The sequence below is a fragment of the Pecten maximus genome, chromosome 4 (genome assembly GCF_902652985.1).
Source record: "Pecten maximus chromosome 4, xPecMax1.1, whole genome shotgun sequence".
Taxonomy (NCBI): domain Eukaryota; kingdom Metazoa; phylum Mollusca; class Bivalvia; order Pectinida; family Pectinidae; genus Pecten; species Pecten maximus.
The window spans coordinates 2840000-2966953 of record NC_047018.1 but is presented as its reverse complement, the minus strand read 5'-3'; the positions used below and the strand labels follow the sequence as shown (position 1 = coordinate 2966953).

Below are 126954 nucleotides of genomic sequence, written 5' to 3'. Positions count from 1 at the left end.
TTTGTCGATGAAATTAAAGCAAACCATTATATCTGAAGCAAACCATTTCGGCACAGCATGTACATAGCTGTATGCTATTCAGGACGAAATGACTTGAAACAAATTGACAGATTATGGTAACCTATGCACTCTGGTCATGCTAATTCGGACGTATACAATTCATTTCCAAGATTCTGGAAGTAGTCATTTGATTGGCTAATCCAAAAGGTCACCCTGACGTGACCCCTAATTGGATGTTGTTAGATGTTCATGTAACGTAGTGAGAATGACCATCTAGATTTTAATTAGATTGGTAGACAATGTTGGATTTATAAACAAAGGCTAAAGTTTGTAATTTGCTTTACCTAAAATACAGGCAACATCGCGATCCAAAATCTTTAGTAGTTTACAGAAATCTTCACGAATCTCTATTGGCAAAAATCTAGTTGTGCAGAATCTCTGGTGATGTGTCCGGGAACCCGAACCTCTATATCATAAGCTATGAAATTAAGCACTGCTCACCGAATCCAATCAGTGTCATAACTGGAGACCTCTTCATCTATAGAATAGTCCCGTATCTTTTACAGGTCACGTGTTCCCCCCACTGGTATAGGACCTTCGTTACAAAATTGGGAAAATACAGGTTGATACTTAACCCTTGTCCTGAACGACTGCATAAATTTTGTTAAAATTTGTCATGGAATATTCATCTAAGCGACACCAATAGATACTTTGGGGATATCTTGGTTATTAGTATCTATTACATACATGTATGTGACAATTTTGCAGAAAAATGACTCCTTATAGGACTGATATTAAACTTAATGTATTTATTTGTGAACCAAATTCAATAAAATTTCGGAAATTACGCCATCAGACGTCATATATAAATGCTCTCAAATGGGCCACGGCCATAGATAAAAAAAATCATTATATGTTCATGTGGACATGTATGAACTACTGGGAGTACTGTAGTACTTTTATAGACTTTATAACTAGAATTGAGCAGTCCTTCATAATTTTGACTCAACCCCCATCAACGACGAAAACCGTGAAAACCTGCGTCCTGTAAATTTCAAGATACGCAGAGAGGACGTGGTCAGACACATTTCATGACGTTCTTACTACGTCAGACACATTTCATGACGTTCTTACTACGTCAGACACATTTCATGACGTTCTTACTACGTCAGACACATTTCATGACGTTCTTACTACGTCAGACACATTTCATGACGTTCTTACTACGTCAGACACATTTCATGACGTTCTTACTACGTCAGACACATTTCATGACGTTCTTACTACGTCAGACACATTTCATGACGTTCTTACTTCGTCAAACACATTTCATGACGTTCTTACTACGTCAAACACATTTCATGACGTTCTTACTACGTCAGACACATTTCATCAAGTTCGTATTGTGTTCACTGAATCCGACGTTGTCTTATATTCTTCTTCTTTCTCCACGTCCATAAAGACAATATCATGTCCTAATAGGAAAAAGATCTTACTGCGTTCCCACTGCGTCTGCCTCCTCCAATATTTTCCAGGACGTGGTTGGACGTAAAGGGAACATGGCGGAGTGTAATTGATGTTTTAGGAAAGGTAGGTTTCCTGTACCGCGTATGACAACCTTATGTATGGATATATGATTCACGTAGCTTGTGACAAGTTGTGTAAACTTCGTCTGACAAAATTAAGGTTTTCAGTGACATGTACGATACGATACTGTCACATCCGTCTGACAAAATTAAGGTTTTCTGTGACTTGTACGATACGACAATGTCACCTTGCTCTGACAAAATTAAGGTTTTCAGTGACTTGTACAATAAGACAGTGTAAGCTTTGTCTGACAAAATTAAGGTTTTCAAAAAATGACTTGTACAATAAGACAGTGTAAGCTTTGTCTGACAAAATTAAGGTTTTCAGTGACTTGTACGATACGACAATGTCTACCTCAGTTTTATGTAAATTCATATAGGCTACACACTGATCAACATGAATTAAATGTTTCCTAATAGTTCCAGCTCCATTAGATTGTGCATTTTTTCGAAAGAACAACTTAAACATAGAATTCTATGACCCGTAATTTAATTGTCTTGGTACAGCGATATTGTTAATATATGTGGATAACATTACACGTGTATATGGATTAAGAACTGCTGTAAGCAGGAACTGAAACATGAAACAAAGACGGAATTCTAAACAAAACATGACCCAAACAATAAAACAGACTACAGTTAAAAAATACATCACAATGTTATAAGGATATCACCGTTTCACATTTTCAGACATTGTTACAATAGTTTGTTCATTAATGATATCACCGTTTCACACATTGCTATCATAGTTTGTTCATTAATGATATCACCGTTTCACACATTGCTATCATAGTTTGTTCAATAATGATATCACGGTTTCACACATTGCTATCATAGTTTGTTCAATAATGATATCACCGTTTCACACATTGATATTATAGTTTGTTCAATAATGATATCACCGTTTCACACATTGCTATCATAGTTTGTTCATTAATGATATCACGGTTTCACACATTGCTATCATAGTTTGTCCAATAAGGATATCACCGTTTCACACATTGCTATCATAGTTTGTTCATTAATGATATCACCGTTTCACACATTGCTATCATAGTTTGTTCAATAAGGATATCACGGTTTCACACATTGCTATCATAGTTTGTTCATTAATGATATCACCGTTTCACACATTGCTATCATAGTTTGTCCAATAATGATATCGCCGTTTCACACATTGCTATCATAGTTTGTCCAATAATGATATCACCGTTTCACACATTGCTATCATAGTTTGTCCAATAAGGATATCACCGTTTCACACATTGCTATCATAGTTTGTCCAATAAGGATATCACGGTTTCACACATTGCTATCATAGTTTGTCCAATAAGGATATCACGGTTTCACACATTGCTATCATAGTTTGTTCAATAAGGATATCACGGTTTCACATTTCCCTACACTGCAATCACCGTTTCACAATCCCATATATTGCTATAATAGTTTGTTCATTAATGATATATGATAAAAAAAAACAAGCATGCACTAAATTAAAAAGTGCCACTATGGCCCTTTTACGTTCTGGGGCACATCAATGCGCATTAAACCCTTTAACTATTGCTAAAATTGTAAAAATTAAAGTATACCCATCTGCACTCTACGGATGTGAACTGTGGGTACTTTCATATACTGAATTATTGATGCTAGAAAGAGCTCAACACTTTATTGTAAAGTCAATTCAAGGTTTTGGGAAAAGAACAAGAACTGATATGGGTACTTCCTTGATTGGATGGCTCTCTATAGAAGCGTACATTGATATTAAAAAACTTTTGTATTTAGGTAGGATCTGCAGAATGAATAGAAATAACTTAATCTGCAGAGTATTCATTTCGAGATTTTTTATGTACATAGTGAGCAACTGTAGTCAAAAAGGTTTTATACCCGATATCGTTAGAATACTTAAGAAGTATAACTTATATGAATATATTGTACTTTTTCTTGATGATGGTAGCTTTCCAAACAAAATACACTGGAAGTCATTGATTTATAAATCTGTATCTAATTATGAAACTAATGCTTGGTTGCATAGAATGTCTAATGCCGCAGACTTCACACGATTTTTATTGCTGCATGACGATCTTAAACCTCAATATTTATGGCAATTAGCTTTGCGCCATCCAAATTTTCTTTATAATATTGGATACATAATGAAATTGATTGTAACTGTTCGGGTAAGTAATGTTCAGCTTTTATGTCACCACTGTGGCCTTTTCTACACTGATTTTGTAACTCATGTTATTTTGCAGTGTTCTGTAACGGATAATATCCGTGATAATCTATGGTGTATTATAGCATCCATTTCAAGTATAGAACTAAGTACATATCTGCATTCACTACCTGATTATTCCTTAATACATATTTTACTAGGTGGTCCAATGAACCATCAGGTGAATGAATCTGATCATGAAGAATTTAGATTAGAGTCCATATATGCCATAAAACGAATGTTTGATCTATACACATAATTAATTCATGTAGTATCATATATATATATATATAATTAAAAATATATAATGTCCTTGTGATGGGTATACATAGTAATGATAATAAAAAATTGTGAATTTCTGGTTTGTGTTTTTTATTATTATTACTATATATATATATATATATTTATTTATGTACATGGAATATAAGACATATATATTACTCAACTTATATCTACGATAATTAACTACATGTATATGTATATAAGATTATATTGTGAACTCGCATGCACTTTTTTGCTTGATATCACTATGTAAATAGTCACGTATTATCTACGTTACATTGATTGTATTTGTATTATCATGCTCTTCTTTGTGGAGGAAATAAAGATGATATATATAGTTTGTTCAATATGGATATCACCGTTTCACACATTGCTATAATAGTTTGTTCATTAATGATATCATTGTTTCACACATTGCTATCATAGTTTGTTCATTAGGATACCACCGTTTCACATTTCCCTACACTGCAATCATCGTTTCACATTACCATATATTGATATAACAATTTGTTCGTTAATGATATCACCGTTTCACACTTTCAGACATTGCTATCATGGTTTGTTCATTAAAGATATCGTCGTTTTATATTTTCAGACATTGCTATCACCGTTTCACATTTCCACACATTGCTATCATAGTTTGTTCATTAAGGATACCACCGTTTCACATTTCCACACACTGCTATCGTGTCATGAAAACTACTCTTTCAGCCCCTACATTATCAACATAGATCTTTCCAAACGCGTCTAATCATCAATCAGCATGTAGAGGTGACGTCGTTGATGACGTAAACCCCTTGATGCTATACACCGAATGGCAGAAAGACATACGAGTGCATATTGCGTTTTTCTTTTGCGTAATTCTGACAGTTCATATTATACATTGCCATCCACTTAAACACTAAACAGAGCGGATCAGAAAGTACTGTACCAGGTCTTCTGTGATGGCCATCAGTAGTACATCTTTGTCTGTCCCTAAGGAAACATACGCCTTTGGCTTTGTGGCCTGTGAGCCAGTTGAAACATTAAAATGACGATCACTAACGACATGTTTACCACTACCTAAGTGACTGATCACGTGTTTACCACCACCTTAGTGACTGATCACGTGTTTACCACTACCTAAGTGACTGATCACGTGTTTACCACTACCTAAGTGACTGATCACGTGTTTACCACTACCTAAGTGACTGATCACGTGTTTACCACTACCTAAGTGACTGATCATGTGTTTACCACTACCTAAGTGACTGATCACGTGTTTACCACCACCTAAGTGACTGATCATGTGTTTACCACTACCTAAGTGACTGATCACGTGTTTACCACCACCTAAGTGACTGATCACGTGTTTACCACACCTAAGTGACTGATCACGTGTTTACCACTACCTAAGTGACTGATCACGTGTTTACCACTACCAACGTGACTGATCACGTGTTTAATTTACTGTATTTATCAGACAGCCACTTTGCTAAAGTGCCAATTACTGATGACGGGTTCCCAGCATAAGTTGTCAGACGATTGGCACTTAAGTAACCAGACGTACTAAGAAACAAGTTGACAATCACTAGGGAGAAGCGATGACGTCATTATGTGATGTTGAGGACTTTGTCAGCATGGTTGTGACCCCATTTAGACGTAATCCATGCGTTGACGAGTTTCTTCATGTTTCTAACGCCTTTGTGACGTTCCTTCTGCAGGTGAAGACGGCTTTCCTGGACGATGTATTTGTTAGACATTTGACGTCACTGATAATGTCCCTCATGCATTGGAGACGTCTCGTCTGTGCATTAAAACTGTTATATCGAGAACGTTTTCGTTTGACATTATAGTTCGTCCCACATCCTTGTGATTTTTCTGTAATACATTCACACAATTTACGGCGTACACATACTGTCGTACCTGTGGATAAGTAATGAGGACATATTAGTGTTGATGGTGGTCTGTACAGTATACAAACTGTCGTACCTGTGGATAAGTAATGAGGACATATTAGTGTTGATGGTGACCTGTACAGTATACATACTGTCGTACCTGTGGATAAGTAATGAGGACATATTAGTGTTGATGGTGACCTGTACAGTACACATACCGTCGTACCTGTGGAGATGGTGGCCTGTACAGTATACAAACTGTCGTACCTGTGGATAAGTAATGAGGACATATTAGTGTTGATGGTGACCTGTACAGTACACATACTGTCGTACCTGTGGATAAGTAATGAGGACATATTAGTGTTGATGGTGACCTGTACAGTATACAAACTGTCGTACCTGTGGATAAGTAATGAGGACATATTAGTGTTGATGGTGACCTGTACAGTATACATACTGTCGTACCTGTGGACAAGTAATGAGGACATATTAGTGTTGATGGTGACCTGTACAAAGTAATGAGGACATATTAGTGTTGATGGTGACCTGTACAGTACACATACTGTCGTACCTGTGGATAAGTAATGAGGACATATTAGTGTTGATGGTGGTCTGTACAGTATACAAACTGTCGTACCTGTGGAGATGGTGACCTGTACAGTACACATACTGTCGTACCTGTGGATAATGGTGACCTGTACAGTACACATACTGTCGTACCTGTGGATAATGGTGGCCTGTACAGTACACATACTGTCGTACCTGTGGATAAAGAAAGAGGACATATTAGTGTTGATGGTGACCTGTACAGTACACATACTGTCGTACCTGTGGATAAGTAATGAGGACATATTAGTGTTGATGGTGACCTGTACAGTACACATACTGTCGTACCTGTGGATAAGGAAAGTGATGAGCACTTATCAGTGTTAGTGATTGTACAGATAATATTTCGGGATTTCTTTTTTCCTGAAATGTTGATTTCGGTCTATGTATATTATAGAGGAACCAAATATATATGTTGCAGTCCTGATGTTCATTTGTTTCCTAGTCAATTAAAAACAAGGTTTGAAAATAAACAACATTATTATAAGACGAATTGAGACAAATTTAGCATCCAACATTACCCGGTATGTTATTTGTGGAGTTTATTTATTAAAACTTAATTAGTTCCTCATATCAATGGCGGATATATATATATATATCATCGATGTCACTGTACCTTAATGATAAAGCTGGTAACAAGCAATAGACAATGCCATTGTTTGATCATGTATCAGTAGAATTTGTTCATTCCTACCTTCAGTCCTGCCGAGGCGGCTGGTCCTGTCGGGTCAACAGTCTGGACGTAAGTAGGTCCGTCACCTCGTAACACGAATCCATACCCAACGGAGTCACTGATAATCTGGAACATTAAACACTATATACAGCTTGATTATAGCAACGATCAACTCCTGATTAGGTACGTAATGTACTTCAGTGTCCAGTAAAATCTGCAAAGCTGCTCAACGAATTGACACCGGAAGTGTTGTACAAAAGATATAAGAACTGTAAATTAGGAAGGTACGGTTGTTCCAAAAAGAATCAAACTGTCCCATCCAGCTGTTTCGTTCTTCTAGAACTTAATAATGGAAGTAAATAACTGCTCATGTAACAAATCGAACACAAACCGTAAAAGTTGTTGTGTTATGAGACAGGAAAAACGACAAAGATTAGCTATGTGTTACGGTTTTGTCAGTCGCACCAATATTAGTATACAAAGTTGTAGAGGATAACTATATCACTTACTGACACCAATATAAGTATACAAAGTTGTAGAGGATAACTATATCACTTACTGACACCAATATAAGTATACAAAGTTGTAGAGGATAACTATATCACTTACTGACACCAATATAAGTATACATCACTTACTGACACCAATATAAGTATACATCACTTACTGACACCAATATAGGTATGCAAAACTGTACAGGATAACTGTATCACTTACTGACACACATTATATTCGCCAAACGAGTTTTTTTATTTTTACATGCAAACAAGCGTATAGAAGTATTTACTACAGAATACGTTGATACCCGCGAATAAGGTCGGACGGCGACAACCACGAAACACTAGACCCGTGAAATCTGTAACAGGAGAGGAGAAAATGTAGCGGCCAGACCGGGATTCGAACCCGGGATCCCCGAACACTAGCCGGATGCTCTACCAATTGAGCTACCTGATCACCGATGATCGACCCAGTCCAGTCCCGCTACAAATCTAACAAATATACTGTATAAAAATGAGACTTGGCTTGGTATTGGGTATGTTTTGTTGGTAAATCGTATATTTATCTCTGTGACCTGAAAACTGTAACAAAACTACACCAATGTAGAACCACCCATATATACTGTGTACTATCGACACTTGATACCTGTTATGGTCCGATTTTTATTGGTAGCGGATAACCACTGTAAATAAAATTAGTACATACTAGGGTATATCCTATCGTGTATACATTTAAACTAGATTTCTACTATATATACATACATAAACAGGAGATAAACAAAAGTCAAAGTATGTGTTAACGTTGTTATCTTTATGAGTTATCAAAACACGCCAAGTCATATAGAGTATACAAACGAAATATCAGCTGTGACCTGTACATCAACTGTATCGAGACAAAGGTGTGTCGACCTGAACATCAACAATATCGAGACATAGGTGTGTCGACCTGTACATCAACTGTATCGAGACATAGGTGTGTCGACTTGTACATCAACTGTATCGAGACAGAGGTGTGTCGACCTGTACATCAACTGTATCGAGACATAGGTGTGTCGACCTGTACATCAACTGTATCAAGACAAAGGTGTGTCGACCTGTACATCAACTGTATCGAGACATAGGTGTGTCGACCTGTACATCAACTGTATCGAGACAGAGATGTGTCGACCTGTACATCAATTGTATCGAGACAGAGGTGTGTCGACCTGTACATCAACTGTAGTGAGACATAGGTGTGTCGACCTGTACATCAACTGTATCGAGACAGAGATGTGTCGACCTGTACATCAATTGTATCGAGACAGAGGTGTGTCGACCTGTACATTAACTGTATCGAGACAAAGGTGTGTCGACCTGTACATCAACTGTATCGAGACAGAGGTGTGTCGACCTGTACATCAACTGTAGCGAGACATAGGTGTGTCGACCTGTACATTAACTGTATCGAGACAGAGGTGTATCGACTTGTACATCAACTGTATCGAGACAGAGATGTGTCGACCTGTACATCAACTGTATCGAGACAAAGGTGTGTCGACTTGTACATCAACTGTATCGAGACAGAGATGTGTCGACCTGTACATCAACTGTAGTGAGACATAGGTGTGTCGACCTGTACATTAACTGTATCGAGACAAAGGTGTGTCGACCTGTACATCAACTGTATCGAGACTTAGGTGTGTCGACCTGTACATCAACTGTATCGAGACATAGGTGTGTCGACCTGTACATCAACTGTATCGAGACAATGGTGTGTCGACCTGTACATTAACTGTAGCGAAACATAGGTATGTTGACCTGGATATCAACTGTTCATAGATAAAGAAGGAAAACCCACAGTTGATAAAAAAAGATTTCATCTGTTATTGGTAAATAGTCTAAATACGAATATGTCCCCTTACAATGATCCTTTCGAAACTTTATTTTCCGCACACACATTCTATATTGAAGTCGTTTGACGTCCTTAGTTTCCGCACAAGAACTAGATGAAATCCAGTCAAAAATCCTTTTCTCTTACGGATATTAGCTTCAATGTACAACAGACAAACAAGATATTAACACCTTATAACCCAAACTGAGAGTTAGATACAGTTGAGCAAATGAATTATGCTGCAACAGGGACAACATGAAGATGTTTCGTCCTTCTATGACTCATCAGTGATGTTAGTGACATCATACAGCTGTTTCGTCCTTCTAAGACTCGTCAGTGATGTTAGTGACATTATACAGCTGTTTCGTCCTTCTATGACTCATCAATGATGTTAGTGACATCATACAGCTGTTTCGTCCTTCTATGACTCATCAGTGATGTTAATAACATCATACAGCTGTTTCGTCCTTCTAAGACTCGTCAGTAATGTTAGTGACATCATACAGCTGTTTCGTCCTTCTAAGACTCGTCTGCGATGTTAGGGATAATATACAGCTGTTCCGTCCTTCTAAGACTCGTCAGTGATGTTAGTGACATCATACAGCTGTTCCGTCCTTCTAAGACTCGTCAGTGATGTTAGTGACATCATACAGCTGTTCCGTCCTTCTAAGACTCGTCAGTAATGTTAGTGACATCATACAGCTGTTTCGTCCTTCTAAGACTCGTCTGCGATGTTAGGGATAATATACAGCTGTTCCGTCCTTCTAAGACTCGTCAGTGATGTTAGTGACATCATACAGCTGTTCCGTCCTTCTAAGACTCGTCAGTAATGTTAGTGACATCATACAGCTGTTTCGTCCTTCTAAGACTCGTCTGCGATGTTAGGGATAATATACAACTGTTTCGTCCTTCTAAGACTCGTCAGTGATGTTAGGGATAATACACAGCTGTTCCGTCCTTCTAAGACTCGTCAGTGATGTTAGGGATAATACACAGCTGTTCCGTCCTTCTAAGACTCGTCAGTGATGTTAGGGATAATGCACAACTGTTTCGTCCTTCTAAGACTCGTCTGTGATGTTAGGGATAATATACAGCTGTTCCGTCCTTCTAAGACTCGTCAGTGATGTTAGTGACATCATACAGCTGTTCCGTCCTTCTAAGACTCGTCAGTGATGTTATGGACATCATTATTATTAGTAACAGCTGTGTTGTCCTTCTAAGACTCGTCAGTGATGTTATGGACATCATTATTATTAGTAACAGCTGTTCCGTCCTTCTAAGACTCGTCAGTGATGTTAGTGACATCATTATTATTAGTAACAGCTGTGTTGTCCTTCTAAGACTCGTCAGTGATGTTATGGACATCATTATTATTAGTAACAGCTGTTCCGTCCTTCTAGGACTCGTCAGTGATGTTATGGACATCATTATTATTAGTAACAGCTGTGTTGTCCTTCTAGGACTTGACAGTTATTAGCATCAACCCATAACATATTTTTGTTTATCAGTGCCAAATGGCTAATAAGGTCATTTAAAAATGATGTAAATATTTCCTTGGATGTCTTTAGATATGTACTGTAATACCCACTCCGGTATACTTACCCTCATTCTGTGTTTTACGTACGGCGTGTCTGGTGATTCTAATTCGTCCGCAGTGGCTTGGCGCAACATTACTGCAATACATGATACATGTATAATGTTAATAATAAAACACGACGCATGCATTTTCTGAATAAATTTGGCTTTATTTCATAAATACCCTGTATTATTGAAATCACGTAACAGTTTAGCTTTATTTCTAATTCGACTGTATAGTATTGTATTGACATCAGAAATGAGAATAGATCATATAATGTAATATGTATTTGTTGTTTACAGCCTGCGTAACAAATCGCCATTCAAATACAAATATATAAGAATAATAACAAAAAGATAAATAACAGAAATCTTCAACTCATTTTTTAAAAAGAGCAATGAAAATATATTTTTTAATTTTCAGAAATTAATTTAAAATGTTTTTCTAACAAGAGGCTCATTGACCTTAACGGTCATCTGACTCTAAAACCCTAATACTGTTGTAGTATACATATTCAGTAGCAATTATAGTCACTGTTGGCCATGACGGCCATCTTGGATTTTGGGACTGACCCGAAAAATAACATTTGGCCAGGAACATCTCAGGATCATTTCAGGCAAGTTAGAGCTGAATCCCATTAGTAGAACTTGAGAAGAGAAATAGGTTTTGTTGAGGAAAACCATGATTGCGCAATCATGTTATAAAATGGCCGCCGTGGCTGCCATGTCAAAGATTTTATGAGGCTGAAAAATAACAACACTTTGTTGGCTTCCCTTCCTTAACCTTACCAATTTCCATCTCAATGACACCATTGGAACTGGGAACAAGTTTTAAATATGTTTCAAGATGGCTGCCATAGCGGCCATCTTGGATTTCGAACCGACCCGAAAAATAACAATACTTGGTTAGGACTATCTCAGGATCATTTCAGGTAAGTTAGAGCTGAATCCGACTGGTAGAACTTGAGTAGAAGTTTGAAATAGTTGTTGTTCAGAAAAAAACATGATTGTGCAATAATGGTACAAAATGGACGCCGTGGCCGCCATGTCTCCCCTTGTATCCCCTTCCTTAACATCCTCACTAATTTCCAGCTCAATGACACCAGTGGAAGTTTAAAATGTGTTTTTCTGGATGGCTGCCACGGCGGCCATCTTGGATTTCGGACCGGCCCGAAAAACAACAACACTTGGTCAGGTACATCTCAGGATAATTTCAGGTAAGTTAAAGCTGAATCTCACCTGTAGAACTTGAGAAGAAGTTTGAAATGTGGAAAGTTAATGCACGGCAGACGACGGACGAAGCAAGATGACTATAGTAATCTGTGGTTGTGCGAAATATCAAAATGTTTATTTCCTGACTCCGCAATATATACTGAATTACAGCAATACCACTACCAGTTGGACACAGCAATTTACCTGACTTTGGCGCAAGGACTTCCCCGCTGTCGTTGCCTTGTTCGTACTCAGATGACCATGAACCACTCCGAACTAGTAAACCAGTATATGGCTCGTCTCTGTCGTCGGTATCTGTAGTGACAACAAACTCCAATAAACATGTACAGTATAACCCTGGTCTCTATCATCGGTATCTGTAGTGACAACAAACTCCAATAAACTCTAATAAACAATGTACTTCAATAGACATATACAGAATAGAAATACGTCTCATTCATAAACTTTTACTTTGAGTTAAGAGAGTACATTGTTTGTAATAAATTATTATACAATCCTTGTTACTGTTGTTATTCCCAGACCAACAATGAAGACCTAACACTGGCAGTAACAAACTCGTCCCGTAAACTACAGTACCAGAGGAGGCCAGATTATCTACCCTGACTACCAGTTAACACAGGCAGTAACAAACTCGTCCCGTAAACTACAGTACCAGAGGAGGCCAGATTATCTACCCTGACTACCAGTTAACACAGGCAGTAACAAACTCGTCCCGTAAACTACAGTACCAGAGGAGGCCAGATTATCTACCCTGACTACCAGTTAACACAGGCAGTAACAAACTCGTCCCGTAAACTACAGTACCAGAAGAGTCCAGATTATCTACCCTGACTACCAGTTAACACAGGAAGTAACAAACTCGTCTCGTAAACTACAGTACCAGAGGAGGCCAGATTATCTACCCTGACTACCAGTTAACACAGGCAGTAACAAACTCGTCCCGTAAACTACAGTACCAGAGGAAGCCAGATTATCTACCCTGACTACCAGTTAACACAGGAAGTAACAAACTCGTCCCGTAAACTACAGTACCAGAGGAGGCCAGATTATCTACCCTGACTACCAGTTAACACAGGAAGTAACAAACTCGTCCCGTAAACTACAGTACCAGAGGAGGCCAGATTATCTACCCCGACTACCAGTTAACACAGGCAGTAACAAACTCGTCCCGTAAACTACAGTACCAGAGGAGGCCAGATTATCTACCCCGACTACCAGTTAACACAGGAAGTAACAAACTCGTCCCGTAAACTACAGTACCAGAAGAGTCCAGATTATCTACCCTGACTACCAGTTAACACAGGCAGTAACAAACTCGTCCCGTAAACTACAGTACCAGAGGAGGCCAGATTATCTACCCTGACTACCAGTTAACACAGGAAGTAACAAACTCGTCTCGTAAACTACAGTACCAGAGATGGCTAGATTATCTACCCTGACTACCAGTTAACACAGGAAGTAACAAACTCGTCCCGTAAACTACAGTACCAGAGGAGGCCAGAGTATCTACCCTGACTACCAGTTAACTCAGGAAGTAACAAACTCGTCCCGTAAACTACAGTACCAGAAGAGTCCAGATTATCTACCCTGACTACCAGTTAACACAGGCAGTAACAAACTCGTCCCGTAAACTACAGTACCAGAGGAGGCCAGATTATCTACCCTGACTACCAGTTAACACAGGAAGTAACAAACTCGTCCCGTAAACTACAGTACCAGAGGAGTCCAGATTATCTACCCTGACTACCAGTTAACACAGGCAGTAACAAACTCGTCCCGTAAACTACAGTACCAGAGGAGGCCAGATTATCTACCCTGACTACCAGTTAACACAGGAAGTAACAAACTCGTCCCGTAAACTACAGTACCAGAAGAGTCCAGATTATCTACCCTGACTACCAGTTAACACAGGCAGTAACAAACTCGTCCCGTAAACTACAGTACCAGAGGAGTCCGATTATCTACCCTGACTACCAGTTAACACAGGAAGTAACAAACTCGTCTCGTAAACTACAGTACCAGAGATGGCCAGATTATCTACCCTGACTACCAGTTAACACAGGAAGTAACAAACTCGTCCCGTAAACTACAGTACCAGAGGAGGCCAGATTATCTACCCTGACTACCAGTTAACTCAGGAAGTAACAAACTCGTCCCGTAAACTACAGTACCAGAAGAGTCCAGATTATCTACCCTGACTACCAGTTAACACAGGCAGTAACAAACTCGTCCCGTAAACTACAGTACCAGAGGAGGCCAGATTATCTACCCTGACTACCAGTTAACACAGGCAGTAACAAACTCGTCCCGTAAACTACAGTACCAGAGGAAGCCAGATTATCTACCCTGACTAACAGTTAACACAGGAAGTAACAAACTCGTCCCGTAAACTACAGTACCAGAGGAGGCCAGATTATCTACCCTGACTACCAGTTAACACAGGCAGTAACAAACTCGTCCCGTAAACTACAGTACCAGAGGAGGCTAGATTATCTACTGACTACCAGTTAACATAGGCAGTAACAAACTCGTCCCGTAAACTACAGTCCCAGAGGAGGCCAGATTATCTACCCTGACTACCAGTTAACACAGGAAGTAACAAACTCGTCCCGTAAACTACAGTACCAGAGGAGGCCAGATTATCTACCCTGACTACCAGTTAACACAGGAAGTAACAAACTCGTCTCGTAAACTACAGTACCAGAGGAGGCCAGATTATCTACCCTGACTACCAGTTAACACAGGAAGTAACAAACTCGTCCCGTAAACTACAGTACCAGAGGAAGCCAGATTATCTATCCTGACTACCAGTTAACACTGGCAGTAACAAACTCGTCCCGTAAACTACAGTACCAGAGGAGGCCAGATTATCTACCCTGACTACCAGTTAACACAGGCAGTAACAAACTCGTCCCGTAAACTACAGTACCAGAAGAGTCCAGATTATCTACCCTGACTACCAGTTAACACAGGCAGTAACAAACTCGTCCCGTAAACTACAGTACCAGAGGAGGCCAGATTATCTACCCTGACTACCAGTTAACTCAGGAAGTAACAAACTCGTCCCGTAAACTACAGTACCAGAGGAAGCCAGATTATCTACCCTGAGTTTTGACTACCAGTTAACACAGGACAAATCATATTTGTTACAAACATCTTGATGTACACCATAACTGCCTTAATTGCTAGATATCAAATTGTTTTTGTGCCCAGAATTACATAGAATCGTGTCCAAAATTGTCGAATGTCAACATGATGTGACGAGAACAAATGTTTTTACCTGATGTACAATCGTCATCACTGTGACGAGAACAAATGTTTTTACCTGATGTACAATCGTCATCACTGTGACGAGAACAAATGTTTTTACCTGATGTACAATCGTCATCACTGTGACGAGAACAAATGTTTTTACCTGATGTACAATCGTCATCACTGTGACGAGAACAAATGTTTTTACCTGATGTACAATCGTCATCACTGTGACGAGAACAAATGTTTTTACCTGATGTACAATCGTCATCACTGTGACGAGAACAAATGTTTTTACCTGATGTACAATCGTTATCACTGTGACGAGAACAAAAGGTTTTTACCTGTTGTACAATCGTCATCACTGTGACGAGAACAAATGTTTTTACCTGTTGTACAATCGTCATCACTGTGACGAGAACAAATGTTTTTACCTGATGTACAATCGTCATCACTGTGACGAGAACAAAAGGTTTTTACCTGTTGTACAATCGTTATCACTGTGACGAGAACAAAAGGTTTTTACCTACTGTACAATCGTTATCACTGTGACGAGAACAAAAGGTTTTTACCTGCTGTACAATCGTTATCACTGTGACGAGAACAAAAGGTTTTTACCTGCTGTACAATCGTTATCACTGTGACGAGAACAAAAGGTTTTTACCTGCTGTACAATCGTTATCACTGTGACGAGAACAAAAGGTTTTTACCTGCTGTACAATCGTTATCACTGTGACGAGAACAAAAGGTTTTTACCTACTGTACAATCGTTATCACTGTGATGAGAACAAAAGGTTTTTACCTGCTGTGCAATCGTTATCACTGTGACGAGAACAAAAACTTTTTACCGTCTGTACAATCGTTATTACTGTGACGAGAACAATAGCTGTCTTTATTTGACCACGTGTCTTTCCCATATTTTTACGTTTTTATTATAACGTCTTTTGTCCCTTTTTTATGTAGGTTCGTGTATAAATGTGAAGACAGTTCCTTTTCTTGTTCGTGTATTTGTTTACAGTAATGTGTTGTAGAAAATGATATATAGAACACTATTTAATATTCTGAAATGAAATAAAAAGTACTAAGCTGTGTCAGACTTACGGACAGAGGGTTTGGGTAGCGTGTGGTCGTCCTGCGATTCCACTGAGGATAATGACAATCTGAGAGATGAAAGGCGACTCATTGTTGCCGGTAATTTGAAAACATCAGCTAGGATTCGCCGACGGTCAAAGTCTACAGAAAACTGGTAAAGGAGAGATTCGGCGTTCCTAAAGTGGTGGTCGTCGGTCACTGAAATACATTAGGTTCCACATTCAACTGTATTTCGCAGGAATATTTTGGTACATTTTTGAAATAACGTACAATGCATATTTTCCAAAATGTTTGAATTAATTTGACAACAAATACTTATCTGGAATTAAAAGGCTGTGTTTCTTCAAAGTCTATGTAAATTCCCCGAAGTCATTATATAGAGAATGTATTGCTATACTCTAATGTAAGAATTACAAAATATATACAACAGTCTTATTGTTAATTTAGTTGTTTACCATTTATTGTTACTTTAGATGTTTTCTTTTCAAATGCCCTGGTTGTTTACATATCACTGAATCACTGAATTACATCAATATAAGTCTTGTTTGACTTCTATGATGCCTGGTGGTATATGGTTGTCTATTGTAAAGCATCATGATTATTTATGCCTTTGAACTCGATTGTTTACGAGTTGAGATACATCGTAAATTCGTTAAGAGAAGACGTTTACTATTTCGTAACGCCTGGTCTTATTCTCCTTGTACTCTGACCCCTCATTTTATCGATCTGTAATTTAGTTTAGTTATCATGGTGAAAACGTGTTTGTCAAAATGTGTACATCTCGTTTGTAACAACGAAAAAAAAAATATAAAACAGAATGTTACCGTGTCGTATGATGTTGTTTTCAAGTAGCTGGCGACCCAGATAAATAGCGTCCTCTCGTGAAACAGCCTCTTTCTGACCAGTCAACCACTCCGCGAACTTTGACCCCATAAACGCATTGTGGTATGTCTGGCCGCCTTGAATGAAGTCTCGGACCAGTCCTTTCTTTTTCGTCATTCTAAAACCATGATGAAATTACTGCATTATCAGGTTTTTTTTATAGATGTAGCGACGTTGACACACGCATTTGAAAATAATACTTTTTAGATGTTTTGCAAGTTTTATATATTTGAATAACTTTTATATTGATGTATTTAAAATGTATTTCCTATATATTTTTTCTTATTCTACATTTCAGTGTGTAAATGAGGATGTTGCGCTGTATTCGGATTTAATATTAGGGGTATGTCTTTTGATTTGTCATTCATTAATTGTAAATCTAATATCACTAACGGACCAATGGTGAGCTGTACTTACTTAAGGTATATTCTGATTCCCGTGTAAAATAGTATGAGATCCTTGTCGGCCGACGTATCATCATCACGCCGAAATCGGTAGAACAGCTGGTCGTCTTTGAATTTGTGATCATCACATACTGAAACAGTGATACAATATCCACTCTGGAGTAACTACGCTATAAGTTAGGTTTACGTTACATTCGCTATATCCTGTTTCTGTAGAATTAAATGTCGGTACACCAACATCGACAGTGTGCTGAAATTTTAGTTCGCGAATAGTACTTTTGCAGTAGTAAAAACAAGCGTGAATGGTTGTTCCTCAAGATAGACTACTAATAACTTAATAAAAAAAATAATATAATGATTTACATCTTCAATAAAGCGAGTAAAAAAAAAATACCCCCAAAAAACAATAGTTTGTTTAGAGTGTTGCTTGATTAGGTCAGATTTATAAACATACCATGTTCGCTTCAACAACGCCGGTTTTCAGAATAGACAGGTTCCGGATTATACAGGTTTTAACTACTATAGTTTAAGAAGGAAAATGCCGTGACCAAACAGTAAATCCGGAATAGACAGGGATCCGGCTTAGACAGCGGCCAGTTTATACAAGATATATTGTATTGTATATTTTATTGCATTAAATTGAAAAATAGCAATCACACATTTTTACAGGTGAGTTCCTGTGTATATTTGTTCAGTTTTTACTCCCGTGACAATATATTGTATTTTCTATGTCTCCTGTTTGTTATAAGCTTTGCGCTTATATCAAATGTGTGACTCTTGTATTAATGGAAGGAGCTTTCTCGGACTAGATTCTGACCAATAAAATATACCCCTTCTTGGCGTATTGGAACCTGACTGGACCACACATTAGGACCAGTTTAATGCACTGGAAGACAGAACTGTGCACAGGAGTTATGAGTTCAATCTCTATGCTACTAGCATTCTTTATACTGACGTTTATTATTAGTTTGAACTTATTTCAATAACTAATCCTTTCATAAAGGCATTCCATTATAAATAATGTACCAAAATTGGACGAAAATAAATACGAAGATGTACGGGAACCCATATCTAATCGATGCGATATTTTCCTCTTAAAAAAATACGTAGAGCTTGATAGTTCCTCATCAGTTTTATAGATCATTTTGTTTAGATATACATGTAGATCTGTTTAATCATGATTTTCATTTTAAAATGATATACACACCATGATGGAAAATTCCATAATTCTGTAGAATGCGCATGCCCGCCACTGAAGCGCCCCTGGTGGAGCAGTGCTTACAACGAACAAGCCAATCCACCGCTTCGTTTCCGGCAAAACACTGGCGGTAGTTCCTCAGGTGGTATCGCCGGTCTCTGATCAACACGGACGCGTGCATATCTCTCCTTAAAACAAGAAAATATTGATATTTCAATAGGACATATTCGTATTTAAATATTTCATTATATCAATAACCATTAACGCCATAACCTAATGTCCGGTACCACCCATCCCTTTTCATGATGTAACATTTTGTTGACAATCATCTGCCACTTGATCTCTCTCGTTATTACCTGTTTACCGACAAAAGAAATCTAGAAACAAAGTTAATATATACAATGGCGTCATCCAACCATTTAAAAGTTAACATGGCGTCACCCAACCATTTAAAAGTTAGCATCACCGAATGCCAATCCATTTCTCCTATTCTTCAACTGCATCCTGATTTTACGTTAGCTTCGAGAACACCCTGTGTTATCAGCGGGATGTGATACAAATTTCGTCTGATCAATCATTATAATCAGATAAGGCCTAATGTTTGTAGTATACGCCTTCAACATATATCTATCGCAAGTCACTAGCAATAACATATCCCATAAACAAGAATACAGCTACTGACGATTGGCTCTGCATCACGTGCAACACCAGACATGTTGTGTCTGTAACATACAGCAAATATATGTGACACCAGACATGGTGTGTCTCGTAACATACAGCGAACACGTGTGGCACCAGACATGGTGTGTCTCGTAACATACAGCAAACACGTGTGACACCAGACATGGTGTGTCTCGTAACATACAGCAAACACGTGTGACACCAGACATGGTGTGTCTCGTAACATACAGCAAACACGTGTGACACCAGACATGGTGTGTCTCGTAACACACAGCAAATCGTGACACCAGACATGGTGTGTCTCGTAACACACAACAAACACGTGTGTCAACAGGCATTGTGTGTCTCGTAACACACAGACATGGTCGGTCACCTCAAAACAGGACATAATGTGCCAGTAACAGAAAGACATACCGATAGTTACAGCCATGGTAGTTTTAAGATAGACTTATGCTTTTAGTCAAGCTTTGTGACATAAAACTTTTCAAGAGTTACAGGACAAACATTCGTAGTTTATTATTCGGAGCCACAAACATAGACTACTATGTACTTTTAATCTAGAAATAGATATTTTAAGAGTCTCAAGAAAAATCCTTATTCTTATTCATAATTTGTCCTTTTTTTCGAAGGATACAATGAGTTTGAGGACAGGTCTGGGTCTACTAACGTCACTGTAGTGGTGAGAATAGTTTCAGTATTGTAATTTATTACATGTTTACCAGTTAAATATCAAAAATTATTCATTATATAAGTGATATTTTTCACTAGTGAAAACTAGTGAAAAATATCACTTTTGCTGATTTGACCAATCAAATTAATGATTAGAAAATACCAAAATAATTGACCAATCAGAAAGCCCGAAATATATGTCAGCACCTGGACAGGGGGGAACTACTTTTTTTTGTATGCAAACTTTCGCTGTAGGCCTAGTTAGCATACGGGGTAGGTTTTTCGTTGATAAAAAATGTAATAAACAGAGTATCTAACAGTGTCTTCAGTAATACCAAATATATTTCACGAGTGGGGCTAATGTTTTGCCCCACTCGTGAAATATATTTGGTATTACTGAAGACACTGTTAGATATCCTCTATATACACTGGAATACTTTGATATTATTGTTAGGATGACGATGGCGAATTGACATCCCTGTTCTGTAAGGAAAGGAAGCATTATCATCAGCACTGGATCTGTTAATTAACATTGGAACCAACTAATTAACATTGGGACAAACTAATTAACATTGGGACCTACTCATTAACATTAGGACATACTAATTAACATTGGGACCAACTAATTAACATTGGGACCTACTCATTAACATTAGGACATACTAATTAACATTGGGACCAACTAATTAACATTGGGACCAACTAATTAACATTGGGACCTACTCATTAACATTAGGACATACTAATTAACATTGGGACCAACTAATTAACATTGGGACATACTAATTAACATTGGGACATATATAATTAAGATATACTAATTAATAGTAAGATCTACTAGTTAATCTTAAGGTCTACTAATTTACATTGGGACCTACTAATTAACATAAAGATCTACTAATCAATATTAAGAAATACTAATTAATATTAAGATATACTTATTAATAGTAAAACCTACTAGTTAATATTAAGATCTGCTAATTAACATTAAGATCTACTAATTAATATTAAGATCTGCTAGTTAATATTTAGATCTACTAATTAATAGCACGATCTTGTTAATATTTGGATCTGCTAATTTACATTGGGATTCAATGATTAATATTATTAGCTACTAATTAATTGATCTGCTAATTAATATTAAGAGCTACTAGTTAATATTATGATCTGCTGATTAACATTAAGATCTACTAATTGATATTAAGATCTGCTAATTAATATTAAGATCTACTAGTTTAGTTTAAACATATTTTATTGACATATAATAATGACAAAGGGATTAGTCAGCAAGTTTTTCCAACTTATAGACGACTTCTCCCATAATAATAACAAAATAATTAACAATAACATAGTCACATGATGGCATATACAAATATTCAGAAATTCGATAAAGAAACGAAAATATAATGAGAGAGAGAGAGAGAGAGAGAGAGAGAGAGAGAGAGAGAGAGGGGGCAGGAAGGAGGAGGAGATAGGTACATTTAAAGTTAAATGACTGCATCGGGAAAGATCATGACATATAAATGTTTGGAATGAATTCAAATATACTTAATCGATTAGAAGAAAAAACATTTTTATATTATATGGATAAATGGAGCATTTTGGATAAAGTTTTTTTTATTATAGGAAAGCACAACTTTGGCGATTTTTATATTGTCAGTTGAGGAGATATTCGTGTCACCATTGCAAAGTATATTTACATTAACAGTACCGTACCAGGTTAAATCAGCAATAAGAGTTCCTCTTAAGTTGTTGTACAGGGGACAGTTAAGGAAAAAATGATGGGAATCTTCACAGGGATGTCCACATTGACAAGCAGGTGAATCAACGAGATTGGCTCTAAAAAGATCATAGCTTAGTGCACTTGCTCGATTTCTTATTCTGTTGTGTAGAATATTTAGTTTTCGAGGACCATAACTGATAAAATGCTTGTCATATATATTGTTTACTGTCATAGATTTTTTTAGATTAGATTTGAAGGAACTTAAAGTAGGCGAGTTTCTGATAGTGTTATGTAAGCCATTCCAAAGTTTTGAAGTAGAAGGAAAGAAGGAGTTTTTTGATAGTTGTAGACGAAAGTGTTGTTCCCTAAATAAATCTGCATTTCGTAAATTATAAGGAGCTATGTTGCCAATATACATTGGTAGTAGGTCGATAAGAAAAGTAGGTGCCAGATTATTTACTATAGAATAGAATAAGGAAAGTTTCCGAGCATCTCTTCTCTTCGAAAGTGGTAACCAACCGGTTTCCAGATATAAGAACTCTTTTTTTGTGAATATGGGCAGCCCTGTGACTATTCTTGCGGCCTCTAGATTTATCTTTTCTAATAACAATGAGTTTGTTGTACCGCAGTTGTCCCATACTTCACATGCATATTCAAGTAATGGTCGTATATAGGTAAGGTACATTTTTCCTAATGTGTTTCTGTTTAAGATAAGTTTTAATTTACGGAGGGTGGCTATATATTTAGTTACTTTATTGACTATAGATTCTACATGTACTTTCCACTTACAATCATCAGAAAGAATGACTCCTAGGTGTTTATGGTGGTTTGTTATTTTAATCGGGGTATTGTCGAATGTAAAGGACGGAACAAAAGGAAGTTGTCTAGTTGATATTACGAGGGCCTCGGTTTTATTAGGATTAAAGGACATAAGCCATTCATTGGACCAAATTTCAAGTTTTAATAAGTCCCGTTTAGCCTCCGTCTCAATAAGGTTGAGGTCATATGACGCGTAGGATAGAGAAGTATCGTCAGCGAAAAGCCTAGATAGAGATGAAAGATTACAGGAAATATCATTTATGTATAGTAGAAAGAAAAGTGGACCAGGAACTGACCCTTGGGGGACACCAGCATTTATAGGCTTAAGAGAGGAAAGTGAATCATTGATAAATACAGCTTGTTTTCTTTTTGAAAGATAACTAGCTACCCAACGAAGAAGAGGTCCAGAGATACCATAATTGTCGAGTTTATGTAATAGGCCTTTGTGCCACACGCGGTCAAATGCCTTAGAAAAAATCACAAAAAATTAAGATAGAATGTTCATAATTTTCTAAGGAAGAAATGACTGAATGATATATTTCAATAAGTTGATGTGTTGTGGAGTGATTTGGTAGGAATCCAGACTGATACTTATAAATAAGGTCGTTTTCGATTAAAAAATTGTAGATATGCTTATATACTACACGCTCAAAAAGTTTACCAATACAACTTAGCAGCGAGATAGGTCTGTAATTGGAGACAATGCTTGCATCATTGGCCTTAAATATAGGCATGACATGAGCAATTTTCCAGCTCTCAGGAAATATACAAGATGACAAAGAATAATTGAATATAAAAGAAAGTGGTATAGAAATTTCACTTGAGAGTAATTGTAGCATTCTGTGGCTAATACCGTCAGGACCTGACGCTTTTTTAACATCTAGTATTTTTATAATGTCTTCAACTTTACTGGAAACTATATGTATTGCTGATAAAATAGAATCTGTCCTCTTTTCAAAAAAGGGTAATTCTTTATCTATGACATTTTCTGACTGAGTACACACAGAGCTAAAATAATTGTTCAACAGTTCACATTTCCTATTGTTGTCATATATAATTTCATTTGTAGTACTATCAAGTAGGGGAGATATATCTGTGTTTTTTTTTACCTCTGATCTACTAGTTGATATCTTAATATTAACTAGTAGATCTTAATATTAACCTTAGTAGTACATCTTAATATTAACTACAGTAGTACATCTTAATATTAACTACAGTAGTACATCTTAATATTAACTACAGTAGTACATCTTAATATTAACTAGTAGATATACTAATTAATATCAAGATATTCTAATTAATATTAAGATCGGCGAATTGATATCTAGATATGCTAATTAACATTTGGACCTGTTAATTAATATTTAGATATGTTAATCAATATTCACTAGATATGCTAATTAACATTTGTACCTGCTAATTAATATTCATATCTAATAATTAGCATTTGGACCTACTTATAAATAATTAGATCTGACAATTAATATTTAGAACTGAAGTGCTAATTGATATTAGATATGGTAATTTACATTGCTACGTACTGATTGATATTTAGATCCGCTAATTAATATAAAGATCTACTTATTAATATAAAGATCTACTTATTAGTATTAAGATCTACTATTTAATATTTAGATCTGCTAATTTACATTGGGACATACTAATTGATATTAAGATCTACTAGTTAATATTAAGATCTACGAGTTGATATTAAGATCTAATAGTTAATATTTGATATGTTGATTTACATTGGGACTTTCTTATCAATATTAAGATCTACTAGTTGATATTTAGATCTGCTACTTAATACTAAGATCGACAAATTACTATCAAGATCTGCTAATTAACATTTGGACCAGTTTATTAATATTTAGATCTGCTAATTAATATTTGCATCTGTTAGTCAATATTCACTAGATATGCTTATTAATATTTGTACCTGCTAATTAATATTCAGATCTACCATTTAACACTTGGACCAGCTAACAAATAATTAGATCTGACAATTAATATTTAGAATGCTAATTGATATTAGATAATGGTAATTTACATTGCGACGTATTGATTAATATTTAGATATGCTAATTAATATTTATACATGCTAATTGATATTTAGATCTGCTTATTATCATTTAGACCTGCTAATTAACATATGGTCTTGCTAATTGATATTTAGATATGTTAATTAACATTTGGATCTGCTAATTAAAATTTGGACCTGATAATTGACACTTGGGCCTGTTTATTAACAATTGGATCTGCTAATTAACATTTGGACCTGCTAATTAAAATTTGGGCCTGCTAATTTGCATTTAGACAACATATGAAAGATTTCATTGACACGTGACTTTACACGTGTGGTGAGCTATGTCCTTCGTGGATATCTGTATGTATTTACACTATGATAAATGTGGTGATAGAGTGTCTATAGTGTCATGTTTGCCTCTCATCTCGTTTACTAGTTAACCCGACTCACTTTCATCTTTCATCAAATTGTTAGAAGAAAAGCTTTGATGAAACGCACTATTGAAAGAACAATTCGCACTGCACTATTTCACAAAATATGTTTCAATCCTATTTTGAAAGATTTATCGGTTATGACTAATACAACACATTACGTGTTATCATAAATCCTATTTAGGTATTTCTTTGTTAGTTATATTAAAAACTGTTTCGTAACAAAATCGATGGTCGATTGGTCCTGTCTCACTTATCTTATAGGCTACAAAATATGTTTTCTGTTCCCTCTTCCTAATGATATTGATGTAGTACATGTATATTTAAACAGTCAAATATCCTAAATGTATCCAAATGATTAATCAAAGAGTTAATGTATCATTCTTTGTATTTGGCCTGGTTTCATCGATTCTTAGTTAGAATTACAGTTTCCATTTGTAAGTTTGTAAAACAGTCGAACAGACGTATCACTATATCTCTGACCATTTTAGTCTGTAATGCTGTATTGTGTTATCGACTATATTCTATATTTTTAGTCTGTAAAACTGACTATATCAGAACTATTTAGTCTATATACAAAAGCCGTGTAAATACCTGAGCTGTTCCCCGATGAGACAGATTTCGTGTTTTTCAGTCTGTATAACTGACTATACCAGAACTATTTAGCCTATAAACAAAGCCGTGTAAATACCTGAGCTGTTCCCCGATGAGACAGATTTCGTGTTTTTCAGTCTGTATAACTGACTATACCAGAACTATTTAGTCTATACATTTTTCAGTCTGTATTACTGACTATACCAGAACTATTTAGTCTATAAACAAAGCCGTGTAAATACCTGAGCTGTTCCCCGATGAGATAGATTTTGTGTTTTTCAGTCTGTATAACTGACTATACCAGAATTATTTAGTCTATAAACAAAGCCGTGTAAATACCTGAGCTGTTCCCCGATGAGATAGATTTTGTGTTTTTCAGTCTGTATAACTGACTATACCAGAACTATTTAGTCTATAAACAAAGCCGTGTAAATACCTGAGCTGTTCCCCGATGAGATAGATTTCGTGTTTTTCAGAGAAGCTGGCGGTTCTTCCTCTCTGTGTCACGGCCTCCATCACTACCTGTGTGTACGCGCTGGCCTCTGTGAGTGGTGGGTAGTTTGTAGTGTAGGTGGGATGTGATGATCATTATGAGGAAGGTTTGACTGTTATCTGACCTGATAACACAATAGATTATACATCTGTCTAGTTTATACGCAAGTGTTAATAAATGTAACGATATTTCTGGTCATCTCGATTTCGTTAACAGAAATTTTGATTACATTTATTCTGTATTGTTTACTAATAAAACCTAGTCTGAAAACAATATACTTCAGTAAGAGCACTACTCAAATAATCTTCAGGTTTATATATCTCCCTAGTTTACTCTCTACTGTATTTATAATACACCCTCAATAAACTTTATTATACATGCCAGCGTATTGATCGTACAAGCTTGATTTTGTTTAAAGATTAAGATACTCGACCGGATTGGTAAGGCGCGAGGTCCAAAAATAAAATGATGGGTGGTTTTCGTCTATAACTTCCTTTATCTAAACTTTAAACTCAATCTTTAACATGCATATATTTCACTACAATGGCTCATATATGTCTCCTTTTTGTCCGAGGTTTCCACATCGTCAGAAGCTCTCAATTCTGATCTGCTGTTTGAGTCAACGACACAACAGGGCATCGCGAGGTTTAAGAAGTTTCCAGAGAATGTTAACCTGTTACAACAAGTGCAATCAATGATTGGGAAAGCTCACCGGCGGCAGCAATCACACTATGCATTTATTTTTTATGTATGTATAAGCATGTCATTTTGAAATTGTATGTCACATAATATCTCTCCTAGACCTATAATGGATGTATAAACCAAATAAGAAGGGTGTAGACTTACAAGCTTTCCAAAAACTTACTCCAAAAACTTTAAAGTGGGTTTTGGTGCCAAAAAAGTTAAGTCCACAAAATGGTAAAATGCGAAAAAATCATAATTTTTTTTCTGCATGATTTTGCCATAACATCACTCCTAGACCTCTAATGAATGTATGAACCAAATTAGAAGGGCATGAGGTGTATACTTTTGGACTACAAGCTTTCCAAAAACTTACTCCAAAAACTTTAAAGTGGGTTTTGGTGCCAAAAAAGTTAAGTCCACAAAATGGTAAAATGCGAAAAAATCATAATTTTTTTTCTGCATGATTTTGCCATAACATCACTCCTAGACCTCTAATGAATGTATGAACCAAATGAGAAGGGCATGAGGTGTAAACTTTTGGGCTTACAAGCTTTCCTAAAACTTTAAAGTTTTGGGGTGGGACGCCGACGCGGCCGACGCGGACGCCGGGGTGACAGCATTAGCTCTCGGTTACTCGTAACCGGTGAGCTAAAAAGGAGTGACTTCGAAGCTTTGCTGTCAAGGCATATATGAGCCGTCTTGTCTTACTAATCCTTGAAGTTCTGATATTCATTGCTTAGTCCCAGAGAAGAATTCGTTAACATCAATTAAGCCAAATTGACCCCTTTTTGCCCCAACCCTCAGGCCCCTAAGGGGTCAGCCCAACCATTTGTACAATTTTGTATCCCTACCCTATAAGGATGGTACCATTCAAATATGAGCGATGTCCATTATTTAGTTCCAGAGAAGAAGTCGTTTATATCAATTAAGCCAAATTGGCCCATTTTAGCCCCACCCCTCAGCCCCAGGGGGTTCAGTCCCACCATTTGTACAATTGTTAATCCCAACCCAATAATGATGCTTCCAGTCAAATTTTGTTCAATTCCTATCAGCGGTTATGAAGAAGTCAATTGCTAACGGACGGAAGACGGATGCCCAACGCCACGGTATGGCATAAGCTCACCTTGGTCTTTCGGACCAGGTGAGCTAAAAATAGAACCATTTTAAATCAAAGTACTGAAAGTACTGGAGTGCAAATTTTTATTTTTTTATGACCTTTCAATTATAAACAACACATTTTTTATGAAATTTTGAAATGTTGCAATATGTACATGTATGATTTATAACGATTATATAATGTTGTCAAATATTGACCAAACTTTGCACCAAACATGATAACTAGCTTAATTCGAACACTTGCTCAAGTTTTTTGTGGTCCCGTCGAGTTCGAGTTAACGAAGTTCCACTATATATTTCATACAGGAGTGAGGAAAATGTTTAAAGGAACCTTTCGTGTGCCTTTTTTTTAACTATATATATGGCAGTGTGATCTTCAAAATGGGCCAAAATCAAATTCATTTCAACAAACTGGAGAACCCAAGGCATCTTAGCGGAAATTAGATATTGTCTCGTCCCAAGACTTATTACAAATACTGTTTCTTCATCAACATTTCACATTAAAGTTTTATTTTGTAAGTATAGTTAGATCACATAGTGGACATCTCAACCAAATCTGGACTTTTGAATTTTGGTGTTTATCTCAGTTTCTCACAAAGTATCGATGTTATTTCAACCAAGCCTGGAATATACATATTGCATTTATATTGTAGTATGGACATATTAACACACCCAACAGATTACATAGATTTTATTTTTTTGCTGTAATTTTGGGTTAAAACCTTAGATATTGAGAAATTGATATGGAATCTTTATTGCTTCTCCAATTTGTTTACAAATTAGTTTATAGCCATATTGGAATGAATTTTATGATAAATCAGATGCATCTTCCTTAAGTTTTCAGAACAAGAGATCCCAGAGGGATCTTGGCGCCCACCATTAAATGATCTTCATAGGTTCCATGCCAGATTGATCTTTTCTCTTTTTTCCCTTCCTCTTACCAATCTGTATAAATTGAGAAACATCCCTCCAGTGCTTTTTAAACAAGGGAAACTTATATATGAAATTTGAGATTTAGCGATAATGGTTGTCTGTCGACAATGTTTTCCGATTGGTCCAAAAATGCAATACAACAGACCAAGGAGAACCTACATATGAAAATTGAGAAAGATCCCTTAGTTCTTTTTGAGAAATATCGATAACAAACTTCAATTGTCAAAATCCAAGATGGCTGCCTGTTGGCCATGTTGTTATACGATTGGTCTCAAAATGCAATATACATAACAAGGGACCAAGGGGAATCTACATATGAAATTTGAGAAGGATCCCTTCAGTACTTTCTCAGAAATAGCGATAACAAACTTCAATTGTCAAAATCCAAGATGGCTGGCTGTCGGCCATGTTGTTTTCCGACCCGTCCCAAAATGCAATATGCATAACTAGGCACCAAAGGGAACCTACATATGAAATTTGAGAAAGATCCCTTCAGTACTTGCTGAGGATTAGCGATAACAAGAATTGTTTATGGACGGACGGACGGAGGGATGGACGGACGACGGACGACGGACCACGGACGCAGGGCGATTGAATAGCTCACCATCTGATGATGGTGGGCTAAAAAGTGATTATCGGGGTAAAAATGGCATCTTTAGGAGAATTTTGAGAAGTAACGATTTTGCGAATTTCGGTATTTGTTTTGGAATGCATCAATATTTACACATGCATATATTGTATACAGAGTGCTTGCATAGAGGGGTTTTTGGACGTTTTTGAGGGAATTTTGGAGTTTGCTAAAAATTTATTATACTGACAAATTTGGACAGTGGAAACATGTAATTATATGTAATTCTTATTTTCATTTCAGTGCAGGCTTCTGATTGATTGAAATATTGTTCAAATTTGATATTTAGATTTATTTCAATATTGCAAGCACTAATTTGCATTTTTATATTCATAATGCCACGTTGAATGGCATCTGATTGGCTGACACTTAGATTGTGTTGTATTCAACACCATGGGCACTAAAGCAACTTTCTTAGCTAATTGAACAAAATAGCCAGTAACATATATTTGGACAATAGACACTATATTGTGATATGACTGTTATCATTTACAAGTAGGAGATGGTGTTCGCAACATAGGTAGCATCCCCTGTCCCACTTTTTGATAGGCCTCTTGGTAGCTTGGTAGGCTTTAACATGATGATATTTTCCCGTGCAGCATTTCATTTCAAAGAATTTTGAAGATTTTTTTTTGTTTATTTCAGTGTTTGATTTCAACCACCTATTTTTGTGCCTTTGCTTTAATAGGACCATGACCATGACCAATTTTGAAGATCACACTGCCATATGTGAAGTAAAAAACACATGAAAGGTTCCCATGATTTTTTTTTTCATTCCTGGATGAAATATATCTGTTGCAACATTTCAACATTTTGCAACTGAAAATCTATCACGAGAATGATTAGCCTTGAGTGGACACGCGATAAGCGGCATAAACCACAGTAAAACTTGACAATCTGTAAAATTGCTTTACACTTGATTACCGTTCGTAAAAAAGTAGTTGTTTATAATTAAAAGGCTATTAATTGTGCAAGGTCTTTGCATTCCAGTACTTTCAGTACTTTGATTTGAAATTTATTAACTTCATGTCCCTTGGTTCTATGAGCTAAGAGGTAGTGAGGGGTCAATATGGCGTACTTTAAGTTTGACTGACCCTCTGGGCCAGAGAGGCGGGGTCTAATATGGAAAATATTGTAAACTCTTCAGAACCCTTCTACTGTATGAATAGTAAGATTTGGTCCAATTTTGGTCTGAAGTGTCATTGGGGAAGGGGAGCCTGTGTTGTAACAAGAGGCCCATAGGGCCTGTATCTCTCACCTGGTTGGATTTGACCAAACATCAAAATTATGTTCATGTTCTATTTGTTAATACCTATATTTGTTGATTTCAGACAATGCTATACATGGTTATGGATTGGGGTTCCCAATGGTTTCAAAGATATATCAAAGAAACTAAGTCCCTAGGGGTGGGAAAAGCCCCATGGCATATATCTATAACAGGATTGTATTTATCTCTTGATGTCCAGCAATGCTATATATGGCTATGGGGTGGGGATCTCAAGGGTTTAAACTAGTAGTAATTTAAAGGATTTACCTCAATTTCCCCTATTGGGCCCCATCCCACCGGCCCAAGTGGAGCCACATCCTCCATTTATACGTTTGACCCCATTTGCCCAATAATGCTCCAGACTAAATTTCATCAAAATCCATTCAAGCATTCAGGACAAGTAGGGTTTTTAAGGACTTAACTAAAAATTCTCCAAAGTCTGTCTTGTGCTTGAAGGGAAGGATTCGGTCCAAATTTAGTCTGAACCATCCTTGGGCAAAGGAAATTAATTTTGTATAAACGCTGTTTTAAGAGAAATGAATAAAACAAACAGGCTTTATAGAAATTATCATTTATTAAACTTATTAAAACTTCTTATGTTTCTGATGTTTTCACAAAAATTATCACTTTTCCTTCAAAAGTGAGAAGAAATGTGTTTGCAACATTGCAATACAGCAGTTGTAAATATGGCCTTAATTTTTTTAGAGAATGGGAGATGCATTCAAGACATTTTTGCAGCAATTTCTTAAACTGTGAGCTATTATTACCTAGATTGGATACAATTGATGTAGATGCTTTAGAGTAGCAAGCTAAGGTGTCCATACTATATTTATACATATTACTATATTTTGGGTTGAACTACTTTCGATCAATGGATTAATATTAACCACACTGCTGTCGTAATCACCAGTTCATCATTGACAGTAGCACTGTTTATTGCAATCTATATGGTATCACAATTTGGAGTTTTTCTTTCACAAAAGTACTGATATGATGAAATTAGTCTTTTAGACTGATATCTGTTTTAACAAACCATCACAGTCAGTAACAGAAACATCATAGACACAAGGCAGATTTCCCAAAGTTTCCTTTAATCAGCCTTGCAAGGCAGACAAAGCACTATAGATATCTAGAAGTATTTCTGTAGAGGTTCTCCATTTCCCCAATAACTGCCTGGCATTCTAGAAGTATTTCTGTAGATGTTCTCCATTTCCCCAATAACTGCCTGGCATTCTAGAAGTATTGCTGTAGAGGTTCTCTATTTCCCCAATAACTGCCTGGCTTTCTAGAAGTATTTCTGTAGAGGTTCTCCATTTCCCCAATAACTGCCTGGCATTCTAGAAGTATTTCTGTAGAGGTTCTCTCCATTTCCCCAATAACTGCCTGGCTTTCTAGAAGTATTGCTGTAGAGGTTCTCCATTTCCCCAATAACTGCCTGGCATTCTAGAAGTATTTCTGTAGAGGTTCCCCTAAAGTTTTCTCCATTTCTCCAATAACTGCCTGGCATTCTTTCTCCACCTCTTCACACTCATCTGAAACAAATCAAGATGCAATATGATCTTTCTCTAAAATCTATTCTTTTATACAAATCTTAATAGTTTTGTTGTGGGGTCTATGTAACAGTGCTATGTTTCTTTAATGTTTCACCAACAAACTGTTAGTCAGTTATTTTGTTCAGTGATGTTACATTTAAGGCATTAATCTTGATGGACCTACAAGGTTCATACAGATGTTAAAACTGTTTGTCAAAGCTTGTCTGAAACTACATAAAATCACTTAGCCTGTCCTTACTTTATAAGCAAACAACACTGGTCTAACCAGTCAATCCCAATAAAGTTTAGAAAATATCGTTCAGGATATGTTAAAGTCCAACAAACCTTCCATCAGCTCAGCCAGGAACGGAATAGTCTCTGGCAGTAGGCCTAAGAAGTCCTCTCCTAACTTCTTGTGCAGTTGATCAACTGCATTCAGGGCGCCTAACCGTACCTATAATACAAATTAATATTGAGTTATTAGCTCCTAACGTACCTATAATACAAATTAATATGGAGTTATTAGCTCCTAACCTACCTATAATACAAATTAATATTGAGTTATTAACTCCTAACCTACCTATAATACAAATTGATATTGAGTTATTAGCTCCTAACCGTACATATAATACAAATTAATATTGAGTTATTAGCTCCTAACCGTACCTATAATACAAATTGATATTGAGTTATTAATATTGAGTTATTAGCTCCTAACGTACCTATAATACAAATTGATATCGAGTTATTAGCTCCTAACCGTACCTATAATACAAATTAATATGGAGTTATTAGCTCCTAACCGTACCTATAATACAAATTGATATTGAGTTATTAGCTCCTAACCGTACCTATAATACAAATTAATATTGAGTTATTAACTCCTAACCGTACCTATAATACAAATTAATATGGAGTTATTAGCTCCTAACCGTACCTATAATACAAATTAATATTGAGTTATTAACTCCTAACCGTACCTATAATACAAATTAATATTGAGTTATTAGCTCCTAACCGTACCTATAATACAAATTAATATGGAGTTATTAGCTCCTAACCGTACCTATAATACAAATTGATATCGAGTTATTAGCTCCTAACCGTACCTATAATACAAATTAATATGGAGTTATTAGCTCCTAACCGTACCTATAATACAAATTGATATTGAGTTATTAGCTCCTTACCGTACCTATAATACAAATTAATATGGAGTTATTAGCTCCTTACCGTACCTATAATACAAATTAATATGGAGTTATTAGCTCCTAACCGTACCTATAATACAAATTGATATCGAGTTATTAGCTCCTAACCGTACCTATAATACAAATTAATATGGAGTTATTAGCTCCTAACCGTACCTATAATACAAATTGATATTGAGTTATTAGCTCCTTACCGTACCTATAATACAAATTAATATGGAGTTATTAGCTCCTTACCGTACCTATAATACAAATTAATATGGAGTTATTAGCTCCTAACCGTACCTATAATACAAATTGATATTGAGTTATTAGCTCCTAACCTACCTATAATACAAATTAATATTGAATTATTAGCTCCTAACCGTACCTATAATACAAATTAATATGGAGTTATTAGCTCCTAACCGTACCTATAATACAAATTGATATTGAGTTATTAGCTCCTAACCGTACCTATAATACAAATTAATATTGAGTTATTAGCTCCTAACGTACCTATAATACAAATTAATATTGAGTTATTAGCTCCTAACCTACCTATAATACAAATTGATATTGAGTTATTAGCTCCTAACCGTACATATAATACAAATTAATATTGAGTTATTAGCTCCTAACCGTACCTATAATACAAATTAATATTGAGTTATTAATATTGAGTTATTAGCTCCTAACCGTACCTATAATACAAATTAATATTGAGTTATTAGCTCCTAACCGTACCTATAATACAAATTAATACTGAGTTATTAGCTCCTAACGTACCTAGAATACAAATTAATATTGAGTTATTAGCTCCTAACCGTACCTATAATACAAATTAATATTGAGTTATTAGCTCCTAACCGTACCTATGATACAAATTAATATTGAGTTATTAGCTCCTAACCGTACCTATAATACAAATTAATATTGAGTTATTAGCTCCTAACCGTACCTATAATACAAATTAATATTGAGTTATTAGCTCCTAACCGTACCTATAATACAAAATAATATTGAGTTATTAGCTCCTAACCGTACCTATAATACAAATTAATATTGAGTTATTGTAACAACCTCCATGTACCAGTACCTGACTGTAGAGTGGCCAGAATTCCAGAGAAATGGATGTGTTGCCTGCACACACTTTTGATTAAATTGGCAAGCAGTTAATTTGATAATGAGAACTCTTAAAAGCAAAGGGCCATAATTACGAAGTTTCAAATTTATGCGGCAAGTGGTAATGAAGAAAGATCTGAAAAACTGTTAATTGTGATAATTTTCTATGTGCAATACTGACATGGGGTTCCAACTCATAACAGTAATCCATTATGATAAATCCACATACCAAGTCAAAAATTAATGTGGCAATTAAGTGGTAGAAAGTACAGAAAACTGCTATTGAATTAGGAAAATTTCCTATGTACAAAGGGTCATAACTCAAGCACAAAATGGAATATTTATACGACCAAGTTTTCTGTAGGGGTGTTAAGTGTGATGACATTTAAAACAAGAAAAATCAGTGCAAGAGGCCCAAAGGGTCTGTATCGCCCACCTCCTAATGACAACTTGCTGATCTAGGTCAAAAGAGTAAGCTAAGTTTATTCATTTTAATAAATTTTGCATCCCTTCATTTCATTACACTATAGGCCTAATGTCAGGTCTTCGGCTTTCTTGGTTATTGAAAAGAAGTTGTTTGAAGATTTAAACACATTTGACCCCTGTGACCTTGAATGTATACCAAAGTCATTCATTTGAACAAACCTTGAGATACTGGGCCTCTCGGTTATTGTAATTACCTGAAAATAATATATTGCAAACAAACACATTTTTCAAGATTCTAATTTTAGTGTAAAACACATTGGTACATTGATTATATTAGTGCATTGTAAAACACATTAGTGCAATGTTTTCACTGCTAAAACACAAACTTTGCAGTAGAGTATAAAACCTTTTACAGTTATCTCACCTTTGGCTCCTCGTGCCTGGTTTTGAGCAGTATCTGGTAATTTAATGTTTTCCACAAGGAATCGTCCTGGACAGCTACAGCCATTTGTACAAGACAAGGTACAAGGTGATGGTCAACACGCTTTCGGTACAGATTCTCACTGCGGCCAGTGTTATCCAACTGAAATACCGAAAAAATATTAAGACATTTCATATAGACAATCGACACACCTTCTGTACAGATTCTCACTACCGCCAGTGTTAACAAACTACAGCACCAGTCGGATTCTCACTACGGCCAGTGTTAACAAATTACAGCACCAGTCGGATTCTCACTACGGCCAGTGTTAACAAACTACAGCACCAGTCGGATTCTCACTACGGCCAGTGTTAACAAACTACAGCACCAGTCGGATTCTCACTACGGCAAGTGTTAACAAACTACAGCACCAGTGGGATTCTCACTACGGCCAGTGTTAACAAACTACAGCACCAGTCGGATTCTCACTACGGCCAGTGTTAACAAATTACAGCACCAGTCAGATTCTCACTACGGCCAGTGTTAACAAATTACAGCACCAGTCAGATTCTCACTACGGCCAGTGTTAACAAATTACAGCACCAGTCGGATTCTCACTACGGCCAGTGTTATCAAATTACAGCACCAGTCAGAAAAGTAAGACATTTCATAAAGATACTTTCTAAGCTTCAAATTTGTAAAGCTTCTCTTTCCATTCAAGACCCTGTATACTTTACTTCTTACTAAAGCATTAACATGAATGGTCTTCCTCTGAAATTAGTGGAGAATGATTTGTGGCTAATTATGCATAATTCTTTTACAACCAAGACTTGTTTTTTTTTTACCAGATATTGCGTTATTTTCTCAACATACATTGACTCCTGAGAGACGGCTACTCTGTACCTATATGATGATAGTAACCACAGAATCTTAAAGGACAGAGAAGATACTTCATTATTTATTATGATGTATAAAACCCACACACATACCTGATCTACCAGAGAATACCCACACACATACCTGATCTACCAGTGGTTGCATTAGGCAGTCAAAACGGTCTTTGTTGAGGAAGCCTTCCGTATCATACAGGAAACACTTATGGAGGCAGTCTACCACATGGACCAGTAGTTGATGGGACATTCGACGGTACGGCTTTCCCTTCCCAAAGTAACCCTTCCCTGAACATAAACACATGTACTTGTACAACACTTACCTAATGTAAGGGCTATTGTAGTAAAATAAAGAAACTCTATGCATGGTAGGCACAAGAGAAAGAAAATGGGGTTTATAACATGTATATAGTGCTGTTTGAACTACATATGTACATCATTTCTTTTGGAGAATTTTGTTTACATATACATAATTATCCTCGAATAGTTAAGCATTAAAATTTTGAAAGGTCATATTTTGTGACTATGTTTAGCTTACTGGTTTACAAAAGATGATTTTACAAACATGAAAAAAGAGGCTTATTTGTAGACAAGAACTTATTTGCAGATAAATATGGTATATAAGTAATATAGCCCACACTCCTTGGAGAATTTATTATCCCAGTAGTACTATACCTGTTTTAGATGAATTATTAAGGTCTAGGAGTTCAGCAGCATGTTGTACAAAATGTCCAGCAAACAAGGTAAACAGGCTCTTCAGTTTCTCAGCTAAACTGAAAGTATGTAAAAGTAATCGCATATTTCTCAGGAAAAAGCTTGAAATGGGAAATAACACCCATCATATTGTACGGTAACTGTGTTATGAACACCTCTTTAAAACACCTAGCATGGCTGCTTATGTTTCAAAATGGCAATGTCCCATCTTCATGGTAACACATGCATGGTGAAATCTTAAACATATTAGAGGCAAGCTGTCAAAGGATCATCAATTTACATTTTATTAGTTAATGAGGCTTTGTTGATGTAAAAATATTATTGTTATTTGATGAGTCCTTAATACATTTGTTCCTATTTCATATGTCATGATGACACTTGTAATATTTTTTTCAGATTACTAGATGTCTGGTTTCATGATGACAGATCTCATGGAATGGAAACTCAGGTAAGATCTCTCATGGAATGGAAACTCAGGTAAGATCTCTCATGGAAAGGAAACTCAGGTAAGATCTCTCATGGAATGGAAACTCAGGTAAGATCTCTCATGGAATGGAAACTCAGGTAAGATATCTCATGGAATGGAAACTCAGGTAAGATATCATGGAATGGAAACTCAGGTAAGATCTCTCATGGAATGGAAACTCAGGTAAGATCTCTCATGGAATGGAAACTCAGGTAAGATCTCTCATGGAATGGAAACTCAGGTAAGATCTCTCATGGAATGGAAACCCAGGTAAGATCTCTCATGGAAAGGAAACTCAGGTAAGATATCTCATGGAATGGAAACTCAGGTAAGATCTCTCATGGAATGGAAACTCAGGTAAGATCCTTATCTATAAGGATTGTCCATTCCTACTCACCTGTCAGCTAGTCTGTAGAATACTGTAACCCTGGCCTTAATGTCAGATTCCCTGGTCCCCCAGTCATACAGCTGTAGACAAAAAAGACAAATAGCTCTGTATTTCCTTGTTTATAATCAATATCTAGTTTCCATTTGGAGAAAAGTACTCAAACGGATTTTGAAGAATAGAAAAATGTTTTTACCTTCAGTAAAAATGGTCTGAATGTGGACTCTGATAGCTTCATCACCATAGAGATGATGGTCTGCATAATACTACCCTCTATCAAAGTCATATCACCCTCTTCAACCTGTGAATCAGAACAATGGCAAGAATGAAATTACCTGATATATTGTAATATCTTTATTCTAATTTAAATCATGTACATAGTACAATTAACACCAATAAAGATGTAGAAAAATCATAGCTCTTTCTTGGGCTGTCTGGAAATATATACTATAACTATATCAAAACCCATGTATGGTTTCACATGATAATACATTAGAAATATATAAGACACATAGGAAAATACCCCGGCTGAATATGTGTAAAATCTTATAAACAGCACTTCAATTCATAAAGAAGAGAAATTAGACCTAGAACCGATGTACAATTGAACAATTCACAGTCAAGTAGCATTGTTTATAACAAGAAACTAGAACTGTCGCCAGGATGGCCGACTAATACCCCCGCAATCTGCATGAGTCAATGGTGAATTGGAACTGTTAATTAGAGGCTAACTAAGATAACCCAGTAATATAGTGACCAGTTGCCATTGCAACCATAATTTTCAGAAAGAGAAAATGGCATGCACATCTACACATGGTCCTCTACATTGTGTGAAGTTTCATTGAAATCGGCCCTTCGGTTTAGGAGGAGTTGTCTGGACAAACTTAGTTATGGTTCTTGTCGGAAAACCTGTTTATAGTGACCAGTTGCCGTAGCAACCGTAATTTTGAGAAAAAGAAAATGGCATGCACATCTACACATGGTCCTCTATATTTGTGTGAAGTTTCATTGAAATCGGCCCTTCGGTTTAGGAGGAGTTGTCCGGACAAACTTAAAGTATGGTCCTTATCGGAAAACCTGTTTATAGTGACCAGCTGACATAGCAACCATAATTTTGAGAAAAATAAAGTGGCATGCACATCTACACATGATCATTAATATGTGTGTGAAGTTTCATTGGAATCGGCCCATTGGTTTAGGAGGAGTTGTCCGGACAATATGTGTCTACAGACAGACGGACAGACAGACAACCTGATTCCAGTATACCCCCCTAACTTCATTGCGGGGTATAATAAAACCAAACATACGTCAGGGTGTTTAGCTCTGAAGTCCAGACAGACGAGGAAGAAAGTCTGGAGCTGTGGCAGATTACTTGTCAGATCGTCTTGGCTCATGTTGGAAATATGGTCCTCCAGCAGGGACATAAGGGGCTTCACACACATCTGAAAGGATACAGTTATCAATGACATAAGGGGCTTCACACACATCTGAAAGGATACAGTTATCAATGACATAAGGGGCTTCACACACATCTGAAAGGATACATTTATCAATGACATAAGGGGCTTCACACACATCTGAAAGGATACATTTATCAATGACATAAGGGGCTTCACATACATCTGAAAGGTTACAGTTATCAATGACATAAGGGGCTTCACACACATCTGAAAGGTAAAGTTATCAATGACAAATGGGGCTTAACATACATTGATAAAGTTGAACAAATATGACATAAATAAATAATACACTCTGTATAACAATGAGGCTTAACAATGACTTAAGGCACTTCACACATACATACACACCCTCAAACACACATATCTTTTGACATGAAGCCTTACCAGATCATTATTGGAGAACTTTTCATAACAATTACTGACAGATGGAAGCATGACCCGGAATGGCAGTACTGTTGACAGTGATGACCTATAATGAAGGAAAAACTGTATTAATATGTAACAGGAGAAGAGAAAATGTGGCGGCCAGTCCGGGGTTCGAACCCCGGACCTCCGAACACTAGACGGATGCTCTACCAATTGAGCTACCTAGTCACCGATAATCGGCCCAGTCCAGTCCCGCTACAAATGCACCAACAATATATAAACCATACAAACAATATTTACAAACTACAGGCAGAAAACATCAATATATCTTTACAGTGTTAAGTGTACAGAATATACCTGATGTGTTTGAGCCTATATATCTTTTCAGTGTTAAGTGTACAGAATATACCTGATGTGTTTGAGCCTATATATCTCTACAGTGTTAAGTGTACAGAATATACATGATGTGTCTGAGCCTATATATTTTTACAGTGTTAAGTGTACGGAATATACCTGATGTGTTTCGGCCTATATATCTTTACAGTGTTAAGTGTACAGAATATACCTGATGTGTTCAGCCTATATATCTTTACAGTGTTAAGTGTACAGAATATACCTGATGTGTTTCGGCCTATATATCTCTACAGTGTTAAGTGTACAGAATATACCTGATGTGTTTGAGTCTATATATCTTTACAGTGTTAAGTGTACAGAATATCTTTACAGTGTTAAGTGTACGGAATATACCTGATATGTTTGAGCCTATATATCTTTACAGTGTTAAGTGTACAGAATATACCTGATGTGTTTGAGTCTATATATCTCTACAGTGTTAAGTGTACGGAATATACCTGATGTGTTTGAGTCTATATATCTTTACAGTGTTAAGTGTACGGAATATACCTGATATGTTTGAGCCTATATATCTTTACAGTGTTAAGTGTACAGAATATACCTGATGTGTTTCGGCCTATAGATCTTTACAGTGTTAAGTGTACGGAATATACCTGATCTGTTTCAGTCTATATATCTTTACAGTGTTAAGTGTATACAGAATATACCTGATCTGTTTCGGCCTATATATCTTTACAGTGTTAAGTGTACAGAATATACCTGATGTGTTTCAGCCTATATATCTCTACAGTGTTAAGTGTACGGAATATACCTGATGTGTTTGGGCCTATATATCTCTACAGTGTTAAGTGTATACAGAATATACCTGATGTGTTTGAGCCTATATATATATCTTTACAGTGTTAAGTGTATACAGAATATACCTGATGCGTTTGAGTCTATATATCTCTACAGTGTTAAGTGCACAGAATATACCTGATGTGTTTCAGCCTATATATCTTTACAGTGTTAAGTGTACGGAATATACCTGATGTATTTCAGCCTATATATCTTTACAGTGTTAAGTGTACGGAATATACCTGATATGTTTGAGCCTATATATCTTTACAGTGTTAAGTGTACAGAATATACCTGATGTGTTTCAGCCTATATATCTTTACAGTGTTAAGTGTACAGAATATACCTGATGTGTTTCGGCCTATATATCTTTGCAGTGTTAAGTGTACAGAATATACCTGATCTGTTTCGGCCTATATATCTTTACAGTGTTAAGTGTACAGAATATACCTGATGTGTTTCAGCCTATATATCTCTACAGTGTTAAGTGTACGGAATATACCTGATGTGTTTGGGCCTATATATCTTTACAGTGTTAAGTGTACAGAATATACCTGATGTGTTTGAGCCTATATATCTTTACAGTGTTAAGTATACAGAATATACCTGATGTGTTTCAGCCTATATATCTCTACAGTGTTAAGTGTACAGAATATACCTGATGTGTTTGAGCCTATATATCTTTACAGTGTTAAGTGTACAGAATATCTTTACAGTGTTAAGTGTACAGAATATACCTGATATGTTTCAGCCTATATATCTTTACAGTGTTAAGTGTACAGAATATACCTGATGTGTTTCAGCCTTTGTTGTGTCTGTGGTTTCTTCATCACATCAAGTTCTGTATCCAGAGCAGACAGACAGCAAACCTGTACAAACATTCAATAACTTAGTACACACATCCTATCTGATTGATAGTAATAACTTAGTACACACATCCACTCTGATTTACAGGGAATCTAATTCATAGGAATACAGTATTACATTAGTATAAAAGATACAAAAAAGAAATCATTTGTGGAACTATGTCAAAGGAAAAGAATGCATTGCCAGTCTATTTCCCTTTCATTCTTCTTATACTCAATCTGACCCATTTTGGCATTGACCATAAAGCCCAGGGGTGCAGTCAAGTCCAACTTATGCATACCATCAAATTGCTATACCATACTGATAATTGTAATTACTTATTATTATTTCCAATGGCAATTAAACAAATTATACACAAAAATGTAATTATCCTATACAAACTATAGTATATTTTCCTATACAAACTATACATGTAGTATATTTTCCTATACAAACTATAGTATATTTTACCTCCTCTCCAGGGAGAAACATTACAATTTTTGTAAAGTACCAATGATTTGACCATTTTGACCCAGCTATCAGCCATGGAGATCAGTAAGGGCATATATGTGCATAGCATCAATCTGTTCAAGCTTTAATGTTGCTTCCTTATATCAAATACAGGACAATTTTCCCCCCTCCTCAGAGAAAATGTGAAACCCTAGTGTCATAAAATCCACAATTTCTGTAAAGCCCTTAATATCCTTCCATCCATTAAGAGTACTTGGCTCTATCATATCTTGGTACTGAGAAAAAGAGTTTTGACATTTCAGTCAATTTGACCCTTTTTGAACTTTTTTGACTCTGCCCACCAGGCCCCTGGGGGTAAGGACCATATAATTCATAATTTTGGTTGATCTTTGGCCATGAAAGATTTCTGCAAAATTTCATTGAAATTGGTTAAGGAGTTCCTGAGAAGAAGATTGTAAATTGCTTAAAGATTGATGACACATGACAAACAAAAGGTGATTACAATAGGTCCCCTGTGACTTTTGTGACTACAATAGGTCCCTTGTGACTTTTGTGACTACAATAGGTCCCTTGTGGCTTTTGTGATTACAATAGGTCCCTTGTGACTTTTGTGACTACAATAGGTCCCTTGTGGCTTTTGTGATTACAATAGGTCCTTAGTGACTTTTGTGATTACAATAGGTCCCTTGTGACTATAACAATAGGTCCCTTGTGACTTTTGTGATTACAATAGGTCCCTTGTGACTATAACAATAGGTCCATTGTGACTTTTGTGATTACAATAGGTCCCCTGTGACAATTGTGACCTAAAATTCACATTTTAAAAAGAAGCTGGATCTGCCAGGTAATTCAAAATCGCTGTATCTATCATGATTTACACCAAAATCAAACAAGAAGTTTGCATAACTTAGGAGTACAAGCTGGCCATGGCTATTCTGAAGACCAATAATAATTTGTCTTGTGTAAGCCACACAGGTCTGACAAAGTGTGTGACTAACAATACTGTAAGGGTATCTCAGTACTCATCGTAAAACATTGACACAGGTGTAGTCACGTCCTGAACAGCTGGAGTCAGTGTGTGACAAGGTGTGTGACTAACAAGGCTGTAAGGGAATCTCAGTACTCATCGTAAAATATTGACACAGGTGTAGTCACGTCTTGAACAGCTGGAGTCAGTGTGTGATGAGGCACAGGTTCAAACTAGGATGTAGGACTAATCAATAGGCATGGCTGCTTTGTATCACGAGTTGATTGAGAGGTGAATGACATACACAAGTCAGTATCCAATACAAATGATCTCCCTTTGTATATCTGGAGACTTACCCGTAGAACGATATCCTTGATGTATGGACTGAGGAAGTTAGAGGATTATCTCCCTTTGTATATCTGGAGACTTACCCGTAGAACGATATCCTTGATGTATGGACTGAGGAAGTTAGAGAGATTTTCTACGACCTTCTGTAACGTTGTCACCACACTCAACAGGAACAGCTCATTTCTATAACAAGACAAAGGTTACCATATACACTGTATAATGTACAAATATCATTTCTATAACAGACCACGACGTTTATAGGTTACCATGTACACTGTATAATGTACAAATATCATTTCTATAACAGACCACGACGTTTATAGGTTACCATATACACTGTATAATGTACAAATATCATTTCTATAACAGACCACGACGTTTATAGGTTACCATGTACACTGTATAATGTACAAATATCATTTCTATAACAGACCACGACGTTTATAGATGACCATATACACTGTATAATGTACAAATATCATTTCTATAACACACCACAACCTCTATAGACAAAGGTTACCATATACACTGTATAATGTACAAATATCATTTCTATAACAGACCACGACCTTTATAGGTTACCATATACACTGTATAATGTACAAATATCATTTCTATAACAGACCACGACGTTTATAGACAAAGGTTACCATGTACACTGTATAATGTACAAATATCATTTCTATAACAGACCACGACGTTTATAGACAAAGGTTACCATATACACTGTATAATGTACAAATATCATTTCTATAACAGACCACAACGTTTATAGACAAAGGTTACCATGTACACTGTATAATGTACAAATATCATTTCTATAACAGACCGCGACGTTTATAGACAAAGGTCACCATATACACTGTATAATGTACAAATATCATTTCTATAACAGACCACGACGTTTATAGACAAAGGTTACCATATACACTGTATAATGTACAAATATCATTTCTATAACAGACCACAACATTTATAGACAAAGGTTACCATATACACTGTATAATGTACAAATATCATTTCTATAACGGACCACAATGTTTATAGACAAAGGTTACCATATACACTGTATAATGTACAAATATCATTTCTATAACAGACCATGACGTTTATAGGTTACCATATACACTGTATAATGTACAAATATCATTTCTATAACAGACCACGACGTTTATAGACAAAGGTTACCATATACACTGTATAATGTACAAATATCATGTCTATAACGGACCACAATGTTTATAGACAAAGGTTACCATATACACTGTATAATGTACAAATATCATTTCTATAACAGACCACGACGTTTATAGACAAAGGTTACCATATACACTGTATAATGTACACATATCATTTCTATAACACACCACGACGTTTATAGACAAAGGTTACCATATACACTGTATAATGTACAAATATCATTTCTATAACAGACCACGACGTTTATAGACAAAGGTTACCATATACACTGTATAATGTACACATATCATTTCTATAACACACCACGACGTTTATAGACAAAGGTTACCATATACACTGTATAATGTACAAATATCATTTCTATAACAGACCACGACCTTTATAGACAAAGGTTACCATATACACTGTATAATGTACAAATATCATTTCTATAACAGACCATGACGTTTATAGACAAAAGTTACCATATACACTGTATAATGTACAAATATAATTTCTATAACACACCACAACGTTTATAGAAAAAGGTTACAATGTACACTGTATAATGTACAAATAAACAGCAATTTAATAAACTGTTAAAAAGTCCTTGATAGAGTAAACCGATATTTAAGTTATGTCTGGGAATTTATCAATAGCTTTCATACTTGAATCTTGAATCTTTTAGCAGGGATTATGCACTTTTGTATTAAAAATCTTAAAGTTTATGATAAATTATGATTCAGCTATTTTCAGAATCAGTTCTTTGGCAGGTGCTAATTCATTGTAACACTAATCTATTAAAATTTGATAATTCACTAAAACTTAAGTGTAATTGAGTACACATACAGTACTTGTATATGAATAGTCACAGATTACTCAATGTAAAGTCAAAGCATGTGAGAAAGTATTACCATTAAAAATAATACCACAGTAAAGTTGCTGATGACACAAAATATTTCAAGGAAATAAAACACTCTAGTTACTACTGGACACCTGGGCCCAGTTGTTCAAAAGGTGATTAGCTTAATCACTTGATTACTGAAAATTTCATTTCTCATTTGTTGCAAAACCTGCGAGTATATTGTCTTTAAATTATGCCAGTTGGAAAAAAATAAAGAATTACAGAATTTCATTAAGTTTGGTCAAGTTAGTTCTACCGACCTACTACATACACTGACAACAGACAGATGTAATCCTTTGTTTAACCTAACAATACTTACATAAGTAAAGTATCATGGTTCTCCAAACAGGTGATCAGCTTCGGCATGAAAGATGAGAGATGGGCGATGACGTGGATTTTGAGAACTTGGGAAATCTCAGCAATACAAAGTAAGGCACATGCTGACAGCTGTAGGTTATCGCCCCTCTCACTGAACACTCGCACAGCAAGTTTTAGAACCTAAGGGAGATAAAATAATCTCCTACAAACCTTGGTAACTCGGACGTAGGTATATGACATATATCGTAATTCATTTTCGTGTCTATATCGGATGTAGGTATATGACATATATTATAGCTCATTTTCGTGTCTACATACATAGAGTAGATTATACTAGTGTCTTCATCATGTCCATACCTTGATAAACATATGTGGGTTGTTCTCTCCTAGGTGGTGACACAGGAGTTTTAGTCCATACAGGGCAGTCTGAGCATTGACTGTAACCTCCTCTACACTGCCCACAACCAGACAGGTATTTTCCACGATACCACGGATCTTGTCCACCAGCGGTAGTAGCAGGGATACCTACAAATTATTGTCTCCATTAGAAATCTCAAAATACTCGGGTACAAGGTAAAAGTGATGTACACTTCTGTTAGAAGTATTTGACATACCTCGTGTTTTGTCAGATCGTCCAGCTTCTGGGAAATAGGAGAGGAACAAGAGGCCTATGGGGCCTTAACTGCCACCTGAGTTCTGATATGTACATTGATAGGCGAAGTTTTGCATTTATACCAACAGTTAATATGTCTCAACCTTCTGACCTTGAAAATAGATCAAGGTCATTCATTTGAACAAACTTGGAAATAGATCAAGGTCATTCATTTGAACAAACTTGGAAATAGATCAAGGTCATTCATTTGAACAAACTTGGGAGCCCTTCATACTAACATGCTACTGGCCCAATATCATGACCCTGGACCTCTTGGTTATTGAAACATAGTCTTGGGCCTCTTGGTTATTGAGAGGAATTGTTTAAAGATTTTAACAAATTTGACCCCATGGACTTGAAAGAAGGCCAAGGCTATACATTTGAACAAAGTTGGTAGCCTTATTCCCAGCATGCTACTGGCCCAATATCATGACTCTTGACCTCTTGGTTATTGAGAAGAAGGCAAAAATGTAACGGACAAAAGGTGATTGCAATAGATCACTTTCAACCTAGAAATGCAACGATGAGACTGGGACTCCAACCTTTGACCTCTGAACTCTAGATGGACACTCTAACCATTTGAGTTACCTGGCCACCAGCATTCAGCCCAGTCCAGTGTTTGACAGGCCTAGCCGTCCCATTTTTGTATAAGTATTTGACATACCTCATGTTTTGTCAGGCCATCCCGTTTCTGGTGAAGGTTGGTATTGAGCAGCTCCAGGGCCTTCCTCTGTACATTTGGGAGAGCATGGTCCATTAACGAGGATACAACCTCCACAAACATGTCCTCTGGCAACAAGGTCACCACCTACAGAAAGTCACGGTAAGTGTTATCAACAGGAACATGTCCTCGGACAACTATGTCACCACCTACAGGAAGTCACGGTAAGTGTTATAAACAGGAACATGTCCTCGGACAACAAGGTCACCACCTACAGGAAGTCAAGTTAAGTGTTATAAACAGGAACATGTCCTCTGGCAACAAGGTCACCACCTACAGGATATCACGGTAAGTGTTATAAACAGAAACATGTCCTGGGGCAACAATGTCACCACCTACAGGAAGTCATGGTAAGTGTTATAAACAGAAACGTCCTGGGACAACAAGGTCACCACCTACAGGAAGTCACGGTAAGTGTTATAAACAGAAACATGTCCTCGGACAACAATGTCACCACCTACAGGAAGTCATGGTAAGTGGTATAAACAGGAACATGTCCTCGGACAATAAGGTCACCACCTACAGGAAGTCACGGTAAGTGTTATAAACAGGAACATGTCCTCTGGCAACAAGGTCACCACCTACAGGATATCACGGTAAGTGTTATAAACAGAAACATGTCCTGGGGCAACAATGTCACCACCTACAGGAAGTCATGGTAAGTGTTATAAACAGAAACGTCCTGGGACAACAAGGTCACCACCTACAGGAAGTCACGGTAAGTGTTATAAACAGAAACATGTCCTCGGACAACAATGTCACCACCTACAGGAAGTCATGGTAAGTGGTATAAACAGGAACATGTCCTCGGACAATAAGGTCACCACCTACAGGAAGTCACGGTAAGTGTTATAAACAGAAACATGTCCTCGGACAACAATGTCACCACCTACAGGAAGTCATGGTAAGTGGTATAAACAGGAACATGTCCTCGGACAATCAGGTCACCACCTACAGGAAGTCACGGTAAGTGTTATAAACAGGAACATGTCCTCGGACAACAATGTCACCACCTACAGGAAGTCAAGGTAAGTGTTATAAACAGGAACATGTCCTGGGACAACAAGGTCACCACCTACAGGAAGTCAAGGTAAGTGTTATAAACAGAAACATGTCCTGGGACAACAAGATCACCACCTACAGGAAGTCACGGTAAGTGGTATAAACAGATACATGTCCTGGAACAACACGGTCTCCACCTACAGGAAGTCACGGTAAGTGGTATAAACAGGAACATGTCCTGGGACAACAAGATCACCACCTACAGGAAGTCACAGTAAGTGTTATAAACAGGAACATGTCCTCGGACAACAATGTCACCACCTACAGGAAGTCACGGTAAGTGTTATAAACAGAAACATGTCCTCGGACAACAATGTCACCACCTACAGGAAGTCAAGGTAAGTGTTATAAACAGGAACATGTCCTGGGACAACAATGTCACCACCTACAGGAAGTCACGGTAAGTGTTATAAACAGAAACATGTCCTCGGACAACAATGTCACCACCTACAGGAAGTCACGGTAAGTGTTATAAACAGAAACATGTCCTCGGACAACAAGGTCACCACCTACAGGAAGTCACGGTAAGTGGTATAAACAGATACCAAGCAGGTTTCTTATCAAGCTTACTAAGATTTAGTCTTGATAACAAAACAGGACAGTTATCTAATTTACATACTAAGTTCTATCTTACCTTCTCCAGTAGATCTAATTTACATACTAAGTACTATCTTACCTTCTCCAGTAGATCTAATTTACATACTAAGTACTATCTTACCTTCTCCAGTAGATCTAATTTACATACTAAGTTCTATCTTACCTTCTCCAGTAGATCTAATTTACATACTAAGTTCTATCTTACCTTCTCCAGTAGATCTAATTTACATACTAAGTACTATCTTACCTTCTCCAGTAGATCTAATTTACATACTAAGTTCTATCTTACCTTCTCCAGTAGATCTAATTTACATACTAAGTTCTATCTTACCTTCTCCAGTAGATCTAATTAAAATACTAAGTTCTATCTTACCTTCTCCAGTAGATCTAATTTACATACTAAGTTCTATCTTACCTTCTCCAGTAGATCTAATTTACATACTAAGTACTATCTTACCTTCTCCAGTAGATCTAATTTACATACTAAGTTCTATCTTACCTTCTCCAGTAGATCTAATTTACATACTAAGTTCTATCTTACCTTCTCCAGTAGATCTAATTAACATACTAAGTACTATCTTACCTTCTCCAGTAGATCTAATTTACATACTAAGTTCTATTTTACCTTCTCCAGTAGATCTAATTAAAATACTAAGTACTATTTTACCTTCTCCAGTAGATCTAATTAACATACTAAGTTCTATCTTACCTTCTCCAGTAGATCATACACTTTGTGTTGGTATGCTCTCCAAAACCGTGCTGTAATGGTGTCTTGGTATCTATCTGTTGCCATGGAAACCCTGGACAGAAACTCCATGATATTCTGTAGAAGACTCTGAAAATTCTTCAGTAATGATGGATCACTACAGTTGGTTACCTGAAATGTAAACAAAAGTTTGCCTTACCTGTATAGTACATGTATACACCTGGTACCTGTATAGTATACACCTGGTACCTGTATAGTACATGTATACACCTGGTACCTGTATAGTATACACCTGGTACCTGTTTAGTATACACCTGGTACCTGTATAGTATACACCTGGTACCTGTATAGTATACACCTGGTACCTGATGGTATACACCTGGTACCTGTATAGTATACACCTGGTACCTGTTTAGTATACACCTGGTACCTGTATAGTATACACCTGGTACCTGTATAGTATACACCTGGTACCTGATGGTATACACCTGGTACCTGTATAGTATACACCTGGTACCTGCATAGTATACACCTGGTACCTGTATAGTATACACCTGGTACCTGAATAGTATACACCTGGTACCTGTATAGTATACACCTGGTACCTGTATAGTATACACCTGGTACCAGTATAGTATACACCTGGTCAGCTGTATGATCCTTATTGTTGATTAGAAGTTAACAATACAAAAGTTCAAATAATAATATCAGCTTTAAAGAAGTTTTACAGAGGATGATGGAGGGGAAAACTACCATGTCATCACTGGAAAACAACTATCAAAACAAATATAATCCAATACATATTTGTGTTCTAGACTAGAGTGGACTGAAGCTCACACTTTATTACACTCATCAAGACTAGAGGAGAGTGGACTGAAGCTCACACTTTACTACACTCATCAAGACTAGAGGAGAGTGACTGAAGCTCACACTTTACTACACTCATCAAGACTAGAGGAGAGTGGACTGAAGCTCACACTTTACTACACTCATCAAGACTAGAGGAGAGTGGACTGAAGCTCACACTTTACTACACTCATCAAGACTAGAGGAGAGTGGACTGAAGCTCACACTTTACTACACTCATCAAGACTAGAGGAGAGTGGACTGAAGCTCACACTTTACTACACTCATCAAGACTAGAGGAGAGTGACTGAAGCTCACACTTTACTACACTCATCAAGACTAGAGGAGAGTGGACTGAAGCTCACACTTTATTACACTCATCAAGACTAGAGGAGAGTGACTGAAGCTCACACTTTACTACACTCATCAAGACTAGAGGAGAGTGGACTGAAGCTCACACTTTACTACACTCATCAAGACTAGAGGAGAGTGACTGAAGCTCACACTTTACTACACTCATCAAGACTAGAGGAGAGTGGACTGAAGCTCACACTTTACTACACTCATCAAGACTAGAGGAGAGTGACTGAAGCTCACACTTTACTACACTCATCAAGACTAGAGGAGAGTGGACTGAAGCTCATACTTTACTACACTCATCAAGACTAGAGGAGAGTGGACTGAAGCTCACACTTTACTACACTCATCAAGACTAGAGGAGAGTGGACTGAAGCTCACACTTTACTACACTCATCAAGACTAGAGGAGAGTGACTGAAGCTCACACTTTACTACACTCATCAAGACTAGAGGAGAGTGACTGAAGCTCACACTTTACTACACTCATCAAGACTAGAGGAGAGTGGACTGAAGCTCACACTTTACTACACTCATCAAGACTAGAGGAGAGTGACTGAAGCTCACACTTTACTACACTCATCAAGACTAGAGGAGAGTGGACTGAAGCTCACACTTTACTACACTCATCAAGACTAGAGGAGAGTGGACTGAAGCTCACACTTTACTACACTCATCAAGACTAGAGGAGAGTGACTGAAGCTCACACTTTACTACACTCATCAAGACTAGAGGAGAGTGACTGTAGCTCACACTTTACTACACTCATCAAGACTAGAGGAGAGTGGACTGAAGCTCACACTTTACTACACTCATCAAGACTAGAGGAGAGTGACTGAAGCTCACACTTTACTACACTCATCAAGACTAGAGGAGAGTGACTGAAGCTCACACTTTACTGCACTCATCACGACTAGAGGAGAGTGGACTGAAGCTCACACTTTACTACACTCATCAAGACTAGAGGAGAGTGGACTGAAGCTCACACTTTACTACACTCATCAAGACTAGAGGAGAGTGGACTGAAGCTCACACTTTACTACACTCATCAAGACTAGAGGATAGTGGACTGAAGCTCACACTTTACTACACTCATCAAGACTAGAGGAGAGTGGACTGAAGCTCACACTTTACTACACTCATCAAGACTAGAGTGGACTGAAGCTCACACTTTACTACACTCATCAAGACTAGAGGAGAGTGACTGAAGCTCACACTTTACTACGTATACACTCATCAAGACTAGAGGAGAGTGGACTGAAGCTCACACTTTACTACACTCATCACGACTAGAGGAGAGTGGACTGAAGCTCACACTTTACTACACTCATCAAGACTAGAGGAGAGTGGACTGAAGCTCACACTTTACTACACTCATCACGACTAGAGGAGAGTGGACTGAAGCTCACACTTTACTACACTCATCAAGACTAGAGGAGAGTGACTGAAGCTCACACTTTACTACACTCATCACGACTAGAGGAGAGTGGACTGAAGCTCACACTTTACTACACTCATCAAGACTAGAGGAGAGTGGACTGAAGCTCACACTTTACTACACTCATCACGACTAGAGGAGAGTGGACTGAAGCTCACACTTTACTACACTCATCAAGACTAGAGGAGAGTGACTGTAGCTCACACTTTACTACACTCATCAAGACTAGAGTGGACTGAAGCTCACACTTTACTACACTCATCAAGACTAGAGAGTGGACTGCAGCCCACACTTTACTACACTCATCAAGACTAGAGGAGAGTGGACTGAAGCTCACACTTTACTACACTCATCAAGACTAGAGGAGAGTGGACTGAAGCTCACACTTTACTACACTCATCAAGACTAGAGGATAGTGGACTGAAGCTCACACTTTACTACACTCATCAAGACTAGAGGAGAGTGGACTGAAGCTCACACTTTACTACACTCATCAAGACTAGAGGAGAGTGGACTGAAGCTCACACTTTACTACACTCATCAAGACTAGAGTGGACTGAAGCTCACACTTTACTACACTCATCAAGACTAGAGGAGAGTGACTGAAGCTCACACTTTACTACACTCATCAAGACTAGAGGAGAGTGGAATGAAGCTCACACTTTACTACACTCATCAAGACTAGAGGAGAGTGACTGAAGCTCACACTTTACTACACTCATCAAGACTAGAGGAGAGTGGACTGAAGCTCACACTTTGCTACACTCATCAAGACTAGAGGAGAGTGGACTGAAGCTCACACTTTACTACACTCATCAAGACTAGAGGAGAGTGACTGAAGCTCACACTTTACTACACTCATCAAGACTAGAGGAGAGTGGACTGAAGCTCACACTTTACTACACTCATCAAGACTAGAGGAGAGTGAACTGAAGCTCACACTTTACTACACTCATCAAGACTAGAGGAGAGTGGAATGAAGCTCACACTTTACTACACTCATCAAGACTAGAGGAGAGTGACTGAAGCTCACACTTTACTACACTCATCAAGACTAGAGGAGAGTGCACTGAAGCTCACACTTTACTACACTCATCAAGACTAGAGGAGAGTGCACTGAAGCTCACACTTTACTACACTCATCAAGACTAGAGGAGAGTGGACTGAAGCTCACACTTTACTACACTCATCAAGACTAGAGGAGAGTGGACTGAAGCTCACACTTTACTACACTCATCAAGACTAGAGGAGAGTGGACTGAAGCTCACACTTTACTACACTCATCAAGACTAGAGGAGAGTGACTGAAGCTCACACTTTACTACACTCATCACGACTAGAGGAGAGTGGACTGAAGCTCACACTTTACTACACTCATCAAGACTAGAGGAGAGTGGACTGAAGCTCACACTTTACTACACTCATCAAGACTAGAGGAGAGTGGACTGAAGCTCACACTTTACTACACTCATCAAGACTAGAGGAGAGTGACTGAAGCTCACACTTTACTACACTCATCAAGACTAGAGGAGAGTGGACTGAAGCTCACACTTTACTACACTCATCAAGACTAGAGGAGAGTGGACTGAAGCTCACACTTTACTACACTCATCAAGACTAGAGGAGAGTGACTGAAGCTCACACTTTACTACACTCATCAAGACTAGAGGAGAGTGACTGTAGCTCACACTTTACTACACTCATCAAGACTAGAGTGGACTGAAGCTCACACTTTACTACACTCATCAAGACTAGAGAGTGGACTGCAGCCCACACTTTACTACACTCATCAAGACTAGAGGAGAGTGACTGAAGCTCACACTTTACTACACTCATCAAGACTAGAGGAGAGTGGACTGAATCTCACACTTTACTACACTCATCAAGACTAGAGGAGAGTGACTGAATCTCACACTTTACTACACTCATCAAGACTAGAGGAGAGTGGACTGAAGCTCACACTTTACTACACTCATCACGACTAGAGGAGAGTGGACTGAAGCTCACACTTTACTACACTCATCAAGACTAGAGGAGAGTGACTGTAGCTCACACTTTACTACACTCATCAAGACTAGAGTGGACTGAAGCTCACACTTTACTACACTCATCAAGACTAGAGAGTGGACTGCAGCCCACACTTTACTACACTCATCAAGACTAGAGGAGAGTGACTGAAGCTCACACTTTACTACACTCATCAAGACTAGAGGAGAGTGGACTGAAGCTCACACTTTACTACACTCATCAAGACTATAGGATAGTGGACTGAAGCTCACACTTTACTACACTCATCAAGACTAGAGGAGAGTGGACTGAAGCTCACACTTTACTACACTCATCAAGACTAGAGTGGACTGAAGCTCACACTTTACTACACTCATCAAGACTAGAGGAGAGTGACTGAAGCTCACACTTTACTACACTCATCAAGACTAGAGGAGAGTGGAATGAAGCTCACACTTTACTACACTCATCAAGACTAGAGGAGAGTGACTGAAGCTCACACTTTACTACACTCATCAAGACTAGAGGAGAGTGGACTGAAGCTCACACTTTGCTACACTCATCAAGACTAGAGGAGAGTGGACTGAAGCTCACACTTTACTACACTCATCAAGACTAGAGGAGAGTGACTGAAGCTCACACTTTACTACACTCATCAAGACTAGAGGAGAGTGGACTGAAGCTCACACTTTACTACACTCATCAAGACTAGAGGAGAGTGAACTGAAGCTCACACTTTACTACACTCATCAAGACTAGAGGAGAGTGGAATGAAGCTCACACTTTACTACACTCATCAAGACTAGAGGAGAGTGACTGAAGCTCACACTTTACTACACTCATCAAGACTAGAGGAGAGTGCACTGAAGCTCACACTTTACTACACTCATCAAGACTAGAGGAGAGTGGACTGAAGCTCACACTTTACTACACTCATCAAGACTAGAGGAGAGTGAAAAGAAACACAAAATGGGTAGGGAGCATCCAACCATGCACCTCTGATCTTAACCTTAGGTTTTTTGGACAGTGCTCTAACCAACTGAGCTATTGCCGCCCCCACGGCCAGTGAAGAACCTTAAGATGTATTACCTGTACAATATACACCTGGTTGGTGTGTAACGAGATAAGAAGCTCGATGACTTTGTACTTGAAGTGACGCAGCTGTTTGGCTGTATGGATTTTCACATTATAGATTTCTGTGTCCTCCTTGCGCAATTTTCCAAGAGACTGAGGCTGGACTACCCGCTGAACTAGCTTTTCTATAAAGATAAATACCATTCTGAATTTTCATCACAAACTTTTGTTTACAATACTACACAACAAATGGAAACGTATATTCTTGTATCTATAACAACAGCTTACCATAAGTAAAGAACAGATGAAAATCTTTACTTTAATTATTATGTAAGCAGAAAAATATCTAACTGACAATTCTGAATTTTAATATTTGCAGTATCTAAAACATACCCTCTGTTTTATCATCCGGCAGTTCTTCCAGATATTTGATGGCCGCTGAGGCAAACACAAGTTGTGTTGTCGCAGAGAACTGCCCAGAGAGTTGTAAACAGAACTCCATATCCTTGGAAAGTATCTACAAATGATACAAATACAATATTATTACACAATATAAGTGTTGTATACTAGAGATAGAGATGTTGGTTTTTTATCCCACAAACATGAACCTGTTGTCATTAATTACAGTCCTAATGATAGGACAGCTATGAAATAATGACAGACTTTGCGATCTGTTTTCCCCAGTTTCTGGCAGGCCTTGACAAAGACATTCAAGGTTTGTATCAACTTCTTAAGGTCATTTTTAACAATAATGTAGTAGCCATATAAAGGCCTGATATATTTTGCAATGAAATCTCTGAATATAGCATTAAAACATCACAAAATATAACTACATATTATTGTATTTACATGGACACATCAGTGTATCTGGAATATCCTACCTCACGCTCAGTGGCTGGTGTATCGTCAGTGGACTGGGTTCCCCTGGTAACCAGGTGAGTGACTAGTAAGAGTAGGGTACGCCAAAGGTACTGATCCTCTCCTACAATCTGTATGAGTTTGGTGAACAGCATCAGGCGGCGGTGATCGGGGATGTGGGGGTAGGCGTCCACAAACACGCGGATCACCATGGTGATGACATCCTCCACTTTATTAGACACGCCTTTCGGTACCCTGGTTCTCTGTTCACAGGCCTGAAACCATCAACAATCACCACTTCTTGTACTATTATTTAGGAATTGAGGGAGTTTTATTTAAAATATTTTGGGAATAATATGTCTAATGTCGAGCACAAAAACAAGCAGTTTCAGTCATAATCCCAATCTGTCATACTGACCACAGATTTTTCATCTATTACAAGGTGTAAAGACATAAGACATATTACCAGGTGTAAAGACATGTGACATATTACCAGGTGTAAAGACACGTGACATATTACAAGGTGTAAAGACACGTGACATATTACCAGGTGTAAAGACACAAGACATATTACCAGGTGTAAAGACATGTGACATAATACCAGGTGTATAGACACACGTGACATATTACCAGGTGTAAAGACACGTGACATATTACCAGGTGTAAAGACACGTGACATATTACCAGGTGTAAAGACATGTGACATATTACCAGGTGTAAAGACATGTGACATATTACCAGGCGTAAAGACACGTGACATATTACCAGGTGTAAAGACACGTGACATATTACCAGGTGTAAAGACACGTGACATATTACCAGGTGTAAAGACACGTGACATATTACCAGGTGTAAAGACACGTGACATATTACCAGGTGTAAAGACATGTGACATATTACCAGGTGTAAAGACATGCAAAAATCTCCACTGTAGTTTAATATACTGTGTATAGCAACAACCTTTCACTTTCATCCTGAAAAATAAAATATCTCCGACACCGTTTATAGGATGACAACCTGAACTTTGACGCTGTACTGTGATATACTTACTGGTATGACAGTTTCTATGATGACAACCTGAACTTTGACGCTGTACTGTGATATACTTACTGGTATGACAGTTTCTATGATGACAACCTGAACTTTGACGCTGTACTGTGATATACTTACTGGTATGACAGTTTCTATGATGACAACCTGAACTTTGACGCTGTACTGTGATATACTTACTGGTATGACAGTTTCCATGATGACAACCTGAACTTTGAAGCTGTACTGTGATATACTTACTGGTATGACAGTTTCCAGGATGACAATAAGAACTTTGACGCTGTACTGTGGTATACTTACTGGTATGACAGTTTCCATGATGACAACCTGAACTTTGAAGCTGTACTGTGATATACTTACTGGTATGACAGTTTCCAGGATGACAATAAGAACTTTGACGCTGTACTGTGGTATACTTACTGGTATGACAGTTTCCAGGATGACAACCTGAACTTTGACGCTGTACTGTCATATACTTACTGGTATGACAGTTTCCATGATGACAACCTGAACTTTGACGCTGTACTGTGATATACTTACTGGTATGACAGTTTCCAGGATGACAATAAGAACTTTGACGCTGTACTGTGGTATACTTACTGGTATGACAGTTTCTATGATGACAACCTGAACTTTGACGCTGTACTGTGATATACTTACTGGTATGACAGTTTCTATGATGACAACCTGAACTTTGACGCTGTACTGTGATATACTTACTGGTATGACAGTTTCTATGATGACAACCTGAACTTTGACGCTGTACTGTGATATACTTACTGGTATGACAGTTTCTATGATGACAACCTGAACTTTGACGCTGTACTGTGATATACTTACTGGTATGACAGTTTCCATGATGACAACCTGAACTTTGAAGCTGTACTGTGATATACTTACTGGTATGACAGTTTCCAGGATGACAATAAGAACTTTGACGCTGTACTGTGGTATACTTACTGGTATGACAGTTTCCATGATGACAACCTGAACTTTGAAGCTGTACTGTGATATACTTACTGGTATGACAGTTTCCAGGATGACAATAAGAACTTTGACGCTGTACTGTGGTATACTTACTGGTATGACAGTTTCCAGGATGACAACCTGAACTTTGACGCTGTACTGTCATATACTTACTGGTATGACAGTTTCCATGATGACAACCTGAACTTTGACGCTGTACTGTGATATACTTACTGGTATGACAGTTTCCAGGATGACAATAAGAACTTTGACGCTGTACTGTGGTATACTTACTGGTATGACAGTTTCCAGGATGACAACCTGAACTTTGACGCTGTACTGTCATATACTTACTGGTATGACAGTTTCCATGATGACAACCTGAACTTTGACGCTGTACTGTGATATACTTACTGGTATGACAGTTTCCAGGATGACAATAAGAACTTTGACGCTGTACTGTGGTATACTTACTGGTATGACAGTTTCCAGGATGACAACCTGAACTTTGACGCTGTACTGTGATATACTTACTGGTATGACAGTTTCCAGGATGACAACCTGAACTTTGACGCTGTACTGTGATATACTTACTGGTATTAAAGTTTCTATGATGACAATAAGAACTTTGACGCTGTACTGTGATATACTTACTGGTATGACAGTTTCCAGGATGACAACCTGAACTTTGACGCTGTACTGTGATATACTTACTGGTATGACAGTTTCCAGGATTACAATAAGAACTTTGACGCTGTACTGTGATATACTTACTGGTATGACAGTTTCCAGGATAACAATAAGAACTTTGACGCTGTACTGTCATATACTTACTGGTATGACAGTTTCTATGATGACAATAAGAACTTTGAAGCTGTACTGTCATATACTTACTGGTATGACAGTTTCCAGGATGACAATAAGAACTTTGAAGCTGTACTTTGGTATACTTACTGGTATGACAGTTTCCAGGATTACAATAAGAACTTTGACGCTGTACTGTCATATACTTACTGGTATGACAGTTTCCAGGATGACAATAAGAACTTTGAAGCTGTACTTTGGTATACTTACTGGTATGACAGTTTCCAGGATGACAATAAGAACTTTGAATCTGTACTGTGGTATACTTACTGGTATGACAGTTTCCAGGATGACAATAAGAACTTTGAATCTGTACTGTGGTATACTTACTGTTATAAGAGCTGGTATGACAGTTTCCATGATGACAATAAGAACTTTGAAGCTGTACTGTGGTATACTTACTGTTATAAGAGCTGGTATGACAGTCTCCAGGATACGCCCAATGATCTGTATACTGTAAGAATCATCTTGTCGTAGGATGTTGGCACCCATGAATGTGAACACAGACATCACGTTGTGTAGTAGGTGTTCCTGAGATAAAAACATGTACATGAATCAAGTCTTGTTCTTATCATTCTCAACATATTTTTTCCCAGAAATATTAACTGAGTCTTCTGATAAACAAACCAATTTTCTCTTAACAGCATCTAAATTAAAGGGAAAATGAACACAGGAATTTAGGGAGACATATCCAGGAAAATGCAGCAGTTAAAAACAACAGGGTCAGATCTTACTACCAGTACTTACAGGGTAAAGTCTAGCAGCCGTCGTCAGAACCAACAAGGCCTGATTGTGAGTTTGCGGGTTACTGGATGTTCTTATTGCCTGAACAATCAACTCCATGTTGAATTTCTGTTCCTCAATTGCTTCTGTAACAAATGATATAATCCAAACAAGAGAATATGAATGATCGTCTTATGGTCATTGCACATAGATCCCAACAACACATTTTTTAATTAATTATTTTCCCCTTAAATAATTAACATATCGCAACATAAGTACGGGAGACAAAACATTTGTATGACTTATCCTATAATATGGTTTCAATTTAAATGTCTACGCACAACTTCCAAGATTACCAAGGGGTTTTAAGGGTTTCTCCTAATTTAATACAAACACACAATAGATACAATATTTTAGACTGAGAAGGTTTCTTACTTTTCTCTTCCTGGTCAGATTGGATCTTTTGACACACATGGTTGATCAGAGACAGAATGAGCTGTTTGATGTACTCGGCGGAGCTGTGCTGATCCGAGTCCAACACACTGTAATAGTATATATATCCAAACATCTGAATTTTAATCCATTTTTCCCCAAATATTTTTCCAAGATTTTTCCCCCAAATATTTTTCACAAGGATTAATTATTCTATCACTTTAAATAGATGTTATCTTTACAAATCATTTCACCAATAAATGAACAAACATTAGCAGGTAATGTAAGATTCAGTCGATTAAACTGTCACATTAACTTATTTGTTAATTGATATTAAGGTAGTTGTTAATTGATATTAAGGTAGTTGTTAATTGATATTAAGCTAGTTTTTAATTGATATTAAGCTAGTTGTTAATTGATATTAAGCTAGTTGTTAATTGATATTAAGCTAGTTGTTAATTGATATTAAGCTAGTTGTTAATTGATATGTGTAGTTACATTATATCAACATATCCATGAAAGCCTTGTGTTTCCAGTAGATCCATGATAGTGAAAAACAAAACATCACAGGAAGTTCAGCAGTTTTTTTTTCTTTGTATGAATTCAAATAACATACTTGTACATTAATTCTGATGAAATACTTTGTTCATTCCAATTAATAGTAATGAAACTAGTTACGTAGCACATTGTTAAATAGTAATTGGGCAGAATTAATCTGTACCTATTTGTATCATTGACAGTGTATGGTAGAATTGGTCTAACCAGCTATATCTACAGATCATCAGTTAGAAGGTCAGTGGAATGTAGGATTAAACAGTAAGAAGAATATCATTTGCTAACAATATAACAGATGGGTACTATATTTACCGTGTCAGGAGTTGGAAACATAGAGGCAGGAGAAGGGGACTGTTGGCGAGCTTCTTCTTCTCCTGAATACCCTCTAAGATCAGGGTAGTGCGACGCCAGCCTGCCTGGTTAAATTCCTCATCTGTCTCAGATTGTTGTCTAAAGAATGAAACAAACAAATCATTACAAATTATTTTGGTTTATAGGACAAAAATCTAACTAAAAATTCCCATATTCCAAACTCTATCAACATAATTATGAATTAAGTTTAAGTAACATGGTTTTTGCCTGATAGAAATTTGACATGGTAGCCTTAGGACTCTCACCTTTTCCTCCTTTTGGTCTCCTTGACTGTTTTGGCCGAGTTAGATGTAGTTTTCCAACAGGACTGAAGCTCCTCTACAACATCTGCTGACTCTAAGGGCAGCTGTAAGTCACAAGTATAGATAGATTACATTTGGACCTCATCATTTTGGCAATAACATTTTGGAGTTGCAGTTGAAATCTTGCATTTCTGCCACAATTTATCAAGAGACTTGTGTATAATCTCAGAAATATTGCTGTGATATTTCTTCAATGGAAATATTTTAGATACTGTCTTTTTTTAAACTTAAATTGTGTGATTTCTTTCATTTCATTCTATCACAGATAAAATCATAGAAATATACTGTAATCATTTCATAAATCAATCAAATAATTTATATTGAATTTGATTCATTTTGATACTTAATGCTGGTGCTCAAAATGTACTGTACTACACTGTGTTAGGACCACACCTTCACTGTCAGACGACTATATCAAATGATTGCATCAATAGCCATTGGGGTTGATGTTTTAATCATGACTATAATTTTTGGTGTGTATGGTAATTTTATTTATACTTTTACAAACTGTTATTTTATCTGTTTTAGAAAAGTGACAAGCTGTTATTGAAATTTGTTCTGTGGACTGCAGGAGGTTCCATTAAATACAGTTCCTAGCCCTTTAAGACTGACCTTGACTTACCTGTTTGATGACTATGGAGACCTATGTCGGTGTCCCCTTGACTTACCTGTTTGATGACTATGGAGACCTATGTCTGTGTGACCTTGACTTACCTGTTGGTGACTGTGGAGACCTATGTCTGTGTGACCTTGACTTACCTGTTTGATGACTGTGGAGACCTATGTCTGTGTGACCTTGACTTACCTTTTTGATGACTGTGGAGACCTGTTTGTGTGACCTTGACTTTCCTGTTTGATGACTATGGAGACCTATGTCTGTGTGACCTTGACTTACCTGTTTGATGACTGTGGAGACCTATGTCTGTGTGACCTTGACTTATCTGTTTGATGACTGTGGAGACCTATGTCTGTGTGACCTAGACTTACCTGTTTGATGATTTTGGAGACATGTGTCTGTGTGACCTTGACTTACCTGTTTGATGACTGTGGAGACCTATGTCTGTGTGACCGTGACTTACCTGTTTGATGACCGTGGAGACCTATGTCTGTGTGACCGTGACTTACCTGTTTGATGACTGTGGAGACCTATGTCTGTGTGACCTTGACTTACCTGTTTGATGACTGTGGAGACCTATGTCTGTGTGACCTTGACCTACCTGTTTGATGATTTTGGAGACATGTGTCTGTGTGACCTTGACTTACCTGTTTGATGACTGTGGAGACCTATGTCTGTGTGACCTTGACTTACCTGTTTGATGACTGTGGAGACCTTTGTCTGTGTGACCTTAACTTACCTGTTTGATGACTGTGGAGACCTATGTCTGTGTGACCTTGACTTACCTGTTTGATGACTGTGGAGACCTGTTTGTGTGACCTTGACTTACCTGTTTGATGACTGTGGAGACCTATGTCTGTGTGACCTTGACTTACCTGTTTGATGATTTTGGAGACAGGTGTCTGTGTGACCTTGACTTACCTGTTTGATGACCTTGGAGACCTATGTCTGTGTGACCGTGACTTACCTGTTTGATGATTTTGGAGACATGTGTCTGTGTGACCTTGACCTACCTGTTTTATGACCTTCCTTACAGCAGCAGACACAACATGACTATCTGTAGAGACCCACACATCAATCAGACAGGTGAGGAGGGTCCTCTGGCTGGCCTCTGGCAAGGCTGTGTACAGGAGTTTGTCAATCTACAAAACCATATACAGACTTGATAGCATTAGGGTGAAGTTACATAATCTTTATATATGTGGTACATTTAATATGGGGATCCTTTCAATACGTTTCTAAAGAAGTAGCATAAAAGTGAATCTGTCAAAATTCAAAGTAGCTACACTCATTTTGTTTTTTTCATCATTCTCAAAATTAAATTATGCAAAACTGAGGATCATGGAGAACCTACATATGATATTCTATACAGAGCCATTCATTTCCCCCCAGAAATAGCAATAACAAGGACTGTTAAAGGATAGACGGACAATACAGACACAGATGAAGGTCAATTTAAACAGCCCACCACCTGATGATAGTGGGCAAACGATGTACCCATGTAACCAACACAAACGATGTTCCCATGTAACCAACACAAACGATGTACCCATGTAACCAACACAAACGATGTACCCATGTAACCAACACAAACGATGTACCCATGTAACCAACACAAACGATGTACCCATGTAACCAACACAAACGATGTACCCATGTAACCAACACAAACGATGTACCCATGTAACCAACACAAACGATGTACCCATGTAACCAACACAAACGATGTACCCATGTAACCAACACAAACGATGTACCCATGTAACCAACACAAACGATGTACCCATGCAATCAATATTCTCTATTTTCTTTCAAAGATTGTTGTATTGGTAAAAGAACCCTTGTCCGAGAAATCGCAATAAAGATCAAACTTGGCAACAATGTTGAGAATTGAACAACAGGAGATTAAATGGAAATCAGTCATCTATTATTACCTGGCCAAGTGCACAAAGCTGCACAGTAGTTGTACTTTCATCTGGTCCATAGGATGTTTGAAGGGCCTTTGTAAAGAGTTGTAGTCCTTGTCCACCAGAGGGCAGCAGTGCTGCTGTTTCATGTGTGAATCGCTGTAGTATCATCAGTATACTGTCAAACTTGGTTCTGTTAGTATTATCATTGTCAATGTCAGACAATAGCTTTGTCAGCAGAGGAAACAGATCTTGTAACAGTTTCTGAAAAAGTCATAATTCAATTTATAACTTCTTTAAATTATGAAAATACATACACTTGGAGGATAAACATAAGATAAAAAAAACTTATACATTTGTACATGTAAAATCCCTGTCTTCCCATGACCTTGACATGTGGGAGGTTGTAAAATCCCTGTCTTCCCATGACCTTGACATGTGGGAGGGTGTTAAATCCATGAAAACAAACTTGTAAAAACCAGTTCAGAATGTAACAGAGACCATTAAACAAGAGGCCCATTGGCCTTAATGGTCACCTGAGTCTTAAACATGTAACTATCTCTTATGTATTTACAATGTATTTCTATTTACAATGTATTTCTAATTACAATGTATTTCTAATTACAATGTATTTCTATTTACAATGTATTTCTATTTACAATGTATTTCTAATTACAATGTATTTCTATTTACAATGTATTTCTATTTACAATTTCGCCCCTCCTCATAATTCTAACCATTTTTGAATACTTTTCATTAAAATGTGATTTTCCTACATAAACTATTATATAATAGTAAATTAAAGCACCTCTCCAGGCAGAGACATGAAATCTATGGGCCATGAAATTTACAATTTTGATAAATCTCCTTAAAATCTTTCCATCAATGAAGAGTATTTCATTCTGCCATAATCTGGGCCATGAGAACTAGATTTTTGAAATATCAGTCAATTTGACCCCTGTTGGCCCTGAGGGGCAAGGACCATACAATATTTACAATTTTGGTAGACATTCAGTCAAGGAAGGTTTCTGCATAATTTCATCAAAAATAGTTCTGGAGTTTTTGAGAAGTTAAAAATGAGTTAACTAATGATAAACGAAGGATGATGACAGACAAAGCCAGATTGGAAAAGGTCATTAAGCTTTGCTCAGGTGACCTGAAAAGTCCTACAAACTACAACTAGTGGTAAATGATACTAAGGACAGTCACAAGTTTAGCACTCTGTGCAATAATACACACAGAACTAAATTTGGTACTCAAACCATGTGTAGTCTATAATTTTGATATATTAAAAACATGTGGCAGCCATTATAGATGTGCAAAAGACTTATTGTTCACTACTACATAAAAAAAGGAATGTCTTCATTCTGCCGCCCTACATCATCATGTGATAAGATATAGCAGATCTTTTCTTTCTCTGTGGTACACAGGTAAAAGCATGAGCACCACCAATGGATCCAGAGTATCGTAAATAGGTCAAGATCATCACCAATGGATCAAAGATCGTCACCAATGGATCAAAGAGCACCACAAACGGATCAAAGAGCACCACAAACGGATCAAAGAGCACCACAAACGGATCAAAGAGCACCACAAACGGATCAAAGAGCACCACAAACAGATCAGAGATCATCACCAATGGATCAAGAGCACCACAAATGGATCAAAGAGCACCACAAATGGATGCCTAATGTGCCTGTCTGACCCATTTCCCAGGTATTTTTCATGTTAATATTTAAGGAACCAAGTAGCAAAAACTAAATATAACAATTTATTGCATTTTTGCCAGTGAAAATATAAGTTTTGCAGTGAAAATATAAGTTTTTCGTTTTTGATCAATGAGAGCGGACCTTTGTATTCACCTTGTTGAAACTTTTGATTTTTCCAATTGAAGCGGAGATAGATCAATTAGTTATTTTGCTGTATTTCTGAAATTTTCGGACTAGTTTTTGACAAAATACTCGCTACACGCTCTTCGCCCACAGGTTCTCTGATAACAGCAGGAAATGCTCAAATTGCCTCGATCAGTCCTTTCAAAATGGCGCCGTCAAATTGATGTGGAGTAACGTCACGAAGAGATGACGTCATTACTGATTCCCTCACTTTTTGACATTATTAATTTTTCAATGTTTTTAATTTTGTTTTTACACTTATGAAATGCAATAAATAGAAAATTGAATGGTTTCCTGTTAAATATAACGTATATTACACTCGTATGACAGAATATTTCAATATTTTTCACTCGTGCTTTGCACTCGTGAAAATATCGATATTCTGTCATACTCGTAAAATATATGTTATATTAAACGGGAAACCATTCAATATCCTCTATATATGGAAAGATAATTGGCCACATATTAAACGGGAAACCATTCAATATCCTCTATATATGGAAAGATAATTGGCCACATATTAAACGGGAAACCATTCAATATCCTCTATATATGCAAAGATAATGGGGCCAATAACACATTATGTGACATAACTGTAGATCACTGAAGATATTTGCCATCAAACTTTAACTAGCTGTTGACGGACAGAGGGATGACCGGATGGTTGGATGGCTGGATGCATATAATGCCTGTCGAAATTTGACGGATTTATACAAAAAGAAGACACAAAAAAAAAAAAAAAGAAGTTTTACCTGTATCTCAAGACCCTGTAGTAGCTCCAGTGCTGCCCTCTGTATGTAGGCTGGGGTTTCTATAGCAACAATAAGGGTTACTATCATGTCAAATGCTTTTGATTTAAGATCTTGTGTTAATGACTTTCTCTTCTTATGAGGTGAGTTCATTGTTGCTTCTTTGTCACAATCTTTGAAAACTGTTGCAATAACCTTTGGAAAAAAAAGAAAACATTTATGAATTATAAACAAATAGAACTGTATGCTGAAGGGTAAAGTGACACACTACCAACACTAACTACAAGTTGTCATGGAAGAGTGAAAAAATCAGATCCCATTCACATCTTTGCAGTTTGTTGATTTTACAGCACAGAACATCAGATCATTGACGGTATCAGCAAGGTCGTTCATTAGATTAAGGGTTATGAGTTTGACATCTGAACACAACAATAGGACTATTGGTTTGTAATTTGCTCACAACAAAAGGTGCACTGATTTGTCTTTCCCACACAACAGTAGGTGTATTGGCCAATCAGCTGATATTTAACGGTCTGACGTCCCTCACTGTAACTAAGTTGTTGTCAAGGTTACTTACCCTAGAGATATAACTACTATCAGCTGATATTTAACGATCTGTTGACCCTCACTGTAACTAAGTTGTTGTCAAGGTTACTTACCCGAGAGACATAACTACTATCAGCTGATATCTCAGGCTGACAGCGTATCAACTTTTTAACGAGTGGTAACATCTCATGATCTGTTTCCTGAAGTAGAGTCCCCATGGCAACTACACATTCCACAGCCATGTCCCGGAGTGACTGGTGGGGTGACGTCATTGCTACCATTATGTTCATCAGTACTGTAACAGGTGATTAGGGAAAATTCATTATGTTCATCAGTACTGTAACAGGTGATTAGGGAAAATTAATTATATTTATAACTTATGATTAATTCTGAAAAAGCAAATGATTATATCACTAGAAAATGTCTGTAAGACATAAATGCCCCTGCCTTCACTTTACACCCTGAAACACAGTTTGGTGAGGATTGCATTGGTATGGGACGGGACAACACGGGACGGGACGGGACGGGACGGGACGGGACGGGACGGGACGGGACGGGACGGGACGGGATGGGACGGGAAGGGACGGGAAGGGACGGGATGGGACGGGACAATACAGGACGGGACGGGAAGGGACGGGACAGGAAGGGACGGGACGGGAACGGAACAGACATTGATAACAATGTATAACACACCAAGTAAAATTATCAGTTAGCAGCTATATTTAGACGTCATAAAATCTGTCCTCAGGTTTAAACTGACCATTTACAATATTGTTTATTTTTCATATACTGTATCTACTGTACTTATCAAGCTTTACCTAGCTACTTAATGCCACAACATTCAGAATTATGTTACAAACAGGAGGAATCTCTTAGTCAAGTTAATATAGTAAGGAACAATTATCAACCAAATCTTACCAGGAGTGATGTTTGTGTGAATGACATTGACCTCTTCAGGGGTCAAGTTGAGCAGGTGAGCCTTGCCTATCTGTAGAGCACTAGCCTGGGTGATGACAGTCAGTTCTAGAGATGTGTTGTCAGGGTTACTGTGCTGTGTCCACATCAGTCCCAGCATCCGGAGAAGGAGAAGTATGTCCGGAAAGGTCCCCTGGAAATTATATAATGTATACTTTTTAGAGCATTTCATAACAGAAATCAAATTAAATCTAGACAAACTAAAACACACATGTAGAGTACTAAATCCAGACAAACTAAAACACACATGTAGAGTACAATGTTGTTCATTATTATTGATGTACAAAGTACAATGACAAACATGAATTGAGCTTAAGTGATAAACATAATCTTACATATCATATTAAAATTCTCTGTATATTTATCTACCGTGGTATATTTCCCGAGAAGTTCTCTGTATATTTATCTAACGTGGTATATTTCCCGAGAAGTTCTCTGTATATTTATCTAACGTGGTATATTTCCCGAGAAGTTCTCTGTATATTTATCTAACGTGGTATATTCCAGGAGTAATTCTCTGTATATTTATCTACCGTGGTATATTCCAGGAGTAGTTCTCTGTATATTTATCTACCGTGGTATATTCCAGGAGTAGTTCTCTGTATATTTATCTACCGTGGTATATTTTCCGAGAAGTTCTCTGTATATTTATCTACCGTGGCATATTCCAGGAGTAATTCTCTGTATATTTATCTACCATGGTATATTTCCTGAGAAGTTCTCTGTATATTTATCTACCGTGGTATATTCCAGGAGTAATTCTCTGTATATTTATCTACCTTGGTATATTCCAGGAGTAGTTCTCTGTATATTTATCTACCGTGGTATATTCCAGGAGTAATTCTACGTATATTTATCTACCGTGGTATATTTCCCGAGAAGTTCTCTGTATATTTATCTACCGTGGTATATTTCCCGAGTAGTTCTCTGTATATTTATCTACCGTGGTATATTCCAGGAGTAATTCTCTGTATATTTATCTACCGTGGTATATTCCAGGAGTAATTATCTGTATATTTATCTACCTTGGTATATTTCCCGAGTAATTCTCTGTATATTTGTCTACCGTGGTATATTCCAGGAGTAATTCTCTGTATATTTATCTACCGTGGTATATTTCCCGAGTAATTCTCTGTATATTTGTCTACCGTGGTATATTCCAGGAGTAATTCTCTGTATATTTATCTACCGTGGTATATTTCCCGAGTAGTTCTCTGTATATTTATCTACCGTGGTATATTTCCTGAGAAGTTCTCTGTATATTTATCTACCGTGGTATATTTCCCGAGTAGTTCTCTGTATATTTATCTACCGTGGTATATTCCAGGAGTAATTCTCTGTATATTTATCTACCGTGGTATATTTCCCGAGTAGTTCTCTGTATATTTATCTACCGTGGTATATTCCAGGAGTAATTCTACGTATATTTATCTACCGTGGTATATTTCCCGAGTAGTTCTCTGTATATTTATCTACCGTGGTATATTCCAGTAGTAGTTCTCTGTATATTTATCTACCGTGGTATATTCCAGGAGTAGTTCTCTGTATATTTATCTACCGTGGTATATTCCAGGAGTAGTTCTCTGTATATTTATCTACCGTGGTATATTCCAGGAGTAGTTCTCTGTATATTTATCTACCGTGGTATATTTCCCGAGTAGTTCTCTGTATATTTATCTACCTTGGTATATTCCAGTAGTAGTTCTCTGTACTGCTGACTGTAGGAGCTTCCAGAAGATGACTTCAGCAATAGATTAAATGTCTTCACCAGTAAGATAGTTAGCTTGTCCTTGTCAAGGTCATCACAGCAACGCCAAAATTTGGTCTCTGGAATGAAAAATTAACCAATAGATTTCTTTCAATGGTTATGGTCATAATTGATTATTTGTAACATTGAATCATAGAAATGTTTAACAACTTGTAATGGCTTAAAATCTACTTAACCCAGACCCTAGAATAACCCCAGCAAAACTTAACACACTAAATCACCTACCTCCAGGTAAACATCACAGTAAAACTAGGCAACATTGATGACAACATTAGCCTCCATCACTTACCGGTACTGGCACGCTGTCCTAGATGACAATGGTAGCCTTCATCACTTACCGGTACTTGGCACGCTGTCCTAGATGACAACAGTAGCCTTCATCACTTACCGGTACTTGGCACGCTGTCCTAGATGACAATGGTAGCCTTCATCACTTACCCGTACTTGGCACGCTGTCCTAGATGACAACGGTAGCCTTCATCACTTACCTGTTCTTGGCATGCTGTCCTAGATGACAATGGTAGCCTCCATCACTTACCTGTACTTGGCACCATGTCCTAGATGACAACAGTAGCCTTCATCACTTACCCGTACTTGGCATGTTGTCCTAGATGACAATGGTAGCCTTCATCAGTACTTGGCAGGCTGTCCTAGATGACAATGGTAGCCTCCATCACTTACCTGTACTTGGCACCCTGTCCTAGATGACAACGGTAGCCTTCATCACTTACCCGTACTTGGCACGCTGTCCTAGATGACAATGGTAGCCTTCATCACTTACCCGTACTTGGCATGTTGTCCTAGATGACAATGGTAGCCTTCATCACTTACCGGTACTTGGCATGCTGTCCTAGATGACAACGGTAGCCTTCATCACTTACCCGTACTTGATACGCTGTCCTAGATGACAACGGTAGCCTTCATCACTTACCTGTACTCGGCACGCTGTCCTAGATGACAACGGTAGCCTCCATCACTTACCCGTACTCGGCACGCTGTCCTAGATGACAACGGTAGCCTTCATCACTTACCCGTACTTGGCACGCTGTCCTAGATGACAACGGTAGCCTTCATCACTTTACCGTACTTGGCACCCTGTCCTAGATGACAATGGTAGCCTTCGTCACTTACCCGTACTTGGTACGCTGTCCTAGATGACAACAGTAGCCTTCATCACTTACCCGTACTTGGCACGCTGTCCTAGATGACAACAGTAGCCTCCATCACTTACCGGTACTTGGCACGCTGTCCTAGATGACAACAGTAGCCTCCATCACTTACCGGTACTTGGCACGCTGTCCTAGATGACAACAGTAGCCTCCATCACTTACCGGTACTTGGCACGCTGTCCTAGATGACAACAGTAGCCTCCATCACTTACCGGTACTTGGCACGCTGTCCTAGATGACAACAGTAGCCTCCATCACTTACCAGTACTTGGCACGCAGTCCTAGATGACAACAGTAGCCTTCATCACTTACCCGTACTTGGCACGCTGTCTTAGATGACAACAGTAGCCTTCATCACTTACCCGTACTTGGCACGCTGTCTTAGATGACAACAGTAGCCTCCATCACTTACCGGTACTTGGCACGCTGTCCTAGATGACAACAGTAGCCTCCATCACTTACCGGTACTTGGCACGCTGTCCTAGATGACAACAGTAGCCTCCATCACTTACCGGTACTTGGCACGCTGTCCTAGATGACAACAGTAGCCTTCATCACTTACCTGTACTTGGCACGCTGTCCTAGATGACAATGGTAGCCTCCATCACTTACCGGTACTTGGCACGCTGTCCTAGATGACAACAGTAGCCTCCATCACTTACCAGTACTTGGCACGCAGTCCTAGATGACAACAGTAGCCTTCATCACTTACCCGTACTTGGCACGCTGTCTTAGATGACAACAGTAGCCTTCATCACTTACCTGTACTTGGCACGCTGTCCTAGATGACAACGGTAGCCTTCATCACTTACCCGTACTTGGCACACTGTCCTAGATGACAACGGTAGCCTTCATCACTTACCCGTACTTGGCACCCTGTCCTAGATGACAGTGGTAGCCTTCATCACTTACCGGTACTTGGCACGCTGTCCTAGATGACAATGGTAGCCTTCATCACTTACCGGTACTTGGCACGCTGTCCTAGATGACAACAGTAGCCTTCATCACTTACCGGTACTTGGCACACTGTCCTTGAAATCAGATAAACACAGGACTGTTCTGTTCAGCAGGGTCAGTAGAAAGGTCTCCTCGAGGCTTTTCTGGTTGTACAGGTCTTTAGAAACTTTGGTCACTTCCTCGTGCAGAGAACCGTAAGAATTCTTTTTCTTCTGACCTTTCATTTCCCTGTCCTATTAATATCAGAAAAAAAAACAGAAAATAATTCACAGTATTGTTAAAATAATTGTATCTACAGATTATAATTGTGTATTTTAAACATTCTTAACGTTCATTTCAATTTCATCCCAGCTCTCTGTGCCCATTTATTAAGACTAGGGTGTGTGGGTGTGTATGTGGGTGTGTTTGGGGGATGTGTGTGTTTGTAGTGTGAGGGATGGGTGTGTGTGGGGTTTGTGTGAGGGTGTGTGTGTGTGTGTGTGAGGGTATGTGGGGGGGGGGGGGGGCGAGATTGTCTGTCAGCTACTGACTGTTACTGTGTGCTGTTACCTGATTAAGAGCTCGCTGAATAAAGTCAATCTGTCGGCTACAGAGATTCGTTGTGAAGGTGGTGTTCTTCATAAGGTAGTCCACAAGTAGCAGCACCAGACATTTTGTCCTGTTGAACTTCCATTGACTGCTCCACAGGTCTATCTGGAGATGACACAACACTGACATTTATAGGGATGTAGAGATGTCACACAACACTGACATTTATAGGGATGTAGAGATGTCACAACACTGACATTTATAGGAATGTAGAGATGTCACAACACTGACATTTATAGGGATGTAGAGATGTCACAACACTGACATTTATAGGAATGTAGAGATGTCACAACACTGACATTTATAGGGATGTAGAGATGTCACAACACTGACATTTATAGGGATGTAGAGATGTCACAACACTGACATTTATAGAAATGTAGGACCAACTTTCTTTCACTAATTTACATCAAGAAATAACTCGACAGTAATATTTAATAGCAATGTAGAATTATAATTTTCAGTATTTTATTTCTTTCATTAAAAAACTGATTTACAACAAGAGATCTCATAAACCTGAATTGATCACTATGATAAGTAAGAACATTTACAGATACGGTTGAGCTTATTATTATTTCCCATACAAAACAATAACTATTGTATACTAACCAGATGCAATATTTCGTCCTGGTCCAAATCGGACATGCTTTTGCCCAGACAGCTCACCCATTCAATGTTAAATTCTGTGAGATGATTAACACGTTGTCTATAAACTTTTTTAACTGTAAAATTAGAAAGAAACAACAGTAATGTGGATCAGACTTTTCATAATAGAGACTTCATCTTTAATATCCTGAAAAATGTTCTACAGGTTGTTAAGGAGGACATTTCAGCGACTGCCAACTGTCATCTTCATCAGACTTGCAGAAAATTTAACTGGCTGTGATATACCACAGCCTAATCACATACCTCCCCCAGGTTGATATATGAGTATTGTTAGTAGTTTCATTAACCTCTATAAAATAAGAGTTGCTACCTTTAATCTCTATAAAATAAGAGTTGCTACCTTTAACCTCTATAAAATGAGTTGCTACCTTTAACCTCTATAAAATGAGAGTTGCTACCTTTAACCTCTATAAAATGAGAGTTGCTACCTTTAACCTCTATAAAATGGGAGTTGCTACCTTTAACCTCTATAAAATGAGAGTTGCTACCTTTAACCTCTATAAAATGGGAGTTGCTACCTTTAACCTCTATAAAATGGGAGTTGCTACCTTTAACCTCTATAAAATGAGAGTTGCTACCTTTAACCTCTATAAAATGGGAGTTGCTACCTTTAATCTCTATAAAATGAGAGCTGCTACCTTTAACCTGAGAGTTGCTACCTTTAACCTCTATAAAATGGGAGCTGCTACCTTTAATCTATAAAATGAGAGCTGCTACCTTTAATCTATAAAATGGGAGCTGCTACCTTTAACCTCTATAAAATGAGAGCTGCTACCTTTAATCTATAAAATGGGAGCTGCTACCTTTAATCTATAAAATGAGAGCTGCTACCTTTAATCTATAAAATGAGAGCTGCTACCTTTAACCTCTATAAAATGAGAGCTGCTACCTTTAATCTATAAAATGAGAGCTGCTACCTTTAATCTATAAAATGAGAGCTGCTACCTTTAATCTATAAAATGGGAGCTGCTACCTTTAATCTATAAAATGAGAGCTGCTACCTTTAATCTATAAAATGAGAGCTGCTACCTTTAACCTCTATAAAATGAGAGCTGCTACCTTTAATCTATAAAATGAGAGCTGCTACCTTTAATCTATAAAATGAGAGCTGCTACCTTTAATCTATAAAATGGGAGCTGCTACCTTTAATCTCTATAAAATGAGAGCTGCTTACCTTTAACCTCTATAAAATGGGAGTTGCTACCTTTAACCTCTATAAAATGGGAGTTGCTACCTACCTTTTTCAAGCTTCTGTAGTACAGTATTCCGTTTGCCTACTGGTGACACCAGCACACAGTTACACATCTTCATGCCTTCATTACTCAGTGTAAAGAAGTATCGTATCCCTGTGGCCGTGGCTTTGTCATCAAATTCTTTAGGACATTTACACATCAATGCCAGAGAAAACATCTCAACCTGCTTCCTATAATGTAATAAATGTACAAATCTTGTTGCCAGTTTTTGAATACTTAAAAAAATAAATTGAATATTTTCTCTGTATTACAGGCTACAGACATCTTTTGGAATGTGACTACCAATAACAATTAAGAATATCCATTCCATCCAACCCCTTCCACTACCCACCCAAACCACCAAAAAAACTTGTTTACATACTGGAAATCACCTGGATTTCGCAATTATTTTATTTCGCTGCTTTACCTCGTTAGACATATTCATGAAAAGTTGATTTCATGAACACTGATCTAGAAATGACTTTAACATCAAGAATGATGAACTTTTAGAGTCGTGGCCTCTGTAAGACCGATATATCGGTAACAGATAGCTTAGCCATCATGAAATCGTGATTTACTCTCCTCATGTATCATCACGGAAATAAATCACACTCGAAATATGAGTGATTTATAATATGAAATGATTTTTGAAAAGTTATTTCTGAATGATGCTACACTTAACTAACAGGTATACTGTGATACAGGGAAATGGGAGTTATCATATTGACCACTGGAATCAGGGACCATTTCATAGTAAACTTCTTACCACTGTGATTCCATTTTGCGATACTCTAAGGTTTTATCATCTGAGAGTCTTTTCTCTTCAGCTTTGGTATTCAGCATGTACAAAACTTCAAACAACTTGCTTTGGTCTTTCACAAACTTCCAAATGTTCTGTAAAGACAATACAAACATGACATGATATGCAGGAAAACGTCTAAATACAACCTTGATAATGTAGTGTAAAATGATATGTATTTTAATCTGATTGTGACTTGCCCAGGCCAGAATCTTGAAGCAGATAAACTGGTTTTTGTGATATGAATATAAAAACATCAGTCAATGTCGCCTCTTTAGGTGAGATTTGTGATATCAACATCAATGTCACCTCTTTAGGTGAGATTTGCGATATAAACAACATCAATGTCACCTCTTTAGGGGAGATCTGTGATATAAACAACATCAATGTCGCCTCTTTAGGTGAGATTTGTGATATAAACAACATCAATGTCGCCTCTTTAGGTGAGATTTGCGATATAAACAACATCAATGTCACCTCTTTAGGTGAGATTTGTGATATAAACAACATCGATGTCACCTCTTTAGGTGAGATCTGTAATATAAACAACATCAATGTCACCTCTTTAGGTGAGATCTGTGGTATAAACAACATCAATGTCACCTCTTTAGGTGAGATTTGTGATATAAACAACATCGATGTCACCTCTTTAGGTGAGATCTGTAATATAAACAACATCAATGTCGCCTCTTTAGGTGAGATCTGTGATATAAACAACATCAATGTCACCTCTTTAGGTGAGATCTGTGATATAAACAACATCAATGTCACCTCTTTAGGTGAGATTTGTGATATAAACAACATCAATGTCACCTCTTTAGGTGAGATCTGTGATATAAACAACATCAATGTCGCCTCTTTAAGTGAGATTTGTGATATAAACAACATCAATGTCACCTCTTTAGGTGAGATCTGTGATATAAACAACATCAATGTCACCTCTTTAGGTGAGATCTGTGATAAAAACAACATCAATGTCGCCACTTTAGGTGAGATCTGTGATATAAACAACATCAATGTCACCTCTTTAGGTGAGATCTGTGATATAAACAACATCAATGTCACCTGTTTAGGCGAGATTTGTGATATAAACAACATCAATGTCACCACTTAAGGTGAGATTTGTGATATAAACATCAATGTCACCTCTTTAGGTGAGATTTGTGATATAAACAACATCAATGTCACCTCTTTAGGTGAGATTTGTGATATAAACATCAGTCAATGTCACCTCTTTAGGTGAGATTTGTGATATAAACAACATCAATGTCACCACTTAAGGTGAGATTTGTGATATAAACATCAATGTCACCTCTTTAGGTGAGATCTGTGATATAAACAACATCAATGTCGCCTCTTTAGGTGAGATTTGTGATATAAACAACATCAATGTCACCTCTTTAGGTGAGATTTGTGATATAAACAACATCAATGTCACCTCTTTAGGTGAGATTTGTGATATAAACATCAATGTCACCTCTTTAGGTGAGATCTGTGATATAAACAACATCAATGTCGCCTCTTTAAGTGAGATTTGTGATATAAACATCAATGTCACCTCTTTAGGTGAGATTTGTGATATAAACAACATCAATGTCGCCTCTTTAGGTGAGATTTGTGATATAAACAACATCAATGTCACCTCTTTAGGTGAGTTTCTGTGATATAAACAACATCAATGTCACCTCTTTAGGTGAGATTTGTGATATAAACAACATCAATGTCACCTCTTTAGGTGAGTTTCTGTGATATAAACAACATCAATGTCACCTCTTTAGGTGAGATCTGTGATATAAACAACATCAATGTCACCTCTTTAGGTGAGATCTGTGATATAAACAACATCAATGTCACCTCTTTAGGTGAGATTTGTGATATAAACAACATCAATGTCACCTCTTTAGGTGAGATTTGTGATATAAACAACATCAATGTCACCTCTTTAGGTGAGTTTCTGTGATATAAACAACATCAGACAATGTCACCTCTTTAGGTGAGATTTGTGATATAAACAACATCAATGTCACCTCTTTAGGTGAGATTTGTGATATAAACAACATCAATGTCGCCTCTTTAGGTGAGATTTGTGATATAAACAACATCAATGTCGCCTCTTTAGGCGAGATTTGTGATATAAACAACATCAGACAATGTCACCTCTTTAGGTGAGATTTGTGATATAAACAACATCAATGTCACCTCTTTAGGTGAGTTTCTGTGATATAAACAACATCAATGTCACCTCTTTAGGCGAGATTTGTGATATAAACAACATCAATGTCACCTCTTTAGGTGAGATCTGTGATATAAACAACATCAATGTCACCTCTTTAGGCGAGATTTGTGATATAAACAACATCAATGTCACCTCTTTAGGTGAGATCTGTGATATAAACAACATCAATGTCACCTCTTTAGGCGAGATTTGTGATATAAACAACATCAATGTCACCTCTTTAGGTGAGATCTGTGATATAAACAACATCAATGTCACCTCTTTAGGCGAGATTTGTGATATAAACAATATCAATGTCACCTCTTTAGGCGAGATTTGTGATATAAACAACATCAATGTCACCTCTTTAGGTGAGATTTGTGATATAAATAACATCAATGTCACCTCTTTAGGCGAGATTTGTGATATAAACAACATCAATGTCACCTCTTTAGGTGAGATTTGTGATATAAACAACATCAATGTCACCTCTTTAGGTGAGATTTGTTATATAAACATCAATGTCGCCTCTTTAGGCGAGATTTGTGATATAAACAACATCAAAGTTACCTCTTTAGTTGAGAGAACAGCATGTACGACTCCTACATCGTCGTCCTGTAGCCGAGCCATTAAGGTGTCTGACACGAAGTCACTGTCTTCCATCTGAAACATTTTTATTACAAGGTTTCCTCAAGTATTCATATCATCTCAACAAATCCACAGCTTCTGTTGTGTTATAAACTGAGGAACAAAATACATTGAGAGATTTTCATTAATTTTCTGACATTTTAAAAGAGATATTTTGAAAATTTGATTTAGTAAGAAAAACAGTTTTTGAAAAACCAGACCTAAACTTGATTTATATATATAAGGCTTACATAGTAAAATTTCTTTCCATGTTAATACCTGATGAACTGTCAACTTAATCGATCAGAACAAGAAAATTACTGATACGATTCTCTTCCAGGATATTAGTGAAATATATGATGTTAATCTATTATACAAGATGAGTTCAATAGAGATTTTATTACAAAGTTTATATTCTGTATGAAGCGTTGTGTGGTTTCCCTCCTGATGATACGGTTCTGGTGGTTGAGAAGTAACAGGGACATGCCCGGGTTTTCCTCCTCATCGTCATCCTGGATAGCACCAACAGACAGCTGGAGGAAGGCCTTGACAATGTCTTTGACAGCTGTATCCTCGGTCTCTGTGAGAACCTCTTCCACTGCCTCATCAAGTACTGTGTAGTATCGCCCCTCTAGTAGACGTACGATACTCCGTAGACTCCGGTCAAACTCAGTCTTCTCCTCTTCACCAATGACACGAGGCCAATACCTCACATAGCTTTCAATAATTTCTCTGGAAGATAGACAAAACTTATCATAATCAATACAGAATAATCTAGTAACAACAGTTATGGTCATAGCTGTGTGTATGGCTGGACACAAATAAGTCACTGAGTATCAGTTATAGCTGTGTATGGCTGGACACAAATAAGTCACCAAGTATCAGTTACAGCTGTGTATGGCTGGACACAAATAAGTCACCGAGTATGAGTTATAGCTGTGTATGACTGGACACAAATAAGTCACCGAGTATGAGTTATAGCTGTGTATGGCTGGACACAAATAAGTCACTGAATATGAGTTACAGCTGTGTATGGCTGGACACAAATAAGTCACCGAGTATGAGTTATAGCTGTGTATGGCTGGACACAAATAAGTCACCGAGTATGAGTTACAGCTGTGTATGGCTGGACACAAATAAGTCACCGAGTATGAGTTATAGCTGTGTATGGCTGGACACAAATAAGTCACCGAGTATGATTTATAGCTGTGTATGGCTGGACACAAATAAGTCACTGAGTATGAGTTATAGCTGTGTATGGCTGGACACGAATAAGTCACCGAGTATGAGTTATAGCTGTGTATGGCTGGACACAAATAAGTCACCGAGTATGAGTTATAGCTGTGTATGGCTGGACACAAATAAGTCACCGAGTACTGAGTTATAGCTGTATATGGCTGGACACAAATAAGTCACCGAGTATGAGTTATAGCTGTGTATGGCTGGACACAAATAAGTCACCGAGTATGAGTTATAGCTGTGTATGGCTGGACACGAATAAGTCACCGAGTATGAGTTATAGCTGTGTATGGCTGGACACAAATAAGTCACCGAGTACGAGTTATAGCTGTATATGGCTGGAAACAAATAAGTCACCGAGTATGAGTTATAGCTGTGTATGGCTGGACACAAATAAGTCACCGAATATGAGTTACAGCTGTGTATGGCTGGACACAAATAAGTCACCAAGTATGAGTTATAGCTGTGCATGGCTGGACACAAATAAGTCACTGAGTATGAGTTACAGCTGTGTATGGCTGGACACAAATAAGTCACTGAGTATGAGTTATAGCTGTGTATGGCTGGACACAAATAAGTCACCAAGTATGAGTTATAGCTGTGTATGGCTGGACACGAATAAGTCACCGAGTATGAGTTATAGCTGTGTATGGCTGGACACAAATAAGTCACCGAGTACGAGTTATAGCTGTATATGGCTGGAAACAAATAAGTCACCGAGTATGAGTTATAGCTGTGTATGGCTGGACACAAATAAGTCACCGAATATGAGTTACAGCTGTGTATGGCTGGACACAAATAAGTCACCAAGTATGAGTTATAGCTGTGCATGGCTGGACACAAATAAGTCACTGAGTATGAGTTACAGCTGTGTATGGCTGGACACAAATAAGTCACTGAGTATGAGTTATAGCTGTGTATGGCTGGACACAAATAAGTCACCAAGTATGAGTTATAGCTGTGTATGGCTGGACACAAATAAGTCACCGAATATGATTTATAGCTGTGTATGGCTGGACACAAATAAGTCACCGAGTATCAGTTATAGCTGTGTATGGCTGGACACAAATAAGTCACTGAGTATGAGTTACAGCTGTGTATGGCTGGACACAAATAAGTCACCGAGTATGATTTATAGCTGTGTATGGCTGGACACAAATAAGTCACCGAGTATCAGTTATAGCTGTGTATGGCTGGACACAAATAAGTCACTGAGTATGAGTTACAGCTGTGTATGGCTGGACACAAATAAGTCACTGAGTATGAGTTATAGCTGTGTGTATGGCTTGACACAAATAAGTCACCGAGTATCAGTTATAGCTGTGTATGGCTGGACACAAATAAGTCACCGAGTATCAGTTATAGCTGTGTATGGCTGGACACAAATAAGTCACTGAGTATGAGTTATAGCTGTGTGTATGGCTTGACACAAATAAGTCACCGAGTATGAGTTATAGCTGTGTATGGCTGGACACAAATAAGTCACCAGGTATGAGTTACAGCTGTGTATGGCTGGACACAAATAAGTCACCAGGTATGAGTTATAGCTGTGTATGGCTGGACACAATAAGTCACCAGGTATGAGTTATGCTGTGTATGGCTGGACACAATAAGTCACTGAGTATGGTTATAGCTGTGTGTATGGCTTGACACACATAAGTCACCGAGTATGAGTTATAGCTGTGATGGCTGGACACAAATAAGTCACCGAGTATGAGTTACAGCTGTGTATGGCTGGACACAATAGTCACCGAGTATGAGTTACAGCTGTGTATGGCTGGACACGAATAAGTCACTGAGTATGAGTTATAGCTGTGTATGGCTGGACACGAATAAGTCACCGAGTATGAGTACAGCTGTGTATGGCTGGACACAAATAAGTCACCGAGTATGAGTTATAGCTGTGCATGGCTGGACACAAATAAGTCACCGAATATGAGTTATGCTGTGTATGGCTGGACACAATAAGTCACCGAGTATGAGTTATAGCTGTGTATGGCTGGACACAAATAGTCACAGAGTATGAGTTATAGCTGTGTATGGCTGGACACGAATAAGTCACCGAGTAGGAGTTACAGCGTGTATGGCTGGACACAAATAAGTCACCGAGTATGAGTTCTAGCTGTGTATGGCTGGACACAAATAAGTCACCGAGTACGAGTTATAGCTGTATATGGCTGGACACAAATAAGTCACCGAGTATGAGTTATAGCTGTGTATGGCTGGACACAAATAAGTCACCGAGTATGAGTTATAGCTGTGTATGGCTGGACACGAATAAGTCACCGAGTATGAGTTATAGCTGTGTATGGCTGGACACGAATAAGTCACCGAATATGAGTAATAGCTGCGTATGGCTGGACACAAATAAGTCACCGAGTATGAGTTACAGCTGTGTAAGGCTGGACACGAATAAGTCACCGAGTATGAGTTATAGCTGTGTATGGCTGGACACAAATAAGTCACCGAGTATGAGTTATAGCTGTGTATGGCTGGACACAAATAAGTCACCGAGTATGAGTTATAGCTGTGCATGGCTGGACACAAATAAGTCACCGAGTATGAGTTACAGCTGTGTATGGCTGGACACAAATAAGTCACCGAGTATGAGTTATAGCTGTGCATGGCTGGACACAAATAAGTCACCGAATATGAGTTATAGCTGTGTATGGCTGGACACAAATAAGTCACCGAGTATGAGTTATAGCTGTGTATGGCTGGACACAAATAAGTCACAGAGTATGAGTATGTGTATGGCTGGACGAATAGCACAGATGAGTTACGCTGGTTGCTGACACAAATAAGTACCGAGATGAGTTATAGCGGAACAAATAAGTCACCGAGACGAGTTTACTGTATAGCTGACACAAATAACACGAGTATGTTATGCTGTGTATGGCGGACACAAAGTCACCGAGTATGGTTATAGCGTGATGCGGACACGAATAAGTCACCGAGTATGAGTATAGCTTGATGCTGGCCAATATCCGATACGAGTTAACTGTTATGGTGGAAACAAATAAGTCACGAGTAGAGTTATAGCTGTTGGCTGGACCAAATAGCACCGAATATGAGTTACAGCGTTATGGCTGGAACAAATAAGTCACAGTATGGTTTAGCGTGCATGGCTGACACAATAAGTCACTGAGTAGAGTACAGCTGGTAGGGGAACACAATAGTCACTGAGAGTTAAGCTGTGTTTTACAATAACCCAGTTGATTTATAGCTGTATTGGCTGACACAATAAGTCACCGATATTTAAGCGTGTATCTGGCCCCAAAATAAAAGTTTTGGGGGGCCTAGACTATATAAGTACACGGTTGTGAAAAAAGGTTTATAGGAGCGGGCCATACGGTATTTTGCTTAGCCCTTTCCCTTTTTCACTGGGTCCCCAAACGTTTTTTTTTTTTTTTTTTTTTTTTTTTTTTTTTTTTTTTTTTTTTTTTTTTTTTTTTTTTTTTTTTTTTTTTTTTTTTTTTTTTTTTTTTTTTTTTTTTTTTTTTTTTTTTTTTTTTTTTTTTTTTTTTTTTTTTTTTTTTTTTTTTTTTTTTTTTTTTTTTTTTTTCCCTTCCCCCCTTTTCTTTTTTTCTCCCAAAATCCCCTTTTTTTTTTTTTTTGGCTGGCAAAAACCAAATTTAAATTTGGGGTTTGAAAAATGTCGGGGTTTATTTTTTAAAGGCTAAACCCAAAAGTAGGGTTTTCCCCAAAAAGGCCCCCAAAAATTTGGGTTTTGGGGCCCCAAATTTTTTCACCCCCCCCCCCCCAAAAAACATAAAATTTAGCGTTAGGGGGGGGAAAAAATTTCCCCATTTTTTAAAAAGGTGTATGGCTGGACACAAAAAAGTCACCGGTAGGGGAAAGCTGTGTTGGGGCAAAAAAAGTCACGGGGGAAGGGTTTAGGTGGGGGGGAAATTTTGGGGAAGGGGGTTTAATGTGTAGGCTGGCAAAAAAAAGATGGCCGTTTGGCAAAAACAAAAATTGAAAGGGGCACTAAGTACGGTTTTTTTGCGGGGGGGGACAAAAACCGATTTAGTTATGCGGGTAGGCTAAAAAAAAAATTTTGGAGTTGGGGGCCCGGGGAAAAATCAAAAAAAATTGGTTCTAAAAAAAAACCCCTTAAATGGGGGGGGGGGCCCCAAAAAAATCCCCTGATTTAAAGGGGGTTTTGGGGGGAAAATCCCCGGAATTTCTTTTTCCCGGCCCCCAAAATAAGTCACCGAGTATGAGTTACAGCTGTGTATGGCTGGACACGAATAAGTCACTGAGTATGAGTTATAGCTGTGTATGGCTGGACACGAATAAGTCACCGAGTATGAGTTACAGCTGTGTATGGCTGGACACAAATAAGTCACCGAGTATGAGTTATAGCTGTGCATGGCTGGACACAAATAAGTCACCGAATATGAGTTATAGCTGTGTATGGCTGGACACAAATAAGTCACCGAGTATGAGTTATAGCTGTGTATGGCTGGACACAAATAAGTCACAGAGTATGAGTTATAGCTGTGTATGGCTGGACACGAATAAGTCACCGAGTATGAGTTACAGCTGTGTATGGCTGGACACAAATAAGTCACCGAGTATGAGTTATAGCTGTGTATGGCTGGACACAAATAAGTCACCGAGTATGAGTTATAGCTGTATATGGCTGGACACAAATAAGTCACCGAGTATGAGTTATAGCTGTGTATGGCTGGACACAAATAAGTCACCGAGTATGAGTTATAGCTGTGTATGGCTGGACACGAATAAGTCACCGAGTATGAGTTATAGCTGTGTATGGCTGGACACGAATAAGTCACCGAATATGAGTAATAGCTGCGTATGGCTGGACACAAATAAGTCACCGAGTATGAGTTACAGCTGTGTAAGGCTGGACACGAATAAGTCACCGAGTATGAGTTATAGCTGTGTATGGCTGGACACAAATAAGTCACCGAGTATGAGTTATAGCTGTGTATGGCTGGACACAAATAAGTCACCGAGTATGAGTTATAGCTGTGCATGGCTGGACACAAATAAGTCACCGAGTATGAGTTACAGCTGTGTATGGCTGGACACAAATAAGTCACCGAGTATGAGTTATAGCTGTGCATGGCTGGACACAAATAAGTCACCGAATATGAGTTATAGCTGTGTATGGCTGGACACAAATAAGTCACCGAGTATGAGTTATAGCTGTGTATGGCTGGACACAAATAAGTCACAGAGTATGAGTTATAGCTGTGTATGGCTGGACACGAATAAGTCACCGAGTATGAGTTACAGCTGTGTATGGCTGGACACAAATAAGTCACCGAGTATGAGTTATAGCTGTGTATGGCTGGACACAAATAAGTCACCGAGTACGAGTTATAGCTGTATATGGCTGGACACAAATAAGTCACCGAGTATGAGTTATAGCTGTGTATGGCTGGACACAAATAAGTCACCGAGTATGAGTTATAGCTGTGTATGGCTGGACACGAATAAGTCACCGAGTATGAGTTATAGCTGTGTATGGCTGGACACAAATAAGTCACCGAGTACGAGTTATAGCTGTATATGGCTGGAAACAAATAAGTCACCGAGTATGAGTTATAGCTGTGTATGGCTGGACACAAATAAGTCACCGAATATGAGTTACAGCTGTGTATGGCTGGACACAAATAAGTCACCAAGTATGAGTTATAGCTGTGCATGGCTGGACACAAATAAGTCACTGAGTATGAGTTACAGCTGTGTATGGCTGGACACAAATAAGTCACTGAGTATGAGTTATAGCTGTGTATGGCTGGACACAAATAAGTCACCAAGTATGAGTTATAGCTGTGTATGGCTGGACACAAATAAGTCACCGAATATGATTTATAGCTGTGTATGGCTGGACACAAATAAGTCACCGAGTATCAGTTATAGCTGTGTATGGCTGGACACAAATAAGTCACTGAGTATGAGTTACAGCTGTGTATGGCTGGACACAAATAAGTCACCGAGTATGATTTATAGCTGTGTATGGCTGGACACAAATAAGTCACCGAGTATCAGTTATAGCTGTGTATGGCTGGACACAAATAAGTCACTGAGTATGAGTTACAGCTGTGTATGGCTGGACACAAATAAGTCACTGAGTATGAGTTATAGCTGTGTGTATGGCTTGACACAAATAAGTCACCGAGTATCAGTTATAGCTGTGTATGGCTGGACACAAATAAGTCACCGAGTATCAGTTATAGCTGTGTATGGCTGGACACAAATAAGTCACTGAGTATGAGTTATAGCTGTGTGTATGGCTTGACACAAATAAGTCACCGAGTATGAGTTATAGCTGTGTATGGCTGGACACAAATAAGTCACCAGGTATGAGTTACAGCTGTGTATGGCTGGACACAAATAAGTCACCAGGTATGAGTTATAGCTGTGTATGGCTGGACACAAATAAGTCACCAGGTATGAGTTATAGCTGTGTATGGCTGGACACAAATAAGTCACTGAGTATGAGTTATAGCTGTGTGTATGGCTTGACACAAATAAGTCACCGAGTATGAGTTATAGCTGTGTATGGCTGGACACAAATAAGTCACCGAGTATGAGTTACAGCTGTGTATGGCTGGACACAAATAAGTCACCGAGTATGAGTTACAGCTGTGTATGGCTGGACACGAATAAGTCACTGAGTATGAGTTATAGCTGTGTATGGCTGGACACGAATAAGTCACCGAGTATGAGTTATAGCTGTGTATGGCTGGACACGAATAAGTCACCGAGTATGAGTTATAGCTGTGTATGGCTGGACACGAATAAGTCACCGAGTATGAGTTATAGCTGTGTATGGCTGGACACAAATAAGTCACCGAGTATGAGTTACAGCTGTGTATGGCTGGACACAAATAAGTCACCAAGTATGAGTTACAGCTGTGTATGGCTGGACACAAATAAGTCACCGAGTATGAGTTATAGCTGTGTATGGCTGGACACGAATAAGTCACCGAGTATGAGTTACAGCTGTGTATGGCTGGACACAAATAAGTCACCAAGTATGATTTATAGCTGTGTATGGCTGGACACGAATAAGTCACTGAGTATGAGTTATAGCTGTGTATGGCTGGACACGAATAAGTCACCGAGTATGAGTTATAGCTGTGTATGGCTGGACACAAATAAGTCACCGAGTATGAGTTATAGCTGTGTAAGGCTGGACACGAATAAGTCACCGAGTATGAGTTACAGCTGTGTATGGCTGGACACAAATAAGTCACCAAGTATGAGTTACAGTTGTGTATGGCTGGACACAAATAAGTCACCGAGTATGAGTTATAGCTGTGTATGGCTGGACACAAATAAGTCACGGAGTATGATGTATAGCTGTGTATGGCTGGACACAAATAAGTCACCGAGTATGAGTTACAGCTGTGTATGGCTGGACACGAATAAGTCACGGAGTATGATGTATAGCTGTGTATGGCTGGACACAAATAAGTCACCGAGTATGAGTTACAGCTGTGTATGGCTGGACACGAATAAGTCACGGAGTATGATGTATAGCTGTGTATGGCTGGACACAAATAAGTCACCGAGTATGAGTTATAGCTGTGTATGGCTGGACACAAATAAGTCACAGAGTATGATTTATAGCTGTGTATGGCTGGACACAAATAAGTCACTGAGTATGAGTTATAGCTGTGTATGGCTGGACACAAATAAGTCACCGAGTATGAGTTATAGCTGTGTATGGCTGGACACAAATAAGTCACTGAGTATGAGTTATAGCTGTGTATGGCTGGACACAAATAAGTCACCAAGTATGAGTTACAGCTGTGTATGGCTGGACACAAATAAGTCACCGAATATGAGTAATAGCTGTGTATGGCTGGACACAAATAAGTCACCGAGTATGAGTTACAGCTGTGTATGGCTGGACACAAATAAGTCACCAAGTATGAGTTATAGCTGTGTGTATGGCTGGACACAAATAAGTCACCGAGTATGAGTTATAGCTGTGTAAGGCTGGACACAAATAAGTCACAGAGTATGAGTTATAGCTGTGTATGGCTGGACACAAATAAGTCAACAAGTATGAGTTACAGCTGTGTATGGCTGGACACAAATAAGTCACCAAGTATGAGTTATAGCTGTGTATGGCTGGACACAAATAAGTCACCGAGTATGAGTTACAGCTGTGTGTATGGCTGGACACAAATAAGTCAACAAGTATGAGTTACAGCTGTGTATGGCTGGACACGAATAAGTCACAGAGTATGAGTTATAGTTGTGTATGGCTGGACACAAATAAGTCACCGAGTATGAGTTATAGCTGTGTATGGCTGGACACAAATAAGTCACCGAGTATGAGTTATAGCTGTGTATGGCTGGACACAAATAAGTCACCGAGTATGAGTTATAGCTGTGTATGGCTGGACACAAATAAGTCACCGAGTATGAGTTATAGCTGTGTATGGCTGGACACAAATAAGTCACTGAGTATGAGTTATAGCTGTGTATGGCTGGACACAAATAAGTCACCGAGTATGAGTTATAGCTGTGTATGGCTGGACACAAATAAGTCACCGAGTATGAGTTATAGCTGTGTATGGCTGGACACAAATAAGTCACCGAGTATGAGTTATAGCTGTGTATGGCTGGACACAAATAAGTCACCGAGTATGAGTTATAGCTGTGTATGGCTGGACACAAATAAGTCACCGAGTATGAGTTATAGCTGTGTATGGCTGGACACAAATAAGTCACCGAGTATGAGTTATAGCTGTGTATGGCTGGACACAAATAAGTCACCGAGTATGAGTTATAGCTGTGTATGGCTGGACACAAATAAGTCACCGAGTATGAGTTATAGCTGTGTATGGCTGGACACAAATAAGTCACCGAGTATGAGTTATGTCCAGACCAAGGGACATAAGTCTGTATTTATTTAAGGCCCAATTCCAGTATGATTCATATACAAAATTTACCTATTGTATGAGACCGAACATGTTTTAGGAATTGGATATGCAACATACAGTGATCAAAGTGATGTAACTCGCCATACTGTCAAATATAAGCGAGTCATTTATTCACAGGATACTCACAACCGTTAACAACAGACAGCTGGTTGAGAACCTACAGATCCCAAACCAACCATTTATACAGTAAAACGCTAATTCATTATAATGGAGTACCTGATAGCCAGCTTGGTGGTACTCTAAGATTAGGGAGTACCTGATAGCCAGCTTGGTGGTACTCTGACTAAGATTAGGGAGTACCTGATAGTCAGCTTGGTGGTACTCTGACTAAGATTAGGGAGTACCTGATAGTCAGCTTGGTGGTACTCTGACTAAGATTAGGGAGTACCTGATAGTCAGCTTGGTGGTACTCTGACTAAGATTAGGGAGTACCTGATAGTCAGCTTGGTGGTACTCTAAGATTAGGGAGTACCTGATAGTCAGCTTGGTGGTACTCTGACTAATATTAGGGAGTACCTGATAGCCAGCTTGGTGGTACTCTAACTAAGATTAGGGAGTACCTGATAGCCAGCTTGGTGGTACTCTGACTAAGATTAGGGAGTACCTGATAGCCAGCTTGGTGGTACTCTAAGATAAGGGAGTACCTGATAGCCAGCTTGGTGGTACTCTAAGATAAGGGAGTACCTGATAGCCAGCTTGGTGTTACTCTGACTAATATTAGGGAGTACCTGATAGCCAGCTTGGTGGTACTCTAAGATTGGGGAGTACCTGATAGCTAGCTTGGTGGTACTCTAAGATTAGGGAGTACCTGATAGTCAGCTTGGTGGTACTCTGACTAAGATTAGGGAGTACCTGATAGCCAGCTTGGTGTTACTCTGACTAAGATTAGGGAGTACCTGATAGCCAGCTTGGTGGTACTCTGACTAAGATTAGGGAGTACCTGATAGCCAGCTTGGTGGTACTCTGACTAAGATTAGGGAGTACCTGATAGCCAGCTTGGTGGTACTCTGACTAAGATTAGGGAGTACCTGATAGCCAGCTTGGTGGTACTCTAAGATTAGGGAGTACCTGATAGCCAGCTTGGTGGTACTCTGACTAAGATTAGGGAGTACCTGATAGCCAGCTTGGTGGTACTCTGACTAAGATTAGGGAGTACCTGATAGCCAGCTTGGTGGTACTCTAAGATTAGGGAGTACCTGATAGCCAGTTTGGTGGTACTCTGACTAAGATTAGGGAGTACCTGATAGCCAGCTTGGTGGTACTCTGACTCAGACTAGCATTGGACATGAGAGTGTATAATTGGCTAAGATATTGTGGCACGCCTCCGCCTGAATCCGAGTCACTACTGTTTCCAGAGCTGGTCAGGATTGAGTGTTCCCTCACGGCACAGGGAATCAGCTTGAGTAGGAATGTCTGTATCAGAGAGTCAGCCTTGAAGGTCGCAGTCATATGAGCCAAACAGTCAACCATACTTGTCTGACGGCATAAATGCTTGAATGCCCTGCAAGTGAAAGTAAAATAACTGGATAAATAGAGCTGGAAATACAAGATCTATACTTCATAGAGGTTTACCTTTATAGGTCAGAGGTTAATAGGATTCCTGTCTGGAATATTAGTAACATACAATTTGAAATCTGAGAATAATTGATGATCGATTCCGAGGCCACAAACTGTACCAGGTAAACGAAACATGTGACTATTGTTACCTTTTGGTAAGTTTGGAGATATCCTGGGTCTGGAACATGAGGAGGAGACAGGAGACAGCTTCCTGTAGGAGCTGGGGTGACAGGTGCTATAAATAAACAAAAATCACTTAGTGCTATAAATAAACATAAATCACTTAATGCTATAAATAAACATAAATCACTTTAATGTAAACATTTCAAATGTAAAGCATCCATCTACCATGTCATCATTCTAGAACCAGAAGATGACAGCATCCATCTACCATGTCATCATTCTAGAATCAGAAGATGACAGCATCTACCATGTCATCTTTATAGAATTAGAAGATGACAAACAATAGAAGACAAGTCAATATCATCTATCAAGTGCAGACTCAAACACTGAATTTTTGTTTGATGCTAAATATATCTTCTTTACAAGTGGATGTACAAAATTTTTGATTTTTTTCAAATGTCTTAACTCAGGCACTGAAATATCTGGTAACTTTTTATTTTAATGCCTCCAAACTCAGGGACTGATACATCTGGGTACTTTTTGATTTTCTTTGTAACTTAGCAGGTCTACCTCGCTACTAATACCTAGGAAGCTAGATGGCTGGTTTTGTAGGGGCATCGCTTTTCAATGGATACAATTTTCCTGAAATTGTAATTAATCTTTACTTACACAGTACTGATGCACTTTATATCACAATCAAAAATTTACCATGACTGGTCAATATAATGTTACTATAATTCACTTCAAAAGCAAAAAAGGCTTTGTACCTTACACATTCCATTCATCAAAGTTTCTAGCAGAGATTTCTGGAGTTTAGCCTTGAACAGTAGCTGTGCCATGATCATGTAGGATGCGGCCTTGTAGTTGAGAACCTTGGAGCGCAGACCATGACTGATATGGGTAAGAAGTGTAGCGACCAACTCCTCCTTAACATTCCCCGAGTCTAGTACTCCAATGATTGTGGTCGTGAAGAAGGAAAACAGCGTTCGTAAGTGGGGCAGCTTCTCACTGTACTGGATATGGACCTGTATAACACAAAAACATAACAATCTAATAAATGGAGAGATGATAAAAATATCAGCCTTTTTCTTTATCATTGTGCTATCCGGATATGATACAAACAGATACAATTGTCTGACAAACATTTTCTTAGTAAAAATCTGTCAAGCATTAATGGACTTAACTTATTTTTTAAATTACTTGTAAAGAGGGCTCACTTAACATATCATCTAAATTACTTGTAAAGAGGGCTCACTTAACATATCATCTAAATTACTTGTAAAGAGGGCTCACTTAACTTATTATCTAAATTACTTGTAAAGAGGGCTCACTTAACTTATTATCTAAATTACTTGTAAAGAGGGCTCACTTAACTTATTATTTAAATTACTTGTATAGAGGGCTCACTTAACTTATTATCTAAATTACTTGTAAAGAGGGCTCACTTAACTTATTATTTAAATTACTTGTATAGAGGGCTCACTTAACTTATTATCTAAATTACTTGTAAAGAGGGCTCACTTAACTTATTATCTAAATTACTTGTAAAGAGGGCTCACTTAACTTATTATTTAAATTACTTGTATAGAGGGCTCACTTAACTTATTATCTAAATTACTTGTAAAGAGGGCTCACTTAACTTATTATTTAAATTACTTGTAAAGAGGGCTCACTTAACTTATTATCTAAATTACTTGTAAAGAGGGCTCAATTAACTTATTATCTAAATTACTTGTATAGAGGGCTCACTTAACTTATTATCTAAATTACTTGTATAGAGGGCTCACTTAACTTATTTTCTAAATTACTTGTAAAGAGGGCTCACTTAACTTATTATCTAAATTACTTGTATAGAGGGCTCACTTAACTTATTATCTAAATTACTTGTATAGAGGGCTCACTTAACTTATCATCTAAATTACTTGTATAGAGGGCTCATATAGACAATGATTTTCTAACCTTGACTGAATTGTACACCATTTCACAAACAGTAGACAGGAAGGCAGGGTTAGTCCGACAGTGATTTACTAAAGTCATCTTGGCTAAATGAACTCCAGTTTTCTGAAAATGATAAGTCAATATAAATGTACAGATTAACAAGCAGTAAATAGTTTAAATTAAATCATCTATCATAAAAAGATGCCCAGCAGGCCTGTATTGCTTACCTGGATATTTCAGTGATTATGACAAAATACTTCCCTTTGGACCCAAATAACCTTGACCTTTTACCCAGTGACCTTGATCTTTGGTCAGCTGACTCCTTGTTTAGTTCTGACCAACAAACTATTCATTAGTGAAAAGATACAAAATTTGACCTTGACCTTTTGGCATAATGACCATGACCTTTGACCTTTACCTCATTATAACATGTGCCAAATCATAAGTAAAATTGTCAATAAATACTAAAGTTAACACCAGGGAACTAAATTTGTGAACGGAGTTATTACTCAAAGCACTCATATCTCAGATATGGGGACTTTAAATGACGAAAAATTCCTGTCCTACATAAGAAAGATTTTAAAGAACTAGCTTAATTTCCCCTATTGGGCCCCATCCCTCAGGGGTCAGCGACCCACTGTTTTTCCAAAAATGATAACCCAAGGATGGTTAAAATAGAATTTAGACAGATTCCATCCTTTAACACAGAAAAAGCATTTTGAAGAATTTGCAATATTTCCCATATTTGGTCCCACCCTTCAGACCCCTGTTGGTCCAGCCTCACCATTTATACAAGATGGGTTCCCCTTCACCAAAACGTGCTTCAGACCAAATACTGATCAAATTCATTCAAATTTGCTATATTTCTCTCATTGGGCCTCACCACTCAGGCCCCTAAAAAAATCAGCTCTAGTTTTGAATCCCCATCACCTAGGGATGCTTCCAAATTTCATTATTTGCATACCAGAATAGCAGTTCACAGTAAATTTTGGAAAAGTTCTTTTTTCATAGTACACATTGACAATATTCATAGGCAGTCTAAATGGATTTTTAATCTATTATCCATGGTTATCCAGCCTTCCACTGTAACAGACATCATCTTTCTCAGTTCCCTGGAGATCATACAGCTAGAGCTGCTTATTGGCACTCACAGCTTTCACATAAAATATCCAGCACTTCTATATTACATACTCATTTACAGCTGAGTTGACAGGAGTAAAGTATCTTCTTCAAAGATACAACCCAATGCTCATACCAGGACTAGAACTGGTGACCCTTCGGTTAAGTAGCCAAACACAATATCACTTGACCACTATACCTGTATCTTCCAGTTATTTATAAATCTACAGTCAAGAGCTGATAATGCTGTATGGAAATGTTTTGTGATTGTGGCTGACCTACCTGTATCAGTGGCTGACGTACCTGTATCAGTGGCTGACGTACCTGTATCAGTGGCTGACCTACCTGTATCTGTTTAAGCCAGTCCCACTTGGATGCTGTTTTAGCATCGAGAGGTAAAAGCTGGATGACACGGACAAATGTTTTACTTTCATGGTACGGCAGAACGCACATCACCAGCTGGTCAACATTGTACTGGTGGATATGGTACCTGTACAACAGCAATACAACATTTACAGATTTTATTGAAAATTGTAATCGTACTCTATGACTAAATTCAAAAGAAGAAAAATTATATTGTGTGATTTGAATATAAAACTACCTAAACACTATATAGGACATTATATTACTATAGCCAGATTTAGTGTCAGTACACGTTTTATGAAAATTATAATCATACTCCAAGATTATATTAATAGCAGAAACAATTCTATTGATGTGAAATATTGCAAATCTTATCAAACTATTTCAATATGATATATATAGCTATTGAAGGATAAAACTGTGGTCAGATATCAGACTACATTCCAATGTCCTATCTCTCCAGTGTCCTATCTCTCCAGTGTCCTATCTATCCAATGTTCTCTCTATCCAATGTCCAATCTATCCAATGTCCCATCTACACAATGTCCTATCTATCCAGTGTCCTATCTATCCAGTGTCCTATCTATCCAATGTCCCACCTATCCAACCTCCCATCTAACCAACGTCACGTCTACACAATGTTCTCTCTATCAAATATCCCATCTATCCAACATCCTATCTATCCAACGTCCCATCTAACCAACGTCCTATCTATCCAATGTCCTATCTATCCAGTGTCCTATCTATCCAACCTCCCTTCTATCCAATGTCCTATCTACCCAATGTCCTATCTATCCAGTGTCCTATCTATCCAGTGTCCTATCTATCCAACCTCCCTTCTATCCAACATCCCATCTAACCAACGTCCCATCTACACAATGTTCTCTCTATCCAATGTTCTCTCTATCCAATGTCCTATCTATCCAATGTCCTATCTATCCAGTGTCCTATCTATCCAGTGTCCTATCTATCCAATGTCCCATTTATCCAATGTCCCTTCTATCCAACATCCCATCTATCCAACGTCCCATCTACACAATGTCCTATCTATCCAGTACCTACATACGGTATATATTAACCGTTCCAGTACCCTACCTATATATCAGCCATTCCAGTGCCTTGTGGGCTGGTTTCAGCAGGCAATAAGGAGACAGATGAAGCAGGAACTGGGAGATTTTCTCATTCAGACGTTCATTTACTTCACTGCTCTGTACACTTCTCTCAAAGGACACAGAGGATTCAGCAAACAGATTGGATTCATATTCTTGAAAGGAATCATCGATAGTCTGAAGTTCCTCCAACCCATTTATACCTGAAATTAACAACTTCCTTTTTAAATGACTTATAATTGTGGGATAGTAACCTGCTAACCAAATACAAATGCATGTAATACAATGGCATTCAAGTAATTGCTTTTTACATAGTCGTTAGCTATAAATTGCCTGCTAAGTACATGCTGGTAACTGTCCAATGTACATATTAAATAATAAACTGAATTACTCAAGTTATCATATGGAAGTTTTTCATTTCAAGTTGTTTTTCTTTTACTTGGAATATTCTTCCTTCTGTAGAAGATAATTATATAGATAGCCCAAGGAGTTTGTCCTACTAGTGAAAGCTTGCTCAAGTTTTAGAATAATCAAAATAATCTGAAATGCTAACACATATATCAGGGCTATAGTCATAATATATATATATATAAATAATAATATTATAAACATGTTAATCTGTAAAGCATGAGTGCTTTCATTATATCTTCAGACGCTTTACATTGTTAGGTCAATAAGCTTATCTGAAGATACAATGAAAGCGCTCATGCTTTACAAATCAACATGTTTTTAATATTATTATTATTTTAATATATATAATACTGAGCTTTTGATATTCCATGTATCAAAAAACATGTGGGTACCTAAATTATAAAAGGTTTCTTTGTCTATAGAAGCAGCTTCTGATGGATCAAACAGTAGAGATTTCTTTCTTTGGTCTTCCCCATACACTGCCTGGGTGTGTGGGACTGCAAGTCTCTCCAACTGCTTGGCTAGAGATGTCATTGTCCTATTGGTCCTGCAAAATATCAATTAAATGTAAACTTCAGCTGAATATGAAATAACTTTTTTGTCCTCAGTCACAGACATATATAGTACTTTAGTTGTAGCATGTGTTGCTATGAAAATGTTTCTGGTGTATACGTACAGAAACACAAGACTGCATACCTGGTAATAGCTAACTGTTTTTTTTCTTCTATTTTCTATGAGGGAAATTTCTCACCTCAACAAAGAACATTAAGTTGCATATGACAAAACTCTTTTAAGAAATGTTAGCTTATACCTTTAAAACATATTGAAGTTGAATTGAACTCCTAACTAGAAGTCTATGATCAGTTCTTTGGCACTTTGATAGAACATTGATTAATTACTGCAGGTATGATTACGCTGGAATGATATGTGGCCCTTTCACTGATTCCATACGACTTTTTAGTAAATACTAATCAAATTCAATATTTTCCCATGAATATCTCTCTTTTATTTTGATCAATTCAAGACGAAGAAGAATCGAACCAAGGTCATTTTCCCCGTGCAGATTGTTAACTGAACATGTCATGATATCACGAGGTAAATTGCATAAATACTTATCTATATCAGTATATAACAGTGTATATTGTATAATGAATGTCGTCGAACTTACAGATGATCATGAGGAGCTCACAGCAGAAGAGCACATGGCCAAAATACCGGAAGTAGATATCTATGTTATTCTTTGTTTTCGAACTAAATCAGATTTATTATAAAGTACTAGTTTTAGCCAATATTATACTATGTATGTACTATTGATATTTGATTGAAATATATATGTCCTTTAGCTAGGTTTAAAGGCAAAAATTATATTAAATACGAAACTACGGACAGACGGCTAGCAGACAAATAAAAATGGCGGAAGATGGCGATATTGATATTGAAGGGGATTTTGATTATAAATTAGAGTGAGTTCTTAAAAGAAAAGTTACAACGACAGGGCTGAAATCTAGTCATAGTTCATTTATCTGTACATTCTTTCAATATGATTGATTGTCGCAATCAAATACTGGAGAAATAAGTATATAATTTAGATATAATATTGACATAAATAATCTTCATTCTGCAAATAAATAGTTCTATAAATAGATTGTTTTGAAACAAGCATACTGATAATTTATAGCTGCAGTAAGAGCAATATATGTATATTTAGTAATTACTTCAAACTTATTTATGTTCCAGTCTATAACAATTCAGCGTTTGTCTTAAAAACAAAAACATACCGTTAACGCAATGGAAGATCACACAAAAATATTTTCAGTGATGTAAATGAAGCCGTACTGAATTTATTCTAACAGAAGATAACTTCATACAAACATTATACTTCTATGTGTTGTCAACCTTGCAGGACACAAGTATTGATTATACATTAAATGTGTAACAACTTGAAAACATGCAGTCTGAAGAGTTCTAAGAGAGAGATAGGAACAGGTTTTTTCTAACCTCCTACACATTTCCCCCAGATTTTTTTTGCCTTAATGTATCATTAATAGACTCAACACCATATCATTTGGTTACATTATTTATTCTGTGTAGAACAATTTGCATTAAAAAAATATACCTATGTGTTAATGCATGCAAGACCTTATAACATGTAACTTGCACGTAATATTTTACTTATATATATATAATTATGTATTTATACAGTGGGTGGAAATAGTTATGTACTGATCAGTTAGTAGAATACTGCAAATCTATTGACATCATCAGCCGGGTCCATCAGTCCAGACATTTCAATCCTTGTTCCGGAATGTCCTCATGATGGTGGGTCGACAGTGGCGATCAACTCGCTGCCCTTCAATTGATGGCTTCCAATCTCTTTCCTCCTGTCTGTTCTATAAACCAGCATGATGCATACTCAGCAGCCTCAGCTAGTCTGTGTACCGCTATCTTGGGTGCCTTCCCGGACTGTAATGTCTACCAGACTCAGCGTGCCGGGAATCCTCTGTATTCGACTTCTATAGGAAACCGCCAAGTTCGCCACCCTCGCTCGCTACATTGTTCGTTGAGCTCTGTATCTATACGTACTTGGCTCTCTTTCTCTCATTGGCCTGGTCGCACTGCTCCTCCCAAGGCACTGTCAACTCCATGACTATAATCTGCCTGGATTCAGCAGACCATATCACCACATCCGGACATAGCGTAGTCTGTACGATGTCTGGAAACACCAACTTCTTCCCAAGGTCTACTCTCAGCTCCCATGTCTTAGCTGCCCCTCCCAGAATTCCTGTGTTTCTCAATATGCTGCTTTTGTCCTCTTCTTTTACAAACCAGATAGAGGATGCATTGTGCTTGCAATGTGGTCTCTTCTTCCTTTCTACCATAAAGATGTCTGCCTATTCCTGAAGTACCTGGTCTTACCGCCACCGGTATTGTCTCTGTGTCCGCACTGTCTTGCATGCTGAAAGGGTGTGCCCCATGGTCCCACGTTCCTGGCACAGCTGATACTTTGCTCTTCAGCTAATCCCCACAGATGCAGGTAGCTGCTGATGGATCTTTCCAGTCCTTCCACTATTGTCAGAGTATAGCATCAAGGGCCCAATGAGTCTCACAAACAGTCCATGTTGGTACATCCATGCCTTGAACTTTCCTGGCAGGCCTGACTTGTCAATCTTCCTCATCCACTCAATTGCCTGCTTCTACATGCTGCTGATGTTGCTGGTATCTTTCAACGATGTATCAAACCACTTTCCTAGGCACTTAATTGGGATGTCTGCAATTGATGGGATCTCTTCTCCCTGTACCTTCAGTTTGAACTGTCATCCATAAAACCTTGATTCGACGGTTGGTAGATTCCTGATTCTGTCCTGGGCACCCTGATTTCCTGTCCTGCAGCCTTGATGATTAGATTCATCCCCATGACAAATAGAATGACTGATATGGTACATCCTGTCACTATTCCTTTCTCCACGTTTTGCCAGGATGTTGTATCCTCACCAACAGTAAAATGTACCTGGATTCAGCTGAAGTAGCTTTGTACTATTCCCTGTATATGCTCTGGGATATAGTGATGTTAATTAGTTGGCTAAGAGAAGCCTGGGATCCCTCCTTTCTGTACTGATGTGTCGATGTATCCATTGGTCGTCATGTACGATGTTATATATATGTGGAGTTTGCCAAAATTAAAGTTGAATTTACATTTACTTTGAAGGGTTGCCAATATCTATGATACCAATGAACTGCCATCAAAGAGTGCCAACCTCCTACCAGAGTTCACAAATCCTGCTTGGATGCTTGAACAGGTAAAAACAAATATACAGGACTTTTATCTCATAATCAAATGAAATGAAAGGAATTTACAGTTATCTGTATTTCTTACTTTATTACCAGCTCAGGTTCTTATATGTATAGATATGCATGTATGACTGTATGTTAGGTACAGTAAACCTCCGGTTAGTTCGAACAAAATTAAATAAATATTGACGAACCAGTTCGAATTATTCGAAATTATGCTTCAGAAAATAAGCGTGAGTTCGAACTATTCGAGTCAATATCGGCGAAAATCTCGGTAGAATGAAATCATTAGACACAAACACATCCATCGTAAATCTGATACGTAACAACGGCGGTCTGAACAATGGCACATTTATAAGTTAGTAAAATGATAGTATTTTATTTAATTCAATGTTAATTGATCGTTAAACGTTCTTCATTTCGCGATAATTATGATGGTTATTGCGCGAAGCCGCTCGGTTAAGTAGGCCCCAAAACAGTACAGTACACGTTTCATTTGTGACACAAAAGTTAAACATTTGTACAGTATAATTTTTGCATGGTTATATTTTTTATCGGAATCAGAAACTATCGCTATATTATTTTAATAAATGGTCTCTTTAATACATCAAAAGCAGTCTACATAACTTGTTGAGTTTACGAAAGCACTACTGTAAAAATAGGCGATATAATTATGTTGGTAAAATTAGGTCAGAACATCAACATGTCTGCTTTTAAATATGCCCAGTCGTATTATCTACCAAACATAGTTGATACCTGCAACATTATCCATCACTAATTGGGAAACCTGTGGATTGTTTTGACTGGATATGAATGCTCTTCGCGACACTCAGCACGATTGGGAAACTTCACCTTTCAACTTTACCGCAAGCGACACCTCGCGGGGCCTGCTTACCTAGCGTGAGGTCGCAGGTTTTCAGGTAATACCTTGATTGGCAATACTTAAGAGATGTCCAGTCACAATTAAATCATCATAATGCTAAGTTAACACTAGTTATATGTGAAAATACACGGACGATTTCTTAGTTTACCATACAGCGCGAATACAAATATCACATGTTATTTATACATTGTCGGGGCCTAAATTTGCAATCAGCTGTCTCGTGCGTGGTGTATTTTGGAATGTAAAAAAAAACTGGATTAACGCTAAAATATGCGGCATATATTAAATCACAGACGCATTCTAATGATCATGCATACAATCTAATAACCTAGCGCTAAACATGCTTGCTGATCAAATTTAAATCTTGTCATTTTTTCTGGGCCGGTCACCGGGGCCGAGTCGTCGCGAGCTTTCAATGGAGTTTACGGGGAAAAAAATCTTACTTTACGTTCTTCATTTGACAAGTTCGAACTATCCGAATTGGTGTCAGTTACAAACATCCAGAGTTCGAACTATTACTAGCTAAAAAATTATTGTTTTTCTAGAAAAAAATGTGTGTTCGAACTATCCGCGTGTTCGAATTAATCGGAGGTTTACCGTATATGTATAGATATACATGCATGATTGTATGTTAGGTATAAATTTTGAAATATATGCTTTAAATGAATTCCTAGACGTCCTGAACTGCACACATATTGAAGGTATACAGTAGCTTATTAAGTTAAGAAAACATGCTTCTCTGTCACATAATATAAAACTTGTATAAAACAAGTTTCAATGTTTGTCCTCAGCTTTTCTGGTATGTATAATTGTTTTTATTTTTACCATTTACATAAAGGGCTGGACGATGGACAGCTGTATTGATGAGAAATCCAAGGCCACCATTGAGAAAATGCTACAGGAGGAGCAGTATCCTTTTACACTGTGTGATAATATCTCTTTGAGTCTGGACCAAACACGGCTAGCTAATAATCATATCAATAAATTTTGAACAAGTTGCTTAATCTCACTGATGTTCGGTTTTAAAAAGTGAAAAGTTGTTATTTGTATTATAGATGAGTCAATACAAAACTGAGACTAAAATCCTTTTCACAAGATTAAAAAAAAAAAATTGCAACAGATTTATTGCTATCAAGTAGTGTCAAACAATTATGGGAACAAAATCTTTAACAATTTGAGATATTACTTAAATGGGAAAGTTGGTACCCGTCAAAGACTAGGAGGCAGCACTTCCAAGTCCAAACCCATGTCTCACAAACAGCCGTGGAGCGAAGAGGAGAAACAAGTGTTCCAGTCAGGACTGGTAGATACTTTTGTTTGATCTGGGGTGTCACCATAATAGTTTAATGAATTGACTCTCAATACCAAAATACTTGTAGGTTTCTGAGAAAATTTCTTAATCCCTATTTTCCCAAGATATTACAAAAGCCTGATTTACATGGTGGTTATATTAGGTGGCACAGTGGTAACACATTTGCCTTTCATCTAGGTGGCCGGGGCTCAATTCCCTTACATTTTGTTTTGGTAATGTTTGATGTGTCAACTTACATTATGCTTTCATTTTTCAATAAAATTGATTTTAAAAGGTCATGTTTTCTATTAAATTATTTCCAATGAAAGTTTTAGCATGTCTAACAAGGTAAACGTATTGCAGGGTATCAAGTTCAGAGTTCAGAGAAACAGAATTAAGCCATTTTATCAATAAATCTGATGTATAATAATGCTAATCATTTGCTTTGATTGCAGGAGATTTTTGGCAGAAGTTGGTCCAAAATAGCACAGCTAATTCCATCACGTACAACACTGCAAGTTAAAAACTATGCCCAGCAGTATTTCAAACAGCAGGTATACTGTCTGACTTGAACAGTTTCAATATTTCATTTGTTGTGAATATTTTAAACTTAACTGAACTTTAGCAGTATCCAGTATGTTTGTTTATACATGTGTATAGGCTCATACAAAATAAAAGTATATGTAAAAGTATATTTGCTCCATACAAAATTTTATATATCTGGTATATATAGTATAATTAGTTTGTGTTTTAATGAAATGATTACCTGGGTATTTTTGTACAGGCCAAGCGATCCCCAGGTGCTGTGGAGACCTGTACACAGAATCAGCTAGATGGCACCCTTCCTCACAACTCTGCACTGGCTCATGTGTTGGTGTCGGTGACAACTGGTCAGCCCACAGTTACTACAGCTGCTGCAGTGCGTTCTCAGGTGCCCTTATCAAGGTCACACATGGTGCCCCGCCCCAAACCAACTTGTACTGCTCCTTCTCCCTGCCTTACGTCACAGCCATCTATACCTGTGTGTCCACCGTGTCCAGTGACACCCAGTCCAAACACTGCCACCTCCTCCTCACAAGGTCTGGCTTTCAAACCTATAGACCGAGGAACTCTATCAACTTCCACAATGAAAATCCTAACACAGTCTAGTCCTCGTCTTGTTTTGCCTAAGAGACCTGCATCAGCACCTAAACTGAGTCAGCCAGTCACCATAGTAACAAGTAATTTTGAGTCACTTATTGGGGCAGAAACTCCTAAACAGTTCATTCATAATGGAGAAATCCAGCACCTTGAAGTGATTAAACCGGCAAACCAACTTCAGTTGAGTCCAACTTTGGAGAACAAGCTGGCTAGCTCCACAGGAATCATCGAGAACCTGGATGGATTTTGTGCTGTGGCTGATATTGTAGAAGGATCATCATCTGTTGAAGACACTAACCAGGATGAGGAGGAGGTAGATATTGACATAGAAAATGATGATGATAATGATGAAAATCCCATTCTGAAAAGTAGATCAGCATCACCTAATTCTGTGTATGAAAGACTGCTTAAAGCTGCCAATATAAAAAATAGAGATTCTAGTCAGAAGGAGGCCGAGACAAAGATCAAACCAAGCTCAAAGGTAGACAGTTGGGCTGTGAGTGAAAATAAATCTGTACCGAAGTCTCCAGTAAAATGTGAAATTGTTGAGGAGGGTTGTGAAACGTCAGAGATTCTAGGGGTGAGTTCAGATGATACAGTGCTAGAGGATGGTCAAGCTACTCAGATGGAAATAAAACCACTGGACACATTAGAGAGTACATCCGTGACCTCAGAGGTCATCTCTGAATCATCAGAGGACTGGTCAACTGAAAGTAATTACGGGGATGACAAAAAAATTTGTGAGTATTTTTCCAGGAAATAATCATGATATTTCGATTATTATTGTAGTTTTATTACCATGTTTGTCTTCATTTATTATACCTCCCACAACAAAGTTATGAGGGGTACTGGAGAGTCCATCTGTCTGTAGTGATTTATCATGATCTAATATTATACCTCACACAACAAAGCTGTGAGGGGTACTGGAGAGTCCATCTGTCTGTAGTGATTTCACATACTCTCAAGTGGTTTTAATGAAACTTGTATTAGCAGTTAGTTTGAACACAAAACTTAGTGTTTTAGGGTCTGAATATCATATTTTTGTGACATTATCATTGTTTTATTTGAATTTCTTTTTTTTAAGTTCTGGAAAAATGACATGAGAACTAAAAAAACAATGTGTATATTTTACAGCCAACAGCATTATTCTCTCAAATGGAGTAGTTGTGGAGTTTTCAATTCCAACAGAGGAACATGTGGTAGATTATAAAGGCATTACAGATGAGGAGAGAAAAATTCATATTGAGTTCTTTGATGGCCGGCCCTCCAAGACACCAGAACGATACATGAAGATCAGGAATTATATCCTGGAATCATGGTAAGTTTTTAACCCACTATCATCAGATGGTCGGCTGTTCAAATCGCTCTCTGGTCCGGCCATAAACAATCCTTGTTATCGCTGTTTCTTGAAAAGACTGAACAGGACAAACAAAATGACTGACAGGCAGCCATCCTGGATTTTGACGGTTGAAGTTTGTCATCGCTATTTCTTGAGAAGTACCAGAGGGAAATTTCTCATATTTTATTTGTAAGTTCTCTTAGTCCCTTGTTGTGCCCATTCAATTTGATTCTAATTGAAAAAACAGAGTGACTGACAGGCAGTCGTGTTTGATTTTGATAGTTAAAGTTTGTTATTGATACTTTTCAGTAAGTTCTACTTGGATCTTTTTTAGGATTCATATGTATGGTTCCCATATGCATGTGATGAAATGATTAAGAGGAAGAGAAGAAAGAATAGAAAATTAGAGAAAGAATCAGTCTTTCATAGGACTGATGTAAAGATCATTTATTGGTGGGCGCAAAGTACAAACGACATACAAGTGTTCTGTTTCAGTATTCATTTGAGTTTTTTTTGAGTTACAAGACATATGTAGTTCCATCATGTTTTTCAATGATCATGGGGCCCAGATTATCTGAATATATTTTGTCCTTGAGGAATGTTTCAAATGTAAATCTCTTGTCATACATCTGTAGTGTTTGTAATGTGGAATAGAGACGCCGGTAATATGTAGCAACACAAAACATACCTTAATGTACATAAATTTATAATTTATCAAAGAATTTCTTGAGTTTGTAAATATGTGTTGTCAGGAGGAAGTGTCGCCCCAATTACCTGAACAAGACCTCAGTGCGACCAGGCCTGAGGAACTGTGGTGATGTTAACTGTATAGGGAGGATACACTCCTACCTAGAGTGTATAGGGGCCATCAACTTTGGCTGTGGTGAGAATACTTACTCAGATGATTAGACAGGCTATATCCTATCTTGTCTTTTCTGATCTTCCTTCAGGCATCATCTGTCTTAGTTAACATTTTGTTTGACTTCCTCTGATGTACTACTACAGTGATTTCAATAAAAAAAACTGTAACTTATGATTCCTACCCCACTTGAACCTGAAAGAAAACGCCTAAAGAGGAAATGCTTGCAAATATTAAAAAGAAAAATCTTCTCTAGACCCAGATGCTGCCGAAAGTTTTTTTTCAATGGAACCGGAGGAATCCACAAATAATGAAATTATATGCATGGCGGGTGATGGAGAAAATGCAGCTTCTTCTATGGTACCATTTGAATTAAAAACTTCTATTGAATGTCCTTTTTTGATAAACCTAAAGTTCGCCTGTTTGGTATATATTTTACTGGATTAGCCCTTAACTAATGGATGGACATGTCCAAATATTCCTGATCATCAAAAATATACATTCCACGTGTCCTTCTTGGGAGGGGCGCTAATTTTAGTTTATATTGGCAAAATAAGAATTAATGGTCTATATTCTTCATTTTCAGTAAGAAATAATTCAAACTTGATTAAATCAATATTATTACAATGCGGTTTGATAGCATGGTGTGGACACCCCCTAGGGTCTGAAGGGTGGGACTCGGAGGGGAAAACTTGGTTTCAGAAATCTTATCCAGAGAAGCATTCAATAGAATCAAAAACTTTTCATGGGTGGAAAGGTCGCATTTTTTTTATATATGATAACAAATGTGCAGAAAAAGAGTAATAATAACTAATGTATCTATTTCAGAGCAGGCATGTTACAACCATCCAACAAAAGTTGTTGTTGCTGGGCCAAGAGAGAGATTTAGCCGTGAGGCTGTCATACAAGTTAACCTGTCCAAGTTAGAGGCAATGGTAAGATTCTTAACTGTTCCTCAAGGAGAGTTACATGTATTCTTATCCTCAAATATTCTTGAAGAAGGTTTAGTTTCCAATTTGATCTGGAATAAACAGGATGAGGCCATTGGATTTAAGTTGCTGGGTAATTTTTTCAAATAGTAAACAACACAAAAAGATTTTGGGGGAGGTATATAGCATTGCAATCTAGACTATTTTGATTAAATTTTATCAAATTTGATGATGATGAAAACGTAGACAACAACACTGATATCCATCTGTGGTAGTTTTAAAGTTTAGTTATCTCCCTTTGAATTCCCATTTAAGTGACAAGTATTTAAGATAGTATGATGTATATTATTATAACAGAGACCCAGGAAGAGGAGGATACGAGATGCATGTGGTCACTGGGTGGATGAGAAAGAACTTCAGGGGAAAACTATAGAGGTACACTTGGCTGAACACTATGTGATAAAAGATTACTGTTTACATCAGCAAATCTCAAATTACAATGTTTTGATTGTAAATGGTGTTTCTTAAAACTGAAATTATTAGTCTAAAGATTGTACACACTTTCCTTTATAAACCAAAGTCTGACTTTCATTAGCAGTTTCCATAAATCAAACAAACTATAGACAAATATTGCTCTATTAGTCTTGAACAAGAATTGCTCCTTTAGATACTGAAATGACTTCATTAAAATCTTCCGTGTTGTAGCACAAAGATGGCTGTAATGAAGACTATCCTAAACCCAAAGCTTATCGGTTTGCCAAGGGTGGATATGATCCTTTCAAACTGATACCATGTGTTCCATTCTCAGATGACTTAAAGGTTAGTGCCATGACTTACATTTTATCTTATTTCCCCGTTATTTACAGATGTCTACACATCCTCATAGGGAGGATTATAATAACCTTCCTTCTGATTATTCAAGTGTTGATTGTGATTCTAAATATTGATAGAATTCTTTACAATAAATATGTGATTTAAAAAAAAATATGTATACATGATAATTTTTTTGTAAATTTTGGGTCAAGGTCCATTTGTTCTTATTAATAATCATCAAAGGATGCTCACTACATGGGTTCCTATTGTAAGTCCAACATGTATGATATATGGTTAGTGGCCGTAAAAACACTTATTTAATGTCAGACATGTTTTGAAACATTTTGGTGTGGAGGGAAGGGCACCTTTAGGTTTTTGCTATATATTGATATGTTAAGCTTATTTTCCATCAATGCCATTTCAGAAACTTGTAATTCATATGATTTTTTGACTGGTTGTTTATGTTATATTCTGTGTATATATATACATATCTGTAAGGTACATTTGGAGATCTGAAGTTCTCAAACAAATTATCATTTTTGATACAGTTTATATTGTAGAATAATATCAAGCATGTTGTAATTGTTTGATATACTGTATTACTGTCAGGCTCCTTGTAGTGCTTATAGGGCTTGTCAGCTACACATCAGGCTGTAGAATATTGATTAACCTAAAATGCTACAAGTCAACAGCATCACACAGACTTTTGCCAATAAAGCAAGAGAGTATATTCTATCAAATACCATATTTTATATGGACTAGGATCTACAACATATGTAGGCAATTATGCCTGCGTTCAGAGTATACTAGTTATACTAAGTTATAATAAAAGCCCTTCTCATGAATTATTTGTAGCCTCCCTTTTCGGTGGAAGTTTATAACCTAGCAATGATCACCATGGACATGCATGCCCATATATCTAAGACTGAGGTAATCGGGATGCTGGGAGGCCAGTACCTCGAGGAACAGGGTAAACTAGTGATCACCATGGCAGTACCCTGTAACAGCACTAGTACTGGCATGCAATGTGAAATGGATCCAGGTCAGTTTGTCACACTCAGTTATATTAAACTTACCATGTAATCAGCTACTTTAAGTGAAATTTTCAAATAAAACCATGGCCATACCAATTTAATAAATTGTTCTTCGAAAATTTAGATTTCAGAATCAGAACGAGTGAGAGGAATCATTTTATTTTGAAATAATTTTGAATTTCTGAAATTTTGGAGCAAGCAAGTGATGAGGACATGTCAATGGCCCTTTAAATAATACAACAAATATCACAATCTTTTAAACTGGTTAAGTGTTGTTTCTGAATGATTGTCATGGTACCTGTATAGAGCTGCTCAAGAGAGAAAGGCTTTGTAAGATAATGTTTTATATAGAATTATCCATTGAAGATAAAGCCACAGTAACAAGGAAGATCTTATAGCAACGATACATTATTTTTTCCATATATCTATATTATGATAGCAGGACCATTCATTTTAGAGTCAAAGATTGATCATTCCATGCTTGTATTTATGAAGAATGTTTATGTTCTTTAATTGATATCAATTAATTATGAAAATACAACAAAACATTCTATTGATGGCACCTCGAGCTCTGTAAAACAAATCCTGAAGTCTATAGGTATGTGGAAGGTGTTTTGATGAAATAGCCTAAAAGTGATAGCTATTTCTAAATAATCAACAAAAACATTTCTAAAACAAAATCAACAGCCTTGTATTAAATAGGACTATGGATTGCTAGTATTTTAAACATAATTCAAAAAGAAAAAAATATCTTCTTGGATTGGCATGTGAAAGTATAAAACAAATGGTTTCAATAAAATTACAAGAATCTAAAACCAATCGACAAGTAAAATATAAAGGCAAAATGGAATATCTACCAATATTTTGGAATTAGTACAGAAAATACAGATGTTTTAATGGAGTCAGAGGTCGCTTTGTTCTCTTTCTCGAATTCGGGTTTCACTAGAAATTCCACAAATCATATGCCTAAATCTTGACACACCGACACGGACATTGTTGTAGCTGAAATGACAGTGTTATCTGCTGAAGGGGGCCGTCTACCCGAGATCCGTATTATAGAGATCTGATGAACCACCGTCCAGCTACATTGCCATATTTTGTAATACATTATGGCGACCTGGTTCTGTAGTGATGGATATGACAAAAATATCCATTTTGACACATTGCAAATTTTCTTCAAAGACCTTGTGTTTTTTCGTCATGTTTTGACAGAGCGTGTATTTGTCAAAAAAATTGCTTGAGATTGCTGTCATGACCTTCGTATCAAGTGCCTAATTGATCTGGAAAGGCGCTTTCTTTATTTTGAACTCGCGGAAAATATATCTGGATTTTTGTTGGTGTTAAAATTGGAGCAGTAAATATTTGATTTTATTTCTAGTTAAATTTTCTAAAACACAAGTGTTAATCTGACAAACAATAAATAGAATTGGTATGGCCTATTCAATTAATTTTTCACCAATATCTTTTCCAGCTTATTAATTAATTAGATATTGATCAAATAAGATGACCACCTTCAAAATATTAAAAAAATGATTCCAGTGTAGGTGGAATTTTTGTTAGCGACGGGGTATATAGGTGATATATTGTAATAAAGATAGATATAAAGTAATGTACAGCTGGTGTAGAATGATCGATTCCAATATACAGTATGACAAGTCACTAGCGGGGGTAACGGCATACTTCACAGCATACTAGTAACGATGTAAAACAATGTTTCTAAATATATTTAACAGTAAACTTGTTAGAATGGGGATAATGTGCTGTTTTTCATGACTATGGCTTTAATATGTGATATGAGGTATTTCTACTGTACTTCAATGTATGGGAGTGCTCATGATCAGACACATAGCTGTTGTAGATCAGAGAGTCTTATAGTTTTAATTTTGAAATGTGTGTTTTCCTGTTGCTAATACTTGAATGTTTGTTGCAGTGTCCCAGACTCTGGCCAGTGAGGCTATCTGCCAGAATTATTCTGTTGTGGGATGGTACCACTCTCATCCAACCTTCGCACCTAACCCGTCCATCAGAGATATAGAAACTCAACTCAAGTTCCAAGTAAGAGAACATTAGCGATATAGAAACTCAATGGAAGTTCAGAGTAAGAGAACATTAGAGATATAGAAACTCAATGGAAGTTCTGAGTAAGAGAACATTAGAGATATAGAAACTCAACTCAAGTTCAAAGTAAGAGAACATTGGAGATATAGAAACTCAACATAAGTTCAAAGTAAGAGAACATTAGCGATATAGAAACTCAATGGAAGTTCAGAGTAAGAGAACATTAGAGATATAGAAACTCAATGGAAGTTCTGAGTAAGAGAATGTTAGAGATATAGAAACTCAGCTGAAGTTCTGAGTAAGAGAACATTAGAGATATAGAAACTCAATGGAAGTTCTGAGTAAGAGAACATTAGAGATATAGAAACTCAACTCAAGTTCAAAGTAAGAGAACATTGGAGATATAGAAACTCAACATAAGTTCAAAGTAAGAGAACATTAGCGATATAGAAACTCAATGGAAGTTCAGAGTAAGAGAACATTAGAGATATAGAAACTCAATGGAAGTTCTGAGTAAGAGAACATTAGAGATATAGAAACTCAGCTGAAGTTCTGAGTAAGAGAACATTAGAGATATAGAAACTCAATGGAAGTTCTGAGTAAGAGAACATTAGAGATATAGCAACTCAGCTGAAGTTCTGAGTAAGAGAACATTAGAGATATAGAAACTCAATGGAAGTTCTGAGTAAGAGAACATTAGAGATATAGAAACTCAGCTGAAGTTCTGAGTAAGAGAACATTAGAGATATAGAAACTCAATGGAAGTTCTGAGTAAGAGAATGTTAGAGATATAGAAACTCAGCTGAAGTTCTGAGTAAGAGAACATTAGAGATATAGAAACTCAATGGAAGTTCTGAGTAAGAGAACATTAGAGATATAGAAACTCAACATAAGTTCAAAGTAAGAGAACATTGGAGATATAGAAACTCAACATAGTTTCAAGTAAGAGAACATTGGAGATATAGAAACTCAACATGAGTTCAAAGTAAGAGAACATTGGAGATATAGAAACTCAACATAAGTTCAAAGTAAGAGAACATTAGAGATATAGAAACTCAACATAAGTTCAAAGTAAGAGAACATTGGAGATATAGAAACTCAACATAAGTTCAAAGTAAGAGAACATTAGAGATATAGAAACTCAACATGAGTTCAAAGTAAGAGAACATTGGAGATATAGAAACTCAACATAAGTTCAAAGTAAGAGAACATTGGAGATATAGAAACTCAACATAGTTTCAAGTAAGAGAACATTGGAGATATAGAAACTCAACATGAGTTCAAAGTAAGAGAACATTGGAGATATAGAAACTCAACATAAGTTCAAAGTAAGAGAACATTGGAGATATAGAAACTCAATATAAGTTCAAAGTAAGAGAACATTGGAGATATAGAAACTCAACATAGTTTCAAGTAAGAGAACATTGGAGATATAGAAACTCAACATAAGTTCAAAGTAAGAGAACATTGGAGATATAGAAACTCAACATAAGTTCAAAGTAAGAGAACATTGGAGATATAGAAACTCAACATAAGTTCATAGTAAGAGAACATTAGAGATATAGAAACTCAACATAAGTTCAAATTAAGAGAGCATTAGAGATGTAGAAACTCAACTCAAGTTCCAAGTAAGAGAACATTGGAGATATAGAAACTCAACATAAGTTCCAAGTAAGAGAACATAAGAGATATAGAAACTCGATGGAAGTTCTGAGTAAGAGAACATTAGAGATATAGAAACTCAACATAAGTTCATAGTAAGAGAACATTAGAGATATAGAAACTCAACATAAGTTCAAATTAAGAGAGCATTAGAGATGTAGAAACTCAACTCAAGTTCCAAGTAAGAGAACATTGGAGATATAGAAACTCAACATAAGTTCAAAGTAAGAGAACATAAGAGATATAGAAACTCAATGGAAGTTCTGAGTAAGAGAACATTAGAGATATAGAAACTCAATGGAAGTTCAAAGTAAGAGAACATTAGAGATATAGAAACTCAACATAAGTTCCAAGTAAGAGAACATTTAGAGATATAGAAACTCAACATAAGTTCAAATTAAGAGAGCATTAGAGATGTAGAAACTCAACATAAGTTCAAAGTAAGAGAGCATTAGAGATATAGAAACTCCATGGAAGTTCTGAGTAAGAGAACATTAGAGATATAGAAACTCAATGGAAGTTCCAAGTAAGAGAACATTTAGAGATATAGAAACTCAACATAAGTTCAAATTAAGAGAGCATTAGAGATGTAGAAACTCAACTCAAGTTCCAAGTAAGAGAACATTGGAGATATAGAAACTCAACATAAGTTCAAAGTAAGAGAACATTAGAGATATAGAAACTCAACATAAGTTCAAAGTAAGAGAACATTAGAGATATAGAAATTCAATGGAAGTTCCTGATTGGATCATTTCTCGAGTTTGGTATCAGTTTTCAGCAGCAATATCGGTTCTCATGATCAGTATCAGTTCGCAAGCATTTTCAATTGTCCATTTTCTTGTTAGAATAATAGTTTTGATATAATATTTAATTATTTCTCATAAAACTTTTCTGTGCTTTTTGCATTTCAAAATCTTGATTAAATCATAAAGATATAATGGTGAAGATTTCCAGAAGTTTCTCACTTTGGCTGTTTTTTCTTATGGCAGTCCTAACTATTTAACTATTTGGACCAGACTTGTTCAAGTAGGGATCTGAAGATCTTGTTTTGATTTCTGTCTTTCAAAACAAGAAAACAAGGTCTGTCAGGATTTCTGCCTGACATATTATGTTTTAAAACAAACGAACCAGTTTACCTTCATAAACAAACAGGTCTCATATAAGATAACCTGAAACTAGTATAAATATAAACAATTCTCTGATGTAACATGTAATCAAAATTTCAGAAACAAACCCATAATGATTCTTGACAACTTTGTGATATATCTGCAGTATGAATTATTTATTTTTTTTATCCTACAGGAATGGTTTTCCAAAGGTGGTTCCAAATTTGTTGGTGTGATTGTAAGCCCCTATAACAGACAAAACCCAAGTCTGTACTCGGAGTTCCAGTGTCTAACTATTGGTCAGGAGCGTAATGACAGTGACATGTACAGTAAGTTACCTATATCACGGTGGTAATGTAGTGTTAAGTTCTACTGTGTGACCACCTGTTGGTCAGGAGGACACCAACATGTACAAGTCCTACTGTGTGACCTCCTATTGGTCAGGAGGACTGACATGTACAAGTCCTACTGTGTGACCTATTGGTCAGGAGGGCAGTGACATGTACAAGTCCTACTGTGTGACCTATTGGTCAGGAGCGTAATGACAGTGACATGTACAGTAAGTTATCTATATCACAGTGGTAATGTAGTGTTAAGTTCTACTGTGTGACCTCCTATTGGTCAGGAGGACAGTGACATGTACAAGTCCTACTGTGTGACCTATTGGTCAGGAGGACAGTGACATGTACAAGTCCTACTGTGTGACCTCCTATTGGTCAGGAGGGCAGTGACATGTACAAGTCCTACTGTGTGACCTATTGGTCAGGAGGACAGTGACATGTACAAGTTCTACTGTGTGACCTATTGGTCAGGAGGGCAGTGACATGTACAAGTCCTACTGTGTGACCTATTGGTCAGGAGGGCAGTGACATGTACAAGTCCTACTGTGTGACCTATTGGTCAGGAGGACAGCGACATGTACAAGTCCTACTGTGTGACCTATTGGTCAGGAGGGCAGTGACATGTACAAGTCCTACTGTGTGACCTATTGGTCAGGAGGACAGCGACATGTACAAGTCCTACTGTGTGACCTATTGGTCAGGAGGGCAAGGACATGTACAAGTCCTACTGTGTGACCTCCTATTGGTCAGGAGGACAGCGACATGTACAAGTCCTACTGTGTGACCACCTATTGGTCAGGAGGACAGTGACATGTACAAGTCCTACTGTGTGACCTATTGGTCAGGAGGACAGTGACATGTACAAGTCCTACTGTGTGACCACCTGTTGGTCAGGAGGACAGTGACATGTACAAGTCATACTGTGTGACCACCTATTGGTCAGGAGGACAGTGACATGTACAAGTCCTACTGTGTGACCACCTATTGGTCAGGAGGACAGCGACATGTACAAGTCCTACTGTGTGACCACCTATTGGTCAGGAGGACAGTGACATGTACAAGTCATACTGTGTGACCTATTGGTCAGGAGGACAGTGACATGTACAAGTCATACTGTGTGACCTATTGGTCAGGAGGACAGTGACAATGACATGTACAAGTCCTACTGTGTGACCTATTGGTCAGGAGGGCAGTGACATGTACAAGTCCTACTGTGTGACCTCCTATTGGTCAGGAGGGCAGTGACATGTACAAGTCCTACTGTGTGACCTATTGGTCAGGAGGACAGTGACAATGACATGTACAAGTCCTACTGTGTGACCTATTGGTCAGGAGGGCAGTTACATGTACAAGTCCTACTGTGTGACCTATTGGTCAGGAGGACAGTGACATGTACAAGTCCTACTGTGTGACCTATTGGTCAGGAGGACAGTGACATGTACAAGTCCTACTGTGTGACCTATTGGACAGGAGGGTAGTGACATGTACAAGTCCTACTGTGTGACCTATTGGACAGGAGGGTAGTGACATGTACAAGTCCTACTGTGTGACCACCTATTGGTCAGGAGGGTAGTGACATGTACAAGTCCTACTGTGTGACCACCTATTGGTCAGGAGGACAGTGACATGTACAAATCCTACTGTGTGACCTCCTATTGGCCAGGAGGGCAGTGACATGTACAAGTCATACTGTGTGACCTATTGGTCAGGAGGACAGTGACAATGACATGTACAAGTCCTACTGTGTGACCTATTGGTCAGGAGGGCAGTGACATGTACAAGTCCTACTGTGTGACCTATTGGTAAGGAGGACAGTGACATGTACAAGTCCTACTGTGTGACCTATTGGTCAGGAGGGTAGTGACAGTGACATGTACAAGTCCTACTGTGTGACCTATTGGTCAGGAGGACAGTGACATGTACAAGTCCTACTGTGTGACCACCTATTGGTCAGGAGGGTAGTGACAGTGACATGTACAAGTCCTACTGTGTGACCTATTGGTCAGGAGGGTAGTGACATGTACAAGTCCTACTGTGTGTTCTATTGGTCAGGAGGACAGCGACATGTACAAGTCCTACTGTGTGACCTATTGGTCAGGAGGGTAGTGACATGTACAAGTCCTACTGTGTGACCTATTGGTCAGGAGGACAGTGACATGTACAAGTCATACTGTGTGACCTATTGGTCAGGAGGACAGTGACATGTACAAGTCCTACTGTGTGACCTATAGGTCAGGAGGGTAGTGACATGTACAAGTCCTACTGTGTGACCTATTGGTCAGGAGGGTAGTGACATGTACAAGTCCTACTGTGTGACCTATAGGTCAGGAGGACAGCGACATGTACAAGTCCTACTGTGTGACCTCCTATTGGTCAGGAGGGCAGTGACATGTACAAGTCCTACTGTGTGACCTATTGGTCAGGAGGACAGTGACATGTACAAGTCCTACTGTGTGACCTATAGGTCAGGAGGGTAGTGACATATACAAGTCCTACTGTGTGACCTATTGGTCAGGAGGGTAGTGACATGTACAAGTCCTACTGTGTGACCTATAGGTCAGGAGGACAGTGACATGTACAAGTCCTACTGTGTGACCACTTATTGGTCAGGAGGACAGTGACATGTACAAGTCCTACTGTGTGACCTCCTATAGGTCAGGAGGGCAGTGACATGTACAAGTCCTACTGTGTGACCTATTGGTCAGGAGGACAGTGACATGTACAAGTCATACTGTGTGACCTCCTATTGGTCAGGAGGACAGTGACATGTACAAGTCCTACTGTGTGACCTATTGGTCAGGAGGGCAGTGACATGTACAAGTCCTACTGTGTGACCTCCTATAGGTCAGGAGGACAGTGACATGTACAAGTCCTACTGTGTGACCTCCTATTGGTCAGGAGGACAGTGATATGTACAAGTCCTACTGTGTGACCTCCTATTGGTCAGGAGGGCAGCGACATGTACAAGTCCTACTGTGTGACCTCCTATTGGTCAGGAGGACAGTGACATGTACAAGTCCTACTGTGTGACCTCCTATTGGTCAGGAGGGTAGTGACATGTACAAGTCCTACTGTGTGACCTCCTATTGGTCAGGAGGACAGTGACATGTACAAGTTCTACTGTGTGACCTATTGGTCAGGAGGGCAGTGACATGTACAAGTCCTACTGTGTGACCTATTGGTCAGGAGGGCAGTGACATGTACAAGTCCTACTGTGTGACCTATTGGTCAGGAGGACAACGACATGTACAAGTCCTACTGTGTGACCTATTGGTCAGGAGGGCAGTGACATGTACAAGTCCTACTGTGTGACCTATTGGTCAGGAGGACAGCGACATGTACAAGTCCTACTGTGTGACCTATTGGTCAGGAGGGCAAGGACATGTACAAGTCCTACTGTGTGACCTCCTATTGGTCAGGAGGACAGCGACATGTACAAGTCCTACTGTGTGACCACCTATTGGTCAGGAGGACAGTGACATGTACAAGTCCTACTGTGTGACCTATTGGTCAGGAGGACAGTGACATGTACAAGTCCTACTGTGTGACCACCTGTTGGTCAGGAGGACAGTGACATGTACAAGTCATACTGTGTGACCACCTATTGGTCAGGAGGACAGTGACATGTACAAGTCCTACTGTGTGACCACCTATTGGTCAGGAGGACAGCGACATGTACAAGTCCTACTGTGTGACCACCTATTGGTCAGGAGGACAGTGACATGTACAAGTCATACTGTGTGACCTATTGGTCAGGAGGACAGTGACATGTACAAGTCATACTGTGTGACCTATTGGTCAGGAGGACAGTGACAATGACATGTACAAGTCCTACTGTGTGACCTATTGGTCAGGAGGGCAGTGACATGTACAAGTCCTACTGTGTGACCTCCTATTGGTCAGGAGGGCAGTGACATGTACAAGTCATACTGTGTGACCTATTGGTCAGGAGGACAGTGACAATGACATGTACAAGTCCTACTGTGTGACCTATTGGTCAGGAGGGCAGTTACATGTACAAGTCCTACTGTGTGACCTATTGGTCAGGAGGACAGTGACATGTACAAGTCCTACTGTGTGACCTATTGGTCAGGAGGACAGTGACATGTACAAGTCCTACTGTGTGACCTATTGGACAGGAGGGTAGTGACATGTACAAGTCCTACTGTGTGACCTATTGGACAGGAGGGTAGTGACATGTACAAGTCCTACTGTGTGACCACCTATTGGTCAGGAGGGTAGTGACATGTACAAGTCCTACTGTGTGACCACCTATTGGTCAGGAGGACAGTGACATGTACAAATCCTACTGTGTGACCTCCTATTGGCCAGGAGGGCAGTGACATGTACAAGTCATACTGTGTGACCTATTGGTCAGGAGGACAGTGACAATGACATGTACAAGTCCTACTGTGTGACCTATTGGTCAGGAGGGCAGTGACATGTACAAGTCCTACTGTGTGACCTATTGGTAAGGAGGACAGTGACATGTACAAGTCCTACTGTGTGACCTATTGGTCAGGAGGGTAGTGACAGTGACATGTACAAGTCCTACTGTGTGACCTATTGGTCAGGAGGACAGTGACATGTACAAGTCCTACTGTGTGACCACCTATTGGTCAGGAGGGTAGTGACAGTGACATGTACAAGTCCTACTGTGTGACCTATTGGTCAGGAGGGCAGTGACAGTGACATGTACAAGTCCTACTGTGTGACCTATTGGTCAGGAGGGCAGTGACATGTACAAGTCCTACTGTGTGACCTATTGGTCAGGAGGACAGTGACATGTACAAGTCCTACTGTGTGACCTATTGGTCAGGAGGACAGTGACATGTACAAGTCCTACTGTGTGACCTATTGGTCGGGAGGACAGTGACATGTTCAAGTCCTACTGTGTGACCTATTGGTCAGGAGGACAGTGACATGTACAAGTCCTACTATGTGACCTATTGGTCAGGAGGGCAGTGACATGTACAAGTCCTACTGTGTGACCTCCTATAGGTCAGGAGGGTAGTGACATGTACAAGTCCTACTGTGTGACCTCCTATAGGTCAGGAGGGTAGTGACATGTACAAGTCCTACTGTGTGTTCTATTGGTCAGGAGGACAGCGACATGTACAAGTCCTACTGTGTGACCTATTGGTCAGGAGGGTAGTGACATGTACAAGTCCTACTGTGTGTTCTATTGGTCAGGAGGACAGCGACATGTACAAGTCCTACTGTGTGACCTCCTATTGGTCAGGAGGGCAGTGACATGTACAAGTCATACTGTGTGACCTATTGGTCAGGAGGACAGTGACAATGACATGTACAAGTCCTACTGTGTGACCTATTGGTCAGGAGGGCAGTTACATGTACAAGTCCTACTGTGTGACCTATTGGTCAGGAGGACAGTGACATGTACAAGTCCTACTGTGTGACCTATTGGTCAGGAGGACAGTGACATGTACAAGTCCTACTGTGTGACCTATTGGACAGGAGGGTAGTGACATGTACAAGTCCTACTGTGTGACCTATTGGACAGGAGGGTAGTGACATGTACAAGTCCTACTGTGTGACCACCTATTGGTCAGGAGGGTAGTGACATGTACAAGTCCTACTGTGTGACCACCTATTGGTCAGGAGGACAGTGACATGTACAAATCCTACTGTGTGACCTCCTATTGGCCAGGAGGGCAGTGACATGTACAAGTCATACTGTGTGACCTATTGGTCAGGAGGACAGTGACAATGACATGTACAAGTCCTACTGTGTGACCTATTGGTCAGGAGGGCAGTGACATGTACAAGTCCTACTGTGTGACCTATTGGTAAGGAGGACAGTGACATGTACAAGTCCTACTGTGTGACCTATTGGTCAGGAGGGTAGTGACAGTGACATGTACAAGTCCTACTGTGTGACCTATTGGTCAGGAGGACAGTGACATGTACAAGTCCTACTGTGTGACCACCTATTGGTCAGGAGGGTAGTGACAGTGACATGTACAAGTCCTACTGTGTGACCTATTGGTCAGGAGGGCAGTGACAGTGACATGTACAAGTCCTACTGTGTGACCTATTGGTCAGGAGGGCAGTGACATGTACAAGTCCTACTGTGTGACCTATTGGTTAGGAGGACAGTGACATGTACAAGTCCTACTGTGTGACCTATTGGTCAGGAGGACAGTGACATGTACAAGTCCTACTGTGTGACCTATTGGTCGGGAGGACAGTGACATGTTCAAGTCCTACTGTGTGACCTATTGGTCAGGAGGACAGTGACATGTACAAGTCCTACTATGTGACCTATTGGTCAGGAGGGCAGTGACATGTACAAGTCCTACTGTGTGACCTCCTATAGGTCAGGAGGGTAGTGACATGTACAAGTCCTACTGTGTGACCTCCTATAGGTCAGGAGGGTAGTGACATGTACAAGTCCTACTGTGTGTTCTATTGGTCAGGAGGACAGCGACATGTACAAGTCCTACTGTGTGACCTATTGGTCAGGAGGGTAGTGACATGTACAAGTCCTACTGTGTGTTCTATTGGTCAGGAGGACAGCGACATGTACAAGTCCTACTGTGTGACCTATTGGTCAGGAGGGTAGTGACATGTACAAGTCCTACTGTGTGACCTATTGGTCAGGAGGACAGTGACATGTACAAGTCATACTGTGTGACCTATTGGTCAGGAGGACAGTGACATGTACAAGTCCTACTGTGTGACCTATAGGTCAGGAGGGTAGTGACATGTACAAGTCCTACTGTGTGACCTATTGGTCAGGAGGGTAGTGACATGTACAAGTCCTACTGTGTGACCTATAGGTCAGGAGGACAGCGACATGTACAAGTCCTACTGTGTGACCTCCTATTGGTCAGGAGGGCAGTGACATGTACAAGTCCTACTGTGTGACCTATTGGTCAGGAGGACAGTGACATGTACAAGTCCTACTGTGTGACCTATAGGTCAGGAGGGTAGTGACATATACAAGTCCTACTGTGTGACCTATTGGTCAGGAGGGTAGTGACATGTACAAGTCCTACTGTGTGACCTATAGGTCAGGAGGACAGTGACATGTACAAGTCCTACTGTGTGACCACTTATTGGTCAGGAGGACAGTGACATGTACAAGTCCTACTGTGTGACCTCCTATAGGTCAGGAGGGCAGTGACATGTACAAGTCCTACTGTGTGACCTCCTATTGGTCAGGAGGACAGTGACATGTACAAGTCATACTGTGTGACCTCCTATTGGTCAGGAGGACAGTGACATGTACAAGTCCTACTGTGTGACCTATTGGTCAGGAGGGCAGTGACATGTACAAGTCCTACTGTGTGACCTCCTATAGGTCAGGAGGACAGTGACATGTACAAGTCCTACTGTGTGACCTCCTATTGGTCAGGAGGACAGTGACATGTACAAGTCCTACTGTGTGACCTCCTATTGGTCAGGAGGGCAGCGACATGTACAAGTCCTACTGTGTGACCTCCTATTGGTCAGGAGGACAGTGACATGTACAAGTCCTACTGTGTGACCTATTGGTCAGGAGGACAGTGACATGTACAAATCCTACTGTGTGACCTCCTATTGGTCAGGAGGACAGTGACATGTACAAGTCCTACTGTGTGACCTATTGGTCAGGAGGACAGTGACATGTACAAGTCCTACTGTGTGACCTATAGGACAGGAGGGCAGTGACAGTGACATGTACAGTAAGTTTCCAATATCACATTAGCTATGATAAAAGATATATATCAGATCAATTTAATCAGTTCAGAGGTAATGGTCTGTAGCCTAAAACTGATGGAAGAGAAGGGAGGATTAGAAATAACAACTAAAGCAGCTCTTCCTTGTAACTGCTTTCAACAGTTTCTTTATATCTATTATAGAAAATATACTGTTCAGAGGATTACATGCAGTGATTTACATAAAATATGTATCCTTGACTTTGCAGATATCCCTAACAGCTTTAGCTACGATGTGATAGTACACCCGATATCGACACATGACCTGAAGGCAGAGACAAACGAGCTGGCTGAGCGGTATGCTAGTTATACCAATAGGGTGGAGCTCCTGGCTGACTACAGGGTGGTCACACAGATGAGGTGTTTAGATAAGGTAAACGATTAGCTGGTATACGTTAATAACTTCTATAACCCCTACAAACACGTCTTGTGGGGTATAAATCCTCCTACTGTCCATGAATTCTTGTAATAACTCCAATGCCATTGGTTGAATTTCACTGTAATTAGGCTCGATGTAAGTACAACATATGTAGATTTGCACAAAGAATGAATATTTGATTGAATGATTTTTGCTGGAGTATCCGCTGAAAATGTTTCTACTCTAAGACTAAGGTATGTAGAATTCTTTGTAACTGATTGAAAGGATATCATATGTAGGTGTACATGAAGGAAGGAATTTTCTATTTGACCATTTTTCAACTCCTCAACATAGTTGAGTAGGGTTTATATCTCTAATGTCAACATTCATATCCTGAAGCATATTTTTAGTAGATCCTTTGCTTGCATTAATCAGGAATAGAACACCGAAGTTAAAAATGAATTAAATAAAATTTTGAGATCACAATACATTGATGAGATGACTTGTTGCAGATGTTAATGTCCATAAGTGAGTACATGGACAACAGCCAAGATGAAGTGGATGAACTGACGACTGTAGTGAGAGATGTTTTTACCGAGGCATTTTCATCCAACCGCCCCGAGTCTGTAGAACCTGATGTAGTGTGTGAGGACTCGGACTTCTTCTGTACAGAGACGGACATGATGAGTTCTTCTAGTGATAGTGAAGGACACTCACAAGATAAGGACCAGTCAGAATCAAGCTCTCAAAGTAGTGGTAGCCAATCAAAAAACTTGTTACAAGAAAGTGATGGTACTGGTTTAGCACAGGAACTGGAACTTACCAAATCCACAGGCCCTCAACTTATTGGTGTCAGTTGATGAAAACTTCTTTTAGAAAATGTTTTTGATATTTTAAGTATTTATTCACTCTTTCCAGTAAATTTCTGAGTACTAAATGAGTAAAATGGCTGTCAGTGTTCACTCTGAAGAAAGGTCTTTGTATGATGGTTATTTTCACTTTATAGATTTCTGTTTAACATGCATATTGAAGTTATGGTATCAACCTACTTGAATTGGAAAATCTTCATAAAATTACTATGAAGATTTATGCCATGACTGCTGATATATATGTGTGAGGGATGAAGGCCCTCTATGCCTCTTGTTTATTAGTGAAATTAATTGAAAATTAAAAGTTTATAATGTTAACAGGACAGCACTAGTTTCATCCTGTTAAAGATTATGTAGACGTCAGATCACAAAGATTATTTATTTAAAATAGTCACACCATGACAAAGTTTACTCTTATGAAATCTCAACCTCTGATCTGTCTGTTAATGTTGTGTTGTTCAGCTTATACCAAACTCTTTTGTTTGACTGGATGGAAGTGTGTGAGGGGTCTTACAGTATGAAGAAACTGGAGCACCTGCAGAAAACCGAAGTGGTGGGGCTTATTAACCCCAATACATTTTTTTTTAGATTGGGAATTGAACCCAAGTCACCAAGGTGAATGGCAAGTGTGTTACCATTGTGTCACCCTTAAATAAGGTAAACTAAATAACATTGTATCAACAATTATGATGGAAATTAAGCCTATTGATATCAGATTTCTCGTTCTCAAGGTCACAAGGGTCAAAGGTATTTTAGGGTGGAGGACTACTAATAGAGTTTGTTCAATTAAGGACATTGACCCATCATCTAGTCCCTGGTGTCAAATGTGTTTAAATAACATTTAATCACTCCCTGATAGGAATAAAGCCAAAAGATACAAGTTGGTGGCTTGAAGATTTTACAAGTACATGGTATTAATGTATGTAAATCAGAAGTTGAAACATCCCAAACTCTTGTAATTAACAGAATTTTACATGGGTCTATTCCATGGACAAAGATGTGTCAACCCTTTTGTAAGAGTAAGGCTTGCTAATACTTGGCTTAAAACTGAAAACCTAAGGGTTAGCACGGAGGATACTGAAACTGAGAACCGTAAAATTAGAACGGGGGCTACCAACCATTGTATGTTGTGATGATGATCCGATATTAGCCTGGTATCATGTCCATCATTATGTTGTAGTACATGCCAGCTGTCTTTCTCTAGTCCATGTGAGAAATGATTGGTTATTTGTTGGTGTAGAAATTCCAGAATTGAAGGCTCATCTAATTCATTTATTGATCATGCTGTATCAGAGATATTGTGTTGAGTTGAGAAATCAGTAAGTTTGTTAAGATAGGTACAGAAATGATGATGTTGAATGAAATAGCTGAAACTATTCCCATTATTTCCCTACCAATGGCATTGAAAGCGAGATATTGAGGCCTGGGCCATGAATGTGATGTATGGATGTTCAGATTGCCGCTGCATTAAAACTATGTAAAATCTTTCTGTATATGCTCTTAGTTTTTAAACGAACATTAATGTTCGGTTATTGTGATCAAGAACTGGACTGAGAAATATAACCATATATGGTAGCCACATTCACCAATACGCCATCTACTGTCTGTTTCAATGAAATATGGCTGCCCCCATTGCCTTACGCTTCAAATAATTTACTTGCAAAAACATCTTCGTTTTATATAGTAGTTTTACCGAAAAGTTTGAAATGTATTCAGTAGGTGTTTTCAAGATGCATACGATTTGAGAAATGCATAACGCTAGCGAAATGAGAAGACTAAATGAACCTGAACTTTGCGAATAACTCCGGTCCAGGTCAATATATTTATGTAAACAACTATTGCGCAGGCGCATTCGTCTCCGGATGTTTAGAAAGTTTTGCTCTTCTGTGTTCTTTCCAAAACGGCTGACATTATAGCATAGGTCTGCAAATGTGTCCGCGATTTACTTAAATGTGTAATATATATATTCTAGAATGTTACATCATTATCAACTAGGTGTGTATTTCTATAATTTAGAGAAAGAAATATATCAATGACGGCATACGAGACGATACATTGTATCATACTATACTGTAGTTACTGTACGTGTTTGCGAGAAAGAACTGTACATATGTATAGGCTTACAATTAGGTGGCATTTGTGGTCAGGGTGACTGGTCATAGCGTTAAAATTGTCATCGATTTCCATATACCAGTTTCCTTTGACGAAAATGACCCAATAAATCAAATGCAAATGATAATATCTTGTTATGTGCACGGGATTGCTTGTTGTAGGCGATACTTGGAACGTATTTACTGTTGTAAGGGAGGTAACTGCAAGATTTACGGAAATCAAAAATAAACCAATTTGATTGGTCGATTCTTCCTTCACTTTGGCATGCATGGGGTGTACAATCGAAGTGACAGATATAACTACGGCAATATTCAGATGATATCAACAATAACATCTTTGGATACGTGTGGTTGGCAGTTGTTGTCATGTTTAAAATGAACAATTATATAGCTTGTTTTTATTTCGGCAAAGACGAGAATATTTACTGAAACGGACCACACGTGAAGCAGACTTGGAAATACCGAAACGAAGAAAAATCGGGCTTAATTATAATATAAATTGGCATTATTTTCAGAGGATTGACCAAAATATATGTTCTGCAATGCCTGATTGTATCATATATAAAATATTAGAGGTTTATTTGACCGAATTTTAAATTAATTATTCATTTGCGAATCGAGGCCCGATTGTCGTTGGAGTTGAATTACCGAAATGGCCGATAGTCGACCCAAAATCGATATTTTTACGAGAATTTTTGTTTTCTTTTACCTGAAAGTATTTTGAAATAATTTGCAAAATACCGAATTCACGACCAAATTTTCGATTGCGACGAACTTCTGTGACGGTGTTAAGTTCATGTTAAGTCAATCTGATTAAAATCAGCTGTTACATGCTGTGCTAACTCTAGGATGAAAATCTGTTTAGCAAAAGTAGCTAAAGACCTTTTTTTTCTTTTAGCAAATAAGGATTGCCTTTAGCAACTTTTTATTGCATGCTTATGGGTTCACATATGATGAAATTAGCTTAATAATAGAAAGAGGAAAAGCTAATAGTGTACATAACCACTGTGTATTGTATTGTGTTTACCTTTTCAGGAAGAGAATGCAAGATATGCAGTCGAGATTTATAACACGAACATTTGCTTTTCATGAGAACAACACAAATATTTAAATTCTAACAACAACAGATTTATTTTTAAACAACGAACACAAACCAATGGCAATTGATTGAAATTCAGAATTGTAACAATGATAAGTGTTTAGAATATGTAAATCAGACAGCTGGTGTATAAAATGTCAAATATTAACAACATTTATACTTCTAATAAGTAAATTCAGTAGCGTGTTTTGAGTATTATGATATGGGTAACTCTTAACAAATAAAAGTTTCTATAGCTTATAATTATCTGGTATGTTTTCTAATTTTGATTTGGCGAATTTCTGAAAATAATCGCCCATGTGATTAAACAGCTCCCATGCACATTGCTGTCGGAGTTCTGCAGCTAATTTTTCATTACCTGGAGAGGGGAGAAAACGAAAAAAATAACGGTATCAGTCAACAAATCAAATTTATTCAGAAATGTTTTGAATTAGACTAGTAATTGTATTTTCTAAGTTAATGATTCAATTCTTACTTCACAAATATCAAATTCAAAGTATAATCATAAATATGCCCAAAGAAACTGAATGATCAAGTGGATAAATGTCATGCTCCCAATGGAATGGACTGATCACTTGGGTCTCCTTAAGACAAAATTATTCAAACTTATATTTATTTCATGTACATGTCAATTTACATTTACCCAAGGTATAGTCTTTATATAATTTATGAAAAAAAATAGTTCAAGTACTATTTTCGAATGTGTTAACTAAACGGAAAGAGAAAATGGATGATTTTTTTTGGTAAATGCACAAATTACCAGAAACAAGTCTGACAATGTACAGTGTAGTGCAATATATATTCGAACACGTACATTGTAATATTTTTGCTATATATTTTATGCATTTTGACAAACTTTCAAGGAATATCTATGACATCATTTTGCAATAGATTTTCTTGAAATTCCATACACAAATTAAGAATTGTTGTCTCTTTTATCTGATATATTTCAATCCTTTTCCGTTGTTTAGTTTCCCAAAATATAAGAATGTATGCAAAGTAACAAAAGCATGAAGTCGTTTTGTTCTTCATTTTCATTAAATAAAATGCCATTGCAGAAATATATGCAATATCGCTTGTAATCGGCTATGGAAAATTATACAAGTATTATCAGAAGAATGAGCAAATAATTTTCTGTTTGTGCAAAATTTCAATAAATTCCAGTGAAAAACAAACTCATGAAAGTTATTGAAAATTTGTCAAAATGCATGAAATATATATTGAAACCATTGTGTTCGCACAAGTATATGCTAAGATACAGATAATGGGTAAAAACTTTCAGAGTTCTATTAGAAAAACTCCGCTCAAGTAGTAATATATTCTTCTTTCTGATAATTCATCAGAAGAAATTAAAGCTCATTGATTTTTTCATTTTTTTTTTCAATTTAACATGTTATTTTCATTTACATTACAAATAATATTTAAAATTTCTTTATCTGTGTTACCTATGTGAAATATTACTTAATTAAAATATAATCGATATCAAATAATAATTTTACTGTACCTAATGAAATCAGTTGATGGAACTTTCTTCTGACAACGCAAAAAAAATCTGTATAAAAACACACGTGGCTGGCTACATTTTATAATTGTACAATAATTTAAAAACACGAGAATTCACATCAGGCAGAGGTTAATCGTTTGTAGTTGGTGATGATCATGTATGTTTACAACTTTCCATTGACTAAATCCGACTATTAATATATTTTCTAGTTTTATCGGACGGCACACATGTTGGTCTATTTATAGAACAGTCTGAAGTGTCAGACCTGTTGTTTGAAATAATAATGCTGCTAATGTTACCTTGAAGGCATATTGACACTGAATTGAAAAGGCAGTTGCCATTTCCAAGAGACTTGTATGCCTTAAAAGACCCTCCCATTTGTATGTCATTTGGAAGTAGCGAGGTGCTGAACTCGTCAACTTCCATTTTCGTATCGAAGAACACAAATGTAGGGGAATTCCC

General features: G+C 37.9%; 3 protein-coding genes across 5 annotated transcripts; 1 reads left to right on the top strand and 2 right to left on the bottom strand.

Annotated features, from left to right (window-relative positions):
- Positions 1–4203: 4203 nt before the first annotated feature.
- On the bottom strand, positions 4204–26723 carry LOC117324974 (DEP domain-containing mTOR-interacting protein-like). 2 transcript variants are annotated; one of them, XM_033880823.1, is made up of 9 exons: positions 26616–26723; positions 19246–19424; positions 18052–18169; positions 17577–17752; positions 16762–16950; positions 12592–12702; positions 11203–11273; positions 7255–7359; positions 4204–5982 (listed from the first exon to the last, which is right to left on the bottom strand). In XM_033880823.1, exons 1-9 carry the CDS (start codon positions 26693–26695, stop codon positions 5842–5844), a joined length of 1170 nt encoding a protein of 389 aa, XP_033736714.1. In that variant the 5' UTR covers positions 26696–26723; the 3' UTR covers positions 4204–5841. The 2 variants fall into 2 exon arrangements, with proteins under 2 accessions (XP_033736714.1, XP_033736715.1); XM_033880824.1 differs by lacking the exon at positions 4204–5982 and adding an exon at positions 6667–6848.
- Positions 26724–31855: 5132 nt separating this feature from the next.
- On the bottom strand, positions 31856–96804 carry LOC117324972 (HEAT repeat-containing protein 1-like). 2 transcript variants are annotated; one of them, XM_033880821.1, is made up of 44 exons: positions 96752–96804; positions 95976–96130; positions 95159–95375; positions 94046–94190; positions 92603–92704; positions 91411–91668; positions 90670–90755; positions 90204–90464; positions 79190–79517; positions 78729–78821; positions 75911–76038; positions 75151–75335; positions 73856–73968; positions 73208–73351; positions 72714–72891; positions 70446–70591; positions 68708–68897; positions 67903–68084; positions 67247–67438; positions 64630–64866; positions 63709–63837; positions 62023–62123; positions 61718–61855; positions 60854–60960; positions 60443–60564; positions 60098–60226; positions 56839–57090; positions 56351–56474; positions 55973–56142; positions 50241–50408; positions 47816–47959; positions 46857–47024; positions 46501–46679; positions 44182–44281; positions 42256–42335; positions 40294–40378; positions 39757–39891; positions 38646–38750; positions 38462–38532; positions 37560–37657; positions 37015–37172; positions 35998–36156; positions 33178–33286; positions 31856–32832 (listed from the first exon to the last, which is right to left on the bottom strand). In XM_033880821.1, the coding sequence occupies exons 2-44, from the start codon at positions 96115–96117 to the stop codon at positions 32744–32746; spliced, it is 6447 nt and encodes a 2148-aa protein (XP_033736712.1). In that variant the 5' UTR covers positions 96118–96130; positions 96752–96804; the 3' UTR covers positions 31856–32743. The 2 variants fall into 2 exon arrangements, with proteins under 2 accessions (XP_033736712.1, XP_033736713.1); XM_033880822.1 differs by lacking the exons at positions 31856–32832; positions 33178–33286; positions 35998–36156; ... (4 more) ...; positions 39757–39891; positions 40294–40378 and adding an exon at positions 41679–42139 and having other exon boundaries at positions 42219–42335.
- Positions 96805–96987: 183 nt separating this feature from the next.
- Positions 96988–123267, top strand: LOC117324971 (histone H2A deubiquitinase MYSM1-like). Its single transcript, XM_033880820.1, has 16 exons — positions 96988–97046; positions 99290–99380; positions 101094–101164; positions 101435–101558; positions 102002–102100; positions 102331–103426; positions 103821–104004; positions 104778–104908; positions 105713–105819; positions 106171–106248; positions 106519–106632; positions 107482–107668; positions 109591–109715; positions 112683–112815; positions 120761–120924; positions 121422–123267. The coding sequence occupies exons 1-16, from the start codon at positions 96994–96996 to the stop codon at positions 121767–121769; spliced, it is 3105 nt and encodes a 1034-aa protein (XP_033736711.1). The 5' UTR covers positions 96988–96993; the 3' UTR covers positions 121770–123267.
- Positions 123268–126954: the final 3687 nt, after the last annotated feature.

Bases quoted from the DNA above. Each gene is read 5' to 3' on its own strand.
- LOC117324974 (XM_033880823.1), bottom strand. From the start codon at position 26,695: ATGGAGGCCGTGACACAGAGAGGAAGAACCGCCAGCTTCTCTGAAAAA. The intron at 19,425-26,615 runs GTATTTACACGG...TCTTGTTTTAAG, and splicing joins CTCATCGGGGAACAGCTCAG to GAGAGATATGCACGCGTCCG. The intron at 5,983-7,254 runs GTAGGAATGAAC...ACTTATCCACAG, and splicing joins CCGCCTCGGCAGGACTGAAG to GTACGACAGTATGTGTACGC.
- LOC117324972 (XM_033880821.1), bottom strand. From the start codon at position 96,117: ATGACATCTCTAGCCAAGCAGTTGGAGAGACTTGCAGTCCCACACACC. The intron at 75,336-75,910 runs GTAAGAAGTTTA...ATTACATTATAG, and splicing joins CGCAAAATGGAATCACAGTG to GAAGCAGGTTGAGATGTTTT. The intron at 46,680-46,856 runs GTATGGACATGA...TATCTCCCTTAG, and splicing joins ACCCACATATGTTTATCAAG to GTTCTAAAACTTGCTGTGCG.
- LOC117324971 (XM_033880820.1), top strand. From the start codon at position 96,994: ATGGCGGAAGATGGCGATATTGATATTGAAGGGGATTTTGATTATAAA. The intron at 106,249-106,518 runs GTACACTTGGCT...TCCGTGTTGTAG, and splicing joins TTCAGGGGAAAACTATAGAG to CACAAAGATGGCTGTAATGA. The intron at 107,669-109,590 runs GTCAGTTTGTCA...TGTTTGTTGCAG, and splicing joins GCAATGTGAAATGGATCCAG to TGTCCCAGACTCTGGCCAGT.